This window comes from Erithacus rubecula (genome assembly GCF_903797595.1).
Source record: "Erithacus rubecula genome assembly, chromosome: 5".
Classification (NCBI taxonomy): domain Eukaryota; kingdom Metazoa; phylum Chordata; class Aves; order Passeriformes; family Muscicapidae; genus Erithacus; species Erithacus rubecula.
Window position 1 is genome coordinate 44,739,636 of NC_136687.1, and position 133,795 is coordinate 44,873,430.

At 42.2% G+C, this 133,795-nt stretch overlaps 1 protein-coding gene across 1 annotated transcript; it reads left to right on the top strand.

The window, feature by feature from the left end:
* Window positions 1-33,952: 33,952 nt before the first annotated feature.
* Window positions 33,953-105,123, top strand: ELOVL6 (ELOVL fatty acid elongase 6). Its single transcript, XM_079306383.1, has 4 exons — window positions 33,953-34,257; window positions 82,963-83,094; window positions 102,314-102,465; window positions 104,400-105,123. Exons 1-4 carry the CDS (start codon window positions 34,169-34,171, stop codon window positions 104,822-104,824), a joined length of 798 nt encoding a protein of 265 aa, XP_079162509.1. The 5' UTR covers window positions 33,953-34,168; the 3' UTR covers window positions 104,825-105,123.
* The last annotated feature ends 28,672 nt before the right edge of the window (window positions 105,124-133,795 follow it).

The following is a 133,795-nucleotide window of genomic DNA, read 5'->3' on the forward strand; positions in this document are numbered from 1 at the left end:
CATGAACAGAAGGTGAGTCTGCATACTGCTGAGCTTTTGCTTTTCCACATCCAGCCCCCTATTGGCAAATGCAGTTTAAGTGCTTGGTGCAGTGGGCTAAGATCTGTCACTACCTCACAATAGAACTGTAGAATCATTAAGGCTGGAAGACATCTCTATGCTCATCAAGCCCAACCATTAATCTAGCACCACTATGTTCACCACTAAACCATATCAAGTACTACACAGAGCCAAGCTGTCCTGTCCCAAAGACGACAAACCTCAAGCATATCTAGAGATTCAAGGGGTCCCAGCAAGTGCTGATAATTGTGTTGCCTTGTTGTCTTTCCTCTGCAGACATTACCTTTGCAGGGAAGTTCTATTTTCTTTACCTACTTAGGTCCTTTGGGGCACCTAGTGCAGTGTATTGGGAGGCTGAAACATGACCCCAGAAACAAATCATTCTGTTAGCTGAACACCCTAGTTCTGTTGAGGAGGAAAAGATGTTTTTGATGAAGCTTTCCTACATTAGACAGGTCAGAAGCAGAGAAGATAGAAAGTCAGGTAGAATCTGCAGGATGGGCAGAATCTGCAGTCCAGGGCAATGTCCCTGAACACTGAGATCTTACTTTTGGCTGACCTGTATTCCTTTAGAGGAAATTTTGAGGCATTTCTGCATTCATAGCTGGTCTTAGCAATGGAGAAAATTGAGAGAGAGGAGGTCATTGCTGTTGTGCAGAAGGATACTGTCAGGGATATCTCCTTCTATCAAGACTCTCAGCCTGTCTTTATAGGAGAGCTGCTTCAGCCCTCTGATCAGCTTTCTGGCCTCCTCTGGACTCACTCCAATGGGTCCACGTCCTTCCTGTGCTGGGAACTCCAGAGATGGATGCAGCCCTGCAGGTGGGGTCTCAGCAGAGCAGAGCAGAGAGACAGAATCCCCTCCCTCTCCCTGCTGCCCCTGCTGCTTTGGATGCAGCCCAGGACAGGTTTGGCTCTCTGGACTAGGAGTGCCCATGGCTGGATCATGTCTTACCCACCAGCACCCCAAGTCCTTCTCAGCAGGGCTCCTCTCGGTCTGCTCATCCCCAGCCTGTATTGGTACCAGGATTGCCCTTACCCAGGTGCAGCACCTTGCTCTTGGCCTTCTTGAATCTCACAAAGTTCATATGGGTCCAGATCCCTCTGGATGACATCTCATCCCTCAGGCATGTCAACCATACCATTAGCCTTGAAGTCAGGAATTCTAATTTAATTCAGTTTCTTGAATAGTAATTTATTCAGCTGGGCCTAGATCTCATTAAAATACCTAAAAGATATTGACTGTACTTTTGTCCATAAAGAGCTGTTATATTTATCTTAAAATATGACAGTACGGTGCACTTTTGGAAATGGAATTTAAACTCCTTTCTAAGACGGATTCTTTTGGACAGACATAGACAGATTTGGGATTTCTTCAAGTGGAATAGAACTGTATCTGAAAACAACATTTCATGCTAGACCACAATCCAAGTTAGAAAAATAGTAATTTTTACAAACTGTGGGATTTAAACTTTAATTAAATAAAACAAAGAAGGAACTGTCATGTTAATACACAATATTAAATTAGCAACACATCTGGCAAGGATACAATATATTCTGGAATATCTTTGCAATTGTCAACTATTTAAATAGTTGTTTAATTATCAGCAAGATATGGGGGGGTGACATAGGATCAGAAAGCTGGCAGAAAAAAAAGAGTAAGGGTGAAAAGAGATAGGAGAGAAAAGTGAGTTATGGAGCAGCAAAAGAAAGGAAGGAGGCCTCCACCCATTCAGCTGACTACATAGCAGCTTGAAATACTAAATTCAAGCTGTGAAAGGCTGCCTGTTGCTGCTCATCAGTGGCCTTTAAAGACATGAGGGAGAAAGCAGAAAAGCTCTCGTGCATCAGCCTGTGCTGTACCAATCCATACCTGCTGTTGAGGACAGCCCAGCTGGCAGTGGCAGCTGCCTTGGTGGCAAAGAGGTGCTGCTCTGGCTTGTGCCTCTGCCCCTCAAGGCTGGAAAAAGGAGCTGTGAAACAGCGACCGTGTGACCCTGGGTGTGCTGGAACAAGGAGCTTCCTTTTCACTGAGGGCAGTTACTTTCTTCTGCATTTAACCAGGCTCATGCAAGTGGGAGGTTTTTGAACTTGTGAAAATAGGCCATTGTAGGAAACAGCTACTATGTCAAATCTGTGATACTATTTTTGGATAACAAAACTCTCAGAGTTATTTTTCAAAAAGTAGATGAGAGAAGCAGAAGACCATCCTGCTCTTTCAGAATATGATCAATTTTGTCATCACACAGATTTTTCTTATTAATGTCTTTGATAAACTTATTTACAAAGTAGTAGTAAAGATGAATGTTCAATGTATGGTTTGAACTGCAGTATAGTCAAGCCACTACTTTTCTTTTAGCAGACTTGCATCTACTTTTCAAGTGTTAGTGTCAAAGTTTCAAGTCAAGTGCCAGAAAGCAGATATTCAAAACACATATTGGGGTCTTTGCAGATTCTGCAAAGACAGATGTAGCAGTTTCAGGCAGAGGTGACCAGAGAAGTTCTGCTAGCATGCTCTGAAGCTTTCTTTGAGCAGGTCTGCCAGTTATTCCTCCCATCCACCCTGTCCTGCCTCTGTTGGGGCAGTGGCTGTCCCTTGTCATGTGCTTCTGGTGTCCTGTAGCATCCCAGAATGAAAGAACCTCAGAACATCCTGAGTGGAAGGGACCCACTGGGATCAATGGGTCCAACTCCTGGTCCTGCACAGGCCACACCAAGAGTCACACCACATGTCCATGTACTATCCAAGAGCTTCTTGAACACTGCCAGCCTTGGTGCTGTGACCACTGCCCTGGTGTGGCTGTTCCAGTGCCCAAACACCCTCTGGGGGAAGAACCTTTTTTCTGATATCCAATAACCTTTTTTTCTAATTTCCTAATTTTCAGTTTCAATTTTCTAATATCTACTAACTTAAACCTCTCCTGACAAAATTTCAGGCCATTCTCTCAGGTGCTGTCACTGATCACCACAGAGTAGAGATCAGTGCCTTCCCCTCCTCTTTCCCTCATGAGGGAGGTTGTAGACTGCAATGAGGTTTCCCCTCAGTCTCCTCTCTTCCAGCCTGAACAGACCAAGTGACTTCAGCCACTCCTCACACAGCTTCCCATCAAGGCCCTTCATCCCCTTCACTACCCTCTTTGGATGCTCTGTAACAGCTCAGTGTCTTTTTTTATGCTGTGGTACCCAAAACTGTTCCCAGCACTCAAGGTGAGGCTGCCCCAGTGCAGAGCAGAGCAGGACAATGCCCTCCCTTGCCCAGCTGGCCATGCTGTCCCTGATGCACCCCAGGACAGGGCTGGCCCTCTTGGCTGCCAGGGCACTGATGGCTCATATTCTATTTGGGATCGACCAGGACCCCCAGGTCCCTTTCCACAATGCTGCTTTCCCCAGTCTGTCCATACACCCAGGGGTTGCCCCATCCCAATTGCAGAATCCAGCACTTTCTCTTGTTGAACTTCCACCATGGGACTATTAGAGATATAACTGTGCTACATCTGGAGTTTTGGAGGAAGTTAGGATAGGCAAGGAAACTTCAACTCCAGCACTTTCATTTAGGGGTATTATCACCTCTTATCTCTAAGCTATATTAAATATAAGGGCCTCTCTGCCTTATCTGCTGCCAAATAAAAAGGGAATCCAGATATTCTGCCAAGGTTTATAGGCAGGCTGTCAGATAAAATCTGAAGAAATACAGGCATAAAAAGACTACAGACATCGTATTACTAGCCCTTCTTTTTATTAAGTTGCTTTACTGGAGAAAATGGTTTATTTTAGGTAATTCCATCTTTTCTGTGCCTCTGTGTGTTGCAGGCAGACAGTGGTAGCTGTAAATGCCATCCACTTCCTTCCAGTGACTGAGCAGAAAGGCAGCATGTCTGCCAGGCAAGTACAATAGAAGAAATTGCTAAGATGGTTTTTGAAACATTTAATGAGTCACAGAACCTGGAATGGCAATGCTTTTGGAGGTCCTTTAGCACTACCTTCCTGCTTCCCTCAAATAAATCCATACATTCAAGTTTGCTCCTGTCTATTGTGCCCAGTGACTGTATCAGAAACTCTTTGCTACCTACATCTGTTTTTAGCAGCTGAGCAGTACCTTTCTATTATGAGTTTTTTCAAGTGGGAAACAGTCTCATGAGAAACGACAGCAATCTGAAAGAGCAGTAAGTTAGCAGGCATGAGATGCTGCTGCAAAGAAATGTAATCTCCACAATTTAAATATGAAAAAACATAGCTCTGCCATTTTGATCAGAAAATAATCTTTCAGTTCTGAGTGTGTCTCCATTCAGACAGTGGCACTATTTTGGTCACTGCAGGCAAGACTGCAGTTTTGTTAGCAGAAGGCAGAAAGAAACAAAATCTAATATTTTACCACACTATTTCCCACTGCTTTTTTAACAGGTCTCCATAGATTTGATGTAGTATGGTTGCTGGAATCACCCATGTATTTAAGCCAGCCCTATAAACCTGTTCAAGGAAACAGAGTAGACCAGATGTAATTTTTCATACCTTTTGCACTTAATTGCCTAATAGTAAATAGGATATGCCACCTTTTTTTTTATCTGATTATATAAACCAAGCTTGGTAGTACTGCTAGGCACTGATTTAAAGCTGAGATAGTCAAGGTCACAAATCCACCATTTACTTGTGAGGTCTGTCAAGTGTTGAGGCATATTTATGGGAAAGTGTGGGAGGAAGTTTGTGAATTTCCAGTGACTCGCTCAGACTGTCGGTCAAGGTGCTTTGAGCAAAAAATTAATTCTATGTTACTTTTAATCCCATTCATTTCTTCCATGGCAGAAGGGTTTGTTTCTCAGATAAGGTTTTGAAACAAGCAGTTATACCAAAGGAAGGAAATGTGACATGCTTGCATTTTTCTGAGACCATTGACCTCCCAGGCTCCCTGTCAGTCACACCAATGAAAGTGTGCTAGGAATTAACCCTGGTTCAAATTCCCATCACGCTTTGCAGACTTTTTTTAATGAAACCTGGAAGCTGCTCAGCCTCAAATATCTTAATGACCTGGAAAAAGCAAATGCACCTTCTAACTGATTATGGATAAAATGTTCTGATAAGCATCTCTGAGGGGTTTTTTTAAAGAGCAAGATTGATGGTCAACTTTTAAATGGAAAGAGCTGGCTGAGTCAGACCAGCTTTGATGCCAAGTTCTGTAATGGAAGGAGAAGATACTATCAGTTCCAAAGTACACTACCTTATTCCTAAATTGACAACACCATGCACATGGGTGAAATCCATAAATCCATGCTCCCCATCAGGACTATGTAATAGCAGTCAAGATGTGGTTTTGTCAGGACAGTGGAGTAGGAGCAAAAGGGCTCTTTGCATACTTGAATAAATAATAAATACCCAACTGGCCTAAAGCAAAGAATATACTTGCTCTTACCACAGAGCACATTCACTCTGAGAGAAGTGCAATAGATTGAATTTAACCTAAAAGTATTTAACTAACCAATAGTAATAGTTAATTAAAGCCACTTAAAACACTATAGGTGACACTGGCATGAAACTGAAATTAACTATACCTGATAGACAGTGATCTAATACAATATCCTTCAGCTGTATACACCATCCATCCACAATTTGGGATTTTTTAATTTCAGTGTTTAGTCTGGTAGAAGAAAACTGGTCAACAATTCTAGTAACGTAATTTCTCTTCATTACATGAACAGGAGTCAGGCATAACTAGCATTCTCAGGGACAGCTATGGACATTGTCCTACAAGAGCAGCTAATTCAGTTCCAGCCCCAGTTCTGACTGTTAAATTCAGCTGTCAGCATTAACTGGGAAAAAAGACATAATTTTTGAGTGGAAGTTGGAGCATAATATATATACCCTGTGGTATTCACTTTGAATTTTTTTCCTGGAAATTTGAATGGAGCTTAGCCAATGACAGCAAAAATCAGCTTTTTGTTTAAGAGATTGCTATAAATGGAGGTGTAAAGTACTGGGCATGTACATTTTTAAATAGATATGGAACTGTGCTTGAAAGAGCATGTAAGAAGGGGCTGGGATCTCCCTTGGCATACTGCTCTTGGCAAAGCACAGATGGAGCTCCATGACTCAGCTTCCTTATTCTGCTGGAAAGATAGGACAAGTCCTTGGTAGATCCAAAGTGTTATTTGCCTATATAAAGAATATTCTTCTATACCACTTTTATCAGTTACTCATGAGTCTCTGTACCAGTCCCGGAGGTTCTTGGGCTCTGATACCTTCTGGACTGCAGCTGGGCCCTCTTGGAGTGCCAGCAGGAGCAGGGGGCAGGAGCTGGGTGTTCCTCCAGTCCAGGGGTTTTCCAAATGCCTTAAAATCCCATCTGGGTCACCAGAACTGATACCTGGAACAGCTGCCCTGGAACAGAGACTAGGCAGAGCAAAAGGAATAAAACAGGTATTTATTGAAAATATACACCTTGGGCAGTGCAAGAGCCTGGCCGAGGCTACAGCCAAATGGAATCCAAGATGGATCCCAGCCATGAGTTTTTACATTTTTATAAGTTTTGCTTCATGTACATATTGGAGTCAGTTATCCAACCACAGCCCCAGGCTATGAAATCTCAGCCCCCTTCCCTTAGCCATTGTTTGTGCTTTTTGGGTACAGGTTGTTCTTGATTCTCTAGCTAGGAAGGGATTGTTTTGTCTAACCACCCTGTGAAGAGAACATACTAACCCCTGATATGAGGTTTCAGAGTTACACACCAAGCAGTAGAGACCCAAGGCATCACCCTGTGCCTAGACAGCCCCAAGACAAATTCACTTCGGTGGTACAAGCAGCCTTCTGCCAGACCACAGTTCTCTCTCCCTACCTGCTTACACAGCAGATGGAATGCTGTTGGCATTATGTTGTAAAACTGTCAACGTATTTTTCCCATACAGCTACTGCCAAGGTAAAATTGCTACTTATCCATAGGGTAAAACTGTAACTCATAGATCTTCATGCCCCTTAGACTCCTTAAACTGTTTGCTGAAAATGAAATATGCAGCCTATATGGACACAGGCATTTATGACTGACTGGTGATACCAAGTCTTCAGAGAGAAGCATTATGCAAGCAGATGGTAGCTGCTTTCAGCTGCCTTTAACCAGGAGATGAAGGGACCAGCTGGAGTCTTACTAGTGCTTGAAAAGCAAAGGCAGCCACTTATTGACATTTTCCTGAGCCACGCAGTTTCCAGAAAAATTATTTTTAATGTCTGTTCTGCAGTGCAGAGTTCCAGCCAGGAGCTACAGCCCAGCAAGTAGAAAAGGAAGAAGAGGTTTTATCAGTTGGGACTGATACTGATGTTGTCACTGGCTGTGAGAGCAGAAGTTGATTGCCATATAGGCATATGAGAGGGAGCCATCTAAATCTGGAATCAATTCTTAGCTGGCAACCCACTGACAATGGTAAAGTGCTGATGGGGTTTTTACACTGAAATGTGCAGTAGTTTAAATGTGGACAGCATGTGCACCATGAAATCCAAAAATCCAAATTTCCCTAATGTAGGATGGCTTGCTGGTTTTTCAGACTGAAAACTGGAAATCAGCCTATTTTATATGTTTATATGTTTATATTTTTATTTTATACATTACTCAGGAGTGTCAAAATTTCTCTGATAGTTTAGTGCTGTTTGCAAAGTATGCTATGCTGCTTACAAATGGCTGGTTACAATATGAAAAAAATACAAGGAGACTGGGATTGCTTGGAATTAAGCCACACAGGTTATTTCAATTATATATATATCTGGAGAGAGAGAGAGAGTGAGAGTGAGAGAGAGAGAGGTTTTCTCCTTTCCATTTGGACAGTCCTCTCTTATCCAAGCATGATGCATGACAGGGCCAGCCTAGCAGCAAATCCCAGACCCTTTCCTTTCTGCTCACAATCCTTCTAATGACTGCAGGCAGTATTTTGGCTTCTGTTGAAGTACAAATTCAAAGTAATAGAATAGATAATTTTGGAAAATGGCTGGCTGAAGTTCATATGTATGCGTGCAAGGGCAGTGAGCAGACATTGCTGGCTCAGAAATACTGCCAGCATCCTCTTCACTGCTGCCTGGGGAGCAGACTTCTGCTCTACTCTCTCAGAAGCTGTGAAGCAGGGGCTGAAGGAAATCTGCTGCAGTACTGTGCTCATCTGTAAAGCCTTTCTGTAGAGTATGCACATCATCACTTGCATAACCAATGCCCAATTGACCACCAGATGGCCTCTACAGAAGCAAGAAGTTAAGGTCAAGATTTTTATTTCTGATTTGTGGGTAGGCACTGTTTCCAGTCCTGCATAATCAGATTCTCTGTGCATCAGCTAATTTCCTAAGGCATAATGTATTTAGATTGGTAGAAAATTGCTTACATTGTTCCCAAAGCACTAAAAGGTAAACAACAATCCTCAGTATCCTTCTTGCAGAGAGGTAGGATAGAGATATGAATTGTTAATCACACACATTCTCCATTCACTCCCAACATATATTGCAGGATTGTGCCTGCAGCAGGCTCAGGAGGGCTTAGTTTGCAATAGAGTGGGTAACATCAGTCTGTCGTACCCACAGCATCAGGGCCTGAAGAAAGTGCTGCAAAATGGGTTGGAGAAACTGAATGAGCAGCAGGGTGGGTATTTCGACACTGGATTTCACAGCTGCAGCAGTAGCTAAAGTTTCTAACTTAGATACATCTGCTGTATTCTGTCATTGTGGCAGCAGAGTCACTGTCAGGAACCTAAACACCAAGCTGTGCAACTTTCAGCACTGGTAATGGTAATGAATCTGCACCTCAGCCTTTACCTCTGCTGTGCATGGAAAATAGGACTGCATACAGGACTGCACTGGAAGGAGTTATGACTGTTTTCAGGAAATTGGATGCAGAAAAGCATATCTAGGTGATTTCAGTCCCAGTTAGAAATTGCCCTTCCTGTGCCAAACTGACACAAAGTTCCCACTCCTCATTCCACATGTCCCCTCAGATATACAGAATCCCAAATCATTCTCAAGCCTTCAGAGATTCATAGCAAAGGGTGGACTTGAAAACACACTAAGAAAATAGATTCAATTGTTGTTTTTAGATTGGATGACTGGAATATGCTTCATGCCCTCTTCCAGGTTCAAGGAAAATCTGACCAAAACACTGATAAATTTTGCTTTTCACCATCAATAGAGATTTAAGAAATGCTCATGTATGTCCTGTGTCTGTAAATCAGCACCTATTTCTTGTCACCACCAGGCATATGCTACAAAGTGTGAATAAGCAGGACTGCTTGTGGACTTCTACATGTAGAATCATGGAAGCATGAGGGTTAGAAAAGATATCCAAGACCAAGTCTTGGACTGACCACCATATCAATCAGACCATAGCACTAAGTGCAATGTCCAGATGTTTCTTGAATATTTCTAGTGGTGATGAGTCCCGCAATTTCCTGGGCAATTTCTGTTCCAACACTTAACCACCCTTTCAGGGAAAAAATTCTTTCTGATGTCCAGTATGAACCCTCTGGGTGCAGCTTGAGGCCATTTCTTCTCATCCTATCACTGATTGCCTGGGAGTAAAGGCCAATCCCCACCTGGCCCCAGCCTCCTCTCAGGTAGTTGTAGAGAGCCATAAGGTCTCCCCTGAGCCTGCTCTCCAGGCTGAGCATCCCCAGCTCCCTCAGCTTCTCAGCTCATGTGAGTTACTCTCAAGTCCCTTCAGCAGCTCCAGTGCCCTTCTCTGGACACATTTCAGAACCTCAGTGTCCTCCTTGTTGTGAGGGGCCCAGAACTGATCACAGTACTCCAGGTGTGGCCTCGCCAGTGCCAAGCACAGGGGGACAGTCAGTGCTCTGGTCCCGCTGGGCACACTATTCCTGACACGAGCCAGGATGCCACTGGTCTCCTTGGCCTCCTGGGCACAGCTGCTGACAGCTGGCACTCCCAGGTCCTTTTGCACCAGGCAGCTTTCCAAACACTCTGTTCCCAGCCTGCAGCACTGCCTGAGGTTGTTGTGACTCAAGTGTGGGACAGGGCATTTCACCTCACTGAACCGCAAGCTGTTGACCTCAGCCCATGGATGCAGCCTATCCAGACCCCTCTGCAGAGCCTTGCTAACCTCCAGCAGATCAACACTCCCACACAACTTGGTGTCATCTGTGAACTGACTGAGAGTGCCCTAGATCCTTTTAGTCCAAATCATTGATAAAGATTTTATACAGAACTGGCCCCAACACTGAGACCTGGGGTAGCCCCCTAGTCACCAGCCACCAACTGGATGTAATCCATTCTCCCCAACTCTTTGATTCCAGCTATTTGGCCAGTTTTTAACTCAGAAAAGAGTGCACCTGTGTTAGCCATGATCTGCCAGCTCCTACAGGAAAATGCCATGGGAGAGAGTATCAAAGGCTTTTGTAAGTACAGCTAGACATATTCAAAGCCTTTCCCTCATCCACAAGGCAGGGCACCTGGTCACAAAAGATCAGGTTGGCCAAGAAGGATCTGCCTTTCCTAAATCCATGCTGTCTGAACCAAAACCCCCTGTTGTCCAGTACATGCTGCATGGTCACACTCAAGACAATCTGTTCCATAAATTTTCCTGGCTCTGAGATCAGGCTGACAGCTCTGTAGTTCTCTCCATCCTCCTCTAACCATTCTTGTGCAGGGTGTCACATGGTCAATCTTCAGTCATCTGGGATCCCCAAAGTTGGCCAGGACTGATGATAGATGATGGAGAGTGCTTGGTAAGCTCTTCCATCAGCTCCCTCAGTACCTCCATGTGAACCCTACCTGGCCTCAGAGAGTTGTGAGTTTCTAAGGGGCACAGCAGGTCAAGCAAGGATGTCATGGGTGGTATTCTCATTGAATATACCCTTCAAAAAAAGTGGGAGCAGAAGGCTATGGAAGAGGTGCCAGTGGACTCCCACAGAACCAGGAAGAGTGTGAGAAGAAATTCTTCGCCCAGCAAAGGAGAGGGTGGTGGTGCATCTTGTGAGAGAAATGTTTATACAGTATTCCTTACCACACAGGTTAAGATGTCAAACTATTAAATGGATAAAAGTAGGAATCCTGAGCAGAAGCTATTATAATGGCTGAATTCACAGATCAAATCTGCTTAATTCTGTGCCATTGCTAATTATTGCTTCATAGAGTGCAATCAAGCTTTGAATGAACAAAGCCACAAACAGAGCTCTTACCTGTATAAGCCAATCTTGTGCTTTTTGCTGGGTGGCAGACCAAAACTGTGGGAGATGTTTACATTTTTTCCCAGCTCAACTTGGAGCCAAGATCAGGATATACCTCATTCAGCCAGAAAAATCCACCTTTTTGGCCAGCCAGAAAAATTCACCTTTGGTTTCTGACCATCCACAGTTCTCATTTTGTTTCCTCCTCAAAGCCAAGTTTCAATTAGCGCATTAAGAGCAAAGACATGGGCCCCACATGACAGTGCTTACCTCAGTGTGGAAACCACAGGAGATTGCTGAGCAACCAGGACTGCTAAATAGTTCTTGGGAACTAGTGCAGAAAGAATAATTGAGGAGCAAATGAGGAGTTTGTGTGGAGCCCGTTTGCACAGGCATACACAAGCCTGCTCTCAGTTGCAGTAGCTGAAGTTGTGCCTACTAACAAATCTCAACTGAAACCATCAGTTTCGTAGTTGACAAAGGGTGCTTGTGCAGTGTCAAATAGTTGAAACATAACAGGTTTGGGTTTCCCCCCCCCCCATTTTTATTGTAACATGCATTTTGTGAAAGCAATGACTTAGAAATCTCTGTTATGTAATGCTGATTTAAAATGTTCTTAAGCTCAATGAAGAAATCTCTTTTAATTATGTGATCAATTTCTTCCTTTGGCATGCTTTTTTTTGCTTGCTACATGCCTTTCTTTCTACTATATTATCTTCATGGGAGGATAGACAATAGCACTATTTACTGTTCTAGGATTACAGTTTCATAAATAAAACATATAGTGAGAATCACCACATCTAAACAGGATTTGTATTCTTTTTCTACTTATTTTTACGTGGATTATTTTTATGTAATTTATTCACACCCATCTTTTGTGTAGAAGCAGAACAACTTAAAGCTTCTAACCCTCTTCTTCCCTTCCCCTGCCTGCTGAATATTTTCTTAACATAGAAGTTGCTGAATAAAGCTAGAAGCCAGGTCACATATGAAACACGACCTGAACCTGGTTTTTTCTCCTTAACAGGAGATACAAATTTAGAAGTCTATATCTCTCTTTCATCCTTGGCTTCCCACCAGACAGCATGCACTACATGGGGCAGTTTAGGGGAAATATGCCTTCCCTGAGTTTGAATTTCTAAGAGGTGTTTTAGGGGCTCTGCCTCGCGTGTGCTGTTGGTGAGGCTCCACACACCCTTAGCTATGGAAGCAGCTGGGCCATAAGCAACTCCTGGAAGAGTGTCCTTGCTAGACCTTGGCCCCAGCTGTGTGGATAAATGCTTTAGGGAGAGTAACTTGAAGCCTTCACCTCATTTTAAATCCAGACTGGTGGTAATCCGCTAGGAACACTCCAAGTAGGAATGTCCTCCAAGGATAAGGGCAACAACTAACTCCCTTCTCCTCAAACAAACTGAAAAGCCCCAAGGAGCAGGTGCCTCTGCCTTTCACCCTGCAGGTCACCTTCTGGAAGGAGCATATGGGGGCTCAGAGTCCCCACTGGGCTTTGTGCAAGAAGCAGGCTCAAGGGGCTGCTGGAGATGCCTGGAGTGCTTGCTAAGATGACACCTGTGACAGCTGCTTCTGCAAGTATGATACACAAGCAAAAGTACCAGTTTGACTGTTCAGAAGGGATTAGTTTCAGAGACAGAAATAGAAATGCAATTGGGAGACTACTGCTTCCAGGGGTAGGTGGCAACTGAGAGAAATCTTGAGGGCACCTGCCTGAAACATGGAGCTACCACTGATAGTTTTGTTAGACAGTCTCACTTAGTTCCCAGAGAAGTCTAGGACAAATTGGACAAAAACTTTGTTAAAATATCCATTAAAACGAGAGAAAGAGACTATTTTGCTTTCTCAACAGCCAGGAATTTTAAATGAGCTGGTTGAGGACCTCAGTATTTCTAGGATGAAATTTAAATAACTATTTAGAGACAGAGGCATCTTCAGCTCTATGCCAATGTTTACAGTCAGAAGATGGCATGATTCAGATGCTTTCAACTGCTATTTCTCATTCTGACATTCATTCTGGGTAAAATATTTTAAATGGGATACTATACTAAAACAGAAGAGAGAATTAATGAGTTTATAATTATTACTTCTTGCTATTTATTAAAGAGCTTAAATGGATGCTTTATTTAAAATAGACTGCTAGATAAAAGGATAAATTTGGCTAGCATTGGGGGATATTATGTGCTCAGATATCTGGTAAGAGTTTGATTAGATCTTACTTAGTATTTTGATAATAAATAAGACTGCCATGAAATTACCAAACCACATTTTAAAAAATAAGGTGGGTGACAGGTCTTCAGTACATATAGGCAGGTAATCATGAGCAGGCATATGTGCTTCCAGAGTGGTCAGCTGGTAGCTGCTTCTTGATCATTGACTAACTACCAGAAACCAAAGAATTTTACCATGACAGCAATATTGAGCTTAAAAGCCAGACAGAACAATGATTCTCTGAATAAACTGAGAATAAGCTAAACAGTGTAGATCTTAAACTGAAGTTCATTGCTCAAATACATGGTCTGGGGTGCAATTTTTAATAATAAAAATGAGGGGAGAAAATTTTCCTGCATCCCAAAAAGCAGCATCTGTGTAAAGGACAGCAAGGATAATTTGAGCTGCAGGGTAATATGCTTCTCTTTGACAGCTTAGGGTCTAATACAGTCCTTGGATGTACAGACAGAGGTAGTTCAAATAGCAATGGAGCAATGATATTTGTGTTTGACACTGGAGAGAGCACTAATGGAATCTGTGTCCAGTTCTGTTACTTGAGAAGGATATTCATGAACTGAAATTGGTTCAGAGAAGAGTTAGAGAACAATTAAGAAGCTGGAAAATACTTATTATAGGCAGAAAACCCACCCAGGAGCTAGCGTATATTTTATAAAAAGAAAGTTAAAGGGTGCCTAATTTGCAACCCATGAGTTAACAAAGGAGAAAAACTTTGGTGATGGCTTCCTGCAGCCTTGAAGCCAGAAAAATGGGACTGGAAGCATTGTACAGGATCTAACAGTAAGTCTCTCACTAAAAGTTATGGTGGCAATTGTAAAACTTTTTTTTTTCTTACAGCTACACTTCGATGAGAGTAAACATGGGGGTGCTGCTCAAGAGTCATCCCTGCTGGCCTTGGGAGCCACAAATCTAAGAAAACTACAGAGAGCATCTCAAAATATAAGTGAGTTAAAATTGCATGATTATCCACACAGAGTCATAAATACAAGCATGAGGTCAGGGTCTTTCCTGAAACCAAATGCTTTAAATACTGAGAAACTTGTTCTAGACTGTTCACATGTACAAAACAGGCACCTTATGGAACACTGGCTGTCAAGAGAGGGTAAGAAAATTCCAGGGTTTGAGACTGACATGAAAAACTAATCCAATATTGCAAGTGAAAAGGGTTCGTTGGGCAAATAACATATGTAAGGTGTGGAGCAATGAGAGTAGAGGATAAGCCAAGTAACTCCCTGCCATGAAAGGAGGTCTGAGAAGAATGGGGTTTTATGAAAACACGAGGGTGAAATTAATCCTGAAAGAAAAATGGATGAGGTTGAGATTTGTGTTAGGCTCAGTTTTTATGCAGGTGTTCTCATTAATGTGAGAGTAAGGGGAACTGCAGATGATGTGAAAGTATAAGTAGCTGCCCTGGAGGAAATATAAAAGGAGATACAAAAAAAAGTGATAGAGGATAATAACAAAGGCACAGAATAACAGTGTGAGATTCAGACTGAAAATATGTAAATGAGGCAGAGGAAAAGATGGAATTAATCCAAAGGAATGGAAAATTGAACAGAGCAACTATGCTGAAAGAAATGTGCAAAGATGGAAATATAGAGCCAGTGAAATGAGTCTGCAGTGTGATAGCATAGCTTAAAAGATGGCATTATTTCTGGATTTCATATGTCTCCCAGTCTAGACCTATTGGATGATCTGCTGCCAGGCCCCAAGCACAGCATAAGGTGAAGATGTCCCCCCAATTTTATTTTGTTAAGAAGAAAAATTCCATGCTGTGAGTTGAAATATCAATAATACAAGACAATTTTAGAGTCAGTCACTGAAATTATTTCAAGCAGAATCCAGACATGGGTCAAAGTATACTTGGATCAGAATTTATCTGAGGTATTTTGGTATTGGACAGGGTCCAGGCAAACTCCTGTTTGCAGATTGAAAAGTGACACAGATTGGATTGAGACGTTGCTCAGGAAACTACAGGCTGAAACTTGGACAAAATCAGTTCTGAAATTGATCTGGAAATCTGAGTCTCCCTTGGCTGTCTGACTGAGCGTTTCTCTAGAAAATTTCTAACATTTTCATCATCTTAGATACAGCACTAGTACAACTGTATCATAAAGAAAAATGTTTCAGAGGCAAGGAGATGGATTAAAATACCCACTGAGGTTTTTTTCCACCTTTGCGATGAGTTTATGAAAGCACTTTGTCAGCTCTTCACTAACTATTTAGCTCTGATCTGTCCTGTCAGACTATTGTTTGGGAAGTTAGATTTAGCTATAAATCCCAATCTGTCTCTCTGAAATCTAAAAATAGAATAGTTGAGAATGTATGGGCTGAATTATGGATCAAATGTGTCACTGCAGAAATCAAGGACAAAATGTGTGACATTAAAAGGATGTAAAAGAAAAACTCTGCTTGACTATTTCTGTACTCATGGAGTACATTTTTCATGCACAGAGCTCTGTGAAGACATCAGCTAATTAATCTTCACAGGATGTCAGGGGACCATTACTCACACTTTCGTTTCTTAGGCAGAAGAGAAAATTCACAGAATCTTTCCATCTTACAACTGGAATCAGGAATATGCATATCTTGCCCATTGCCCCATGCTGAAGTCTCCAGCCCATACTGCCACCTATTGCCTGTCTAATACATGTGAGAAAATGCAGCTTGGAAGAAGCAAATTAAATAGCTATTTTCAAACTATTCACAATACTTAATAATTAATAAATAATATGATAGATAAATTGACTAGAGAGAGAGAAAAGCAGGAGAATGTGTGATATGAGGTTGATGGTTACTGCACAGAGAAACATTGCTTCCTCCTGTGTGGAATTGCAGGCAGCCTTCCTGTGCTGGTTTTTTTACAAATGTGATCCTTAGCAGCACAGGCACAGCTTCTGAACATCACTAATAGGTCACTCTGAGAGCTCCTGGTTGGAGCTAGCAATCATTGGAAGGACTTCTCTCATCACTTAGGGGGCTTCAGCACCATTGCTGAGGCAAGCATTGGTGTATGAGCTCCACCTTTCTGGTAGAAAGGGAAACTAGGGCAGCCTGTGATTGCAAGTCCTCTCAGAGACCTCAGGAGCCTGGGAATCCCAAGGCATCCTTTGTGATTACAGCAGCTGCTTTGCCCTACATTCTGATGAAGCCAAAACTTGTCATGGGACCACAACACTGAATTGCTGCTCCCTCCATATCAGTAACTTCTACTGCATCATCAGTCACAATTTCATCTGTTTTCAGATCTGCCACAGCAGTTACAGTTGCTATTGTTCACAGATCCATCCCCAGCACGGTAACATGCATAGCCACACAGGCCTCTGAGTGCTGCCCCTGGATTGTTTGCAGCTGCTGAGGCACACACAGAGCACACACATCCACACTGGCACTGGACCAGGGGCACCCAGTTTACACAGCCATCGACTGCAAGATGCCAGTGTCCTTGGAACAGAAAGAAGTGGCACACTTGTTGTGCTGCCTTAACACTCCTGATGTACCCACACTCCAGACGTGCTAAAAAAACATGCTTGTCACTACAGCATGCAAGTAGCCATTGCCCAAAGGCAGTATAAAGCAATAGTAAATATTTTTTCTCAAATTCTAAAACAGTTAGAATATTCCATTAACAGTAATATTTGCATGGTCTTGCCACTCATTGAGCAATTTTCCTGTAACTATTAGGTTTAGTACTGGTTTAATGAACCCTGATATTTTATTGTCCCAGCAGTGCTGACAGCATTGCCACTGGAAGACAATAACAAGGGAGAATGAGCTGATATTGTCATCTTGTTGCCATTGTTATAGGGGTGAAATTCTGTTTTGCTGTGGTTGAATAACCTTTAAATTGGGGAGAAAATCAGGCCTATATAAGCACTCTTGTGTTTTGATATACAAAATGCTGAAAGCAGGGGGTTGCTGACAAGCAAGGGAAGCATTCATAGTGAAAGCCAAGCTTTTTTTCTGTTGGAGAACATTTCTGTCCTTCTGACCATCATTCAGGAATCCCTTATCAATATCATGTGTGACTTGTCCAAAGCTACAAACCTATGCACAGAAACATAATGCTATGCCTTTGAGGATCTGGAGATTACACAGTTCAGTTTTGTCCTAATTCAAGTGGAAAAACAAAATGTTTTGAGTCCTTTATGTCAGCACTTGAAGGAATTCTTTCTCTTGACTTATGTTGACTGCATAGCAGACATCACTAGAGCCTTCAGTCCTAAAAGTACTCAAAATTTGTGCCTGCCAGAGATCTGTGCACCAGGTAGACTAGCTTACCTGGCATCTTTTCCTTTTAAAGAGAGCTGCCAACTGACTGGGAAATGGGACAGGCAAGAAACCTGCTGAAGAGACCTTGTTTGTTTTCTTTCTTTCTAAATTTCACTGGCACAGACACACATTTGCAAAGCATTTCAGGTTCAGTTAATTCAGCAACTTGTAGTGAAAAGAGAGTTTTCTCTGTTCTGCCCTCCCCGCAGTGGTTCTAGTCTTACCAGAAGATGGTTAAAATTACTGAGTATTAACTTTTGTTAGAAACTGTCAAAGAGAAAAATTCATAGCCTGATTTTTAAAAGGTAGTGATTGCAAACTTTCCCACTGGAGTGCACATACTTGAAGAAATTAGGTTATTTTCCTGTTTCACTATCTTTCAAAATAGGCCAGATTCAGCTTGGGAGGAAGCAATTGTATTTATTACAGGAGAACTCAGTTTTCTGGGAAGTCAGTGGTTTTTTTTCCCTGGGAAAGCTTCTATTGTTACTATTAATGGTAGTGGTGTTGTTTCTGTTAATTTTGCATGGCAGTCCCACTATGCTATGCAATATAAAATAAAAAAACCAGCCCCTAATTCAAAGAAGGTCAATCCCAGGAAGGAAAGAGCAAAGAAAGGAAAAGAAAGGAAAGGAGAAAGGAAAACTGCAGTTTCCTCAACAGTTTACATGTATAGGCCTTACTGTTTCTTGTCAGTCATTTTCTAACTTTCCCCCACTGCCACTTGAGTTTAAAAAGGAAATGTTTTTGATGGCACCCTCCCCCATCCCAAAGCACCACAGTATCAGTGCTCTGTGCTGGGTTTCCAAATGCATTCCCAAGCAGCCAATTAAAGCAGCAAGATAGGTACCAAAGGAAAAAATAAATATTCGTCTGCTGCCACCTCGTTATGGAATGCAAGTGCCTGACTCCTGTCAGAATCACTGGAAGGTTTTTGCAAATGCATAAGTGCATAAATTGTGTCTGGGAAATTGCAACTACCATTCCTCCCAGAGAAGTGCATCCTGTTAACTTGCTTTTTAGATAAAATAATTAAAGGCACAAGTGAGGACTGTGCAAAATTCAGACATATTGAATCTAGAACAAGGACTTTTGCAATGTTAGCAGGGCTTCCATTCTCCACATTTCTTGGCAGACATCTTCCTTTGCCAAACATTTCTATTCTGCTGTTTACTAGACATGGGACAGGCTGAATTCAGGAAGAAGCAAAGTCCTGGTTTTGCCCAAGACTGCAGAGGCAATTTCTTGCCTGCACAGTCAGGTACATGTAGTAGCCACTCAAATATTGAGACTTAGTATGTAGGAAACACAGAATTGTCCTTCAGAATAATATTATCTTATGCTTTTGAGGCAGCAGAGATCAATTTAGATTATTTATCATGGATCAGCCACAATTAGCATGAGGAGCACATGCTAGGCTTCAGCATTTTCTTGCCAAGGTTATGTGGATACTGTATCTGTGTAACAGGAAGGCAATGCTTTTTGTTTTGTTGCTGTTGCTAAAACCAACACATTGCAGTGTTACTTGTAGTGAAATAGTGACTGTGGGGAGTAGACCTCCCCTCTTCCCTTTGAGCAGAGGATGGGACAGAGGACATTTTGGACTGTGATTTCTACCTTCAATTGCTACTGTTCTGTCCTTAGACTTAGGTTAGACAGAATATGTATTTCTGAGCCTGATAAAAGAAGCTGAGATCAAAGTGTTGATCTTTTTCTTCTTAGTGGCATTGCTGTAACTAACCAAATTACTTGGGAATGGAAAGATAATGAATACAGAAAATGGATTGGAAATGTTACCAGAATACCTTAATGAAATTTAAATTTTTCGAAAAGCATTTCAGCAACACAGTGATTGTCCCTTACAAAGTCACACAAAGTACAGGAGGAGGGAGTGCTACCACAGTGACTAGCTTCCATTAAGTACTCACACCTAATGATGAAGGTTTTGTCCTTGACCTCACCTTTGAGGAGCCTTGGTATTCTCCATGAACTTACTTATGAAACTTTAGGTTTTTCAGGTCATTTTATGGGACAGCAGGAATGAAAATCTTGCCATTGTAAGTTGTTGGTTTAAATACAATCCCAGTTGCTAGTGGCCAGGATTCATCACTGTGTGACAGCTGCTTGCTGGCACACATGGCCAATGTTGGCATCCAGGCTCTGGTGAGATAAATGTCCAGGTCCCAGAGATCACCATGACTGGCTTTACTTGCATTTGCAAGGAAGAGAAGTAGCTGGAAATAGATCTGCATTTCCACTTCTGGAGGCCAGCATGATACTGCTTTTGATATTTCTTTTCCAGAGGCAGATGGTTTGCCTTCAGTCCTATCTGAGGCTCTCAAAGACATCTCACTGCCTTGCTGGAGGGGAATGGCTCATGCAATAGAAAAGCATGTCTTCCCACACACACTTTTAACTCTCTGACTCCACATAAACATCACCCTTGCAGACTGAGTGCCTTGTGATAATGCAGTAAGAGTAGATGAGTATTTCCATCGTCAGCTCTCAGGTGTGTTCATGTAGCTCGTAAAAGCCTGACACCTTCAGCAGTAAAACCCTGCTTTGTAAAATCTGAGTTGCTGTTTTTCTGGCGGAGCTGAGAAAGTTGTTGGCATCCAAGTTGCACAGAGCACCTTATTGTTGTGCTTGTCAACTACACTACCAGGATCATTGCCTGCACGCTCCAGTGCACATCTCACAAATTAGAGCTGTACCTGTATGCAGGCTCAATTAGGTTGGTTTGTGTACAGGAGAGCTGAGATATTTCAGTGCTGGCTCTGGCAGTGCCAATTCCCAACACTCTGACATGAAAAGAAGGAAAGAATAAAAAGACTCCTTTTCACAAGAGAGAGCAGAAAAACCAGAAAGGAGACCTGCAGTAACACTGGTCACAGCTTCCCATTGTATTATCTACAGAACAGGCTGAAAGGTTCAGGGGCTTGAGATGTGCAAGAAACCTGGGAAAGCAAGGAAGGAGCACCAGTCAGGAGTCCAGGCCAGACCTTTAGGGCCAGAGAGAGGTTGGGAATAGAAGCAATAAGCTTGAAGCTGATTTATAATCATCTGTCTGGCTTTTTTTTCCCTCCCTTCTCCTCCCCAATTAAAGACTAGGACAGGAATTCAACATTTCTTTAGTTTTCTGGTAACTGATACCTTTACTTTCACTCATAAGCTGAAAAAGCAATTAAAAAAAAACATTCTCAGAATGAAAATTTGAACCTTTAGGTTTCAAAGGCATTGAGATGCAACTTTGGTTTATCCTAAGACATATTATCCAAGGAAAACATAGAATCCAACCTAATTAATCTGAATTCTCTATTACACTTAGCTTCACTTGCTCACAAAGTTTAATCCAGTCTTGGTTTTTCTTTTTTGTTTAATAATTAAAGTTTATGGTGCAACTGTAACCTAAATAGTTCCCACATGTGGATGTCTGGCTATTTCTAATAAATCTGGATTCCTTTTTATTTATTTTTATTTATTTTTATTTATTTATTATTTCTTACTATTTAAATGAAAATTATATTTGATATTAAATAGTCCTAGACGTTGATGAAAAGGTTCTATAAAAACGGCATATTGCATGTTTGAAGTATTGACTTCAGTAAATACATATGGGTTTGAACAAATTAAAAAAATCTTGCCAGAAGATCCATGAAATAATTTTTATCTAGGTGTTGAATGATGTTTGTAATTTATATAGTAACTTCACCCTTAAAATATCTTCTGCAGCTAAGGTTCTTATATCACCTGTATTTATGAATTATTTGAATAAAGGGGATATCAACCAGTTCCTTAACATCTGAATGATGTGAATAGTTTTCAGTCGGGCTCTGAAAATGTGAAGATTGTGAAGGAAACAGATGTTGGAGCAAGGAGGTGATTATTATGGCCAGCAGGAGGACAGGGGCCACAGATGTGCTATTAAAGCCTGAAACCTGCATTTTCATCATCATGCTTGTACTTTGACTCAGTCTTCCCTGCAGCTTGAGCTACAATGCAGCTTTTTGTAGACAGAGTTTGTTCTGTTAGAAAAAGAGGGTGGTGACCTTCCAGGCTGGAATTACATATTAATGCTTTTGGAAAGGCAGCAGGAAAACTGTTCTTATTTCACCTGTCAAAAATGAAAGGCATGTCTATGTCAGTCATGATATCTGTAGGCACACACAGTTCTGAATTGATCTCTGGTCCTACTTCAGCCTTTTAAACAGGTTACCATACACAAAAGGCTATTTTGGTGCATGTTACATTGCATTTTACAAAATTCCTGGGAGATATTTTACATTGAGGGTTAATGTTGTTTACCTTTAATAATGTGTATGATAAAGAAAGGTGCATAGTATCTTAAAACACAGGCATAAAAAAACATTTTTCCATTATTTCTATGTAAAAATCAGTGGTGACAAAGTTGAATGAGTATAATTATCTAACACTCTCCCAAAAATAATTCCCCTTCTACTTCACTTTCCTTTCTCTCCACTCTTCGTAGACCCTCAGTAGCTTTTGTCCCTGCTATTGTTCTTCTAGTTCAAAGCCTGGCTCCCCTGCAGAGAAAACAGACGAAAGGAATTTTGCCATTGATTTCAAAAGGGATTTGATTTGACTCTAGATCATCTTCCCAGCCATCACAACAAAAGAGTAAGGGCTGAAACGCACAGTCTAGAAGCTTTTATGGAAATTCAGGGCTTTATTCTGAATGCACTCAGGTGCAGCGTTTCACAGAAAATTTCCAAAGGTTCAGCTAGATGATAGAAATCAAAAGTACAGTCTCACAGCTAGTCTGACCACTTTGCCTGAGACTGAAAATCATGAGGACCTCCTTTGAGCAGGGCTGATCCCAACAAGTGTATCAGGCCTTTGAGGTTGAATGTATTGAAAGGCAGTCATTAATGTCACTGGAGTTAGAGCAAGGATGTATTTATGCTGAGAGAAATCTGTGGTGTAGAAGTACAAAGTGCCAAGTTCAGTTGAAAGGTTTTGGGGCATGTGTGTGCAGATGGGTAGAAAGATGTGATTTCTTTCTGCTCTGTTTGGTATTTGTTTTTTCATTTTATTACATTTTTTGGAGTAGTAATTTATTCTATGCAGAGTGTAGCGCTATTTATCATCCTTATTCCTTCAACTATTCCAAAATCGAGGCTTACTGGTTTTGGGTGACACATTTCAAGTCACTAAATTTGGAAATGAAATGAAACTGGAAAACCTGTAGAAGTAAACCACCAGGAAAAATTCCTAAAGGATTGCTATCATCATGGCATTGAAGAACAAATAAGGAAAAAATATGCCTGTGTTTCCTATTTATCTGAGGAAAACAGTGACAGTTGTGGACAGGACAAAGTCTGTTTGTGTAGACCACAACCACAACATGCAGCACTTTCTTTAGGGCTCCTGAGGGGAACACCTTAGCCTGTTCACAGCAAATCAGTCTGGAAGCTTTGATTTATAGATGCCAGAATGCCAGTAATATGGGAGGTTTTCCCATTTTGCTCTGCAATTGGATCAAAGTCTCTCCCACCACTACTCAAAGACCATAGTCATAGTGTGTATGCATGAATTTCAGCTTTGTTGGAGCACAACCTCCCTGGCAAGGAGTCTCCCTGTAAAAATGCCTAATTATTCTGAAGTAAATTTAAGGTGAACCCACAAACCTTCTTGAATGCGAGGGCAAAACTGTCCCCAAAATGCAGATCAATCAAGGTGTCAATGAAGGCATCTCAGAATAAGTCAGTTACACATTTTATTATTCATTTTGATCTCTCAGGGATTTTGCAAAATCATTAAATGAAAATGTGATTTGGGATGTTTGCACTGGATGTGGAGGTGATATAGAGTGCTTCTCTACACTGTTGTCAGCAGAGCAAAAAGCTGTGACGGAATTCATAGCAGACTTGAACCAGCTGATATCAGTTGCCCTGCCTCCACTTACTGCCACACAACTAAAGTGAAAATCTGTCTCAGTAATTCTGGTCCTTCTCCAAATCTGTCTCTTATTAGCAAATGAGTTTCATGAAGTACCTTCATCCATCTCGTGTCCCTTTTCCTATCTAATATTTTCCAGAATAAGACATCTTTAAGTAGAATACTTTTCTACTAGGTTAATTCCCCTAAGGTTTATAAATAATAAGTCACATAAGCACAGCATCTTATTTGCTGCATCTGCTTGCTTTATTTCAGTACAATTCAGTTGTATTTCGTGCATGGAAACAGCAGGAAATAGCCTGCTAAGTTCCTAAAAATACTCAGGTCAGTACAAAAGATGGTACTGAGTAATGAACTCAGCACAGCTCAAACATCCAGTGAAGCTGTGACAAAAGTCTCTCACAGACCACAGCTTACAGGGCCAATCTCAAAATTACCTCTTGGTGCAAGAGTCTTGACTCTCCCTGCCAGATAAAGGAGAAAGCAACACAAAGCTAGTTCAGCAGCTGGGCCCACTTATCAGGGTTTCTCAGTCCTAATGCTGGTGCTTGCCATCCTTCCATTCAGTGGAGAGAAATGGAGTTGGCACTGGGGAAGAAAGCCTGCTAGCAGGTAGGAAATTGCTGTATAGACTGCAAGAATTAATCAAACATCCACTGGAGCAGAGAGGAACCAATACTGAGAGCTCTTATGCTCTGCACCTAAAATTTACCTGGGAGCAGAACACCAGAGCTCAGGTGCCTGGCTCTAGGGTTTATTCAGTCTCTATCCCAAACCCAACAGTGACACCACTGCAACCAGTAGGACCTTAAAACCAGCAGGGGAGAACTGCTACTGGCTCCATCCCTTGAATCAGCAGCCTGGAGCTGCCTCAGGGACACACGCTGCTGGGAGGTGGGATGGAGGGCTTACCTGGATTTTAGCACTGACTGGCCCTTTTGCCCAAGCCTGGTTTTGGGTCTGGTTTTTACCCAGCAGTGTCCAAAATGCAGGCTCCAGCAGAGGGCACAGCCACCCAGCAGAAGTGAGGAGCTAGGCCAGCAGCAGAGGCAGGAACAGCAGCAGGATGTTCCTGGGAGCAGAGATCACAGAATCAGCTGAGTTGGAAGATACCCACAAGAATCATCAAGACCAACTCCCAGCCCTGCAAGGCCATCCACAAGAATTACACCATGTGCCTAAGAGCATTGTCCAAACGCTTCTTGAACTCTGCCAGGGTGAAGAACATTTTCCTAGCATCCAACATAAACCTGACACAACTTCAGGCCATTCTCTCAGGTCTTGTCACTGGTCACCACAGAGAAGAGATAAGTTTCTGCACCCACTCTTCCCCTCACACGGAAGGTGTAGACTGCAGTGAGGTTTCCTGCAGTCTCCTCCTCTGCAGCCTGAACAGACCAAGTGACCACAACCACTCCTCACACAGCTTCCCCTTTAGGCCCTTCACCACCTTCACTACCCTCCTTTGGATGCTCTGTAACAGCTTAGTGTCTTTTTTTATACTGGACAGGACAATCCCCTCCCTTGCCTGGCTGTGCCTAATATTCCCCAGGAAAGAGTTGGCCCTCCTGGCTGTCAGGGCTCAGTGACTCATATTAAACTTGCCATGGATCAGGACTCACAGGTTCCTTTCTGCAGCGCTGGTCTCCAGCCTCTCGTTCTCCAGTCTGTGTGTACATTCCAGGTGTCGAATCTGGCACTTTCCCCTGTTGAACTTCATATGACTGGTGAAATCTCAACACTCAGCAGAACTGGCTCCTGCTGACCCCAGATGCACCCTAGGAGGAGCTGGGGTATTTTTTTTAAAAACACCCTAGTCCCTGCCACTTCCAAGAGAGGCACAGCATCGTTTAGCACCAGAGCACATGAGCACCTGGTCTGTGCAGGTGAAAGGAGGAGTATAGCCAGAACGTTGGGGGTTTTTTTTTGGTTTTTTTTTTTTTTTTTAATTGTTATGTTAGATCTTATTTTGGATATGTACATCAGGCAGGCTTCCTAAGCTGGCAGCTGAGGTTTACCATTTCTCCCCACTAAACTCAGGTACTAGATTCACGGGAATTTGTGAATTAGCAATGTGCTTGCCTTGCAAGAAACACAAAATCCACCAGCTCCCACCAGCTCTGACCTGTAACTAGCTTTTCTGTCTAGTGCAACAGGGAGCCATGGGCCTGAGATGAAGTGGGGCATGGAGACCCTTCCTCCTTGAGCTGGGACAGCTCTGCTATTAGCCTGTGCAGCATTTCAAAGTGCCTTCCTTGTGCGAGGGAGAGCTCAGGGAGTCCTTCTTCCTGTGTTGCCTCCCAGTGTTCATTTTAGCTCTGTGTTCTCCCCAGTCAGGGCTGTCCCTCTGTGGCATGATTAAAAGCACACTTGAGTTTTCTGTTTGTCTCAGGAGGGCATCATGGCAGTGCAGTTGTCATATTATACAACATGACAGCAATTAACACCTAGCTACTGCACTACAGCATCTAGGGCTTTCTTCACTGATGACCACAAATCACAGGCAAGCATTTACACTATGAACAGAATGAACAGGGTGCATTTTAATTATGTGGACAATGTATGTAACAGATAAGCAACATAACAATTATGCTTTGTATGTAAAATAACACTTTCCTTCTAAGACTCTCCCTACTTCTAAAACTCAGCAATGAATTTAGCTTTCTGTATCAGCTGTGATGGGAGAGTTTTGCTCTTTAGAGAAAAAATGAAGCAGAGAAGTGACCTGTCAGAAGCATCTTGGAAACTCTGCCACTGTCCCATTTAGGCTTAATGAATAAAATCCATAAAGTTCACAGGTTTGGGCTGTAACCATAAATTGTGTTTGTACATGCCGGTTTTTAGGGGGCCTGACTGAAGCCCAACAAATATTCTGTTGATTCCCATAATTAAGAATCAGCATTTTGACCTTCAGAGACCATGCTAAGACACAAGCTATAAGAAGTAATGAAATTTCCTGTCTTCTGGCTGTTGATTTCAACAGATGAGGAGCTCAGATAAGAAACACATTGATTTCCTAAGGAAGCTAGTGAAGAGCCCCATATGGAAATGCAAAGAGTCTTCCTCTGGTCAGTTCCTTGTGCTCATCAGTGCTCCCATATGACCTATGCATATTCAAACCTTCACAGGTATATAGTCATATAAGCGTGCTGGAAAATTAATCTCTCTTCTTTGGACTGTCCTGGACATGGGAGAGAGAAATGATTGGAAAAAGGATCTTAGCATCAAAGACACAGTGGTACATTTCTATATTTTCCTATGGGAAAACAATTCTTATCCCTGGAAGGATCTTTCCCAATATCTGTACTTTTAAAAATGCTGGAGGAAAAACCCCATAGTTCCAGATTTTATCACTCTTTTTTCCTAAACTGATATAATAATGTCCTGCCTTATGTCCATGTGACAACTTATTTATGGCCCTTTTACTAGAACTCTGAAACCCTGCTTTCCAACTGAGAGCCAAACTTTAAACATAGCTCTCTCCCACTCTGAGCACAAGTTAGCTAAGCTGAGTAAACCTGAACCCACCCTTCTGATCAGTGCTAATCTATTATTTCAAGCACTTTACTTCTCTGAGTGAGAAGTTGTTTCTGCTGTAAGCTTGCAATGCTGCAGGCTTATCCTCGGGCAGCACCTGGCTGTAGCAATATGTGTTTCCCAGTTTACAGATTGGTAGATAGATGACCACTAAGCAGTAAAACAAGATTAAAACAAGCAGATAGCTGGAACTGAGGAACAACCTCTCTGTTCAGTAATATATATAACCCAAAAATAATTGACATCCCACTTTAGCATCCTTTCCATACATAGCAGGTGGTCTTTCTTCCCTCTCCATCTCAGAGCCCCTGGAGGTGTTTCAAGAGTTGGCCACTGCAACTTGCTATCACTTGGCCCCTATGAGAAAATGTAAGGGAGCATCCCAATCCCAGCTGCACCACCAAGCACACTACTCATCCTTTCTATGGGCCAAACCTGACCTTTCAGGGAGCCAACACAATCCATTGCACAAGCTATTTACCTTTCTTATTTTAGATTAATTACCCACCCACTGTAATGATCTGCATCAGCCGATGGAGGGGCAAAGGGAGTGCCAGGGTTGCAGAGGCAGGGGGAGTGCATGACCAACAGGAGAGCAAGGAGCAGAAACTCCCCTTCTGTGGCAACCAGGTTGGCTCAGCCCTTCCACCCAGGCAGTCTGTTCCTGCCAGTGTGGCAATCGGTTGAGTGCAGAGAGCAAGATGACTTGTTATTTTGGAACACTCCCCAAATAGCATTCATCCTCCAAACAACTGCCATTCCTGTGGCTCTTCTCTTGGAATGCAAACAGCTTGAGGCACACAGGCATGGTTTTGTGCCCAACTGCAGATGACTGTGTCTATGGGTAGGTAAGTTAGGTATCCAGCACATTTCTGGGGCTGGTATAGAGGAAATGAGATTTAGGGGAACAGCTGTTGGAGGCCAAGAAGAGTACTAGAGGATATCTCAAATAGCAGTAGCAGACACCCATCTCTCTGAAAATGAGTTGAGACTGGGGCAACTTCAGTTGAGACTGAAGCGACTTATGTTAAGGGTCCTCAGTCAAGACATGACGTAGATCCAGCTACACTGATGAAACTGCTGGGATATAGGATACTTCAAGGCTTGTGTAGCAGGGGCAGAGCTTGCCCACAGACTTCCCCAAACCTCTGAAATAGTGACAGCAGATTTAACACACATCTGGGTACAAAAACTTACCCTTGACCCCACTGATTTCCTACAAAATTCCTTGTAGTTTTATTAGCATCATAATTTGTTCTTCTTTCTTCATGTATTCAATCTAATGCTATCATAAACCACTTTTTTATTCCAACAAAAAACACTTATGAAGCCAAAAAATACAAATGCAGAAGATGTTTAAAAATGTGTTTAAAAGTTAAAAGAAGCCCTTTAAAAACAGCTTATCTGTGCAACTGTACAACTGTTTATATAAAGCATTTCTTTCTTGTACTTTAAAGTGGATGCATCTCTAAAATGCAAAGTGAAGTTCTTTTCTATACTATTTTTGCACAGATTCCAGATGGCACAGAGCAAGTGACTTTGCTATTGAGAACTAAAGGGTTTAAAGGAGGTGACTAGAAACATTTCTTCATCTTTGCACCCCCTTCCTCATTGACTGCAGAGTTCAGTCTGACTGACAAAGTGAAAGAACAAGAGAAAAGCTCAGCAATCATTTCCCATTTTCAGTCTTGAAGAATCAGCCTAAGTATTATTTGAGGCACTGTTACTTTTTTGATAAATCCATAAAAGTGCAATCAAATATTTGTATGGTTAAATGTCTCGTTATTACATGGAAGAGTGAGACCTCCTTTTTCTCTTTCTAATCAGTGAACCTTTGTGCATACCTGCATGATCTCATCAGCAGCAGGAAGATGATGCAGCATACCTATGACTTAGTCCTGTCCTTCATTTTGATAATCTCTACATGGCACTTGTGTAGCACATTCACATTTGATCTAATAACAGTAGTAGGTAATCATAACCTTAACAGTTAAGCAATAATTAACAGGAATTAATCCTGTTCCTGCTATGAAGGAGCCCAAGTGATAATTTTCATCTTCAAATAGGTAGCAAGTGGGCACCATTTCCAAATCCCATCACTGACTCCATTATCTCAGACAGCAAGTGTATCACCACATCTAGTCCCTGCTGAGACCAGCAGGTCTTTCCAAAACCTCAGCAAGATACAGCACAAAACTCTGCAGCAGAATTGCAATCTGTTTGTACTGCAAGCTGAAACAGTTGGGATAGAGCCTGTGAGCCATTTGGCAATGCCACTGTTGCATTATCAGGGTTTTTTACGGAAGGGAGTGAACTGATTTGTTCAGGAGTGATAGCAATATCAGTTGTGTTGGCTCTGGAAGCAGTTAAACCTGCACAGAGCAAAAGCAGGTGAAAAGTCCAGGCCTGTTTGATGACACTTTCCTCATCACAGCTGGCAGGCAATCTCACTGGCTAGAGGGTGAAATCATGAAGAAAAAAATCCAACCACAAGGTTTTCAGGGTGTTCAGTATTTTGCTCTGCAACCACTTTATCAAAGCACCTGTCAGCTTTTTGCTCACTTTCCAAGATCACAAAATATGCAGAAACAGGCTTTCAAGACATCCAAACTAAAATACCATGTAATGTAAAGGTTGAAGTACACACACGTGTTGCTATGTTTACATCTTTCCACTCTTCACCCAAAATACATGCATACCTACCCAGACACTGGTAATAACAGCACTAGGCATCTGAAGCCATGTTTTCTGCTTCTGTCTCTTTTGAACTGGAATGTAAAACTAAAAGAGTCTTTAGAATGTGATTGCACAGACCCCATTACATCAACCGTATTTTCCATTTTTAACTTAATTCAATTAAAAAGTAATGCATAGGAATGTCAAGAACATATATAGATTAACATCAAATATCATAAGTCAGTTCCTATTCCAATCTCTGCCACAGACCTTTATCATGACCTCAGCATGCAAACAGATAGCTCAGCACAGGCATCCAGCTCCAAAATAATGTCCCATATTTGAAGTTTTTCACCTTTTGCTTCTGTATCTTGCCTCCTTGCCTTACAAAACAGATTATTTTTGTTGGGCTCTGAATAATTCGACTTATTTTCTCTCCCATTTACTGGTATCATCCTACCCAAGGTTGTAGGGGAAGAAGGACACCATTGGGGTCGTGCTTTCCCCAGCTTGTACAGAGGAAGCACTCCACAGGTCTGCAAATGCACTGGCAGATAATGCAGCAAAAGACTTGTGTCTTTTGCCTATGAATGAATACCATCTGTGATATGCTGAGAACTGCTACTAGTGTGTGCAAAGATAGTGAATACAAATTTGGTGATTTATATGGAAATGACTGTGAGGAGGGAGATCTTGCTGTTGGATTGTGCTTTATATACAAGATGTCACAGGATCCAAACCCACAGATATTTTCCACTTCTTGCCACAAACCATGGCCTAGAGCTTCAGCTCAAACTGAAGAATGCTTCTAGTTGTTATGGCTGTGAAGGAAATACCGAGAGGGGCTGAGGAGCTGAACCATGTGAAGACAAGGATAAAGTTACCCCACTTACACCAGTAAGCTTTTATCGAGCCAATCTAAACCATAGCCCTGACAATGAGGAGGGGCAGATTTCCATCTGAGCTAACAAAATGGGCAGCACCCTGGAGATGTTGCCTGGGTCCAGTCTGCACTCTGCAGCTTGCTCCTGCCCATCATCTTTTCTGTGGTAACTGTCATGAGCTGCACTAAAAATATTTCAGAAGAGCTCAGATCTAGGTGATTTCAGAGCAGACAGGTGACTTCTAAAAATGTGATCAAGCTGAAGTCCCTGGGTACTGTAGCATGACAGAAGGGAATACTTTGAGACAGGCTATTTTACAGACCTTAAAGATGGCAACAATCCTGCTTTAAATTTCTTTGTAATTCATATTAGTGTTTACTATTAATTTATTACGTGCTTACACTTCTTTTGTACAACAGTTGGCTCATAGAGTTTGCTTAGACTTTGCACAGAATCCATTCAAGCAGCTTCCCAGGTGTCCATGGTAGAGACCAGGAGTAATGCAGTGGCACAAACAATTTGGAGGCCTGAGTTGCCAGGTAGACTTGGGCTGGCCATAAATTTCCTTTGGCCATTTTTTGTTCATTGCCTGGCACATGATGAAATCTTTCTCTTTGTTAGGACTGCTCATTCTTGATACTAACTCCCATTACCTTATCCAAGACCATCACCAAGTTGTTTCTAGATTATGGGTATATACAGGAACCCAGTTTTCCATGGCTTCCATTATTGCATGTTGCTTTCATTTCAAGTATAGTAAAATCACAGACAGAGAGATTAAATTCTTTGATGCATTAATTGATACAACCAGAAATAACTTCTTGAGCACACAGGCCTCCTTCAAGTCTTTGTGTGTTTTAGTAATTGATATTACATTTAAATCACAATGTCAACTCACATTGCCACTTCCTATAACTTATGTTGACTTGCCAGCAGTATAGTATCTCATTTCCCAGCAGCTGCTAAGAGTTTAGTTGAGACCTAGCTATACATTCATCAATACAAACTATTCAAAATTACTTCTAACAGCAATAGAAACCTAATGGCTTTTGCAATAAATTAATTCTATGACACGGAGGGAAAAGTATTTGCTTAGTAGCAGAAATGATAACAGTAAGGTGCCCAACATGATTAGAGAGTTATCTGTAAATCCTGAAGCTGAATGAAGCTGCTTGCATTATTCAACTAAAGGATCTTGGGTAAATGGAAATGGCATAAACATGTATCTGGTAGAAAATGTATAATTTACCTGCTACACTTTCTGCACAGCCTTGGGAGACATGCTAAATAAAGGGATTAAAAAGTAATGCTCAATGACTATCCACATACTGAACGAGATGGGCACCCCATAAAAAACCACAACAATGTAGAGGCATGAACATGAACATGCACAGAGGGACTAATGTTTTATTCCCTGTTTCTTCAGACCACTCCATTCCCCCCACATCCTTTCTCCTGAGAGGCATTTCCTACTTTAACTTCAAGTTAGTGCTTTTATGTGAGAACTGATTATATTATTTCAAAAATGGTTGCATAAAATTTATTTTTCTTTAAAATAGACCATATGTTTTTGTTTACTGTTCTTGACTGCAATCAGTATAACCTAGAAGCAGATCTTACAAATTCCTCAAGGCCATGAAGGTTTTATTTGCTCTTCCATTGTTCAAACAGATTTTGGAAGTGACCCCAAGCTTCAGGATTAACTTGTAGATAGTAATATGCCAGGGGAAATTTTCAGGTAAAGCAGGATAGGAAAGGAAGCAAGATTCACTGCAGATTGTTTAACCTATGCAGAAGCCCTGAGAACTACAGGAAACTTGGAAAAGTCCCCAGTGAGTTTTTGAGACTCACGCAAATCTCAGTAGGGTTTAGTATTTCCAGGCTGTTAGTGTATTTCCTGAAACTGTTACAGTAAATTTTCAAGTGTTGCTGTGATGTAGCCTCTACCTGATGTCTTGCACTTGTCAATGAAGGCTGAATGCCACATGGATGCTTTGTGAGTCTGGTTGGCACCTGAGCTTCCAGGTAGACAGAAAACGGGGGCGGGGGGGGGGGGGCGCGGGGCTGGTAATAGGCAACCTCATCTGTAGTCCCATGGCCACCCTAACCCTAAAGAAGCACTTGTCATAACATTTCATAACTTTAACTTCATCCTGTGCACCCCACCTGCTCTGACACCAACTTTAGGAAGCTGCCAGTGTAAGGGAGGAGGTCTTCAGACCTTTAGGCTAATGTGCTGAAAAGACCACGGCACTCCAAATGCAAGCAGGATCATCAGACTGGTTAGCTGTTGATGTCTCAATACTCTCTCTGTTTTCATTCTCTCAGTGCTTGTGTTTAATGATACTAAAGACTTCCATGTCAATGAGAACTGAAGTCCAGAGTAGTCAAGAGCATGCTGACCTTGATGGACCTGCTTGCTTAGGCTGGCTTCCTCGACACTGTTTTCCTCCTGCCTTAAGATTGCAAGTTCAGTGGGGGCTGGGACCACTCTTTTAGATCGTACTGCAGTGCACATCTAGGATGCTGCTAGAGTCGGAAGAGCTCAGCTGGAAACATCAGCAAGTGGCAGATGAGATGAGAGGGAAAATTAAGGCAACAAAAACACCGAACACCGTGTGACCCAACTGCGAGAGCAGCTCAGCAGGCGACTTAGGGTCTCTGCCCCATGCTCCACCAGCCCCATGCACACTGTGACATCCAAAAGCGTGTCTGTGCCCAGCAGGGAGCTCCGGGCAGCCTGGCTTCAGGACGGTGTCCCCTGCACGGGGACACCCAGCTGCAGCACCTGTCCCCGCAAGCTGGACGCGGCTGGGCAGGGGGCAGAGAGCCCACTCCCGCGGGATGGAGGCACCCGCAGCAGGTGCGCTGGCATCTGAGTGCAACAGAGGACGTGTCGGGGGGGCGGGTGGGCTTCTGGGGAGTGTAGAGTGTATCCATCTGCCCTTCTGGCTAAATCTGAGCTTGTGCTTCCTTAGCTCCCGGCTGACCGGCGAGGGCACGCAGGGCGCTGCGGCATGGATTCAGCACAGGGAAGGGGCTTCCTATTTTTGTAGCTATTTTTGGCAGCCCGGGGCGTGTGTGTGGAGGGGGGTCCCTGCCGGGAGAGCAGCCCCGGAGCGGTCCACCAGCGAGCAGCGCCAGCAGCGCCGTGCGAGGGGCGGCGGGGGGCGGGTGTCCCGGGCGGCGGCGGCGGCGGCGGGCGGGCACTAAGGCCGCACCGCCCCCGGGCGCTGCGCGGCGGCCGCAGAAGAGGAGGAGACCGGCGGGCCCGGGAGGAGAGGCGCGGAGGGGAGCGGAGCTATGCTAAACCCGGGGTACCGCTGAGGCGGGGCGGGCCAGGCCAGAGGCGGGGGCTCTCCGGCGGCGGGCGCGCAGGGGCCCGGCTCCCGAGGCGGCGGCAGGCAGCATCTCGGCGCGGGGAGCGGCTCCGCAGCCACCGGGCCAATGAACATGTCAGTGTTGACTTTGCAGGAATACGAATTCGAGAAGCAGTTCAACGAGCATGCGGCCATCCAGTGGATGCAGGAAAACTGGTGAGTGCCGCCCCCGGGCCCCGCCGCCCGCCCGGATCGGGGAGGCGCTGAGCCCATCCGGGTGCGCGGGTTGCGCCCGGCCGGCGCGGCTCGGCTCGGCTCGGCTCGGCTCGGCTCGGCTCGGCTCTGCGCCGCCGTGTGCGGGCACACGGGCGCTGCCGCCGGCGCTGCCTGCTCCCCGGGCGGGGTCTGCCCCGCCGGGTTACACAGGCCGGGGCATCCCGCCGCCGGCGCGGCGCGCTGCGGGGCCTGAGCCCACCGCCGCCCCCTCCCGCCGCGCCCGGCCCTCGGCTGGCCCGGCGGCGCGGAGCCGCACACGTGCCCCGGCTCTGCCCTCGGCCTGCCTTGGCTCCATCCGTGCCCGGCCCCGCCGCTCCCCGCGCTGCAGCCGCGTTCAAACAAGTTGCGCGTTTGGCGGCTCCCCGTGGAGCCCCTTTGCCTTCCCCTTCCCCTCCCCCAGCTCATATTAAACTTCATTTTGCGGCCATGCGGTTATTAACTTTCCCGGCGTGTGCGTGCGGCTGAGGAGCCGGGGCGAGCCGAGCTGCGGCGGGACCGGGGCTGCGCATGGAGCCGTCGGGGCTGCCCGGGTCGCGGCGAGACAGAACCTGACCACCCCGCAAAGGGGCACACGCAGGCTCACAGCCTGGCCCGCCGAAGGGGAGTGGCTGTGCCGGGAGGCTGCTGTCTGCCAGGCACTGCCCCGGGGACATCCCTGGGCCTTGGCCGGTAGCAGGGAGACGAGGATGGAGCGCGCCCCAGTGCCTTTGCCCCCTCCGCGGGGTCCTCTGAGCTGTCCTCGGGGCCGAAATCCCTCTCTCGATGACACTTGCCCAGTCCTTGCCCTAGCATTGTGCCCCTGCGTGGGCTTTGTGTTCACAGTCTGTCCCCACTCACCTGTGCCTTGCTGATGTGCTGTCCCTGACCATCCTCTCCTAGTGCCCAGACTTGCCCTTTCTGTGCTCCTGTGCTCTCTCCCCCACTAGCCCCCAGCTTTCACACTGCCTGTGTGCCCTCCCGTGGCAGGGCTGTCTGCCCTGAGCTCCTGAGTGAGGACCTTCCCCATGCGCCCCTCGTGTGCCAGTGTAGGACAGGACTGCTTCTGGGCCCAGGCTTTGGTATCTACATTTGTAGGGCAGGATCCTGGGTGGCTCTCAGCTAGGGATTTGCTACTGACTTGTCTAGGGAATTTTAAGGGCAGTATAATTAAAATGACCATTTAAGTGCATGTATGTCTCCCTCTGTTCTGCAGGTGAGCTCATCACTTCTTGAAGGGTACGTGGTGTCACTCATGTTTCAGGAGAAAGGAGACCACATAGATATTGTTGGGCTGGGAGTATTGGATGCTTCCCATTCTGTCCATGTTCCAGAAGAAAACTGGCATCCGAATAGGACATGCTGGTGAAAGAGGATGGAGGGGGTGATACATGATTATATATAATAATCAAATAACCCAAGAGAGATACAGTTTCTTTTAAAGAACATGGCTAGCAACCAGCACTCCTGCATCTTCTCCTTGACTCTCCTGTGCTTCATGATGTGACCTTGGGAACATTACATAACCTCTCCTAGGCCTCAGTTTCCCAAGCAAAGACTAGGGAAGTGGGGGGGTAATAATGCTGAAATGTCCTTATGAGGTGCTTTAATGGCTTAGGTAATGTTTTCTGAGTGCCTTGAAGATGAGGTACTGCACAAATACTATGCAGTGTTACTAAAATCTCCCTCGCAGTTTCATGTGCTGCAGAGGTCATCAGCTGGGATTCTGTAACACTGGGCTCCCACTTCCCAGGTTCAGAGGAAGAGACCATCAGTGTTATGCTGCTGTTGTACAGCTAAAGAGACAATCATACATGTCCACATGCTTTTCAGTCTAGTTTCACCTTCTCTGAGGGAACTGATGAATTAATATCTCTGATTCTTGTGAAAATGAAGGAGAATTGTCTTCTGTGTCCTGGGAATGTTTCTAGAAATGAAATAGAGCTGTGGCCTCTGACGTCTCTATTGTGGCAGGCTTTTCCTGGAAATGCTGCTGAAGACTCTTCCCAGTTTTGGGTTAAATGCCCAGTTTGTGCATTTTTATCTTGAAGAAATGCTCTTGCTTAATGAAGCAGGTCCTGCTCAAGCATTTGAGTTTTGCAGGGAGTTGAACTAGTAAAATATAGCAGCTTTTTTTATTTCCTTTCAGGATGACTCAATAGGTTTGTATATGCAGCATCAATGGCAGTACATGGCTCCTGCACTTTGTAGGTGTAGCCTTAATGTACATGTCTCTAACATACGAGCCATCCAAGATGAGGTTGTTGGGTAGTATGTAGGGATAAACATGTTCCTTTGCTCTTTGAGCAAGAAACAGACTTGGGGGACTTGCTTAAGGAAAGACTGTGTCAGGATTTTATACTGTAATTGTTATTTAAATTAGGCTGCAATACTATTACAATGTCTAAGGTAAAGGTAAACAAATTCTATAGGTGTGGCATTTGCTATTTTACCTCATCTTAGAACTATGTCTTGTTACCTTACAACATACACAGACAAAAAAAGGCTGTAGGGTGCTAGGGGGCATGAGTGGGCTCTGAGGAGTTGACCCTGACTTTTGGATTTTGAGATGTCTGACTAGGTTGCATATGAAGATGTCGCCTAGTTTGAGGATGGATGTGAATCCTTTTACATATCCTCTTGAGTTCAGATCTGGTTAAAGCACCATCAAGCCCTTTTAATTAAAACCATGTAAGCTTAAAGCTGGAAAAGCTTGAATGCAAAGCCTAGCGGCAGTGGCATATACCCCTGGGTGCTGGTATGGTTGGTCGGGAAGGCTCGTGGTGCAAGGTCTGGTTCTGTTCAGCCAGGACTTGCCCCTCTTTGCCTTGGTCCTTTGAGCCTTCTCCAAGCTCCATCATTCCCTGGGGCAAGTGCATGCTCTCTTCTCACCAGTAGCTGGCACCCAATCTTTCCTTCTCCATCCTAGGGCTTGTTTCCTTACTGCCATTTGATCCTGAAGATCCCATCTGAGGTCCCATTGGTCTAATGGCATTGAATGAGGTCCTTGCTTCCTTCCTGATGTTCCTCCTGTATGGAGGACCCCATCCTGCAACATGCACAGCACTGAGACCTCTTTAAGCTTGGGCCTGGATTAGCAGTGCTGTAAAGAGGGTGCTGTTTTGGAGGAGAAGTGAATAGTGTGTTGCCTGATACTTACAAGCTGGTGGTTTTCATGCCTCCCTGAATGCCTGGCTTTTTATTTATGCACGCCTTTATGGTATAGCCCCCAGACTGCCTGATTTTCATGCAGGACATGAGAGTGGCAGAGTGAGGTTGGAGGCTGAAAAGATGGACCTGCAGTCTGCTGGTCTCTGATGGTAAGAGCTGCTAATTAGTTGTCTTCCCTAAACTAATAATGGCAGGATTACAGGAGGTTAAAGAACAGCAGGTTCATTTACTGTCATAAAACTCCTTACACTTGTGGGAAAGCTGTTTTGATACATGTTTAAGTACAGTGCCATCAAGTAGCTTTGAATATGAAATACAGTATCACTTTAAGATACTGTCATGTTGTGCTCAAACCATGAGAGGTGTGATTTCAGTATGTTCAGGAGTAAGTCAAATGTTTATTTGACTTTAAATGATTTCTCAAATCTAACTCTCTCAGCACTTCCTCCCAAACTTCTTCATAGAGGGAAGTAAATAGTCTGCAGAGGATTTTTTTTTTTCTTTAAACTGCTGCATAAGAATTAATGCAGCTCTAGTCCTTTATTTCTTATGGGTAAGTATATTTATATTTTTGGAGAAAATTCATGGTTCTGTCAGACATGCAGTAAAAAGTCTTGTAGCATTGAGATCCCGATTCCCAGCTGCAGCCAGTGAAGCAGCAAAAACTGGCCGGGGCTCAGGAAAGGCAAGGTGACAAATGCCTGGATGGAGAGGTGACTGCCAAAGTCCTTCTCCATCATGCTGCAAAGCACCAGGTTCAGGCATCAGCACGAAGTGACAGTCGTTCCTGTTATAATTGTCTGGCCAATAATAATTATCTTCAGATGTCTGCTGACGAGGGGCTCACCAATGGGGAGGCAGGAGGCCTGTGCTGACTGTGCTGAGATTATCTGGGAGAGCTGACGTCACACCAGGGCTTGCCTAAAATCACAGAAACTTTTCCTCTGCTGCTCCGCCGGCTGCTGCAGCACTCTAGACATCCCTGCCCCATCCTGATGTCCTCCTGCCAGCTGCTCCCCTGGGCAGGCTCTCCTCAGTCCTCTCTCTCTCATTCCCCTCCTGTTTTGCTTCCTAAAAATCCAAGGTTTAACCCTTGGCAGCCGGCAGCATGCTCACAGGTCGTCCCCAGGAGGAGGATGAGCAGCATGAAAGTGAAACTGGTTGTTCTGTAAAGATGCTGTTGGGCTCTGCTGCAGAAACTGGCTGGTTTTGTTACCATTAACTGAAGTAATGATTCAGTAAAGAGAGGACTGCATAAGGATTGCTGGGAGGTTTTTGGTTTTAAGGGAATCTGACAACTCAAACTCGATTCTGAAATCAGCATAGTGTAACTTAGATGAGGATAAATGTTTATGTATTTGAAAGAATACATCTGTGCAGGGAGTTATTTTTTAACTTTTGTTACCAAGACTTTTATGTGGCAGAGGCAGAAAATGGAGCCAGTACTAGAAGAAATTTATCCTTTGGTGTGATTTTCTTTCAAGTCAAAATTGGAGATAGATGTGGAAGGGCAGAGGGTCAGCTAATTTGGATTTGTAAGTACACTTGCCTCTTAATAATTCACACAAGCACCATCGTCCTAGGCAGGTTTGTTTCCTAAATGCAGAACAAGCTCTCCTCATCCACTTAAGCTGCTCTTACCTCATGCAGAAATCAAGAGTGAGACTGTGAGTGTATCTCTCCAGGCATATGTGTGTAGCAGCCAAAAGCTGATGTAAATTACTTCCCCCCACCCCCACCCCAGCTCTTGCTAGATGCCAATTGAAGGATGTACAGAGGGATGCTGCAGTCACCGTGCACTTTCCTCTGTGCTGCAGCAAGGACTCAAAGGGAAGATGTGAATTAGTTCTTTTCAACAGAGAGACTGTTTTACTTGAGCTGAATTCAGTTAGCCCAATAATTTAGCCTACCTCCTCCACATGTAATTATCCAGATGGGATTTTTCCTGCTCTCTTGTGCAAACTGGCCATGAAGCTGACACGGCCACCAGTGCATGGCAGAGGTTAGAGGATCCCACTTCTTTGCCTTTCATCCTGCAGCCAAAGACTGATGTTTTGGAGTATCACAGGGTTTTGGCTGTTTGAAAATAAAATTATGGAGTTTATGAGGAATAACAGCAGATGTCCTTTCACAGTTCAGATGTTTTCTGTCTATCTGAGCTTGGAGGAAAAAAATTTTAAAAATATGGTAGACACCAAAATGTCATCCTGAAGATAGATAGATGTCTTCTTGATTCAGCCCACCACTGAAACGTTGGCATTGGCTTTTTGTTTACTCTGTCCCTAGAGTATGAACACATCTGTCACCATGTTGCTTCTTGAGAGTGAAGACATCTCTTCCACTTTCTGAAACACCACATATTTTTGGGAATAATAAATTTATAGGAGTGAAGCAAGGAGTAATTTAGGAACTTGCCATCATTTTCAGAAGTGAATATGGCATTCTGAAATGTGGATGTTCCAAAACACTTTTTGGAAAGCTTTGCTAAGAATTTAGGTACTTTTTCTTTTAATGGAAAAGAACAGAGATTAAAACATTATTTTTAACTGTAAATTAGCATTGTCTGAAATATAAAATAAATTTTTCACTGGCTTAGGCTATATCAACATGTGAGATGTTTGTGTAACCACATTACCCATGTAGTGCTACCCAGTAAATTTTTTCCTGCCAGTAGTTTTGTCAGCCCTCTTGACCCTTGCCCTGAGTTGGAGTAGTAGGGTTTTGTCTTCTACTGTGCTGCCCTATCACTGACCAAAATGTCCCAGAGTGCTGCTACTACAAGCTGTGCTGTTCCTGTGTGCATCACAGCATCACATCTCTTGGGGCTCCCAGGACTCACTGGGGAGTGCTGGTGCAGCCCCATGGGGTGCTCTGCAGGGACACCCAGGTTAATGTGTCACAAACTGTCAACAGAACAGGAAACAGCGAGGCTGTGGCTGCACCCAGGCTAAGAGAAGGAGAAAATGATACTGGTTTGTGTGTGAGGTTTGTGAATAGTGTGATTGCTTTCAGAGCCAAAGTAGCAGTGGTACCTGACCCTGCCCTTCACGGTGTGCCTTGTACTATGTGCTCTGTTGCAAACTCAATTGCAAGTCTTGTTGACTTTTTTGAGGACACAAATTTTTTTTTTGCTGTGAATTTTATTTACATACTAGGAGCAAGGTGGAAGGACTCCAAGAGCAACATGACCTCAGTTTGCCTAGAGAAGGGACCAAAGTCCCACAGAGTAGACATGGCATGAAATGATAGGCAGAGCTTGCATCTTCTGAGCAGCCCTTGACCTCCTGTGGGAAGAGCTGGTATTCAGAGTGGGGAAAGAAGAGGGGAAAATTTTACTTCGTGCCAGGGAAGCTGGGACCTTGGAGAGCACAGGCAGTGGTTTACACAGTACATGGCATGCAGGGGAATGATATATTTGAGGATATGGGGAGCCTGACTTCAAACTGAGGGTAGCCACAGCCACTTTTTTGGGCATTAGTCAGGTGCCTGAGTTCCATAATTTCAATGGAAATCAAGGACCTGTGTCATCTCTGAAAATATCTCTTTGTGCCTCAGTTCCTCTGCAGTAAAATAGGGAACAATTCCTTTCTGAGGTATTCAAAGTTGGTTTTCTGCCATGTCACAAAGGTGATTCTGAGGTGGTAAGACCTGTATGTAACTACAATAAAACAGTACAGAAAGCATACTGGTCTTACACTATTACTATGCAGCTTCACACTTGTACTAGCAGCAAAGAATACTTTATTCCTGCCAAGGATGTGGGGCAGTTTGTCTCCTTGCTTGGGGTAACCAAGGACTGGGACAAGCTGTTGTGATATTAGAGTCAAGACAGTTTAGTGTTTGTATCATGGGATTAAACTGCAAAAGTCCAGACCATTCTTAATTGCAAATTTATGAAAGGAACTGTTCTTCAAATAGTTCAGTAAAACTTCAGACTATTCAACATCTGATGATAACTTTTAAATAGAATTTTTAAAATTTGTTGGTAATTTCAGTATGCAAAGTCTGCAAATGGAGTGAAAAATGAATTGGACATCATCCAGGTTGTGAGCTCATCAGATTGAGTGTGTTGATTTTGATATCTGATGGCCTCAGTTACCCCTGGACATAAAATTTAAGGTCAGTCAAGACTCTTATTAAGGCCAAATGTCTGCTCTGTATGTCTTGAGGCATCAGTGGTATAAATACACCTGGAAAGAGCAATCCCAGGGATTGCCAATTAGTGTTTTAAGGGGAAGAAACAATAGGCCAAGTTAATTTTTGAAAAAAGAAGAGTCTTATACTTTGACTAATAAAATTTCCTGGGTTTCAGTTTTGTTTTGTTGGGTTTTTGCTTGTTTTTTTTTTATTTTTAAATTTATTTAGAGCCATTAAGAGCTACTTAAGATTGCAGTAAAATCCCCTAAGTATAAACAAAAGTAGGATGCCAGAGTTTTGCACTTTGCCATTCAGATAGTGGGTTTATTAACAAATGTTTACAAAGTCTGTCTTTTTCCTTATGTAATTTTTCTTTTAGCTTTAATTGGGAATTTATCCTCTAGGTCCCCTGATGTGATCCTTCTGAGTGCAGATCCTCTATAAACATTAATGGGAATTCTGTTATTGCCAACATACATAATCTCCAGGCAGCTGAAAGCTGTGGCTTTTCTTCCTTTTTGTCCTCTCTGGAGGAGCTGGCTGTCCAACTCCTTTTCCATGTCTTTGCAGGTCACAAGCAAAAGAAACATTAGTTATTAGCAGGAAATTATGTGCACACCTTACATTTCAATTCCTTCTTTTCTCACCTGCCTTGGCTTGACAGCCAAGCAGAAAAACCCAAGCAGTTTTGTCCACCACATGGATGTCTACATGCTCTTGTCCACCTTGACTTTCACAAAGACTTTTGCTCTGCTGGCACAGTAGCTCTGGGGGCTGTCAGCTACCCTGGACCCTGTTGCACCTCAGCTCTGGTCCCAGCTGTGTACAAGAGTCCATCTTGTTCCATGTGTGCATTGCATCTTCCATGCTCGTGGGCATCCAGCCCGAAGCCAGCCAAGCCTGTGGCTGATTTCACTGCCTTCTTTAGGTAAAAGCAGAAGCTGTGAGGGTGTGCTAAGTGGAACTGCTGATGAGAGCGTGCAGCATTCATTTCAGACTCATGATGAAACAGGCTGTTTAGCAGGTAGAAGTATTTCAGGATGCATAATGTTGTCTTTACATTATTTTGTGAGGGCATTTCCCCATTACAGTTTTTCATAAAATATTGCTGTTGCCACTGTCTGAAACAAGACACTGCCTAATTCAACCTTTGATCTGACCTGACTGCTCCTGTGTGCTTAAATACCCCTTTTTTGATCACATGCCTGATAAAGAAAATACTATTTTTGGTCATACAGCAACTATTTGGAAGTGACATTGCCTCTTGTGGTGGCAGTGTACACAGATTATCAGATTATTTTGTTACGCCATTATTTGCTGTTTTAGAACTCTGTAAATATTGTGGAGTTAAATACATTATTTTTAAATCTTGCTTGGGAGTCTCATGCTAGGCAAGTTTCCTTCTGGGCAAGGCACTGCCTATGGATGCAATGAAAAACTCTTGTCTTGCCCCTAACTTTGGGTTTAATTTAAGATTAGTTCCCCAAGCAGATAAAACTCACTATTTTAAAAAAATTCAGGTAAATTATTGCTTGGACTGTGAGAGCCAGATCTGTGTAGCTACCTTGCCATCATTTCTGTGACCCAGTGGGGAGTTTTGCTTTTGTTCCATTGGAGAGAGAATGGCTCCAAACAGCCAAAGACCATGAAGAAAAGTAATGTTATAGCACTGAAAGGAATCCTCAGTGTCCTAGTTCACTGACTTCTAATATCATGACTGAAATGCATATATTTTTCATTTTTAAGAATTTTACAGAAGTTTTCCAGCATTTTCCAAGAGCTCCTCTCCTATATCAGTGCTTAGATCATGGACAAATTTCAAAATAAATTTTGTTTGAAGGATAGGAATAGCTGGTGTTGATCCTATTGCAACACTTGGAGCCTGATTGTCCCAAGGCTGTGGTACCCAGGATGCTCAGGCTTGTTAGGAAATAAAGGAAAACATTTTGCTGGAAGAAAGATTCTGAAAACCAGTCCCTTGATGTTTATGAGAGATGGTCCTTGTACAATGGTGTCCCTGCATAAAGGTGATACTTACAGTGGATGTGCTTCCCAGATCCTTCCACATATGATGTCTTTTGATCCTGCTGGTGATGTTTTGTTTAATGTCCGAGGTTCTGGTATTTGGTGACTACAGACAGTTTATATTACTGTTCACTCAGGTCCTAGAAGTACCTTGCAGACTGGTGATAGCATTTGTCACCACAGATGTCTGCTATGTAAGGTGTCTGAGTCATCAGGAAGTGGGTAGCTGAGAGAAGTAAGTTCCATTGTAAAACCGCTCTCTCTCTCTTAGCAAATGTAGAGAACTCAGGGAGAGAACTAGACCATAGTCATTTCTCCTGATCCTTCTTCCTTCTTCTCCCCCATAATGCATTTTCTTTTTTTTACAGTTACCTATTTGGTTTTTACTTTCTACCACTCTTTTCCTATTCCTCTTTCATTTTATGTAAATCTTTTTCCCCTTTAGGAGCAGTCAAGTCAGCAGCACAAGGTGGCTGGGGAAGCCCTGGATGTTTCTGTAGAATAGCCTGCATGGTGAGAAACAGCTGGCATGTATTTTGGTGTTGGGCTGGTGGAGCTGGGCAGCACAGGCCTGGCCTTGAGCTGTCTGTGGCTGAACAGAAAAAGCAGTGCATCAGGTAGCCCCACTGCCATCTTCTGATAAAATCACTTGGACCTTGGTTTCTGGAATAAGGCAATAATAATCAAAGAAGAGTGCGTGCTTGTACCTTTCCACGGCCCCGTTGTATACTGATATAAACGAGCCCTCTCTTTTAAAAGCCACTTCCCTTTAAAAGTCACGAAATGGAAAAATACTAAATAAAGTCCATAGAAAACCAGTGGTTGGCTTTAGCATAAAAGATTTAGTTCCTAAACTTACATGTGTTGGCTAAATGTACCATAGCATCTGGTATGTAAAACAATTATGGCAATTCACGTATTTTGAAATGGTCATTACTGTAAATGAAATAATTGGAAAAGATGTTAGGAGAAAATGAAAAGAAGTTGTGCCTACATTTAGAAAAAAAATACACCAGGCTGATTATATGGGCAATCCAGAGACTAGAAAGAAATTGTAACTGGAAGAGCTACCACAGCTTTTTATTGTAGGGTGAGCAAGCAGCTCCTTCCTCTGCTTTCTGTAGTGGCATGCCCTTGATGGAGAAGAAAATTGGACGAGGGATCTGTTAGCATCTATCACGTATCAGCATTAAAGCTGGGAATGCAGATTTTGACCTCAGGCTTTCCAAATGTCCTTGGCTTAGTAGTCCTTGTGACTTCAGCTGTTGGGGTGTCATGGAGCATCTTCCCTGGTGGCTCCAGGGAAAGTATGCTAAGTGTGTGAAATACAGCAAAGGACCACCCTCAGTATCTCAGTGAACTGCTGCAAGTACTGTGAGCAATTTTCATCACTTCCAATAAAATGGAATATAGGAAGGAGATTTTTTGACAGACCACAGATATTGTGACTATGCTTTTATGATTGTGGTCCAGTATTTTGTCTTCAAAGGCGGTGTCCTGAAGACCTTAGTTACAATCCATATTTATTGCTGGCAGAGTTTAGACTCTTTTCCATTAAACTATATAGTGTTGCATTGGTTTACAAGGGATACAAATTTGGCTTCAGACATTTTTAACCCACTTACATTGTTTAAATTTTCAAGAATGAGTCTTGACTCGATGGAGTTTCAGGTAGTTCTTGTGTTGTAAGATAGCTGTACATCCTGAAAGAGGGACATTTGTGTTCACTGTATTACCATGAAGAGTTATGGTATTTTAAGAATCCTTTTTCCCTTTGCTAAGATCAAGACAGAATCCCACAGTCACATTCTTGGTTAGTTAGATGCTTTAATGACAAAAAGCTCTATAATGTAGCATTTCTAAGAACAGGAAGGATGCCTTTAAAGTGGTGGATCCTCACAGCCACAAAGGCTGCTCTGGGACTGCCCAAAGCCATTGCAGCTGGAAGTCTTCCCAGATAAAAAATGTCCATTTCCACTGACTTTCAGGTGAGGTCTCTCTTCTTAGCTCCAAGTCTTGTGTGACAATAAAAGAAAGCAAGACTTTGGTTCCCAAAACTTTGCAGAGTCTCCCATTACATGTACAGACAAACTCAGTACCATCATGCATTTTTCCTGGCTGCTGAATCAAATGCTCCCTCTTGAATGTCAGCCAGTGTCATAATTATGTCAAGACAGACATGACTGGCATCACCACCAGTCCTTTATTAGAGAACTTTTCATGTCTTCTTTCAAGCAACTGACTCCTTTTCTTAGCAGCAGCTCCATACAGCTCTGACTCCTCTCTGTATGACCAGCTCAACCCTAACCTGTCCCTTTCCCAGCCACCTAACTCTGACTGTCCCTCATATAACATCTCCTTACTTTCTGTCCCTTACCTCCTCATAGCCAACAGATTCCAGTCCTCAAACTCCAACTGCAACTAGAGGCCAGCTAACCTACTCTTTCATAACACCCAAACTCATTGGGTGGGCACATGTTTCCATTCCTCATTAATCAGTACAGCTGTAATGTATTGGGATTGATTGCCTTCTGTACTGTCCTTTCAACTTATCTTCTCACAAGCCAGTGAGGCAATAGGGACAGCTTACCTGTCAGCCAGGTTGAACAAGGGGATGATATCAGGATGGGTTGCCTTGGGTTTGCTGGCATTGGAGTAGCTTCCCAGGTCTGAATTTTGACCCCATGATGCACACGTGGAAGCACTGCCATAGCTGGGTAAACTGAGCTGCCTTTCACGTCTCCTCCTGGGACTGTGATCTCCTGTGGCAGGGTGGAAGGGACCAGCAGAGGCAGTGAACTATCACACTGCTCCAGCTGCCTTGCCTTGAGTCTGCCTGTGTTGAAAGCAGTCCTGGAGAAAGAGCAGCATGGAGATGATGTGTCCTAAGTAGTACCCACAATGGCATCTATTTGCAGGTGCTTGTGTGCCCAAAATGTTGCACCCATGCAGTCTGAGCTGTTTCGTTGTGGCTGCAGCAGTGGGGATAAACACTCTTAAGTTTTGAATTGGACAAACATTCCTCTCTAACTGGATCCCACGGTCTGGTGTGACAGTGCCCTGTGGTGTGGTCCCTAGAGCATCCTGCTCGACCTGCTTCATTCAAGGCACCTGTCTGGAGAGCTAGAGACTGTCAAGGACCTTCATTATTAAAATTGGGGCCTGGTGTTCATCCAAGTCAGTGGGAGACATATCCATGATGCAAATGGGGAGAGGATGTGAATTTTTGTGGATGAGTAATGAGATGGCTCTACCATTAGCTGTAGGTTTGGTGCAGACAGAAATCTGAGTGCTGTTGGACTAAGCCACTATCCCACAGGCTTCCTGCAGAAATAACGATGCAGGATGGATTAAAATGCAGGATCTGGCTGTGGAGTAAATGGTTTTGTATGGGAGATCACTAGAAAGCACGAAAACTAAACTGAAAAGGGCTTGTTTCTCAGAGGCAGGCTTAGATGCAACTTTCTCTGTGCAAGTGTTCCTTTTCCAGAATAAAACTACCCAGTGTTGAACAAGTTAATATGAGCAATGGCTTAGGCTGCCTTCTGCTGTGCTTTAGGGTAGTGGCTGTACACTGCAGAAAGCCTTGAAGAACAGAAGGGAGAAAGATGTCATTGCAAGTCAGGCTATGTTGACTCATAGGAGACATTCTGAAGGTTATGGATATATGTTAAGCAGGTATTAAATAGCTCTTGCTTTATAAATATCATTTACAAAAGCAAGTATCCTTCAGGCGCCAGAGTACATAAGCATGTGAGTTAATTAGAGACTGCATTTTCAAAGTGGCGGAACAACAGGATTTAGATCAGAAAAATTGCAAATAAGTTTGCTGGTGACGTGAAATCGAGTGACTTCTGTAAAACGTCCTGGCTTTGTGCCTTGCTTTTTCTTGCCCCCCGTGTTTCTGCAGCTGTGTCCCTTGGACTCAGTGCAGTGGGTTGTGGTGTGTGTGGCCCCAGAGAGGAGCGGTGCAGCCCTGCTCCCCATGGCTGTTGCACAGGTTCAGTGCTGATGGGGACACGTCACAGCAGTTCTCTGAGGCACTCAGTCACTTCTTTTGCAGAAAAAGCAGGCTGGCAGGAGGAAGAGCCAAACCACAGGTTAAACAGGCTCAGTGGAGCATTTCATGGCTTGCAAAGTGACCAGGCTGATCTGGGAAACCTGCAGCCTTCATTGTGACACCTGACACATCAGCACAGCCAGTCTCTGCTTTACCAGATTTCCATGCTCACGTCTCTGTCTTTCTAAACACGGCACAGATTTTTTCCTTTCTCAGGCTTAAGGATGAGGTGAGGGTGGGGCAATAGAAAAAAAAAAACCCTACATTAAAGCTTTCCCAAAACCAGTATGAAACCACCTGCAAAAGGGTGGGGGCCCTCACACCAGGGTGGTCTTCCAGGTTATCCGGGCTGTGACTTTGTCTGCAGCGTGAGCAGCCTCGTGGTGCATTCAGAAATGCTTGCCTGACTAACATATTGCTTACATTTGCTGACTCACTCTTGCACTGCCTTTTCTTTCTTGTTCCCTGGATGTGTTGATTTTTATCTCTGTTACTAGGGCTGTGTCCCAGACACTGTATAATCAGCGTGTTTGTGTTTGGCTCCTGTGTCAGTGGGAAGTACTTGCATTTGGATACAAACGTTAATATCATTCACCCACAAGTGAATAACAGCAACAAAATACAGGAGTCTGAAGACCCCTGGTGTGGGAAGGAGGGGAGGGTCTCTGCTCTTGGGCCAGGCTATCCCCAGTATCACTGCCTGGCATTTCACACCACCATCAGAATTTGGTCTAGCTGTCTCTTCAAGCCCTGTCCCCCAGTTTTGGACAATTAATTTAAATTCAGAATAACAGAATATTCTGAGCTGGAATGGACCCACAAGAGTCATCAAGTCCAACTCTTCAGGGAATTGCCTGCAGGCAGCTTTGTGTTTTCACCTGCAGGAGACTTAACACAGGCAGCCTGTGTCTGAAAGCACTTTCCAAGTGGGAGCTGTACACGGGCCTGGCTAAGAACCTCAGCAGAATTTCTAGATCCCCACTGTCCTGCTTTTCTAGAAGTATGGGTGATCAGAGGCCTGCCTTACCACCTGCCCTGGTTGTAGGTGGCTCCTGGAAGGGCTTCATCAGCTGCTCTTCACCAGCTGTGCTGCAGCAGCCCTGCATCTTCACAGCCCAGAGTGCTTTCCCACTTTGATCTCTCACCCAGAGCCATTAATTGTCCCTGTCTCTTGCCACTTCAAAGAATGCCTGTTCTTGATATGCAGTGTTCATATATTTCTCATTTCTGACGTCTTTTCAAATACCAGTGATCCTAATATTTGAGGGTCTGGATTAGTAGGCAAGGACATTATGTCTTCAGGTTCTTTCCCTGTAAATCCCAGGCTCCTAGACTTTTTGTATGAGTAGCACAGATGATTGCAATTGTCTTGTCTTCTCAATGGCTTCTACACAAGCCACCATTTATTTTCCTTGTCCAACTTGTTGAGGTCTGGTTTGAAACCCATCTCATTACATTGCCATCACATGATGCTCCTTTCTCATGTTTTAATCAGATGATGCCCAGTATTCACTGTAGTCCTCATGCAAGGACACTGCATGGCCAATTACCAGGGAACTAATTAGCAGCTTCTTCCTTATTCTTCAAAGAACATTATGCACTCATTCCCACGAGATCATACCACACAACATCACCTTGCAGCAGCATTGCTATAAACAATGCTGTTTGCCTCTCTGCCTTCTTCCTGCTCACCACTTTTGTGTCAGTCTAGGTGTAGACAGACAGCACTCCCCAACATCACCAAGGGGAATACAGCCTCTATGGTTCCCTGTGTTGAAACTACAGCCCCTCTGTGCTGGTTCTACATCAGCAGCTGTACAGAGCCAAGGTTCTGAGTGCCTGGACACTTGGAGGAGCTTTAGCCTGTAAAGGGCTGTCTTTTTGGTTCTTCTTAGGCATGATTGTTTTTCTCAAGTTAAGCAGTATTTATAGGATTTCTTATTGCAGGTTTCAGTATTCCAGATTCAGTGAGATGAGTGATACTTAGCATTTGCAAACACAAACTTCAGAAGAATCTTGGCATTTTTGATTGTGACTTTTGTACATGCTGGAGGAAGTTAAACATTCAGCTTCTCTGGTGTCTTCTGTTAGGTGTTTCTTCATAGTGGAAATGACTGTCAGCTTTTTGAATCAAGCTCTGAAAGCCCTCCAGGCATTTCAGTGGCAATGCTAAGGACTTGTGCCCAGCTTTACTCACTTTAACATCTCCATTTTTGTCATTGATTCTGAATATATAATGGACCAAGTATATATTCAAACAGTATAGGGACAATGTGTGCTTGTGTACATACTTTTGTACACTTGTTAATGCATTTTTCTCCATCCCTTTGACAGCAGAATGGAGGCTACAGTCTGCTTTCACTTGGAGAGGCATGCAGTACTCCTTAAATCCACTGCTTCAGTGGTAGAAATTCAGCTCTACCATCTGCCATGATTGTGCCACCATTACCCAGACTACACTGGAGTGGGATAAAGCTTTGGAACACCTGCATTACATTGATGATATCATTGGGTGGGGCAATAAAGCAGAAGAAGTTTTTGAAAAAGGGAAGAAAATTGTCCAAATATTTCTGAAAGACACTGTTTTTTTATTGAGTCTCAAAAGCAGTGCCTGGCACCTTGAACCCATACAGTCAGAACAAAATGATGAGGGGAACTTTTGTGTTGCATTAAATTAGCCCATCTTCTCTATCCCAGCTTCCTCTGAATTTCTGTTATATTTACTGGCAAAAAACATCTGGCATGACCTATTTGTAAGTCATATATTTAGATTTATTTTGCCCAAGTGAACAGAAGCCAGTTCCAGAACATACAACAATACAAGAGCTTTAATAAGTCTGCCTTTATTATGTAAAAACTGATCTTTATCAGTTAGTGGTTGTGTGTATTCTGGTGAGGTCTGCTCTATTGAAATATTTCTTTATTTCTGTTGCTTTAGGAGAGCAGTAAGCTTTTTCTTCAGCATGACACACTCTCACAGGACTGGGTGAGCAGTGGTGCTGGAACAGATGAACTCCTCTCCACCTCCGAAATGTAACACTTGCTTCCAGTAATGTTTTATGTTTCTTTGCAGCTGGATGATGAATTTCTGTGATGGAAAAGCCGTTTCAATGCAGAGATTAAAATGGAAACCAAGACTTTGCAACCCAGCTTTCAAATCTCCTCTTTTTGAGAGCTGAGGAGAAGCCTTTGTTGCCTTACCAGAGTACCCAGTAGGCTGGAAACCCTAAGCCTGCTCCCACCCTCGTTGGCCTCCAAACTACTGACCCTTCAGCTTTATGCCATATGCCTTCCCCAGCCCAAAGCTGGCCACTTGGCTTTTTCTGTAAGATTAAGAAAGAGGTTTGTACTTCTGAAAGGTGCTTTAGGCTGCAGGCAGTCAAGGAAATATCCATATATTACTTATATGGATAGTTAGATCAGATTTCCCAGCTGTTTGTTTTTACAAGTATGTTGAGACGTCTTAATGCAGTTAGAGGTTATTAAGTCCAAGTTGTTAATTTTCTGATTTTAATAGACTTACAGCATTCCTGTTTAATCCAGTATTACTTACTGGCCTATGCTGATACTTTTTAAAGCTTCAGATTTGGCAGCTCTCTGAAAGAGTACCTGTATTTCCTAGATACTTGGATGAATTTCTTTCTGCTTCTGTTAACCAACATAGATTTCATATCTTCATTTGGACTAAAATTTAAAGCCATCTGCAGAAAGGAGCCTGATGCCATCACTGTAAGCAGCATCACTGGCTGGTTTTAAGCATGATGCCTAAATGTGTCTGCCAGGCAGAGGCACTGGGTGCAAGGCTGATTAAGAGAGAAAGAAAAAGATTTGGTTTGATTCACATGAGGCATAAAATACTGTACCAGCCAAGGAGGTCTGAGAAGCTGCCCAGCAGACCATTCGACCCTGTTCACTGAAGTGAAACCTAGCACAAGATGCTTTCAGCCTCTGCAGATTCCCTGGGAGAAACACCCTGCTGGCTACAGCAGACCAGAATAAGCATCATCCACCACTTTTTTCTGTGTTAGTTGAACATCTTTTCTTTAGGCTTAAAAGTGCTTCTCCACTAATTCAGTTTTAAGTTTTAACGTTTCTAGACTACATTAGCATTTAATCTGCCTTCTACTAGCTGGTAATTTCTATCCTGATTTGCAGTGATTAAAAAGTAATCTAGGTGGTATTTGGTGGTACTCCAGGATTCAGGCATTTTGATCTTTTAAGTCAGATTTTAAACTAAATGCACATAACATGTACACCTTATTTTAAAAAAATAGAATCAGAGTTTCATTTTTAATGTAAGGACTATTGATGGTTTTCTGATGTATTCAGAATTATATAACTGTATAACACAATGAGAGAGTAGTTTTTATTTGACTGAGGGCATCTTTTGTGGCTGGTATCAGAAAAGTACAAAAGCAGTTTCTAACTCTTCACCTGTGGCTGCTATGTTTTTACTGTTGTGTTTCAGGAAGCAAACCCAGGCAAAGCTTCCACTAATGCCATAGGACAATTTTTTTCTATACCATGTGGAACTGTAAAAGAATGCTAACTCAGAAAGAGTAGAGCCTTGAGGCCATATAAATGCTTGTTTTTCCTGTAGAGATTATTCATATGTGACTTCCCTAAATATTTTGTCAAGTTTTTCTATCTCTTGTTTTTCTTTAGTGTATGTTGACACTGCTTTTCTGCTGACTTCCTTTGGATCAGCCTTCATTGTTTAATAACTTGAGGTAATGTGTGCAAATCCTGGAATTTATTTGTTTGACTGGTTTATGAGTAAATCCATTTCAGTATTTGTTTAAGTCTGCTTGAGTCTTAAGTAGTGAGGATATTGATAGCCTACAGATGTATTGCAGGCATATTGCAAGTACTTGCACGTGACAGATTTTGTTTAATTATCACAAATTACCAAGTGGGAGTGCTGATGGGGTATATGACATGGACTTGTTGGAGTGAGTCCAAATGAGGCCAGAGAGATGCTCAGAGGACTGGAATACCTCTCCTGTGAAAACAGCCTGAGAGAGTTTGATTTCTTCATCCTGGAGGAGGTTCTGGGGAGACCTTAGAGCAGCTTTCCAGTACCCAAAGGTGACTATAAGAGAGCTGAAGAGGGACAGTTTACAGAGTCATATAGTGATGGGGCAAGGGGCAATGCCTTTAATGCCTTTAAACTGAGTATAGATTTAGATGGGATATAAGGAAGAAATTCTTTACTGTGGAGGTGATGAGACACTGGAACAGATTGCCCAGGGAAGCTGTGGATGCTCCATCCTAGAAGTATTCAAGGCCAGGTTGGAGGGGGCTTTGAGTAATCTGGTCTAGTGGACCATGTCCCTGCCCACAGCAAAGGCTGGAAATAGATCTTTAAGGTCTCTTCCAACATAAACCTTGCTGTGATTCTGTGGTTTTTTATAAATACATCACAATTAGTATTTGTCTACATTCTTCCTGGCAGATTATTAGTTCCTAAAGGGCTACACAGCACTTTCACTGGTTAAATTCAGTGATTAAGCATTTATGAAGAAATACATCTAACCAAAGCTTTGACTCCTGGTGTCAGTGCTTTGTCCATACAACTTTCATGGCTTGCCTCTCACTCTTTCATGTTATGATCTGTTTAGCTTAAGATATCTTTTGATCTTTGGCTTGTAAGTAGAAGCAATAAACACTTTTGTAATGTGTCAAGAGCTTTGTAGAGAGAAGAGTCTGTTGTGCCATTAGGTAGCTGTTTTGTGAAATAACTTACCCCAGCAGATACTAAAATGCATTTAGATGTTAATCCTATTTCCAACCCAGGTTAGGCAAATGACTATATTGGGACTCGTCACCAAAGGTTAGTGTGTTATCCAGTAGTCACACTAATGTCAGACATTGTTTTATCACCCTCGAGGAGAAAATAGTGGCATCTTTAAATAGCATCATGCAGTGTCTCAATTTTATGGCCCTGGTCAAAAGCAAATGTAATGAGCATTGTTTCATAAAGATTATTGCACCTGCAGTCACTGACACGTGGGGATAACCCTGTTTCCATTTCACTGTGCATGGTGTTTTTGTTTTACATCATTCCATTTTACTTGATACCAGCCTAGACTGTAGTCCTGCATGAGGTGGTATCCTTTCTCTCATTCTGGGAGCCACTTCCAGTTCACTTGAGGATAAAGATGCAGCAAATCTGCATGCAGAAAGGGAAAGATTCAGGCTCAGGGTTCAACTATATTAGAATTTTTGAATATTGAAAATACTTGATTTAGATTCTTAATAATTTCCTATAGTGAATGTGAACTAGGTCTAGAATTCCAATATGCTGTACATTTTTCAGTTGATAAAAGTTTATTTCATTGCATTCAGAAAAGGTTTAAAACCTTACAGGGTTACCTTTTCCAAGGGAAATATAGAACCATTATTTTGTACATAATTGTTCTTTTGTATATAATTCTGTTATGTGACTTCTTCAGTACATTTTTGGTATTACTTGGGTAATAATCCTAGGGCTGATAAGAGGTCAATTTAGATGACCTTAAACTTCTGTCATTTTAGCAGTGTGGTCTGGAATATATTAGCAGAGTTTTCAGCATTATGAATTTGTCACCTTCTGCAAGTTATATTTGTAAGTCAGAACCAAGTCTTATGTCTAGTAAGTAGGAAATAAAGTCAAGTCTGTCAAGTACAGACTTCTAGAATCAAAAGGCACAAAGCTTTAAGCAAAATAACCACGTTTTAATGAGATGTAATATTCTTACCTTGCAGAAAAAGCTCTGTAGAGAAAGATCACTGTTGTCTTTAGGTTATTCTCTAGAGTATTATTTTTTTCTACCAACAGCTAATCTCCAAATCAATTGCTGTTCAGTTGTAAAATAATTTTGCTTGAGACACCAAGGCTCTCTTCTGTTATTTAATGTTTCTTCTTTTTGCTCTCCATAGGGGGGACCATAATCATCCTGCCACACAACAGATGTAAATACAAGGCCAAATACAAGCACAGTAGTGTCTTGCCAATTTTCTGACAGATCAAAAAGGGCAAAAGCAGGTAGCCAAATTTCTGAGAGCATTGAAACTTCAACATGTGATGTGTGAGAATCTGGATGCTCTGCACATGACTTCAAATTGGAGTTAACTATGGAGACAGACTCTATTTAAATGGTGATCTCTCAGAAGGTGATAAAATAATACTTAACATTTACCTGAGCTATTCCTCAGTAACTAAAGGTGATGCAAGTACCCTCACAGGTTGGTGTGACTAAACTAGTGTCCAATACAGAATGACAATAATGCTGTTCCTTACTGTCTATTACCAGTAGATGGACAGCCCAAACTGTGAATTCGTGTAGACACTGCATGCTCTTTCCCCATTCCCCTGCTTGCAGAGCTGTGCAGAGATCCATCTGTTCTCTGCACTTCAGTGTCAGTGTGGGGAGAGAAAAATCACAGGTTTGCAATGTTTTTAGGCTCAGTCACAGTCTCCACAGAGGCAAATTTTGAAGTCAATTTAGAAGATCATAATGAATGAATCAGCTAGCCCTGTACTTTTCAGTTGTTAGAATGATGACATAATTCTATATTAGATGTAGTTCATTTCAGTGTCGTTTAGGCATTAAAATAGCAGGGAAATAAGCAGGAAGACTGAAGAATAAGTCCAAGGAAAAGAAAATCACCAAAACCTGGTCAGCATCTCAAAGACTTAAAAATTAGCTTATTTGCAAAGAACTTCAAACTGCTGTTTCCTGTAAGGCCACAAGGAACTTTCTGTGTTGTCTAATCTTTTTGGATCACTCTTCATGACTCCAAAGTGTAAAGGTGGCTAAACCTAAATTTGTTTAATGGTAGGTAGAAAAGGGCTATGTACTTTTAACCTCTTCCTTTCAGTTCACAATGCAGAGAATTAGAAAGAGAAGAAGAGAATGGTCTATGAAGCATGGTCTGAACCTTTCTCTGCAGACTTGATTAACCTGGGGAGCTCTTAGCAATTATGGGGTTTGTCTTTATAGGGTCTCTTCAGTAATTGGCTATGTAAACAGGAAACAATTGGAGAAGAAACACAATGCTCTATTTCCATTGCATTTCCTGTGCAACGCTGTGGGCTGAGTCACTTGGGAATTTCCCCTTAATTGTACCCTTGGTTGTGAGTGGTGTGTTGATTGCACTTCAACTAGAGGCAAGTTCTGGGTCCTGGACTTCATCCACAACAACTCTGGGCAGTGCTACAGGCTGGGCAGAAGAGAGGTTGGAAAGTGGCCCTGTGGAAAATGACCTGGAGATCCTGGTCAACAACCAGCTGAACATGAGGCAGTGTGTTCCCAGTGGCCAAGAAGGCCAGTGGCATCCTGGCTTATATCAGCAGTAGTGTGGCCAGTGGGGCCAGGGCAGAGATGAGGTCCTCAAGTACTGTGTCCAGTTCTGGACCCCTCACTACAAGAAAGGCATTAAGGTGCTAGAGTGAGTCCAGAGAAGGATGATGGAGCTGGTGAAGGGTCTGGAGAGTTAAATCCTATGAGGAGTGGCTGAGGGAGCTGAGATTATTTAGCCTGGAGAAAAGGAGGCTCAGGGGGACCTTATTGCTCTCTCGTACAATAACCTGGACGAGGGTGTACAGCCTCGTGGGAGCTGGCCTCTTCTCCCAGGCATCAGGTCACAGGACAAGAGGTCCTTCATGCCATGGTCTGGTAGATGTGGCGTTCAAAGGTTGGATTTAATGATCTCAGATTTTTTTTCCATCCTAACTGACTGTGATGCTATGGCTGGTTTTACCTCACACACCTGCCTACACACACACCTGTTTGGAATTGATTAGGGCAAATTGCCTTGTGTAACGAATGGTGTTTCCAGCTCAGTTTGCTGTCTACAACAACTGAGGGCTGAATTCAGTCCTCAGTTATGCAAGATGAGTTACAGAGAGATTGTGACCCTCTTGCCAGCCGTGGGAGGAGGACAGCATGGTATGAGCTTGGCACCATCCTACCTTCAGGCATTCCCAAGGAAGTATCTTCATGATTATGGCTTCTGCTGGTTGCAGGTAGCCACACTGTGTGGTTGGGGAATGCGCCCCTGCCCTTTGGTCACACATGAAGTTGTGTGTGTTGCACAAATAAACATTACCATATATAATCCTCTGAGCTCTCTGGGATGAGCTGCACTGCTTGCCTTGGGGCTTCCTGTTTGTTGCCATGTTGCTGTAGTAATAGTAATGACATAACTTCAAATCAGAAGAGGAAGACACCTTCTGAGGCAGGCAAGCCCTTTGAAAGTTTAGTGAGTGCCAGCAAAATTAAACTATGGGGTATCCATAACCCCTTGAAAATTCAAGGAATTTGTTCATGATTATGCAGTAACCGAAGCAGAGCAGCAATTGAATATTGGTCCTGGCTTTGTTTTGGCAACTGCTTAGTATGTCCCTTTTCTTGACTGAGAAGGAGCAAGACCAGAGACAGGTTTCACTGCTATCAAACTCAACTCAATGCCACTGGTAAGCTTTATCACTGTTGAAGATTCAGAATTTTGTTGTTCTTTCATTTGCCTTCATAGATTCATTAGTTCTGAGGTATCCAAGGGATGAATTTGGAAGAATATACACCAAAAGCTTCTAGAATTGCCCAAGATGACTAAGATCATTCCAGATTTTTGTAGTGCTGATTCAGAGGAAGGTGCAGGCAGTTGTTGTCAAAGTCCTCCTGTAAGTCTGCAATTAAAAACTATAGAGTTTTGTGATACTTGCTGGATTACTCATCTAGATTATCCAGATTATGTAGTTGTGCTGTAGGGATTGATGCATGCATACATGTAAACTTTTGAAAGGCAATTTTAATGGAGAAAGTATGAAATGACACAGTATGGGGATTGCTGCCAAAAGTGCTTTAAGCCACAGAGAGATAAATAAAAAATAAATGCGTGGTCAATCTTAAATTCAATTCTTTTATGTTGTTTGTTTGGCTGGCTGGTGATATACGCACTCTTTAGTATGATGATTTTTCTTGGTGAGATTGAGATGTGTATGTAAAGATCACTGATTGGATTAGAAGTTTCTGTGTGAAATGCCATTTGGCTTCTGCTCCCTAAATTTTCATTAAGAAGCATTTTATGATCATTCAGTTTGAAATATGAAATTGGGTTGATAATATATCCATAATTATAGAAAAGAATACCTTTTGAATCTACGCACACGATGCAGAATTACTCTTTTTAGATAGTTGTATTTGGAGAGATGGTATATAAATTACAGCCTAGAATAATTACAGGAAAACAAACAATTACGTTCATGCATCTGGTGTTTTAGAAGTCCAGTTTCTTAAATCCATTTGCTGAATAAATGTCACCTTGCTGGAACTTGCAGAACCGGGTGATTTGTTCACTTGCACAATCCAGAGCAATTCAAACAAGGCAAGAGGACAAAGATAAACTTAGTTTTGTAATGATGATGCCAAAGGCCTTTATTTTTGTGCAATTAAAATTTCACCTCAAAATTGCGTAATGCGTTGTTTGCGAAGCATTTCCTTTGATTCCTCAGCCATCTTATCCCAAGAAAGATATGTAAAACGTGTTAAACGGGCACTGAGCTGCACTTTGGAGCTCTTCTGGGCAGTGGTGCTTATTTGTGATGAGGCAGTGGTTAAGATCTTGGGGGGTGCTTTTAGTTGTAGCTATCCTAAGTTTGTCTGCTTTCATATTTCTTACCAAGGGCTGAGAATGACCTCCAGTGAAACATTTGTGGATAGCTTAACCATTTTGCAGTTACTCTTGTGCCTCTCAGCCTCTGAGTGCTTTGGTATTTGGTTTTTATAGCAAGGAGGAAATCCTAGCCTTTCTTGATTGTTTTTAGACTTTGGTGAAGTGCCTTGTAGAGAAATAAGGCACACAGAGCCCGTGTTCAATGTATATCCAGTATACTTGGGGTCCTGTGATTTCAAACAGCTCTTTTGGAAAATGAGCCAGTGCATCAGCTGTTTTTGTTATAGACTGGTCAGGTTTTTCCTTCCACAGAACATGCTCAAGTCCATGTCCAAAGACACAAACATGGAACAAAGTAAAAAAAATAGTTTTGGATGTTGAAAAAAAATACTATGTATGTATCCAGCATTGACAATATTATTGCAAAGGTGGAAAAGTTGTGAAAGAGCTCTCAGATGATTCAAGGGCCTCTGAGGAAAAATTTAAGTGTTTATCTGATGATTTTAACCAAAATTGTCATGCTGCCACTAGAAAAGAAAGAAAATACTGAGCACTGAAGAGGTCTTCAGGGAGGATGAACAAGGTTCTGTTCCTGATAGGTGAGTCCTGTGCACAGTTTTTGTGGCTGGTAATAAGCCTGGTTATGCATTGAAGCAAATTAGTAACCTGCATAAGGAGACTTCCGTAAAATGTTTTGGCACCTAGGAAAATTTTGTCCTTTCCCTAAGTTCTGTAAGTTCTTCTTACAATAATCACATCTTTAGAAAAAGTTACCTGTATAGTTTTATTTTGCCTTAGTTTTATTTATTTTTTGCTGTGGACGTAACAATATTTGGAGATAACATTGCCTTTCATTTTCTACTGGATTATCACATTTGTTTAGTTATACCTTTGACCAAATTATTTGGCCAGAAGTTAAAATTATGACAATGAGAAAACTAAAAATACTGATACCACTGAACTTTGATACAGGTGGCAAACAATTTTTTTTTTTTTTTGAAAGCAAAGTGTTTGCAGTGGGTAAAGCCAGGGAATGACAGAATTTTTGTTCAAATACTGCTGCTCACAGCTTCTACTTGGGTTTCAGAAACCAAATTTTCAGATAAAATATAACTAAGTACTTGGTGCAAACTTATTAAACCCTTGTGAATTAAGTTTGCATCAACATGTCGTTTTCTGCCCCATTGCTTGAATGCTGCCTATTTGTTTTTTCCGTAAGGCACTAGTTTCTGAGAGTTTAATAACAAATTAAAAGCACTGTTTGCCAATTCCTTTGTGGGCAAATGCAAAAAAAGTAGACTGGTGAGATCACATCTGAATGCTGTTTGCTATCACAGGTGTGACGGGCTGGGTCTGAGAAAGCAGTTTTGGGGTGTGTTCCAGTTAAATTCCCTCTCCTCCCCATACATCCCATATCAGTATGCACAGATGCACAGTGTGTGTATAGGGTGTGTGTAGGTATTGCTTTTGCACAGTGCAAGAGACATAGGTGTTCCAGATAGTAAATTTTGCAAGCTTGTCTTTCCTAAATGCTTGTGTTAATAAAAAGGCCATTATTGGCTGCTTCAGGAGTGGAGGCAGGACAGTTGATGGATGGTAGGCAGCAGAGAGGAGCCTCTCTTATGTAAAAGATGTTTCCCAGTCCAGCTGAGCTCTGGGCGTCCCTGCGGGTGCTCTGCTCTAGCAAGTGACCTCATGCTCTCTGCAGGGACACAGTGACTCAGTAGCTCATTCAGGCACCAGCACTGATTGGAGAGTGCTCAAACACAGCAGCCAGCAGGGATTTGAACAGTGTCTGTGCTTGAGAAAGTTAATCAGAGGCAATGAAAAAAACCCACCCTAAATGGCTGGAAATTAAAGAAAAGCCAGCAACCAAAAACGAACCCCACACAACAACCATAGTGCACTGGTCTGGTTATTGAAATGTGTGTGTGTCTCTGTCCTCTCTCTCTCTCTAGTAATCTTCTCCAATGTAACTTGGTATGTCTGATTTTTGAAAGACTAGGATTGTTTTTTATTAAGAAACTAAGAAAGCACTATTGTTGTGGAAGCATGCTGCTTATTTTAGTTTATTGTAGGAGTAAAATATGCAGTTAGGTCAGCAGAGACTAGCTAAGCCTTGTAAAGCTGCTTATGTTGTATTAGAGAACCTGTAAAGTAAGGGGAGGCTCATTATTCTTCTTCAAAGTTATTTCAGGAATGTCACTGTGAAGTGCAGAAGATCCCACTTCAGAAGAATCCCAAATACTTGAAAAAAAAAATCATTGCGAACAATAAAAAGATCTGGCAGTAGTACAACAGTGCCATACCTTGCTGTTTGAGGAAAAATATAAATACAGAATAAAGTGCCCCATTTCTAGAGAATCAAAGCTTTGTGTTCAAACAGTGTTGTTAGAAGTGCACATTCTTCCTGTCAAGTCTCTGAATTCAGCCAGATTCAGTTTTGCTGCATTGAGGTAATTCTTCTGTTGCCTTTCCCTTGTAATATCAATATGTTTTGGAAGCTGCCATCCAATCTGTTTGGAATAACTGTTAAAGTCAGTAAACAAATAATGCGAGTGAGGCTGTAGTTCTGATGACAATGCTGAGTGATGGTGTGGCTTCCTAGAAAAAAGCACTAGTCACTCATCAAGACACTGTTAGTGCATCAAAGGTGTTTTGGTTGGAGCCTTTTTTAGTGTTGAGGGTTTTACCTAGGGAGATTGTCTGTGTGCAAGCAGGTGTTTATGCAAGGACAGCAGGGGTGGCTCCATATCCCAGCTGGAGATGAACAAGTGAAAGCACGGAGCAGCTGGGTTATTGCTGAAGGATGCATGTATAATTTAGGCAAAAGCCATGTTTGTTTATGTGGTGTCAGATTTTGAAGGTTCTTAACTAATTAAAGAATTATTTGTTGGAATCTTAACACGTGACATTCATTACTCTGCTGCAATATTTGTGTGAAATCTGGAAATGGTGGGAAAAGTGCCTGTGAGCAGGCCAGTAGCTATGGAGTTAAGGCTGCACCATGTAATGTGAAAGTTTCCCTTTGAAATGTGCATGAAGTGAGATGCTTAGTCTTGGATATCTACTGTGTCTCAAGATTTTCAAAGGGACTAATGGTCATAATATCTCCCCAGGAGTTTCCTAGTCAGAAACAGCTTATGAGAGTCTGCAAAAGGTGCTGAGCATCTCTGCTCTGAAAACCAGACTGGCTGCCAAGATCTTGGCCGCAGGTATTTACAGTCACTGTCCCCTGCGACATCTATGACAACACTGCTCAAAATGTTGTTCTTGGCTCTTTCATGTATTGCCAATTGCTGAGGCTCAGTCATTTATATGTAAATGTAAATATATGACAGTTTCCCAGCTGGATGAGAGACTGGTTTTTACCCAAGCTGTAATCCTTTTTTTTTTTTTTTTTAAAGTGAGCTAGAATTACTATCCTATTTGGTAGGACTAAATGCTAAGTATTGATCATTTAAAAAAAAACCAAAACAACAGAAGTAACAGTGCCCTGCAAGCATTTAATTTATCCTACATCTGCATGCATGAACATTGGAAGGCCATAGCCTGTAACTGCATTTGAAAGAGTGCTCTGATCATAGTGTCAAATTCACAGAGGGCTGGGTGCCACTCAGCAGTTTTAATTTCATTTTCCATGGCCAAAACAATGGTGAGGGTTTGCGAGATCTCCCACCAGTAATCTCTTGCAGAAGATAATCCAGTTGAAATAAAACTGTTCTTAGGAGACTAAAGACGGGGAAAGCTGAGGTAAGCTAGGGAATTGCATTTATTGCATACATTGCCTATTTTGTCAGAATCAGTGCTGGAGGAGGGTGCTTGTTCAGGATTTGTTGCGGTTTTTTTGTGACTCCCCGTAAAAGCAAGAGTTAGATGGCAAGGTGAAGGACCATGGTGCTGGAGGTACATCCTGTTAGTGAGACAGCCTCAGTCAAGCTCGTGTGCAGTCAAAAGAGAAGGGTTGCCAGCTTGAGTGCTTAGAATTTATTTGAAATATTATGTTGTGCCTATCTGTCCTAAAGTTCCCCATGAAAATGTAGTAAGTCCCAGTTCATTCAAGTCCTTGAGCAAATAATTTTGTTGTATGTCACATTTTACTGTCTATGAAGAGGTAGCAATATCTTTTAAGGCTTGGGATGCAGTCTGGGTGAATTTATTAATTTTGGTATGTGTTTATGTGTGGGCTGAATTGTATCAGTACTAAACAGAAGAGTATAGATTTTTAAAAGTATTGTTGGCTACTGCTGAAAGTTGTGTTTATTTTGGTTTGCTGGACTGACAAGAGGTCACAGTATACCAGGATTAATGTGGTTCACATCCCTAAATGCACTTCTGAACCTAATGAGTGACTAGCTATACCTTAGACACAGTATGATCTTTTATGGGTTTAGTATTTATTTACTTTTCCTGTTCTCTTTACAAGTGTGCTGAAAGCAAACAATCCATGACAGTGAGTCAGAGGCTAATGGTGTCTTGCACAAAACATCCACAAGCTTTTTCAACTCCAATTATTTCTCTTTCACCTTCATAAAATTCATTGCTGGTGAAAGATGCTGTGTGAACAGTCCTAATGTCTGAAATTTTCTGACCACAGCTGTATAAAAGTAGCAGTGACCTTCCTCAGCTTTGTGTTTCTGCTGAGAGGAAATGATAAGGCTGTTTCTTGCTAAACATGGGCTTAATGCTACCAGCTCATCTCACACAGATTATCAAGTAGTTTTCAGGTAGTAATGACCTTTGGTCATGGTGGACATGGGCCAGATCCAAACTAGCAAACTGTAAAAGGATCTATATCCCATTACCAAGCCACTATCTGGTCTTTCTCATTAACGTTTTAGTGGCAAAAGTTCAAATGAGTTATTTCATTAATAGTCATGAAACTAATTACACTGAAGTGCATCTGTCAGTGGTAAAGACAACTGACTTCCATGTGTCTGAATAAATTCAGTCTGTGTTAGGAAATGTTATTCTGCTTCCAAATGAGAGAAATACATTGCAAATCATGAAGATGTATTTAAAAGGAGAATGGGTCCTACATATGATGTGCTTGATGCCACAGTTTCCTAATGCAGTCAATGAAGTGAATAATTAGAAATGCACTTGAGTAGAGGCAGAGTCTTGGACAATTTTGTGCCTTATTTCCTCCCACAGACACCAAAAAATCTGCAAGATATGAAAGGTTATGGGGCAGGAGGGTTGTCACTGACTTGCGTAAAACCAAATGTGCCCCAGTATCAAGATTAGTTTGGATATATAGAGACCTGGCTATAATGAGAGTGAGTCAGGGAGGAGAGAGAAAAGGGAAGAAGTCTTTAATCTGTTCCTGCTAAGTTTTGCCATTGGACTGCATTTTGCCACAGAAGGGACTCAAAAGCAGAGGTAAGACTGTGGCAAAGCCTATTTATGTAATACAGTCTTCTGTCTGTAAAATGGCCCAGGCCTATTCTGGGCTGAAGTAAAAATGCTGTGATGTTTTATACAAGTATGAGAAACTAGCAGAAAACTATAGTTTTCCCTCTTGACTTTATTATCTCTGATTTTTGTGTTGTAAGCAGGTTCCAGCAAACAGTTGTGTTCCAGGACATTGCAGGAGGTAGGGGTCTCTGAAGTTTTAAGAAGATGACGCAGACATTGAAAATATAATTACATATTTATTTTACCTCAGGATAACTAAACTGAGATGTTATTGTATGGGGCTATGGAGCGGTGAAAGGACAGGCAAGTAACATGACCCCTCTTGCATGCAGCAAGAAAGAGCAATTTATTGAAGAAAGCCATGGCCTTTATATAAAAGAGATTGTGGTCAAAAGATTCATTGGTCAAAGAAGGCAACACCTATTTGAAAACGTGCCTCTGTGAAAAACATCACATAACACACATCTTCAGCAGGTGTTTGATCATTGTTTTACGTTCTTGTCCTTGGGCAGCCTGAGAGCAAGGCTTGGGCAGCTTGAGAACAAAGCTGCTTTCTTGGTTCCCAGGCACTGAGACACTTCAAGCGACCTACAGTGAAGTTCATACAGTGGTACTTTTATATATAACATACATGCTGCATCCAGTGAGCTGTTGTAAACCAAAGATGAAACTCAGTTACTTTTGCTTCTGGTAAGTTCTAGATTTATTTCTTTTCTTCAGACATACTCTAGAGAAACCTGCACTAGAGTAGGTGTACAGTGGAGACAACCTGGCACCAGTGCAAATTACAAATTGCAAATTACTGCCACAAATGCCAGTTAAATGAACTTAATGGGCACAACTGTGTTATACAGGCCAGAAATTAATAGAAGGAGAGAAACTGGATTTTTTCTTCAGTAGAGTGCAATTTATTCCTACTTTGTATGGAATGTCCTTCATCAGCCTGGGGACTTCCAGTTTTCCTTGGGAAGAAGCTAAACTGTGGTGGGACCAGGGATGATGCTGCCTGTATGCAGTGAGTGGTTCTCACAGAGAAGCAGGAAGGCAAGACTGCATTGATGTCTATCCCCTTCTGACTCCCAGCTAATGCCCGTTGTAAGAATGCAGAGGCTGTAAATGGCTTGAATTGACTCCTGTGGTTGACCACAGCAAGAACATGGTCAGAGGCATAGTTCTCCCCTTGAGATACCTTTGTTTAACTCACTCTTGAAAGCTGGGCTGCATTAATTTTTTAGATGAGCAATAGCTTTTTGAATTGTTTCTTTTACGCTTACTGAGCAATATAGATATAGTCAACACACCCATATATAGGGAGTGGTAGTCTCGCCAATCCAGTCATGAAAAGGCAGAATAAAACACTTCAGAGGTACTGCAAGGAACCCCAGGGAAGGGGAATAGATGTTCAATATGCTTTTGCCTGTGAGTAAGTCACACAGAAAGAGACATCACTGGAAGCTGATCAGAAAGTTTGCTTAATCAAGAAAAAGCATTGGGTGGGGACTCGGGGGGACTAAGAAATAAAATAAGATTGTTAAAACTGTTGAGTTTTGCTGTCTGACTTAGAGATGTCAAAGACATAAACAGGGTCCACCGATTAATATGCAACTTTTTCAAAGTGCTCTGAAATTTTAAGGAATTTTCCATTAATGCCTTTAAGCTCAGGCCAGACCTAAGTGTTTCTCTGGCAGAAGGAAGGTGAGGTGAAATCTTCTCTGGCTTCTGTGCAGTTTCACCACATATTTTGGCAGTGTTTGGCATCCTCTGTCTTATTTCCCACTGGGCCTGTGCAGATAAAAAGGACAGGATGCAAATGTGTTTGTTCTTTGACTGGCAGTAGAGCAGCTTTGCCTGCAGCATTTATGTTTGGCTTTGAGTTGGTGAGTTGTGTTTCTCAGCTATAGAAATGGGTGCTTTCTGCTAGCCTATGCCCTTAGCAAGGATTGTTCTCTACCCTCCCTGCCCAGTAAGTTGCACTAACTTATGAGTGTGTCCAAAAAAAGGCAGTGAAGCTGATGATGGGTCTAGAGGGTAAGTCCCATGAGGAGTGGCTGAGGAAGCTGAGGTTGTGTAGTCTGGAGAAAAGGAGGCTCAGGAGTGACTTTATCACAGTCTTACAACTATGTGAAGGGAAATTGCAGTGGGCTTTGAGTTGCATTTTTCACAGAATGATTTGGATTGGAAGGGACCTCTGGACATCATCTAGTCCCATCTCTCTGCTCAAGCAGGGTCCCTTAGTACATGTTACTCAGGGTTGTGTCCAGATGGCTTTTGAATATCTCCAAAGAGACTCTACAACCTCTCTGGGCAACCTGTTTCAGTGTTAAGTCACCTTCATAGTAAAGAAATTCTTTCTCAGACTTACCAAGTCTTGAGCTCAGATAAATGCTGTTATCACTAAGAGGCAGGCTCCCTTTCTCTGTTCTGCACACACAGTGTAGGGCCAAATGCTGAAATCTTTATCCTCTTCCTATTCTGTGGTGATGCATAACAAATGCTACTGATTCAAACCAAGCCAGACAAAAATGTGCTCTTACTACAAGTGGCATATTTGCTTGGAATGGGCTAGCAAATAGTTTACTGTTTAGTTCCCAGGAACACAGTGTTGTCAGCCCAATCAATGCACTGATGCAGCAAAGCATTTTGGCAAAACAAATAAGAAGAAGGAATCTGTTCATGGGAACTGCTCAGTGAGCTTTTTCGAGTAAAGGGTTTAAATATTTGGCTCTGAGTTGCCTTCTGCACTGGAGCCCTTTAAAGTGTTTGTGTAGCTGCAGGGATGTGAATGTTGAGCAAAGCTGGGTTTGGCTTGGGGAAGTGTGGGGGCCTGTTCACTGGTCAGTTGTAGTTCTTCACTGTTCTGCTGTGAGGGAGGCAAGCACATGGAAACACAGGCCAGTAAAAAACTACATTTCTGCTATGAATCAGCCTCAGGGGAATCTTGATTTAAATTTATTAGTTTTGGGTTGAGCTACCAGCTATTATTAGTGCAGCCAAAACCCTGGGTCTGCAGAGCGCTGTGCTGGAGGCAGACTTGATACCATGACAGGGACCACGTTGAGATCCTTGTTGGTCATTACCACTGCAGCCACTCCAGCCCATCTCAAGATCCAGAGCAAGGAGATTTTCTCAAGCCCCATCCCAGGTCCTGGTCTCTGTGTCTGAGTGGTTTAGAGCTCACTTGTCTTGAGGGGCCCTGGAGACAGAGACCATCCTGTGTCATTGGGGTACAAGGATGCAGAAGATGTAGCAGATGAGCTGGGCTGACAATCACTATATGGCTGTGCATGGGCAGATCATTGTGTCTCTTAATTAATGCTTGCAAACTTACTTTTCCTTTCCTTCTTTCCTTCTCTAGATTTCCCTTCTTTGCTGATAGCTCTGCAGCTCTCCTAGGTAGGCTGTTTGTAGGGAGTTTCCTGCCCAGAGGACAGCTGTATATATTTAATGCTGTTGTGCTGTGCAGGAGTCTCAGTCAGAGTTTCACTGTGTACATCTTGCTCAACAAGTCCCAGCCTTGCAGCCTGAGGGATTTGCGTTGCCACTGCAAGCACTGGAAGGCAAGGGAGAAGCTTTTGCAAATTAAAGGTGCTAGGCTTGCATGCTTCTGTTTGCAGAAAGACTCTGTTGTAGGGTAGAGGTGAGACTTGCATTGCACCTTCATGTGTCACACCCAGCCATGCCCAGCACCACCGAGCTTTTCCTCTCCTGGGTCAGTGTTCCCAGTGGTCGCTTTCAGCACAGTCACACAGGAAGTGATAGGATTCAGGCAGGAGTGCCTAAGCCCAGTTTAATTTTGTAAGGAACCTGAAGGGTCATGCAGCCCATCACCTAGTCTTTAATAATTTTTCCCCAAACTTGCCAAGCCCCATCTTTGAAGCAGGCAAACTTTTTGCACTTGGAAAGCAGAGTCTCCCAGAGACTGGATGTCCCAATGACTGGGAGTCATCTTCCTGCCTACACTTAGTGGTGGCTGGTGTCTGCGGGTTTGTTCTGCTGCCAAGAAAACTGAAGCGATTATATACCTTCCTCACCTTCCTTCTTGCATGAGAGCAAACTCAGCCTGACAGGGCTTTTTAATAGATATGAAGCAGGGAACAGTTGTGTGAGCCTATGTAAGGCATCAAAAGATCTTTTTAAAAAAATAAAAATTCAAGCATGTGTGGTTAGTGCAGGTTGAAGAGCAAGATAATCCTTCAGACCTTGTGAGATCAGCCACTCACTGTGTCTGTTGTGATAGATTTGCCCAGCCTGTGTGCTTGGAACTGTTTCTCACTATGATTTTGTTAGTGTTTATCATTTAATATGAATGCAGAAATCCTCAACCATTTAAGATGCTCGCTTGTTCCCCCTCTCCCTCCCAAATTAAAAAAGGCTGCAAAGTGAGCTGCATTGTTTGTTTCTTTTTTCTTTTAATGCAGAGAAGTATGTTTTCCTCTAATTACAAAAGCTTCACCAAGGAGAGTCTTGTTAAACAAGTCTGGCATTGAGCAGGGAAAGAAAGCAAAGGACCTGCCTTCTCTCTCTAGCTGCTTGATCCAACTCACAGCCATGACCTGAATTTAGTTTCCTGCACCTTTTTGTTTCCACATTTTTCCTCCAGTTTTTTTGGTCCAATATTGTCAGCTCCAGGAAGGATGACAGAGCCCTATATTTTGCCCCCAGGCACTGCATGGAAACAACGATTTAGAAATTTAATCATCAGGTGTGGACTTATTTCATTCGACACATACTTGCAGCCCAGGGAGCCATGGGAGCAGTGATGTGTGCCCATTGCTGGCAGGCAGCTGCAGGGACTTTAATTTCCCAACCTTCTCACTGCCTGTCTTATTTCCTCTTCCTCAGATCCATCAGAGACAAGTATTTCCCCAGCCTGTTTTACCTCTCCGTAAAATATTTAATTTGAGGGAAGCAGAGATTATTTTTCAGACAGACTAAGAGGCGGTGGGTGTGGGAGCATTTGGGATGAGCTCCCTTGCAGGATGCTGACCTGAAGTCACAGAAACATCTCATGAAGTGGTTTTGACTAGTGAAAGGAAAGAGCTGCAGCTCTACATCTAAAACTCTGCCTCCAGAGACACCATTCAGAAAGCTCATGAAATTTGCTGGAAAACCAACTAAATAGTAAAGGAGGCTTCATTTTGTGAAGGAGCTCTAGTCTTCATGGGTTCATGGAGCTTTGGATACAGAGAGTTTTCCAGGACTGCTTACTGTCTCCAAAGTGCATCAGCATGCAAGAATAAGCCATGCAGGGACATCAAGACTCATTAGTATGTCACTTTACAGTTATATTAGCTGCAGGATGATTAGGTTTTGTACCAGGATTTTTACATTTTCATTTTGGCTGCAGGAGACGTATACTGGAAGGGTGCTTAATGTGCCACCCCTATAGTTTAAACAACTGTATGGTTTCAAATACTTCAGTGTACAATGGTGGGGAAGAGAAGCAGCTGCTTTTTTTTTGCACTGTTGCTCTTTTGGATCAGTGCAGCTTCTAAATTCATATAGACACATTACCAGCTTTTTCTTGGTCTGAAGGAACTCTCAAACCATCACTTATTAACATATCCTATCATCAGTAGGTTTTAGAAAGTCTAATGGAATCAATTCATAAGCCTCCTCAGAAAGCTGTCAGCCTAGCACAGCCTGTGAGCACCAAATTTAGCCAAGTCATTTGAATATAGTTTTACTCAAAGTTTATGGTCTTTCTGTGAATGCAAATGTAGTACTGGGGTTAAATTTCAATTAAATGGTGCCTCAACTAGTTACCTCTTTTGTGAATAAATAGATTTTCTTTAATTATTATTTAAGAGGCTCATTTAGCATGTTACCAGTAGTAGTATTATCAGTAGCGTTTAATTTTTATCCATAGTGCTGGTGTTATTTAACCAGAGTGAGTGAGGAGCCAGAGGGATTTATTCTTCCCACCTTCCAAGCAAACAAGGACATGTGAGACATGAATAAAGTGTGTTATAGTGCAATAGGGAATTTGGTGTGTATCAGCACAATGTTTAAATATGGAGATAGAAGAACAAGGAAGCACAGTCAGATTTAAGTAATAACAACTCGTACAGTTGTGACTAAAGTCTAGTTCTGTCCATCACCTGGTTTGTAGCCACACTAATATACTTGTTTTATTTAGAGCAAAAGCTACCAGGGGTGCGGCAGGATGGGTGGAGTGGCAACTGCAAAACAGATCCAGCATTTTCCAAAAATGTGGATGAGAAGCTCAAAGCTGTATTTATGAGAATTCAGTCCCCAAAAGAACAAACTTCTGCAACTACAGGCTTGATATGTCTTTGAAAAGTCACCAGGGTCCTATGATATTGCTAAATGTCTAAGGTGGGGGGTTGCTGATTCTTTTTGCTGATAAACAGGTAGAAGGACTAAAACATAAACTGTAGGCTGAAATAAAAAAAATTTGTTATGAATCATAAACTGGCTGTGTTTTTGCTTGACCCAACCTGTTCTACCAACAGGACTGAAACTGCTGAACCAAAACTTTGAGCATGAATTTTGTTCCTTCTTGGCAAAAAACAGAGTAACTGAATATTTATCTTCAGAGGTTTCTCTCTGTCACTTGTCCCTCTGTACTTGCTGTCACCTCCGTGATTCAGACTAGTGGGAAGGACCAGAATGAAGGGCTGCACTGGACATGTCCACATGAGCTGGTGCACCCCTGCACTTTGCTGACCGTGTGGACATAGCAGCTTGGAGCCCCAAAGAAGCGAAGCAGAGCTTGTGCCCCAGACCATTGCTGCTGGCTCTCAGTGCAGGTACAGGCTGACTGCAACACACAGAACCATGGCCAGGATGCAGGCAAGCACAGGGACACCTGTCTGTGTTGGTGGTGCAGGTCAAGGTCTCTAAAATGCTTTTGTTTTTAGTGAGCTGGAGTCTCAGTGATCTGGAGAAATTTGATAAAGTAGAAAACCCCTTTCAATGGGGCAGAAGGGGAATCACTGGCATAGCTCCCTAAAATGTGAGTAAACTCTTTCCTCTTGGTTCTTTCAATTGCAAGACTATCTGCCTTTTGGGAAACAGGCTGAAGTGTCAGTCAAGATGCAGAGTAATTTTGGAAGTCTCTAATATGCTTTTATAGCATGCTTACACATAAATCTCAAAGCAAGATATAGCAACAGAAGAAGCAAAACCAAAAACAGTAAACATTAGCAAACTTCCATTTGTTCCAGGGTATCATGGAAATGGAGAAGCTTGTTGAACACACAGCTGTGCAGCTTTTTCTCCAGGCAATTAGGTTAACTGGGTGGCAAATGTGCAGTTGCTTTGATCATTACCAGCCTCAAAGAGAGAGCATTTACCTTCTGGAGGAGAGGCTCATAAAAGCAGGCTACTGTTAATGTGTATTTAATTCCCAGAAACTGGAGAGCCCCACCCCTGGAGAGTGTGGTAGGTGCTTGGATTGTGCAGGTTTAGCAAGAAAGCATCAGATATTTCCCAGTGGCATATGTGGTGGGATTTTGTGATGGGGCCACCAGGTGCAGGGACAGTGAGGGTGACCAGTGCCTGGGTGTTGCTTCTGTTCAGCTGGTGGGCTCTGGTGCAAGAGTTGAAAAGCACTGGAGCACCTCAGGGCATCCTCTGAGAAAACAGTGTCTTTGGGAAGATCACTTTCTTGCCCCTCTCTTGCCCACCAAATCCTGCACGCAGGGGCCAAGGGATTCTGTTTGCAAAGGGTATAGAGCATCCTTGAAGGAGATACTGTTGCAAATGGGTTCATGTGTCATCTGATCATGACATGAGAGAAACAGTGGGCTGATACAGGAGGCAGATTCACTTCTTACTTTACAACCCCTGCAAAAGAAGAGTGGTAACCACAGGTGATAAGAGTGGAGAGTATTCTACTATAGTAACTCTGTGATACAGAAATTAGTGTAGGATTAGCGTGGCTTTTGACTGGAACAGATTTTTTAGCTTTTTTGTAGGCCACCCATAAGTTGGTAAACCTTCCATGGATAGAAATTTGAGCAGAATTAGCACCACTAGCTACATTGGTGTACAATCAAATGAAGAAGAGAACAGCAAATGGAATATATTAGGAAATGTAAAGCAAATTTTGGTTACGTGACTTTTGTGAACAAACCAAGGTCAGGTAACTTAAGTTCTCTTTTCTTCATGGGAGGCTGCCTTCTGTTTGAGAAGAATCTGAAGCAGGATCACTGACATGCTAACAAGCGCTCCTATTCATTTGCAATTATCTGGTTCTGCTTTTTGTCCCTTAGTGACCACAGCCATTAAGTTCTGGCTGTTATGTATGTGAATTGTTTAAAAATTTATTCATATTTGTGCTCTTGCTTGCTCCATCTGTCTGCCTGTCCAGAGGAGCTGGATATCAATCACTGTTCTCTCTTTATAATGCTCCTTTTCCTTCTCTTGGGTCATGTATGCATCCGGATTCATCACCTTGTTTGTCTATGATTTCTTTATTTTTGTCATCTCCTGTCTTTTAACAGGTCCCCTCTGAGCAAGATTTTGCAGAGACTAGGAGAGGCAACTCTCTTTGTATATATAACACTTTAATGTTATACTTCCTAATCCTTTAGTAACCTTATGCTGTGATGGAAAGTGAAATACAGCTAAGCAGTTTAGTATCCCATCTAATTAGGTGAGGGGTGGCTAAGGGCAGAATGCAGTCAGTCAAACTGTCATGGGTGCAAGCAAAAAGAGACTCAGACTCTTTAGTTTGGGAGACCCAGTGGGTCCTGCCACCTGTTGGGACAGACAGAGGGCGTGTGGCAAGCGTGACGCTGTAGGCAGAGGTGGAATGCCAGAACAAGCTGTCACAACCATATTGCTGACAGGATGGAGATAAGCTACATTAATGCCATGTACTTTGTACTGCTTTGTGCCACTCCTGCTGGTTTATGCCGATTGTTTTGGACTTGTTCAGGAGTGCAAGCAGGAAATGGTCAAAAAACAGCCAGGCTGTGATATTTAGTTGAGGAAAAGGTGTTGATGATTGTACAGCTTTTAGTACATTCCTTTGTCCCAGTTTTTCCATACAGGTTTAGGAATGTCATCCTGCTTCTTAAATTTTGTCTGCCTCAGATCTTGAAAATTCTGGCAGTCATTAGAAAATTACTTCCACTAGTTTATTGCTTGCAGTATTTCTCATAGTGTTTAATATACTCCTCAAAGACTTTAGTTGGATTCAGGCCAGTTTGCCTTTACATTTGCATTTGAAAGTGTCTGCTTTAAAGATACTGCCTTGACTGATTTCAAGTAAAACAATTCTGGATTTAATGGAGAAGCTATAAGTCATGGTAAATCACATAGGAATTGTGACAGTTTGAAAGTACCTGGAAATTTATTAGCAGATTGTTCTGGGTATTGAAACCTCCACTGGGAATGAAAAGCAAGAAACTCTTAAGTAGTAGTGAGGTTTGGTTCATGAAAATGCCATTTGGTAGCAATAACTACCAGATGACATGTTGGACAAGTAGCAAAGCATTGTGCTGGAAGGAGGTAGCAGCATGTAAACCTGTCTTCTAGCTACTCTGAACTGCTTCCTGTTGCAAGTTTCGGGCCCTGCTGAAACACCTTTCTTTTTGTTCTGACCTGATTCCCAGCTGATTAGGAAGGACAATGGCTGTTGGGTAGAGCTCTCTGTTTTGGAGAGGTAATTGAAAAGATTATGAAAATATTATCCCGTTTTTTGTCTGGATTTTGCCAGTTTCCTATTGGTCAAAAGTTAGGTCTAGGTTCACTGCAGCATGTCTATTAGTATCTTTTGTCACTTGCTCTCTCACTCATAGACAAAGGTCACATGTCCTTGAAGATCAGAGCAGTTATTCTCAAGATGACCTGATTTCTCTTCAGTAGGGGATGCTGGAAGATATTCTTTCATTTGCTTCTCCACCAAAATGTCCATTTTTATGACTTCCATTTGCTCCCTTCTCTTCCACAGGCCTAGATATTCAGGAAGTTTGAAAGCAAGACATTTTATTCCACAGTTCCATTACTGCAATATCACTGGTACCAGTATCCCCTTTTAATCAAGGCTAGGCCACCAAATGGTATTGTTGGCATGCTCTCATCCATGTATATGGTTTTAGTTCTTCAGCTGGGGAAGAGAAGGGGAATAAGTGTGTATCTGACATGGTTTACGAATGGCATGCTCCAATTTAGAATTCCCGTGAAAAACTGTGCTCCTCTCACATTCCCCTCCTGGCTGCTCCCCTGCTGCAGAGGAGAGCTGGAGCCCCATGGGTTGAGATAAGAACAATTTACTGGAAAGAGCAGTGAGGTGAGGAAAAAATGGTAGCAGCAACAGCACTAATGACAGACGGTACAGGAAAGGAAGGATTCACACAGAAAACCCCCAGCAGCAGACAGGACTGGACAGCTCCTCCTGCCATGCTGACCAAAAGGAAACCCTTCTCCCCAGAAGAGACTCCCTTACCTCCCACCTCAGCAGTGACTGTGGTGGTACAGAATAACCTCTGGGTCCAAGCCATGTCCCCTCCTGGCTACTGCAAAATTAACCCTGTCCTTGCCAGACCCAGGACAGTATTCTAAATTATTATGCTTTTCAGGCATCCCTTAGTTTGGTTTCCTCCAGCATAATTTAATGTTTTCTAGCACTGAAAAAGTTATATGATGATGCTTTCTGTAAGGTGATCAGCAAGCCCTGGCTGTAAGGTCTTGTTTGTGCTTTTTGCTGTCCTTTCTAACATGGCACTCTGCTCTGTAGGAAAATCATGCATGTCTATTTTGGCTGAGAGCGCTTTGAGGGAAATCAGAGCAGTTTTTATTCGTTTGTGTTTTGCAATCCACTGACAGTTGTAGCAATGTAATTTTCTGAGGTCGTATTGCAGAAGGCTGGAAGGGAGCAGTGTCTGCTGGAATATCTTTCAGGGCAGATAGAAGAATAACCCACTGCTTGCAACTCCTCCATTTGCCATGTTTCATCTTTAATGACTGATTTTATTTATACTTAAATATTTTTGAAATCTAACAGACACTTTCCCAGAATATTTACAAATTGCTTTTGCAATGGTAGAGAGACCTGAGCTTGCCCCTGAGGCTTTCCACAGGTACACAGGCAAAGGCAGCTTCAGTAAAGCATTCTTATTGAGCTGTTACTTGAGTTGTATTTTGTCCTGTTTAATAAACAAATATCTATCTGCTAAGCCATTTAAAAAAGCAGCACTTGTCCATATAAATAACATTTTGAGGTTCTTCAGGGATCTTCCTGGTTCTAAAAGACTTAGGTTGGTATACTCTTTTAAGTGTAAAATTACAAAATGTCATAACTATTGATTAATCTGATCAGATAAAGCAGATCAAAGGAGTAAGGCAGTTTAGAGATCTAGTTATTTTCATGCTATGTCTATATGACATACCTCTGTTAATATCTTCATTAACTGCTTTCAGGTGAGAGGTAGGAACAAACAGGATGACTTCAACTGGGAGGGATGTAGGTTAGTAGTCTCCAAGTTCACTTGCAGTTGTGTTTACTAGCTCCAGGTTTTTATTCTGGGGGCTGGAGGTTTACATTTACATTGATGAAATTAGAAGTGAAAGTACTGTAGCTTTTCATCAAACTGCAGTGCCTGTGACCTACATTAGCTTCTCTGCTTTCTACCAGCTCTCCACCAACTGCCTGAAAGTCTGAGCAAAGCCTGGAAAAAGGTGGTGGGTCCAAGAGGAATTGGGATGCCCTGATTTGTCACCTGTTAAAACCCCAAATCTTTGTCTTAGGAGCTATATATGTTGTCAGAGTGATATCGATGGATTTAGCAGAAGTTCCCAGTCAAGAAGTTTCTCTGACTACACTGAGCTTCTGTAAAGGCTCTTAACAGGGATAGGGATGGTCATCATTTTTCCAGCAGGCTTCTATGGGGCTAGATTAAGTTCTTAGGACTGGCACTGTAAATGTTGGAGAGGGTTGTGCAAAGAAGGTTGTTACATATGATCAGTGTCAGTAACAGTGGGGTCAGATGCCATCCCTGGGATGTGGCCCGTCCTTGGGATGTGCGGTGGCACTGAGGATGGGGTGACGCCGGTTTGACTCAGGCTGAACCGGGTCACTTGGGATGCCAGCTGGGTGGGAGGGTATGGTGTGGCTCACCCCTGTCACCCAACCCACTGGGCTGCAACTTCCCCTGCTGTCTGTGCTAGGTGAAAACTTCAGGGGTGGCTGTTGTCACAGCAAGCACACTCCAGCAAGCCTTCTCCACTGAGGGTGGGTCCTCATTCAAAGCACGAATGGAGGAAGACTGGGGCAGAGCCAGAGATGAGGCTGATTTGCCTTCAGTGATAATTCTAGCAACTTGCTTTCAACACCCAAAGTTTTGGAACTTGTTTGGCATATTTTTCTGAAGTGCTTTCTATTTGAGAGGTTCTTTTCTCTTGTGACATGGCTTATATTTGAAATTGTAACTAGTGAGTTTTTCACAGGTTTATGGGCTGTTACATAGAACCTATATGAGGCTTATAAAGAACAGGGACTATACTTCAAAGATGAGTTTGCCCCTTCTATCTGGAAAAAAAGCCAAATAAAGTTGTTCCTGAATTTTAGCTGTGTTTTCTCACCCTTAGTTTTTCTTGTATTTTACCTCTCACAGAGGAAACAAAAAAAGTTTGCTGCTTTTTTTGTCCCTAGCTGCCTACACTTTAAGCGTGTGGCCAATAGTTTGTTGCATGTGTGTTTTGAAAACAGAGTGTTACAAATTACTGTCAAGCACTTGGACAAAACAGATGCAACCATCAGGGAGGTGCAGGACATGAGCCATCTTCCCCCATGCCCCCACACTTCCGTGCCCTTGTTTCTCCTCTCTATAATTTTAGGACTGTTGGCTGCCCTGCCAATGCAGAGTGGTTTCCTGCCCCTGGGTCATAATTGCAGTGTGGGCAGAGGCTCAGGTGGGCAGAGCCTCTTCCTCCTCTGGAACAGTGCTCGTGCAGATTGGCTGGTGGTGAACTGGGGCTATCTCCACTGGACCGGAGCAGGCTGTGAGCTGGTGATATACCACAAAAAAATAGTTGCTCTGCTCTTCAGAGGTTGCTGCCCCTGCAGTTCTCATCTTTGGCACTCTGACCTGGGCAGTGGGGGACCTGGGCTTCAGGCTGCCCCTCAGCTCAGCCCCTAGCACTCATAGAGTAAGAGTGCACATGCAAGTATTACTCATTTTCCATCCTTTTCAGCAGCGTTGTGCTTGGGACAGTTCCCACAGCAGTCCTCCTGGCCCCATTTTCTTTCCTTTATGTGGTCTAAGGGCTTGGGGCAATGACAGAAGTATTGTCTGGCAGTAATGACATCAACTGGGTGATGGGAACAGCACCCCAGAGAGAAGGCACATGTAGGGGAATAGCAGTCCCTGGCCATATGTGTTCCCAGGGCCCTGACTCCTCTTCCCTTGCTCTCAGAGAGGAGAGAGATGCCTGGAAAGTTCCTCCAGCCTTGAGGGAAGCACAGACTTGTGCATCCCACAGTACCTGTCAACAAAGAAGGCTGAACGGCCTTTTGAGATACAGGCTTTAGAAATCAAGGGGTCAGATGATTAGTATGAGATATGTCTGTGTTTACCCTCTGATAGCTTTTTACGTCAAAGACCATCATCAGTGAATCACCTACATGTGTGTGTGATTGTCATCACTGCTGTGCTAAATATAAATGTCAAAGGATATGGAGCTGTAGGAATAAATCAGACTTTGTGGGCATGCATATATCAGACAGGTCTTGCTCTTCTCTGTGTCCTCCTCTCTCTATTATGATGGCTGCTATGGTCAATGGGAAGTAGCTGCAGGAACTCAAATCTAAGCCAGGAGTGCAGGTTATATTTTCACACACAGATCTGGCATATCCACACATTGAATCTCTTCTTGCCAGTTCTGTCAAAATTATCTGTGAAGAAAGAGAGAAAGGTTTGCTTTGACAGTATTTCTGAGGTAGAAACACTGAGAGACTAAGAAGTGTTTTCACACCTATTTTTATACAGAATGTGTGATTTTTAAATAAGCACCAGAGAGAAATTAACTTTGCCAAGGCTACCAGCCCTGCTGGCTGATCTGTGGACATGGATATGGGGTGAGATTCATATGGGTTCAGGTTAAAGCACTTGACCTAAACTCTCAAGTTAGCAGTTTCAATTATAAACAAAGTGATTGTTGTTATTTTCTCTTAAAAGCTGGGAGAAAGCAGTAGGAAAATTCCCTTCTATTTCATGTAGCCAAACGTTCTTTAATTTCTTTTTTTTTTCAGTAATTTTTTTTTTTTTAGTCAGTAAAATGGTGATGAAGAAGGCCATGAGAAAAATGTCAGGAGCCTGAAACTACCTGTTTACTTTCCAGCAACACTGCTCTGGCAACAGCAGTGGGGTTTTTTAACCTGTTGTGCTCCCTTTGCAACAGATGAGGAAGTGGTAGTGAAGTGAGAAATGAACTTTGAATGTGCAAAGTAAATATGTCTTGATTCTAAAAAGCTTAAAAACTCCTGTAGAATGTAGAAAGAGGGGTCTAACACCACTTTACTATTCCGTACTGAATGCTGTTATGCAGATAATACTGTATTGCATGATAAAAGGTAGTTAAACAATCTGTGCTAAGGTTGTCCTATGGGCATTTCTAGAAGGACTTTCCTTAATGATAAAGGCAAATCCTGTGGAAATAGTCCATTTTATAGTGCATGCAGATATATATACATATATATACATACATTTTAATTTTTTTTCCAGTTTACTTATTAACATCAGAGAACTCTACAATAATGACTCAGTCTGCTATTTTCAGGGGAAGAAATGGAACAGTGCATCTGGGCTTGAAACCACCTCCTTCACCAGTACTGCAATATTCAGGGCTATTTCACTTTGCATCAGAGAGGGGGGCTATCTCACACTGCTGCACATGAGGCTTACACTAATTTTAGAATACTATGGTAATTCTTATATTTTCAGCATTTTATAAATAAGTCCTTCTGAGAAAGTCAGGATTTCTTACTCCTCAGCTATTTGTTTACTACTGCTTTCCTCTTTGGATTATTTGCTGCCCCTTCTCAGTATTGTGTTTTCCTGCCTGAGGCTTGGGTGGCTGATCTCTTCTTGTCACTCCGTGGTGCCTGACTGGCTTTCCTGCACGGTAGTCCCTGGCTGTAAATGAGGAGAAGCTTTGTTGCTGTATTCCTTTATCATTCTAGCCCTCTTCTCAGCTATACCTTTCCTATTTGCTGTCTCTGTTCCTCAGCCATAGGTGTGCCCATGGATGCAGGATGCATCTTTCCAGAGGTTCCAGCACAGAAAGAACTTCAAGCCTCCTTGCCTTCCCTGCTATCCCAGTTTTATCTCCATCTCATGGCTTCCAGCTCCCATCATTTGCTGTCACACTTACTATTCATCCTTTTTCTTCTTTCTCCCATCATTCTCCCAGCTTCTTCCTTTCCCTTTGCCTCATGACACAGCCATCTCTCTGCTGCTGTCCTGGAAGATCTGTCTCACATCTTCAGCCCGTAGCCCCTCTTGCTCTCTCTCATAGTAAGCCCAAATGCAACTTCTAATAGGTTCTCCAGAAACCTATAAAAGGGGAAAGAGCTGGCAGCTTTTGTCAGAGGAACATGGAGTTGTATTCAGTAGAGATAGTACTTAGTCCTCAAAGTCTGAAAATGTAGGAAGGTGGGAGACAACTGTGAGAAACAGAAATGCCAGAAAAATGTGGAGGATTTGGCAGCCCTGTCTTTATGTCTACTGTGTTACCCTGCAGAACAGAATTGAAGACAAATATATGAATGTGCTAACATTTAAGTTATTGGATGCAAGTCTGTTACAGACTTACTTTGAGGGATTTTATTTTTTTTAGTTTCAAGATTTATTTTTTAAATCATTCTGCTCTATTTAGTTTCACTTCAGATAGCAGTATTGAAAAGTTGCATTGCTCCAGAGCAGCTCCAAACCTCTGTCTTTCAAAATGCTTGTTCAATATTACCCTGCTTTGGCTAAAATCATGTTAGACCTAATTGAATTCTGTCAGACTGCCATGGCTTTGTGTCACTAGCCCAGGACCAGACTGTAGTATGAACCTTTGGGAAAATCCATCATAAAAACACTGGTAGGAAACTGGTTAATACCAGTCTAATGGAGTTTATCAGATAATCTTATGAGTACATACCTCTGCAATCTCTTTGTAATTCTATCACCTGGCCTGCCCAGATCTTTTAACCATTGTTAGGCTGAAAAAAATGGGGAAAACTCAAAGTCCTTTGAGTGCTAAAAGCAATAAGCATCAAAACAGTCAATGATTTCATGTTCCGCCTTATCATTATTCATTATATTGTGCTTACCTCTGGTGGGAGATAATACTACTGTGTCCCTCCTTGTCTGAAACTGCTTACAGCTGATCTCTGCAGTTCACATCATGTGTGCAGTCAAATCTTGCCATGTCTGCCTCTGCCACTGTTGCCACAAAGCTGCCACTGCTGCATACTGTGGGAGTACCATTTTTCATCATTGTAAATAATTCTATACTCATTACAAAGCTCTAAAGTGACCTAAAAATTTATCTGATCTAATTACTGTAATGTAACTATTGACCTTGATAAATTGATTGAACTCACAAAATACAGCTTTAGTAATAAGAAGCAAAGTGAATGATGTAAATGTATTGATTATCTGGCTCAGGAAGAAGTGGAGACAGACAGAACATAGACCTGAACTGCAAACTCATTCAGACTGCTTTTTTTTTGTCTTGAACTGGAACTGAAGTTGAACCATTATTTTGAAGTCTCGGCTGTATTTGATCTAGAACTGAATGTTTCCAGCTTGCCTCCTGTGAAGTGTCTCTAGCTACTGCTCTTGAATCCTGTCATCCTCCCATGCCAGCCTGCATGGCCTGTGCTGTGTGTGGCAGCTGCATGACAGCACTGTTGCAGTCTTTTCCCCTGCACTACTTGGGATGTCATCCTGCACTGCTCTCAATTGCTTTGGAGATCCACGTGTGGATCTGTGCAGGATAGACCTCACCCATGCCCAGAGCAGCAGTGTGCTGTGCTTCACACTGCTGCTGAAAAGGCTGCAGAGGGAAGGAGATGGGAATGCAGTCCAGACTCACACTAAGAGCCTGCTTCTATCTTTTAACCCATAAGTCTTATGTAAACAGTTAGGTGGTTCAGTACAAGCAAGCTTGAGGTGGTTCATAATTTTCCAAACTGGTTAACAAATATTTACTGATCTCCAGCCAAGTTAAAGTGCAGTCATGCTTTCAAATTGGTGATTCTGTCCCTTCCCTGACCAGTGAAGTAAAATTAAATGCTTTTTTCAGTATTACCGTAATAAGCGCTGAGGCTTTATGATTTCTGAAACCTGGTTGTGATAACCATTGCCATGGCAATTAGATTATCTCAGTGCACAAGGTGAGAGAGTGCTGGCTCTATGGCCATCCTGATTTTCCTGGGGCTTTGCCAGCATGGTTGCTAAAGTTCACCCAGTGGATTACAGGCACTGGGTCCTCCCTTCTCAGAGCGTCAGGTATATTTTCATGCAATTACCTATGTTTTACAACACAGAAGTATAAATACATCAGTAGAGAGAGAGTTTCTCAATGGGCAGAAAATGGAATGTGCAGAATGCATACTGATATGCATCTGTCTCTCCAGAGTTAGTTTTTACTTAACTTTTGAACTTATATAAAATTCAATTCATTTATCTTGATTGAAGGTTGCTTGTGCTTTCTTTGTGTTTCCAGTCAGATGTGCTGCAGCTTTTCTTAGTTTTTCTGAACCTTCCAGGAAGACCATTGGCCATCAAGGGTCTCATGATCCATTACCAGCTGCCCTGAGGAGTCGCAGGCACACGCTGTGCTGTGCCACACTGCTTGTCCCTCAGAGCTGTGCAGTGCTGGACAGATTCCTTGGCATGGGGTAACCTCAGCTGGCCAGTCACGATGGGAGAGCGCACAGGTGGCATTTTCTAGGTACCGGTAGTGACACCATGGCACATACTTGTCTTTATCTTGAGGTGAAGCAATATAGTGTCATTTAAATATCCACTTGAAAATCCCATGAAAAGTCTGAAGACCTCAGTATGGATGAGCCTCTCTCCCAGTGGGAATCTTGGGCAATGTGCCATGCCCTGATCATAGGCCTGTCTGCCACTGCTGCCCTCAGGATTCCAATGTCAGAAGGAAATAAAGGTCTTGTAGCCTGCTGCTGTCTTTTCTGTTACATTAATGAAATAGTTACCTTTCTTGAGAGTATTTGTCATTCTTGGTGTACAATAGGAAACAGAACCTCCTGGTTCAAAACCATAGTCCACCCTATATTTGTGAATGTAGTAATAAATTATGTAGAGAAAATTCTGTTCTTGAATAGATGCCCTTCCAGTTAGGCTGCCATTAATGGTGTGCATCATTAAGCCTTACTCAGTGTAATATTGTGCTGTGTAGGAAGGAATCCCAGGCTGAGTCTATTTTTGACCTCTAATGGTTGATTTACAATGAGTTATAGTAGGAGAATTCAAATAATTGGTTATTATTGCTGAGCTGGACTACTCTCAGGCAGTTTTAAAAATAAAATTAGCAATTTGAAGAGTATAATTGAAGTTCCTTAAGAGAGCCCTGCTTGACCTTTCAGCAAATGCACTGGATTTCCTGAACCAACACTCACGGGCAGGGCAATGGCACAGGGCAATGCCAACCAGAATGGTCCTGCAGCTTTATGGGGCTATTGACCTCTCCTTGCTGATTCTACTTCTTGTGAGGCTCATCATGGTGCCTTGCAGTGCTCAGGATCTTTAAGTGCCTTTTTAGGGGAAACAATGGAAAACTAAATTGCCAGTTCAGGAGGATCCTGCAGGAAACAGAAATTTGTATGAAAAAGACAAATGAGGTGCAGATGTGATCAGCTGTTTCTAGTATCAGCCGTGTTTTGCTTGCAGAAGTGTGTCTGGGCTCTGCAATATCTTTTCTGTTCCTCACAGAAGTTCGGTCTTCTGAAACTGGCAAAGAATGGGATCCAAATTTCTCTGTCCTTTTCCAGAACTTCCCCAGGGTCAGTTTTGCCTGCACCCAGCCCTGAGTGTGTGCTGGCATGTAGTTTCATACAGAAATGATGAGCTCAGCTGGGATGCAGGAGTGTCTCCAAAAGAGTTTCCAGGAAGCGTACAAACCCTTATCAGTAATGTCTGTATGTGACTCTGCTGTGCATCTAATACTAATTAAACATTTGACAGGTGTATTTTGGTTTTGTTTTGCAGGAAGAAATCATTCCTGTTTTCAGCTCTGTATGCTGCCTTTATATTTGGTGGTCGGCACCTAATGAACAAACGAGCAAAATTTGAGCTGAGGAAGCCGCTAGTGCTCTGGTCTTTGAGCCTCGCTGTCTTCAGGTAGGCACTTCTTCATTCCACCTGCCTTTGACATGAGGCCCTGAGGACATGTGGGGTTCTTCACATACAGCAGCACTGCTAGTGCAACAGCAGGCTCACACAGAAATGACATTTCTTTGGTTCTGCTGAAATGATCCCCTTTGACTTACCAGATCATAAAGCATTTGAAGAGGGGAGAAATCAATAACCCTCATGAAGAACAAAGGTGAAAATAAAAGAGGACATGAGAAAAAGTGCTTATTGCAATATATTTACCCTGCAAGCTACAAATGGAAATAAACACATTAGATGCTAGTCTTGTTCTCACTTACTAGTAGTATTATGTTTATGTGGTGTGTGTCTATATGGAATATTTAGTCAAGGCTCTGTACAGTGAGGTAAAACAAAAAAGTCACTGCATTGATGACAGCTAAATTAGACTGCTGTAACTGATATCAGAAACCGACTCTTGGCTATGTGTTGACTCCATATTTAGTATGGGGATTGTCATGTTCAGATTGTTGGTAGTTGTTGAAGTCAGAAGTAAAATTGACCAACCTGAACTCCACTTTGTATACTTAATATGCTAATTTTTAATGAGGCTGAAGATGAATGAATAAACAAATGCTTATAAAAATGGCCCTTACAAACATGAATTTTGGTACAAATTACTAGTAATAGTAAACAGATGACCTGAGACCTTCCTTCATTTCAGGGACTATTGGGGACTATAAGTTAGAGCTCAATGAACAACATATAGACAATCCACAAACTGTTATCAAACACTGCTATTTGTATGTTTCTAATGTCAATATAATAATTACTGATTATATTACTTCAGAACCACGTAACACACGTTTGCTTACTAAGCAAGTGTGAATGGTGCTTTACTTTTCACAGGATGGGATTATTTTTTGCTGAGAGACTCTACAGAGTGAAATAAAGCAGGAATGGGGAAGTTTGGCTATTTTCATGGCTCTTCCTTTTGTTCTCCAAAATTGTATCACCTTGACACTTTCCAAAACTCTGGCAGGGGAAAATAAAATGTATTTCTAATATCTAGGATATGCTAACAAAAGAGCTTTATTTTGGCTTGGTTTTAATAGTTCAACACATCAAAGAATATTTCAGAGCAGACAAAACTTCTAGTGGTCTGAATAACTTTGAGAGCAAATTCTAACACTGTGGAAACTTGTAATTTTCATTTGATTGCACTTGGTGCTGTATTTCTTGCTGTGTGTCTAACATCGTTTTGCTTGAAGGTCCTGGAAGCAATTGTCATTATTTGTTCCAGAAATGGCTGAATCTCAGCAGCTGATGAATTGCTTCTTAGATGGCATTTTGTTTTTGGATCAGTTTGTAAAGTTGTTTGTAGCCAGCAGGATCCCACTTCTGACAGCATTTTCTTAATTTTCTTAATGGGGACACTAGGAACTAGCCGGCTTACACAAAGCATTTGCAGTTTAATTCTCAATCTGAGGTGGGAAGCATGATTTTAACACTTTCCTTTGCATAGGATGTCTAGGACGAATTTAAAAATCAAATTATTTTGAGATATGGCTGGCATTCACAGTGTAGGGTTTTAAAGCAGTTTCACTAGCTAATTTCCTCCCAAAATCACAAGTGATCAATGCACTGATCAATGAATAGCATGAATTTACACTGCTTTAGATGGACTTTGAAATCAACAGAGTCATTACTTGTTAGTTGAAGTTTCCCATCATAATCATATGAAATAGCTAACTCATGGCTAGCATGAGCTCTGAGTGATGCTGGGTGGTATAAAAATGTGGACTTCATGTTTTGAAGCTACAAGCTGCCAGGATGAATCTGCCACAGAGGCCACCTCAGGGCAGGCACTGGAGAAGAGCTCTCCTGGTGCAGAGAATTCTATGAGAAGCATTGGCCAGAAGGGTGCAGCTAAGAGAGGGATCCACAGCTCCTCCAGCAACTCAAATAGCACCATTCAGAGACAAGGGTTCCCCAAGCAGTGCAGAAATCACCCTTTCTTCTGCAGGTTAGAAAAAGAGACAGCAAGGTGGAGGGGGTGTGTGGAATGTGTGGCCTGCACAGAAGCACTGTATGTTTAACCTGCTGGATTTGCCATGGACATCAGTTGATTATGAAAACTGTATGGCTATGCTTTGCTCTTCTGAGGTGCTTAGTGGTGTGCTGAAGAGTGAAATAGGGAAGGGGAAAACCAACCCCAAATGTTTGTAGTAAGACACCTTTGTAGCTTCCATAGCAACATGCAATCCCATACAAAATCCCTTGACTTCTTGCCTGGAAGACAGGAGAAGTGCAAAGAATTCATTAAAAGTGAGACAAAGACTTAAAGAAGTGTTCATTGGAACATCCATTACCTGGTGCTTCAGCACTAGTGTCCTTTCTGGGGCCATCAGCCACAGCCTTACTGACTGTCTCAGCAAGCAGCACTTGAAATGCTGTGAACTTGCCGAGTAACTTAGATTTGTTTTTTTTTTTCTGGCTCCTGTGATAACTAGATGTTGCATTTATGTATGCTTGGTCTGGAAAGCATTCTGGCTTGCTCCAAAAGTCAATTCAGGTACATTTAGAGGACTGTAGACTTACTATGGATCCAGGAAAATGCTCCTTAAATTTTAAGAGACTTCCTCTTTGGCTTTCTGAGATGCTGAAATGCTCTGACTTTTACAATACCTTGCAGAAATTCTAAGTAATATATTTGTCTGCTGTGAGTGGTTGTACTGAGGAAGAAAAAGCTGCCTGAAGAGCCCTCAGTATTCTGCCTCAAGGTCAATATGAGGCTTTTTTCTGGACTCCTTGTTTATCTCACTTTTAGCACTCCTACCATTTTACCTGCTTCAAATACCCTCAGAAATAGTAACACTTAGCAGAGGCTGAAAAGATGTGTTTTGAGCTTTAAAAGAAAAAGAAATTGCCTGCCAGGCAATCACATGGTCCTTATTCAGAATGTATCCTGTATGCCCTCGCACTTGCCAAGATCATTTAAATGTGGTAGCTGCTACAGTAGGAAACTTGCCACGCTTATAAATAAACAAAACAATTACACCACCCTGCTGAGCTTGCTGAGCATTCAGGAGCCTGGTCAAGAGTGTATTTTGTGTCAACACTGGCAGCCAGCAGGATTTCCGAGAAAAAAAGGAGCTTTATTACCCTTTGAAAGCAATGACTGGTTTTGAACATTTTGTCTCTGAAAACTTCAGTAGGAGCAATGACAATAAATCCTGCTTTTGACTTGGAAACCACTGTGGAAACATCATCTCCTGAAATCTTTTGCTGAGAAATCAGTTTGAGATACAGGGGTTACTGGGCTGGTTTGTTTTTTTGGTTCCTAGCAGGTTTGTTGACTTGTTTCAGTCACTGAATATTTGTTCTGTTTTGGTTTGGTTTGGTTTTTTCCTACATTTTAATTAAGTGTGTTTACCCAGCCTGGTTTTATACTGAGGTCGTGGGGGAGCAGTCCTGTGTTGCTCTGTGTTAACAGGAACCTGGTGTTCAGAAATTAAGAAAGAGAAATTAATTTCAGAAATTAAGAAAGAGAAAGGTCTTTCTTCGGTCCCGTAAGAGCCCAAGGAAACCATTGCTGTTTCACCTACACAATCAAAGTGACAGTCAGTACTGTATTTCTGAATATTTCTTGGAGTTAAAAATCTGCAAAACGCATCAAACCTGAATTGCTAGTTTTATATTCATGACACTTTGAACATAAAGGCGGGGCCATTCATTGAATGTTTTACTTGGAGTCTATCAAAAGTGATGTGTTGGCATTCGTAGAAGTCAGCAAAGCTGAGGCCAGGACTCACAGAGGGATATGAAGTCATTAATTCAGGTTTTCATTACATCTCAGATGGATTTTTGTAATTCCTGTTATAGGCCACAGAGTCTGTGTATGGGTACCTTTTCTTTCAAGGAGCTTAAACATGTTTGATCACCTTGTCTTCACAGAGGACAGCAGCATGGCACCATTTTCCTGTGCATCATTAAGGGGCTGACAGCAGAAGTTTCAGGGTCAAGGCTCTAACTAATAATAGTAAAAGGTTGTCTTCCCAAGGGAACACTGTCACATCATTGCAGGAAGCAAAGAAGCTAAAACATCTAACGTGGTGCAATCATTTGTAGGCAGAGGCTAAGCTTGACCATGGCTGGTGGCTGCAGTAAGCAGAGGAATAGCTCTTCATCTAGCCAAGCCACACCACTACCATGCTCATATCATCCCCTGAGATCACGTAGATTCTAATCCAAACCCAGCTATGCTTTGTAGCAGTGGTGGAAATGAGTAGATGTCAGTGCAGGATTTCCAAATGCCTTTCTTCCTGGTAAACACTTTCTCTAAGCAGTAGAAATGGTATCAGTTGTAGCTAAAAGATTGCAGGCTGCTTGCCACAGAGCTAACTAGGGCCTCAAAGAAAAACTAATTCCCACAACAGGTCTTATATTTGAAAGACAAACCCAAAAAGTCTCACTAAAGGAAGGTGACTGACTTTGCCTGTACGGAGCTGGTGGTGACTGGTTTGCTACTGGAAGCACAGCAGCACGTGTAGAGGGGTTTGCACCCACAGAGGGCTCCTGACACAGTAATCCAAGACATGCCTTAATGTGAAGGGCTCAATTCTGAGCTGAAGTAAATGGAAAAGGCAAAACATATGTTTAAATAAAAGATTTTGATTGCTTGGATTTGTGACTCTGAAATACATTCTAGTTATCATGCATGTAAGTAGGAAAATCGATGAAAAATGATTGAGATTTATGTCCCATCATAAGAACAGCTATTCACTGATGCTTGCCATGGAGATTTAAACACAACTTAATTTCATAGGTTGCTGAGCAACCTATCAAAATCTTGAAATACTCTGAAATTTTATAAGGTCCTGACAGTACATTAAAGAGAAAATTAATTACCGAAAAGAGGGATATTTGCCAAATAACATTAAAATTAATAACCAGCATTTAAAGTGACTTAATAATCTTCTCACTTATAAATGTAAAAGGAAATTAATTCAAAATGAAACATTTCCTATGTTTGTAAAGTATTAATGAATATTCTTAGGACATTTCTCAGAACTCAAATCTGTAAAAGGCTTAATATACACCTACCTAACAGTTTATTTCCATAGGACCACGTTCATCTTTACATGCTTACCTGATTTTATTACATAACAGATAAAGAAACATCTTTTTAATTACTATTTTGGAGATGAAGTTGAATGTTAGGTGAGCAGTAGAAATTCAGAATGATTGGAGAAAATACAACAATCCATTGGATGAGATTTAACAGTTTAAGAAGAAAAGTTTCTTTTCCATGAGTTACTGTAATTCCCGTAGGAAAATACAAAGTGTTGTATAGAGTGAATTCATACAGTACAAAAGAAATGCTAGCTGTCATTAAAAAAATTTTGTAGAGGTGATAAAAATATACAGACAAAGAACAATAAAGTACTGTCAAGATGTATCTCCAATATCTACCTTATTTATTCTAGCTATCCTTATTCCCAGATTTGTAACTGCTGCCATGTGGCAATATGCTGTACCCATCTTTTAAAATCTCTTTGTTCACCCTTTGTTCACCCCTTTGCTCACTTTCCTGTTACTCCTGTGGACTCCTGTGTCCATCAAAGTAATTTTGAATGTAAGCTGATTTTACTGCTTTTACCTACTCAGACCTAATTAAAAGTAAACTAAGGAGTCACTGTGAGACCTGGCTGATTCTACTTTACAGGAGATATGGGTAGGACTGTCTAAAAATTATTATAAAAGTCTCTTTTCTCAATGCTAAGCTGGGCCTTCTTTCTTTAAAACATTTTCTCTGACTTAGCTTGCTTGTCTTTATTGCTGGAAAATGAACATCTTAGCAAAGTGAATTCAGTACATCATTTGAAAAGCTGTTGTTGTGCTCATTTTGCCCCTGTTCCTCCCCTCTCTCACAATCAATGAGTGTGTTGACACTCAGTGTGTCACCCTGAGTTCCACCTTTCTTGTGAGCTCACCATGTCCCAGCCCACAGGATCCCTCACAGGTCACCACCAGCCAGCATCAATAAAACCCAAAGCAAAGCCCCTGAGAGTGCAGCTTTGCCTCTCAATTTTATACAGGAATCAGACTGAAGTGTCCATTGGGGGGAATAAAGAACATCTGTCTGGTGGTTTAAGCAGGGAACTGTACTAGAGAGAAAGTATATAATTAATTTAAAAGGAATCAGTCAAACCTCCCTTCTCTGCCCATATGGCAGCACTTCTGTGTTTTACTCAGCCTCAACACCTGGTTCATGAGCACAGTAAAAGGACATCCTCCATGCAGAAATCTGTCTCTTTGTGCCTGTACCACTGTGCCAGCAACCGGTATTAAATTTATGGATCTAAGCAGCTAATTACAGTTGTATTCTAAGTTCTAACTTCTTTAAGCCTCCTTTATTCTGTCAAATGGTAGTGTTTCCCTGTAACTTAGATTTTTCTTACTTTGTTATCTGCCAGTTTTACAGCTTTACTGGTGGCTGGCTCCATTAGTTGGCTTGATTCTTTGCTAAATCTTCTACTTTATTACTGTTTGGCTTTATTTGCATAGGATAATTTCAAACTCCTGAATATATACTTTTCAGTGCTATACATGACAGTTACTCTGCCGCCTTGATACTTTTGATCCTGTTAGTATCTTTAATTTATCCAGCAGAACTAGATAATGCCTCTTTTTTGGATTATAATTTAAATCACCTGCAATTCATTCTATACCTACTAAGATTGCCTTGAGATGATGTTTGATGCTGAGAATAATTTCACTAACAGCACAGGAACAGGTACAAATGCCCCTGACACATTCATTAAGGATTGCTTAAGAGGCACACAGTGCTTATGTATCCTCATGGGCTACTTTACAAATCATCAGATGGATTCCTTAATTCCTATGAGATTTTGCACCAAATACAACGCTTAAATTGAAAATTGATTTTTTTTCCTTTTTAGTAGTTGAGCCACCGTCCAAACTTGTTGAAATAAATATCTAAGAACTAGGAAATTCTTCTTGAAAGAAAAACATCTCATTGAGAATGCAGCTTTCACAGGGTGCCAGGGAATTTCAGCTGCAACAGTGCCCAGTTATTATTTAGTGATAGTATTGCTTGAGAAGTAACAGCTTCCATCAGATATTGTTCCTGCAAGTTCCTACCCTCCAGGTACCAGGTCACCAGGAAGCAATGTCCCCAGGTAGCAGCACACTGAAGAGGGTAAAACCAGGTCATAGGTAATTATTATTGTTTGGCTTGTAACTGACTCTTTGAAAATCAGAGGAGATACAGGGATGTGTAGGTAGAGCCAGAAAATTATTTTTCATTCTCTGTGAGAAAACAGTTAGCAATTTTCAGCAGTGTATGAGTACAAGAGTGTCCCTCTGGTGTTCTCGGGTGATGATTGAGTGCAGCTGCCCTTCAGCCTGACCATTGCTCCCAGCTTATCTCTACCAAAACCCAGTGGGCCTTGCATAGCTGCCAAGTGCTCTGGGTAAGGCTCTCCTTGCAAGCATAACACTTTCCACTGTCACCAGTTATCTTCTCCTCTGTTGCACAGACTACTGGTAAGGATCGAGACCCAGCTGGTTTTTTTTTTACTACTGTGCTTTTTAAGCAGTGAAAGTTCTTCCACCAGTTCACAAAGCTTCACATATTGATTTTTTTTTTTTTTTTGTGCTATCCTCTCAGGATTGTCTGAATATAGCTATTCCCAAAAATAAGGAAGGCAGATCTGGAAATCAAACTATATTTATTCAGGCTTCCTGAGGATACACTGCAAGGCAGCACCTATGGTAGATTGATTTTTATCCACGCATACTAATAAGCCTTATGACTACTAGTTGCAGCAATTGGCAGAATTGAGAATTGTTGTGTTTGCCACTTTAGCAAGGGAGAGTCAGATGGATTTTCCTCTGCTGTGGTGTTAATGTGATTAAAATCTCCAGATGACAATGTCCATTGATTGGGAGCCTTGCAGAGATGTCAATGTTTGGGTATACTTAATGAGGTCCCTGGGGAGGGAAAGAAATAAGTTAGGTCTGGCTTTCCTTCCAGGTTTGTCAATAAAAAGGACAAAGAAGTGGTTTGGGGAGCCAGGTGAGTTGTGACTAAGAAATCTGCTGACAAGAGGGAAGGGCTGAAGGGAGTGGTCCCACACTGAGGGATTTATTGCCAAGAAGAAGAAAAAGGCTGATGCAAGATGCACAGTATCTGCCCTTACTTGGAAACCACAGAGCAAACCATCACTTTAATAGGCCTCATTACCTCCCCCAAAATTTATCACATGGGATCCTAACACCACCCAAACATGCATGCATATGCTTATGGTCCAAAATCTGCAAAAATCGTATATTATTTCTTGGAGCCATGTAAAATATTTGCACAATTTCTAAATCAGTCTGTGCTGGCCTGACTTCAGGTTTTGATCCCAACCAAAAACTCAAATAATTTGCATTGAAAAGCTTTCTAGAAAGGCATCTGGATCAGTGCAGTAGACTGGTCTGAAAAGCAAGGTTTGTGTGCGTGGTTCAGTGGCAGGGGTCTGTTTTAGAAATGGGAGGGTAACTTACTTTGGGATTTTGATAGGACTGAGCCCAAACCTCAAAGTATGTGTGAGTTTATGCAACAAGAATTTTTCTGCCAAAAAGACTGATGATAACTGCAAAGATCAGCACAAGTTGTGCTCACACACATGAGCCAGAGAACCTCATTATAAAACACTTCCAGTACTGCTAACCAGCAGGTTTCAGGATAAGTAAGCACCCTACTGAAAAAAAGTGTTATTCCTCATCTTCATCTATTCCAACGTGGTTTTTTTTCTTTTTTTTTTTCTTTTAACTTTACTTTGGCTTGGACCTCATACTGAATGATCCTCCTTCACTTTCAAGTCCAGTGAAGGAGGACTGTGTGTGTGAGCTGCAAGGTGAATTGACACCTGTCAATTTGTTCTCTTTCCCAGTTAGGAAATGGTCAGAGCGAGAGGCTGAGGAGCAGGTAGGAAGCAAAACATCAGGAAGAAGGTTTTACTGTTGGGGCTTGTTAAATTCTTGGTGTTCTCATGTCCTTGCATTTGTGTATGTTTTGGAGGGACCCATTTCTGTTAATCAGAGCAGTGGATTGTAGAGTTTGTAATAAGCATAATGGTATGTAATGCAGCATTGGTACGGTTCCTGCTGCTTTGTCTACTGTAGCCCCTGTATTTCCAGGCTTTTGAGTCTGTCCTGGGATTTTCTGTCCCCGTGTAAGGGAGTGTATTTGAAACAAGATCAGGCAGAGATGCCAAACACTGTCTTAAATTCCTCTTCAGTGGCTTCCTAGAGCAGAGTATCTGCTCAGAGCACAGTGCCACATTTTGAATTCTCTAGTGCCAAGGCTGGCTGGAAAGGTTCCTGCCTTTCCCAGTCTTCGTTTTCCCTACTATGAATGAGAGCAATGAAATTGTGTCGTTAAGAAGTGGAGGAGAGACTGTTTTGGCTGTGTCATTCAGCAGTCCAGGTAAATGGCATGGCCATGGAGCCAGCCAGAGCAGCACAGTGGGGTGGGCAGCAAGGCACTGGAGGCAGCACCTGCTTGTGGGATGGGTGGAGGGGTGGGATAGCTCCAGCTGGAGAGGGTTGGAGCTCACTGTGGGGTACATGGGTGCAGGAGCTTAGAGCAGAGAGGAGCTGCAGAGAATGCCCATTGCCAGTAATCACATTCACCTCCCCAAAGAAAGCAAATATTTACAAACAGTGCATTCTCTCTCCTCTCTCAGCTGGAGAGGTAAAATTGCAAGGGAACAAGGGCATTAGTCATTACAAGCTTTCAGGCAGTTTAGGAAGTAAAAGACATTTTCTAGTGTGAAAATTGTGCTCTTAATTACAGTAGTTTAGTAATTTTATAGATACCTTGCAGTCTTTCAGACATATTGAAGACAATGAATTCTGTCTTCTTTTTAATGAATGAGATTAATATAAGTGCTCTTAAGTGAATGTTATGTTTCAAAAAAGTGCTTTCTAAGGTGTTCAGTTACCATAAGAAAAAAGTGTATCATGGAACCAAGGTGCTTATTCCATAATTTTTTTCTTCCAGCCTGCTGTAAGAGAATAAATAATGGTCCCAAATAATTTTATCTATAGGCTAGGCCTTGGAGGACACAGGTATGAGGGAGCTATTCCTGCGCTTTCAGTTATCAGCTGCAATTGAATTGTAGTAACTGAGCACATGGTTGGCAAAACACATTTAACAAGGGATAGAATATAATGGCAAAAGCCTTCTTTGTTTTTACAGTTTTACACTAAAATTGCTAGATATAGAATGAACATGTACATAGTTGCCATAGTTCATTGGCACCAGAGAAAACTTGGTAACATTTTTTCACACCTATGTCTGAAATTATTTTTCTTAAAGGAAAATGTGAGAAAATTATAGCCAGTGTGATTTTTTTCCCAGTGAAATGTGAACAATTATAGAGCAGAAAGGAGTTCTGCTTAGGTGCTCAGTAATGTTATAATAGTTCTAAATCCCAAATATACGAAAAGAAGCATTGCACTCCTCTGAAAGATTGACTTTGAAATAATCAGATGTTTTCATTCTACAGTGAAAGTTTGGGGTTGTGGTTTTGTCCACAGTTGACTTACTGGTTGTGTCTTCAGGCTTTTCCTTCATACACTTAGCTGGATAGAAGCCTTTTAAAAATGGATTTCCCACATGCTCCACTGCTGCTGAATAGGATTAAAACTCAATTTTTGCAGTTTTATCAATTGAAGTCATAAGTAAAGGAGAACAGGGGTTTTTAAGAATATTGGCATTGAATTTTCCACCTCACTTATGTATCTGCTCATGTCTCAAGGAGTTAAGCGTCCCATCAGGAATTCTGATCCATACCTGATTTTATTCTGGAGTTCACTGGTGCAAAACAACTACAATAGTTAAAACTACTGCATAACTTCTGTGAGGGAGAAAATCCAAGTAACAGTTAAGGTAAACTGCTGCAGTCTGGTCCTCTGCAAACTCAGGAGGTGTGACAGTGGGGAGGAGGTAGAAGCATGGATGCTCTTGAAACTCACTTCATAGGTTCCCATTCTCTGTCACTTCTATCCAGCTGTCTCAGGCCAAATCTACCCTGGTGTTTGCCTAACATATTTTCTTAAGGAGAAACAGAGGGAAAGCAAGGGTCTGATTGCATCTGTGGAAGGCACATCTGGTGTTCAGGCTAGGTCAGAACGTTTTTGGCTGTTGGTGTTTCTAGGACAGCACAACTTTGTAAATTTGCACTGTACGTCTCTGCACATCACTCTGTATTTTTAGATCTTGAAAAATGTGCTGCCAAAATATCAAATATATAAGCAATGAAGTGTTGTTAAGAGGTCAACCAATAGCTTTTATATCTATAAACCATTTATCTTGAAAAATATAGGTGTACCTTAGGTAATTAGGATGAAGGACTTTGGACTTGAAGGTTTAGAGACCAGCTTCAAAAAGTGAAGAAAATCTGCAGTAAGTCAAAGGACTCTGAGGAAAATTCTTCCTACTGGAGTGTGTTTACTGTTATTTCAACTACAGTGTTTTCACTAATACAGAGATAGGTCAGACCTCTTTCTGCTTACACAAAACAGACTCCATGGGTAGGGCACTGAACCACAACTCACAGATTCACAGAATAACCTGAGTTGGGAGGGACCCACAAGGATTATCAAGTCTAACTCTTAAATACAGGGATTGAACACAGCCTTGATCTCATGAAGTTGCACATCATTTTTATCCCAACTCAGACACAGATTTTAGACAGGAGAATTAAATTTCATTTTGCCTCACCTCTCTCTGTGAAATGGGTTTTATGCTTAATCACCTTATAATGCTATCACATGAGTAAAGGACATAAAGTTCTGTGAGGAAGTCATATATACAGTGTTAAGGGCCACAACAGAAGTCTGAAGGAAGTTGCCTGAATAGACCCCAGCTTATAAACACCTTTGTACCTGGCATTTCTTCACACAGGATCATCTGACCTAAATCTGTCGCTGCCTGAGTATTAATTAGGGTGGTAACTCTGGGACAGCCCAGGCTGGAGGTGGTAGGTCTTGGCTGTTGGAAACCAGAGAAGACCAGCATTTTGGAATGGCAGAGGAAGGTCTGCTCAGTGGGGAGAATGGAGATGTTCTTTTCATCTAAAGTGTGTTCAGTGAGGAGACAGAACCTTCTGGGGAGGTACCGGGATCAATCCTAGGAGGTGAAACTGAGAAGTGCTTTACAAATGTCTTAAAACAGCAGTCTTTCTGCAGGAACAGGTCTCCCTCTTCATCACTAACTTTGGCATTGCATGAAAGCACATTGGAAATGTTGAAAGATGATGAAACAATAGACTAATTACATTAATAGTCTTCACCATTTCTTGCTAAATAACAGTTGGCCTGAGTTCATCAGCTGTGATTTGAACAAGTGTCTCTCTAGGATTTCAGGGTAACTCACTGTTAAAAAGTCCCGTCTCTTAAATGCTTATGAAACACCTCAAAATATTACATTTAGAATTAAGTGTGACCAAATCCATACTCAGTACCATTCTTTTTCAAATTTTTGTGAATACCATATCTCTGTGTATCCTTCACTGTCCAAGAGACTGATTAATTTGATTTGGAAAGTTCAACACTCTCCCACAAACCTAGCAAAATATTTTTAATAACTAGACACTAACTTACAAAGCTGGTTCTTCTAGACAGTTATTAATACAAATGAATATTTCATATAGTTTGCCTTTGTGTCACATTGACCATTTGGGACGTTGGGTGCCAGATCCTTTTCCAGGCTGCTTTTCCGTGAGTTTTGAGGACTCATTATTTTGCAGTGACTTAACAACAGATCCCATTAACTCTGTGAAATCAAACTAAAAGCCATTAATTCCATGTAGGTCACTACATGGAACTGCAGTCAAATGGTAGCTTTCAGTCATTGGTGACAATTCATTTGTGCATAATGATCAGCTTTTCACCGTACTATACAAATATGATTTTGCAATCAAAGATAAGTCTAAAGAAACCATAAAGTTTCTTCACCAATTTAAATACAGGAAGATCCAGGACTTTTGGTAATTCATGGAATTTATGTAACTTAAATTTTATTGAATATCATCCAGACAAACTAATACAGAAGTCACATCTGAAATAACATTTAGGTGGTCTGACAACCTTTTCATGACACTATATAATAAGATTTTTGTAGGCAGAATTGAATCCTTATCACTTTAAGAAGATTTGTTCCATCTGGAAAATCCAACTTTTTTTTTTTTTTTAATACTGCGCCATCACATATTGCACATTGCCCAGTGAAGTTGGTGCTGCTCCTCCCTTCCCCCTGCAGAGCTGGCCAGATGTGGATGAATATGTCCATCAGTGGAAAAAACTCACACACAACAAGACTTAAGAGCTGATTCATTTAAAAAAAATTAAAAATTGGAAGAAATGCTGCAATGAAGTCTAATCAATTCATAAACACTTAAGAGCAATCTGGATATCAGAAATCAGATCAAAACAATTTCAGATTCTGCTAGGTTGTGCTGCTCCTTTGTCATGTTCCTGCACACATCAGCCCCCCAGAAAGTGGGGCCCACAGGACCCACATTACCCAAATTCTCTCTCAGTGATACCCTGTAAACCTTTGCCCATGGGCACCAAAGTTTAAGGAAACTTAATTAGCTGGGGAATGTATTTCTCACTTATCCTTTGCTTCAGTACACTGGAAGGTTGGTGTATAACCAGGTTTGCAGAACTGCAAAACAAACCTACCTCTCATGTTGAAAAATCGTTTTGTTACAAACTCTTTTTTAGGAATGAGTTAAAAAGCACAGCAAGGGAACAACTTAATAATGTGAGGTGTTTTTTGATATGAAGATGCACCCACCTTGATACATGATGCTTTGTATACCAGGAGTTCTTGAGTTTCTTTACTATTTTGACAACTGTCCTGCTGGGGAGTTCAGCAGTGTTTGATGAACCTGCATTTCTTTTCAAGAAAATTAGTTCTGAGAGTTGTTTCTTATACATGCTTCTTCCCTGCATTTTCCCAGTATCATTTCATAGTTTGCATGTTTTCTGTTGCTTGGCTAAGCACAGAAATACTCTGCTATCAGATACTTTTACAGATACTGCTGTCTCTAGCTGTGCTCTTAGGACTGCCTTGCTGCTTGGAACTGACAGCCTGAGGGGTCACTGTGCTTCCCCACGCTCCTGTGCTGACTCAGCTTTAGCTGTGCAACTCCTGCCTCTTTCCTGAGCACTGTGGGATTTAAATCAGAAGGGCACAGAAAGGCCTTTTATTATGTTACTAGATAACTCTTCAGCAGCAGAAGGGAAGCTTGGAATGACTGCCACAGTACTGCTGCTGCATAACAGGAAGGTGAAGATGGTTTAATTTGTCATGAAGGTGTAGGAAGCTCCACATCCTTCACCTGTTGTCCTTTAGACATTTCAGAGTGCTCCCTTTGTAAATAAAAATTAAATAGTCAACAAGTAACTAAAAAACTGCTTCCCCTCTTTTCTTGCTGTTATGGTGCAAACAGGCTGCAGTGAGTGTGGTTATCTCAGATCCTTTCCAGGACCCCTGTCTGCTCAATGTGGATTTCACAAAGAAGAATGTAGTGCTTTTTGCCATAGCCTTGTGCTTCCAGGGCACAGACTTATCTGCCAAAACTCCTGTGAGTCACCATGTGAGCAGGTCGGGGCAGAATTAATATGTTTTCTCTTTTCCAGCTGAGCCTCAGGCTGGGAGCTGGAGCTGGACCTGTGGTGGCTCTGTCTGGGTGGCCAGCTGGCTCATTGCTGGGCTGGCCCAGCACACCCACAGCACTCTGTAGTCCATCTCAGAGACTGGTTGAACCAGCTGGGCACTGCAAATACAGGTTGCATGGTTTGTTTGGTTGGGTTTTTTCAAACCAGAGCAGAGACTTTCCACTCTGTGATTATACTTTAGGACATGTTGCTATATTCCGTGCTGCACTTCTGAATTTGTTCTTATCTGGAAGTTGCATTCCCTGCTCAGTTCTACAGTGTTGATCCTGGACTGGGGTGTCCAGAGGTGTCAGGAGCCAAGTGTGGGGATGGGTCTCCTTAGAAAGCAGCAAAAATGGGCAGTGACCTCCACTGTGAGGAGGAGCTGAGCCTGCTAGAATGCCAGCTGAGGTTGGACTGAAAGCTTGAGGTACCTGCTACTCGCTTGAGCTTTTGACAAATACTTCACTCCCTACTGGCAGGTAGGATGGAGACAGCAGAAAGCAGCAATATGCTTCAGACAATAATATCTGCATTGTCTTCCCATCAGCCAGCTCTCCCCCTTAATTCTGTGCCTAACCCAAGCATGGGATATGTTTTGAGGCCCTCTGGGTATTGGATTTCTGTGGCCAGGTTTTGGTAGCAGGAGGACCATTTGTCATCCCCCTCCTCACCTTGCTGCTGGGGAAGAGGAGGTAGAGAATTTAGGAGTAAAGTTAAACCTAGGAAGAAGAGAAGATGGGGTATGTTTTTAAGATTTAGCTTTTATTTCTCATTATGCTACTCTAATTTTATTGGTAATAAAGTCATTTCACCAAGTTGACTCTGTTTTGACCTTGATGGTAACTGATGAGTGATCTCTCTGTGCCTTTATCCCAGCCCAAGGAGCCTTGTGATGTATTTTCTCTCCTGTCTACTTGTGGAGAGTGCTAATAGAGCAGCTTTCATGGGTATACAGCCAGGGTGAACCCACCAACCCCAGTTTGAAAACAAGTTTGAGAGGGAAAAATACTACTTTGTATTTTACTCATGGATATGTTTTGATCATAGTATGGACAGTAAAATATCAATTGGGCATTTTTTAGCTTACCAGAGGAGTCACTGCCTGAAGGGAGGAAAATGTAGGACATTTTGAGTCTGAATAGATAAGAACGCTGCATTAGATGGTGTAGTTTGTTTCTGATCAGTCTCTCGAGTTGCAAAAGACTATAATTGTATGGTCATTCACTGCTACCTTATTTTGAAAATCCCTGCAGATGATTCCCACCAGATAGACTGCTTTGGTAAGCAGTTCATTTCAATACCTCACAAAAGCTACAGCAGAGAGCAGGGCGAGGACAGAATGAAGCAGAAGTGATTTACTGAGTAAGCAATGTCATCACTCTGCTGCACATCACGTCTTTGCAAGAGAGAAATTTGTTGGTTGATTTTACCTTACAGAACAAACAAGATTAAGTGGCAGAGGCACAAAAGGCAGCCTCAGTTCTCTGGCTCCAAGACACATTTGCAGGCATGCATTAGATCATTTTCAGTCTTGGGTGGTACATACTTGTTGGCAAGGTAGTGTTTTCGCATGCAGCACTTCCCATAGACACCTGATCATGGTGTCTATTTAGGTAATTGAATCAGTTATTTGGCGTTTACTATCCTTCTTTGGCATAAAGGCTTCCATGGTGAATTATGTGAAAATGTAACTTGATTTCTACTGATAAAAACAGATCAGTCTGAGTCACACAGTGTAGAACTGTAACTGTGGTCACTTCTAGAGTCATAGAAGTAGAGGAAGCCACCATCCTTTGGAATTGTGGAAAAGTGTGTGAGTGTGAATCAGTGTGTGTGTGAGCTCCAAGGAGAGCTCTGCAGTAGTTGCTAAATGGAAATACAGGCAGAATCAATGTCATCTCAGAGTCAGCAAAAGGACACTGTAATCCCCACCAGGCACAGACTCTGTGGCTCTGTTATCGGTCTAGATTAGATCCCTGGGTGTCCATACCCAATCACAGTTAGATCATTGTTTGCCTGTTGCTTGAGCAAGTGTTCTTCTCATTTGCATTTGTATTCATGGCACAGAATTCTCTTTCGTTTTAAAACTTTAGTAGCAAACATTTTTTTAGAAAACCAATATGGCTTCCTTATAGAGAAAGACTTATTGTTTGCACCTATTTGATTTCATTTAAAATTTTTATTTAAAATTTTCATTTCTCCCCCCATTTTAATGTCAGCACTGAGATACTTGCTAATGGGAGTATCATTAGGTATTCTGCCTGATCTTCCTCCACCCAGTTTTGCAACCATCCAAAACATAGGAGCAGGCAGCAGCATGCCCTGGCTAGCCTGAGGAGTTCACTGCCTCAGGAAGTGATCAGATCACATCTCTGTCAGGATCTCCTGTCTTGGGAATGAGAAATGCAGTTCCTGAGAAAAAAAAAAAAAAAAAAAGGAGGGGAGCATCTTTTAAACACCAAGGAGAAGACACAGAATGAGTTGTACCTCATTTCAAAACCCCTCCTGCAGGTTTTGGCACTCTCTGCTGTGTTAAAATGACCGATGAAAGATTTGAGAAAAGTGTGCTGAGAGAGCATTTCTGGGAGAAAGCAGTCCTACATGGAGAGGATGTATTATGAGCTGTGTAGATGCTGAGAGCACTGCACTGTCTCCTCTGCATGCAGGGGTGGGTGAGCAGGAGAGGCTGCAGTGACTCTCTTGCCTGAGCCTGGGAATATGTGCGTTGCTTTGGGCAATGCTAATGGGAAACACAGACTCAGCTGAACTTCTTCAGCACACCTGAAAACCACAGCAGGGTGGTTTTTTACTTGCACATAGCACAAGAGGACTCATCTGGCAGTAGAGCCAGTGAGCAAATACCACTTTGCAAATAGCAGATAATAATAGTAGCTTCATAAGTGCTCACAGTCGTCTTGTGAAGTGAAATTTCAGGCATCAGAAGTAATGGTGCAGGAGCCAGGATGCAGCTCTTCTCCATGGGTATGACCTGGCTGTAGAGCCCTATTTGTGATGCCACTGACAGCCCAAAGAGCAGCAGGCACTGTGGCACTCCACTGGCCTGCAGATAGTGTGCAGTGGACAGCTGCATTGTTCCTTAGCAGCAGGCAGATTTGACACTGCAGATTTGGAAATTTAAATACTATGTGCCTATTATGTGTAAGTTAGGTAGCAGCTTTTATGTGCAATAGGCTTACTAGCACCATCTAGTCTGACCATTACCATAAAAGCTGCCATCAAACTCAGCTCTTCAGACTGCCTTGATGATTTTAAAACATTTTTTACAGAATACTGACTTCACAAGACAAGGACAAGTAACAGAAAATCTATAACTTCAGAGGGACTGTTCCTTCTTTCACACACTTTGCATAAATCGTGGCTTGTATTACCCACGTGTGTTTATTACAGTGGTTTTAGGTGGCTTGTTTTGCCCGCTGCCATGTAATAGTCATGAAAGACAAAGAGGCAGTGTAGGAAGCAGGTTAGATCATGGTCAGAAAGTTAGAGGAGAGGTAAGATGGAGCTGGCTAGAGGAATGAGGACTTATGATGTAGGCATAAAGTAAGATATACTCAACCTCAAAATAGATTGTGTCTGTCTTTGCTTGATTTCTTTTTGAAAGCTCCTTCTTTGACCCAGTATTCGTCACAACTCATGTGGGGCCACCAAGCTACAGTGGTAGATAATGGGCAGGCATGTTCTTGCAATAAAACAATGAGACAAAACTCCTTCTGCAGAGCTCCTTGCTGGTGAGACAAAAGCCTTTGTTTCTGATATGAGCTGGATGTCAGGCTATCCCCTCTGTATTTGCACTAATTAATAATGTTACAGATCTCAAAGTTTCTCATTTAAGCACACTGCTACCTTGCATCTCACTTAGATGAGGTGAAGGTGAATCTGGTGTTTCCAGCTTGATTTAACTACTTGTTTCCTCTGTAATGACTTGTTAAGGGATGAAGTCAAGCATGTGCACCAAAACATTGGCTCGGACTGAGATTCCTCATCAAAATCTGTGTGCCCTACCTCGGTATGGCTGTGCTCAGAGCTTCTGTGGATATAACAAATACAGGGAGAAATGAGAGAAAACTGAAGAAATCAAAAAAGTGAATTGTTCCTAATTATGTTGCTAGTACAACATTTTATCAACTCATTTCTTGTAGTTTCCCAGCCATCAGCATTGAAACTCTGCATGTTGTTTTGAGCTGAAATAGATGTTTCCCTGTTCCTGAAAACTGAAGCATCATTCCTGTGGTAATGAAATAAAAAACACTGATGTTACCATTCCAGACTTCACCAGAGGATGTGGCTGCAGTCCAGTTTACAGGTCTGACTTCACAGTAACTTCCTAGAAGCCAGCAGAGTTTCTCCAACTATCAAGCTGTCTCAAGCTTATTATTTCGGCACAGTTATGGCCTTTTCCTCATAATGATTTGAAGTGATAGCATGTAGATTTAAAATGTCCACTGACCTTTCCTAATTTTCTCTTTTTGTTTTAAAGTATATTCGGTGCTGTTCGAACTGGTGCTTATATGCTGTACATTTTGATGACCAAAGGCCTGAAACAGTCAGTGTGTGACCAGAGTTTTTACATTGGACCTGTCAGCAAATTCTGGGCATATGCATTTGTGCTAAGCAAAGCACCTGAACTAGGTGAGTACCCTCTCTCTCTTTCTCTCATATGCATTTGTGTCTTTTTAAAGAAATGTCCATGCAGGAAGCACAAGAAGGGTCTCATTGCTGTCAAAATACCATTTAAGTCTCAGAAAAACTGAGTAAGCATAACCAACCCCAAACTGCATGTTTTATCTCTAGAGGTCAATTCCAGCTTGGCTGAAGTTAGATCAATGTGAAGCTAAATAAGACCTTTCTCAGCCCAGGAATAGACTGCAGTGATTATACACAGCAGGGCAGTCAAGAAGTAAAAGCAATCTGGTCCATACCTCTTCCTGAACTACTTGTAGGCAAATTGGAGTGGCATAATCAGCAGTCACACACCCCGTGGCTACAGAAGTGGGAGGTGGGCTATAGCAGCTGTGTCAGCAAGTAGCTTTGAGTCAGGCTCTGCCTCCATTCTGCAGCTTTCATTTTTTCATACACATCTAAGCATACAATTATGAACAGTAAGGTGTTTCCTCCCTAGACTATGACAGCTGTGGCTGTCTGTTTCCTCCAAGTAGAAACCAATTTCCTATAATATCCCTAGCTTTTCCAGTTCTGATTTTTATAAACTCATATCTCTCCAGGATACTTACGGATGTACATGTGAAAGCCAACTTGAAAGTCAGTTTTTGTGTGTTCTTGTGTTTTGTGGCTTGTTAGTGCAAGAAAGTGTTGTTTTAATGGAAAGGAGCAGCCCTCCAGTGTTCATTTCAGAGGTTGCCCTTATTAAACCCCAAAGGACTGCAGCTGTCACTGTGTTCAGGTGTGCAGCAAAAATAAGACTTTACTTTTAGCAGGTAATTTGATTCAGCAAATTAAATGACAGCAATTCATCAGCATTAAAACTAGGATGAAACAGACACCAGTTGTCCTCCTATGTCAGAATCCCTTGGTTTTCTGCTGCTTAAATTGTCACGAACCCAAAGAAATTTAGTCGTTAAAAATGGGGAACATCAGATAGAACTGCACAGCAACAATAAATTGAACATAAGAATAATTATTAAAATATAAGTCAACATCTTGCAGTTAATGAAGTGAACAGCAGTGTTATGGTCTGTTATAGAGACCTTGTGAAGACAGTGCTGTTTTGCTGACATCCATGACTAATATTCATGACTTTGATTTCCTAGGATACTTATACATCAAACTAAGTCCCCAGGTTCAAATCTCAGGGATCCTTTTGGAAACCCTGTTTGTGTAATAGTGGAAAACAAGTCGCATACATATATGTCCATATATCTAATTGAGATGCTCATTGCAATCATGAGAAGCAGATGGAAGAACAAAAGCAAGAAAGAGGAATAATATTTACTTTTCTACAGTAGTAAGAAGGGTTTGCAGAAAAGGGAAGTGTGTTTCAATGTAACCCAAATTTCTTTCTGGAAGCATCTCTTTCAGTATGGTAGGTTGCATATGCAACAGCTTTTTTGTGTAATACCTCAAAAGGCTCTACTGATTTTAAATAGGTTCAGTTTGCACATAGACATTTGAATCAGAGGACACTGTGCTGTTCCCTCTAGATGTTCTGTTGTCTGTCAGGCTGCATTTCTCTTGCAGTCACAGTATATAATGGGCAGCCTCGTGGTTAGAGATGATACACGTACTTTCACCTACCTCACCCCAGACTTTTGTGGATAATATTTGCAGCAAAGGGCTACCAAGTAAACCTATGGAGTTTTCAGACAGAGTTATCCATACAGGAAAATGTGGATGCATTGCTTTGATAAAGATTGCATAGAAATTAGGAGCCAAACTGGCACTCAGATGGGCTGTCAGGTCTAGAGGTGAGATGAATTTCATGCTCTAAAATAGTGTGTACTCCAGCAAGAGCAAAGAGAGGAGAGCACTGTGTTAATTATGGAATTGTTTGATATGCTTCTCATTTCCTCCCCTCTTCTTTTTTTTGTGTTTTGTTTTTATCACAGGTGATACAATATTCATTATTCTTAGGAAGCAGAAGCTCATCTTCTTGCACTGGTACCATCACATTACTGTGTTACTGTACTCTTGGTACTCCTACAAGGACATGGTGGCCGGCGGTGGCTGGTTCATGACCATGAACTACGGGGTGCACGCCGTCATGTACTCCTACTATGCCTTGCGGGCTGCTGGCTTCAGGGTCTCACGCAAGTTTGCCATGTTCATCACCCTGTCGCAGATCACTCAGATGTTGATCGGTTGCGTGATCAATTACCTGGTCTTCTCCTGGATGCAGCAGGGCCAGTGCCATTCCCACGTGCAGAACATCATCTGGTCCTCCCTCATGTACCTCAGCTACTTTGTTCTCTTCTGCCATTTTTTCTTTGAGGCCTATATCGGCAAAACCAGAAAAGAAAGAAAGGTTGACTAGTGAGAGAAACGAGAAGCCATAGCTCAGGGTCATCAAGAAAAACAAAATTATAAGAAAAAAAAAAAGGCACAAGGAAACACATATATGTATGGTGCAGCTAAAACTTGGCAGCTTAGGGAAAGTTAGCATGGTTTAACCCAGTAAGTTTATGATCCTATCATGGTGAGGACTCACTGAATTCTACTCTATCTCAAAGGACTGCTAATGAAAGACAACTTCCTTCTTGTACCTCTCTGCTCTAGAAAAGAAGGAGAAAGGAAGAGAAAAATCAAGAAAAAAGAGAAGAGAAATTGAATAATGTTAAGGGGGGAGGAAATAAGTGCATTAAATAAGCAGTGTGTTTCCCCAAGGTGGAGGAGAGACTTTTATTAAAAAAAAGAAAAAAGGTTTCTAAATCCTTTATAATAATTCCTCTGCCTTAAAGGAAAAAATAAGCAGAGGTGACCAAAAAAATCTGTCTATAATAACAACAAGATTGCAGAATTAAAATCTTTTCCATAGAAGGTTGATACCTTTAGCCAAAATGAAGCCCAAAAAGATGTTTCCTGCAGGGAAACTGGCTGAGCTCCACACTGTGGTTATGTATGGAAAAGACACAAGATTGATTTCTCTGCTATGTACTCTGCCAGGAGAACAGATCTAGGACATAGAGTGACCTCCCTCAGAAGGCAGAAAGGAGCAGTACTTTTACAAGAGTTTAATGTGAAAAGATGCACTGTTGCAATACATATCTCAGAGAGTGCATTTTCCAAATGCATATTTCAGTTAAAGGCAAGGAATTTCTGAAGCAGGATAAGTCATAGAGGGTTAAATCAATCAATATTTGCTAAATCACCAGGGGCTAATAGTGGAGGGATGTTCAGGAAAGAGAGGGAGACAACTGCCCTCACGAGATTTTTAGGAATTATCCATTACTCTTAATTTAGCCCGCAGCAGCACTGAATTAAATGGGGAAATCGGGAGAAATCACAGTTAGTGAGAAGAGAGTGATTTATCTGCCCACTGTTTTCAGAACAGAGCCCTGTGGTACAATCTGGATTCTGTGTTTTTGCAGATACAAGGATGTCTGCCTGAGTTGGGAGAGGTGGCAGGACTGTGTGACATTGGGTATCACTGTGCTTCTGCATCTGCCTCCTGGGCAGTGCAAAGATGTTCAAAGTGCCCTCCTCTGGTCATGTGGAGATACTACTACAAAACATACTTGGAACAGGTTTTTCTTGAGATTTGTGTAGAAAAAAAATTAGTCTAAATGAAGTAATTTTGCTGCAGCAGCTTGACTCTAAAGTCCAGAGAGAGTTACCTTTCATTAAAAAAATACATTTCTGCAGAATCTGTACTGTAACATCAGACTGACTGCTTAGGAAGACACTCTTTCTTCTCTGAAGTCAGCTACAGATACAAGGAGAAATGTATTTCACTCTGAACCTTAGAGAGTGAGTTGAGAACAGCCATATTCTTTCAAAGACAAGTAGATTGCATTATCTGTGATATTCCAGTCCTTACAAAGCCAAATAAAATGTGTAAAAGTTCTAGTATTTCAAAGACGCAAGTATGTAAACTTGATGTTAAATGTGTTAATGTAGTATTCTAAATTGTAACAGCTAGGTAGTTTAACTAAACAATTAGAAGAACTAGATCAACAAAATAGGGACTGCTGTTCTGCATAGAATATACACACACCTATAACTACACCATATACACATTCTGTGAATTGTCAACAAGAAAAAAAAGCCCAGTGGCAGAGAATCACATTTCCTGGCTAATGCAAAAGATTGTCATTATCTTTCTTGCTTTAATTTGAGATTGTACAGTACAAAAGGGGTTTTTTTAATTATGATTTTTAGCTTTATTTGTGCTGTCATTCATGAAACAGAGCTGCTTTAGTATCCTGTTTAAAGATGACAAGGGCTTTTGGTGTCTCATTATATACAAAAGAAAAACAAATAAAGTTACATTCCATATTATGTGAATGGTCTTACAAATCAAAGGCCTTTTCAGGCTCAAATCATAATTATAACAAGCAGAAAATGAGTTTACATTTGTGTTATTTAAGTTATTGATGTGCTGACATTTTATAGTACAAAGCATAGCAAAATGTGATATGCAGTAATGAAGCTATGATATTCATTAATAGGACTTCTGTATACGTGGAAATATTAGACAAAACCAATTAAATGTGTAAACCATTTTGTTATACAGCTTGGGAGTAGATAATTATAATGCTGAATTAGCCTTTTTCCTCATGTTTAATTTTGCCCTGGCAAAAAAGCAGGTTAAGAAGACCAGTAAAGAGTGGAAAAGGCAAAATTAAAGTTAACTACTATTAGCTGATAAAGCGTTAGTAGAAGCCCACCATTGTGCCATTTAGAGCCTCAGTCTTGTGTGTCTTAAGTCTCTCAGACAGAGCAAGAGGGGCTGGAAATAGTCCAGTCTGGAGCTGGAGTTGAAGCTGGAGCAGAATCTTGGACTCTCTGAAGTCAGTGGAGGCTTTGCTGTGCTTTGAACAGAGCCAGTGTGCCTGAATGCCTTTATCTGAGCAGAGGGGAAGGAGCCCTGCACATCTCCTGCAAATTTGAGGCTTATGACTCAAAATCTGTATTGATGGCAAGTGACATCACAGCATGGCAAGGACTTGTGGCCCAACTTCAACACAAGCATGAAACAGGATGGGTTGCAAACAACAGTCTACCCTGCTTCATACTCAGTTTCCCTTAATTGCATAGGATTAAAGCCCCACATTTCTAGGTCCTGGATTGCAATGCTGGCAACACCAACACTGATTTCAGCAGAGCAAGAAATTCACCTGCTCTTTCCCCATCTCCCAGCCCTCCTGGGTACCTCTGCGCCATCCCCAGCTCCTCACCATGCCCACTGCCCTCCCAGACAAGGCTGGGTGTGGGAGAGGCAGCTCCAGAGCAGTCCCCAGCCCGAGTGACCTCCTCAGCAGGCAGTGCAATGCACCCCTGGTGTGCAGGGGAAGCTGAGCACCAAGTGCAGGAGGCATCCTGGCAGGGGACTGGGCTGCAGACAAGCACACTTGTAGGGGTGTGCCAGCAGGATCAGACATCTAAGGCACAGTGACAAATTAGGGAACATATATTGTCACGCTGGGAGCTGGGTGTGGCACTGCAATTTGCTTCAGGAAATTATAACATCATGCACGTTTACACAGGTCCTATGGCCCTACTGTACCATTGGGCTTTTCCTCAGGTTTTCCACTGGACCCAAATGGGGTAACTGGCATTAAAGAATTTGACAAAAAGATAAAAAACAGCTGACACTGTTTTTCTTACTTTTCTTCCTTTGAAACACAGATGCATCATATTTTGACATCACATTTAATCCACTTGCATATACTTGAACACTGAAGTAGTCAATCCTCATGTCATGACACCTCAAGAGTACTCCTGCTGTTCCAACTTTTGAGCCACAAGATGCAAACAGAGCTAATTGGGTCCTACTTAATTCACCTGGCTTGAGTCTTGGAGTCATATTTTCACATTTTTCTGTCCAGTACCAGAACTCTTTTTTCCCATAATTATTTTAAAGAAATCTGCTATTCTATTGCATTCACACGTGCCATGGGGAACTCAAAATTTATATAAATTTACCAAGGATCATAGGACCTGTGAGAGCCATGAGAGATGCTAGAAATGCTGTTATGGGATCCACTGTTAAAGTCAGGAAAGTTCCACTGATGATGAGGTCACTCTGCCAGGGTCAAAGTCTGTGTTTTATGTTTTGATGCATTAATCCAATCTACTGAAATAAAACCAGAAAGGTCAGTATGGATTTATGCTTACTCAGCTCCAGCAGAATTTGGCTCTTTCTTAGCACTACTTCTGTGTAGTGAATACTTCAAGGAAAATATTTTAAACTAGTTAGTGAAAGAACAAAAGCTTGGATAATTCTGCAGCCTCTTTAAACTGTGCCTGTCATGAGAAGGAAACCCCTCATTCTTACAGACCTTCTGTAACTCAGAGTCACAAGTTATTTAGGTCTGGGCTCACCGATGACTCCCAACTAGGATCAGCTGGTCCAAAAGAGACCTCTCACCAGCATCTCCCAGTAAAATGATACAAGTTTTACTTGCAAGATAAGGGCCAAAGTGTGCAAAAGGAGTCACTCAAAAGAGTTGGGCAAGGTAACAGGAATAAAATATTAGGTACAAGTTGCAGAAGAGACACAGAAGGGAGATCTATCTCTATGCCAGGACAAAGTTTCCAGGCTGAGCACTCATCCTTTCCAAGATGAGGAAAAGCAATGTGGAAGGACGGTGGGCTGCACTCTGCCAGGTGCTCAGGATGGGGTGGCTGGTGGAACAAAGCTTCCCTGTAGGGGTCCCTCCTGCAGAAGTTAATTAGGCAGTTGCTCACTGAGTGCAAAAGTGAGTATGTGGATTTGTTTGGAAGAACATCCATAGTCTGATAGCTTTTTCAAGCCTTGGGTGTGGTTTTTTTTTTCTCCTGAAATCAAAAACTTGGGACATTTTAGTTGAAAACAATGGTACCTCAGCACTCAGGCAGCATTCAGGTGGTTTCAGGCAACAAAGAGCATAAAAGAGCAATTATTGTGACCATGAAACAGCAGCCTTTGTAAGCAGTGCCAGATAAAATGCTGTAGTACTGTAATATCTCCAGTAGTCGTAGCCAATCCTATACTTCAGAACCAGAAGTGTAAGATCTTCGTATAGAAACCATAAATACAGACATAAAGCAATGAAGATGGCTTTGATCAAGGAGGAAATCCAAACCAATTTCAGACCATAGTGGATAAGTTCAGGACTTGTTCCAATGTCTGCTGAAAGTGAGATTGTTGGTGAAATGTCCAATGACTTCAAGTAGCTTTGCTTCAGCCCACTGGAGCCCAGATGCAGAGGGTGATGTAAGACCTGAATTCCCTTTTTGCTTAGTGGTGACATGAACCATCTGGGGCATTGCTCAGCTCTGGAATGGTCTTCAGTCATATTTTCCATCCTAGCATCAATGAGCCCCCTACAAGGAAAGAATTATAACTCAGAATTGTCAGTGGGTTCCCAGTATTTTATTTCAATACATTTTCCATTCCATTTATTTTATTAAAAGCCAGCTAGAGGACAAGCCTCTGATCCTGCTATTATGAATGCTCCATTGCAGCCTGTGCACCATATACAGGCTTTTGCTTACAGGGGTAAAGGCAGGACCAGGGTCTTGTTACTGACTTAATTTCTAGCAGAGCAAACACCACAGGGTAGGATTTGATTTCTTAAATTAAATCAACTGTACCAACACAAATAAGATTGAATCTGCACATTAACTTGACAGCTAAGGGGAACCAGGGCCCCTCCCAGGACATCATAATGTAAAATGGTGTATGAAGAGAGGTTAGAGTGTATTTCCCAAGGGATAGAAAATAATGCTTCCCTGAAACAGTGACCTTCCTGAGAAATCTCCCTTCTGTCCAGTCCTGGACAGCTTCAAACAAGCCTGTCTGCTGAAAAAAATGCAGCTCTGATTGACTTACCTGCTTTCTCCAAAGGGCCACTACATGCTTTAGGCTTTTTGGAGCCTTAAAGCTCAAGCTAGATTTATATTCAGAAAAAGAAAAACAACCTTAATATGTGTACAATAACTAGAAGAGAATAGTATGATAAATATCTTTATTTTACCATTTTCAAATGGCTATTTCATTACATAAAAGGAAGTTTTTATTTTTATTTTTTGGGGTATATTGATATTCCAAATAAATTTTAACTTTTGGTTCAAAATAGAATCTGTCTCTGTGTCTTATTAATCTGTAACATCCATTTTTTTTTCTCTACTGCCACTAAGTCCATCTATTGAAAAAGAGAAGTGGTTCTCCAGATACAAGACTACAGCATGACTACTGTGTCAATTCCCAGCAAATCTCTACGAAGTTCAAATTTTTGTGCACCACACAGAAATAGCATGTGGGTTTTTTTCATTTTGTGTATGTGACATGCATCTGTGTGATGAGAGTGCATATCATACAGGTGCTCAAATGTCCTGATTGTACATGCTTACATTTTGGAGATGCTAATATTTGCATCTGTGGTAAGGAACAGAACCCATCATGGTACTGTCTGTGCAGGGAGACCATGAGTTAAGATAAAGCAGGCTACAAAGGAAAAGCTTTGTTGCCCTATATACACAAATCAGTGAAGTGACTTGCATCTATCACAGAACTATCAAAATTCTGAGGCAAGATCCAAAGTGAAAAATGTTTGGGCTGCATCATCACCCTGCTGAACCCTCACTGCTCCCCAGCTGGCTTCCAGCCCCACAACAGCTTTCTGAGCAAATACAGCAGAAGCTGGAGGCAGAGGGAGGAGGGTAAAGCAGAATGGGAAGCCCTCATGGGGATGTGAGAAACCCTGATGACTTTCCTGAGGACTGGCTTGGAAATCAGCCCAAGGAACAGTCTGAAAATTAAACAGCAAGAAGAGGGAATTGCAGGTATGGACTGAGAAATGCTGCCTACCATCTCCAGTATTATCACAGGGAGAGTGAAAGAGCAAGTAGTGTAGCAGATGGGTATTTCCAAGGCAGGTGCAGCTCAGTAACCGATTCAATAAAAATACCCCAGAAAAATACCCCAGGATTTGGGCAGTATAGGATTGTTTTGGGCTTATCTCAGAAACTACATTCTCTTTCCTTCAGCTCTCTATGCTTCTGACAGGTACCTGTGACACTGTCTATGCCCCCAGGTACAAAAATCAGCTCCTTTCTAATTTCCTCTGCCAAGCTGCTATTGCTCACAGTGAGCTTGTGCTTACAAGTCCCCAGCAGAATCAGTCATCCTGGCATCCCACCAAACATGGGCTGCTGCTTACCCAGAAAGATGATAACAGGATAAAAGAAATTGTGTCCTGTTTGTCCCTCAGCACCAAGTGGACAGGCAGGTGTCCATCACCACGTGGCTCTAGCAGTGCCCTGTTTATTGCCATCCCAACAAGAAGAAGCATTTTCCTAAGCTGAGTGCAGGCAAGAGCTCAGCCACAGTGGAGGGGAGCCGTGGGGCTGTAGCTGATGCTGTCTTCCAAGCTTGTGCAGGGAGTAGGGTACAGCCCCATTTTCAGCTGTGCTCTGTCCCTCATGCACAGAGACTGTCTGAAGACAATGCTGAAACACTTCACAAAGTTCACATTAAGCCCATGCAAGCAAGCACATTCTACAGTGATGCTGAACTTGGCCAAGAAGTTCCTTGAGTCTCTGCCACATTGCTTCATGTCAAAATGCTGAATAGACATTCTTCATCCATTCTCCTCCAAGTAGCTCTGTGCTTCCTCAGAGCGATGTGCCCTCAAAATCCCTGCTGGAAACCCCTCATATAAACACCTTCAGCTGTGCCTGCTCTGCCACCTTCCTGCCCTTTAGAGGCCTGAGAACTTGCCAGGCAGCAAACCCTTGCTTGCTGCTCTGTCAGAAACTCACCAGAGAAAACTTAAAGGGGGTTATTCATAATGAATTTCACAGCAATGGATTAGGCTCTGTTGCTTCAAGTCTTCACAGGGCTAATTTTAAATAGAAAAGGACAAAATATACAAGAAAATTGGCTTCTGAAAAGTCTGTTGCTGTTAGCTGATGGAACATCCAAAAGAAAACTGGGAAAATTGCAGGCTCCAGCTTAAGGTTTTGGTCTTATCTGAGGTCCTCTGTGAACCTGCTTTTGCAGCCAGCCTTGTCAGTACAAAACCATCCAGTGAAATACATCATGTGGGCCAGGAGAAAAATTTGCATGTGTAAAGAGTTTTAAGTATGAACTACACCCAGGGAACAAAATTTCAGAATATCTTCTCCTATGCAATCCGTGTCTCTTTGAGAGAACACCTTTGAGCTGCTATTTTTCCCTGCTTTATCTTAGACTTGTTGTAGATCAGGACACCTGTTCCTTCAGGCAGAAGAAGAACAAGAAATGAGATGTGGCAGCTGGCCAGGACCATTGCATGCACGTATAATGTTGGTGGCTTGTTCAGATTTGCATCTGGAGGATGCTCACTTCTTGCACTGCCTCAACAAAACACAAAATACTTCTTACTCCCTGCTCTGCAACCCCGTGGTGTGGCCTCAGTCTATGCATCAGTGAGTGAGGCAAAGGGCTTTTCCCTGAGCAAAGGAAAAAAACCCTTTGTAGCAGGGGAGGAGGTAGATGCTGTTTTAAGGCTGTGTGCTGGAGGGAAGCCACAGGCAGGTCCTGCATGCTGCCCATGGGACAGGAATGGGCTCCAGGCCACCACACAAAATGCCATGGCTCGGTGACAGCAAGCTTGGCAAGGCAACACTGCATGGGAGCCTCAGGAACAGAGACATCACTATCTTCTAAAATCATACAACACCACAGGGAGGATTGAGTGAAGGAGACAGCAAAAACTGGGTAACAGAAAGGCTTCTTTCTATTCCTTCTCCCTCACAGGGTGGGGCGAATGAGCATGAGGATCTTAGGTTGGAAAATAAAGCACTTAACTTTTAAAAAATTAACTTCAGATGTAATACAGAAAGAAAAAGTTGCTGGTATTTGGAAGAGGACACACTGGTTGCCATCATTACCCAGCCAGACTTTCCCAAGCCTGTCTTTTTTTAACTGCAGATACTGCACATCTGACCAAAAGCCTCTGCCACAGCTGGGCAAACCAGGACATGCTGTGATGTCCCTGGTACATCAGCACAGCCAAAGACACCTGCTCCCCTGTGACTCCCAGAGAGGCTGAGCAGCCCCTGAGCTGGGCTCTCTGCCTACCCAGAGCTGTGGATGTGCATTACTCCTTGGCAGGGACAGTTTTCCACTCCTTTAAAGGAGTCAGCTTCAATCACTAATCACAATTACTGTACAGCTTCAGTAAGTCCAAACTGTGCAAGTCCCTTTAGAAAATTCAATTGCTCTCAACTGTGTGGAATCTTTTTAATTTTCTTTTTTTTTTTTCTTTTTTTTTTTTTTTTTCACTTTCTCAGACTCCTTTGTGTATAATAGTGGCAGTAAGAGGAACCAGGAGCTAACTTTGTTGCTCAAATCTAGAAAACTCATGAAAAGTGTGTGTGCATTTATAGATATAAAATAGCAGTATTTTAACTGCAAAGGTCTTATGAGTGAATGTTTGATGTATAGAATTTCCTGGAGTTATTTTCTTTAAAGGCAGCAACTGAGTTTGTTCTTAAAATCAGGTGATTTTTAAAAGAACATATAACTTCCATTATGAATAACAGCTCTCTGCTTGAAAGTATCCCATGTGAACTATGAACTGGCAGTGTTACAAGCAGTGCTGTGAAATGGCAACCAACTATATAGTAAGTTTAGAGAGTAAAGTTTTGGTCCTGATTCTGCCTTCAAAAAGGACTTGCAGAACTCCCTATGCAGCATGCACTTGCCAGTCCTTCATGGATTTATTCTTCAGTGGGAAATTTCTCAGCAGTAAAAACCTCACAGTGCTGGTCAGCTGCCTGCAGAGTGCAGACAGACACCAAAAAGTTGGTAATTTTGCTACTGTCACTTTTTAATTTTTAAATTAGACAATAATGCTTGAAGCAAGCTGTTATTTACTTGTACTGATAAGCTTAACCCTTCAGTATGGCACACGCTGAGGTTTAAGATCTGTAATATATTTTTGTAGACCTTTTTATAAATTCTTACCTGCTGTAATTTTACACATGACTTCCTGTTCCTGAGTCACCTGTGCTTCCCTTCTGAGTTGGAGTGAAGTACACAGGTTACCTCTGGCTTTATGTCCATTGCTTTGAGAAAATCCTTCTCCTTGTGTAGTTCCTCTCTAATGCACTGGCAACCCTAGAAGAAGAGAAAAGAGGGAAAGACTGTGAATTATTTTTCCACAATGAAGCCTGGTGAAATAGTGAGAGTCACTTTAACTCACCACATGTCTGAGGAGATACTCACAGTCACTTTGTTGCTACCAATGCCAGGACTGCCAAAAGCTTGGGCTGGCTTGACACTTGTGTCCTCGGTTGCTGCAAGAGGTAGAAAATGTGAGTCTCAGGCACATTCCCAAAAAATACACAGAAGCAGAAGCACTAAGAATAACAACAAGGAAAGGCACTGCACATGCAGTAGCCTACAGAGATGTGACACTGGTATTGTGATGTACTGAAGCAGTTAATTTACCAAACTCTCCATTTAGGATTATTTACTATTATTGTTGTTGTTGTTGTTGTTGTTGTTTAATGACTGACTGCTTGGTGAGATGCCTGTAAGTGCTTGTATCTGGTCAGTTGTGAACCTGCTGTTAGCCACAACATGTTTGTTTACAAGTTATTTTCTTTCTATTTCTCCCCCTGATAACACTGGGCTTAAGTGCAGCTACTGATGATCTCTCATTGCTGGTCCTGTTTGTGTACTGAACCCAATCTTTACCCTCACAATAAGTGTTAATTAGACAGGTAAAACTTCTATTTTTTACCGAGACTGCCTAGATAAGACAGACACCATCTGGGTAAGGCAGTGATTGTCATTCTACCTGTCTCCAGAGTTTAAGCTACTTATTTAACTTTTCCTGAAGCTCAGGTATCTACAAGACAGCTCTTTGTTTCATTGTTTGTTACTGTTTTTGTTGGCATGCTCCAGTTAGATACCTTTCACTGGTTTCAAAGAGTAAGATGCTATTATCCACCACATTTCACAATTCTTTAAAAGAGCTGCAAGTGTGAAACTTCCAGTCCTGCTTGCTATTTGGTTGACCTATTCCATAGCAATAGTCATTGTGCAAGACAAATACAAATAGTTCTTCTTGAATTCACAAACACTATTTATACTGTTAAGCAATATATACCTTACAGGGATTCCAGTTGTGTGGAGAGTGGAATAGTTAGAATAAAAAAAAAAAAAATCAAATTAAACTATAGATCTTTTACTTTAGAAAATTGTTTCAGTAAAGAATGACTCATTAGTTCTTTCTTTAGGTCCACATTTGCTGCTTGAGTTGAAAACTACTATAATTAACTGGGAAAGCTTCCAAAACAAATATAAAGAAAGATCCAGAAAAATATATTTTTGTATTTTAGCTGAAGCTAATCTTTCCATCGGTCATGTCAATGGTAGAATGGGAGCCAATGTTTCCCTTAAAAATAGGTATTTCATCAGTAGGATTGTTATGAATTCTATGCTTTTGGGTAATTATTGCATCAGGACCCTTGAATCTTGAAAGCATTTTCAAAGACACAAAATTAAAATCTTGATGTCATAATTAGAGGGTAGTACATAATTATGGGATTTGTGTGACCTACTCTCTAGGCATGAATTATCTTTTAACAAAGTTCTTGGCACTCATTGCTTTATTCATACTTCACATGGGTATGAATGCCCTCACTTAGCCTGACAGCTCTCCATTTGGAGAGGAGTTAGAAGATGTACACAAGAAATGCCTGGAAGAACCTCTCCTGGTTTATGAGAGGCCATGCTGGTGTTACCAGTCTCTGCTCTGCTGTACAAAATTACCATAGATGGACTGCCTGCCCATCTGCACACCTTCTACTGACCTGCCTTCCTCTGTTTCTTCCCAAAGGTGGGATTTGGGGATCAAAGGCACTGGGTCTGTTGCAATCTGCCTGTTCACATGCTTAGTGACTTCCAAGAGGACAGTGAGTGCTGCAATAGCCTGTGATCCTACATTTGGATTGCACCTGGCTGACCAGTGACTGTTACTCTTCCCAAATTCCTTCTCTTCAGAGATTGTATTTTGAGGAATGAGGGGTTATTTACCTTCCTTCTACCAGCTGGGCCTGGAAAACATAAAAGAATTCTTTTTCACCTCAAAAATTTCTGGAATCTGCCATTTCAGGAAAAGTACTTCCCAACTTTCATCTTAAGTTTGAATCCTAAACTAATAGGTTTCAACCTTCTCAGCTTGAACTTTACGAGAAGCTTAGTTTTGTTCTTGTGGTAACTCCTCTTCCCCTTCCTCTGGCACCAAGATTTAAAGGAAACTTTGAAAAAATTATCTTTGTCTAAAATTGAAGGAAAAATAGTCTCTACTCCTGCTTGGAGCAAACTTTATTACCATGAAGGAAGCCATTAAGTAGCTCCTGGGATTTCCTTGCCAAAAGAGAACATGGCGGGGTGATCAGCTAACCAGAGGAGAGACAGATCTGGAGACAAAAGACTCACTTCAAACATAAAGTATGTGGAAGAAGTTGGCCTCCAAGATTTTTTTCTTCTGCATTGCTTTCATCTGAGAAATGCTATGCCATATCCCAGCTTCAGCTTCCTTTTTGCCACACAGCATGAAGGTGAAACCTCTGTGCCAGCCTTCCATCACCTGTTGGCAGCACATGGATTGTGTCCACCTGGATGAGCAGGTCAACACGAATACCTGCCTTGGCATTTGGAAAGCTTTGCTTCCTGGTCCATTGCCTGCAAGCAGAGTCTGTGTCACCGAGTCCCTGAGCAGGGAGCAGCAGCAGCAGCAACTGGACACCTCACAGCTGGGAGGATCCCTTGGGCTGCACTAGCAGCCCTTGGTTTTATCAGCCAGAACTTTGTCTCCCTGGAAATGCACATTGCTACTAAACTCCAGGCTAAAAGCAGAGAGCACCAATCCTAAAATCACAGTGTGCCTAGGCTTTTGCTATTGCAGCTCAGCATGAGAGGCAGCAAATGCTCCAGCCAAACTCTGGAGGCAGTTACTGTGGAGGAGTCAGGATGCCAGAATTTGCAAATAGAGAGGAATTGAGCAGCTTGGGCAGGCCAGCCTGCAAGGGGAGACCAAGCAAGCCCATGCAGAAGCCTCTGGAGCAGGTGTCAAATGGGCTTTAGTTTCCCTGCCCTGATGTAATTTCTTACTCTGTCTCATGATACTCTGTTACAGGACAGAGGAAAGGAGACTTCCTCTGGATCTGGAAAGGGATTGCTGTATGTTTGCATTTGTACAAGCTTTCAAGTAGGTAAAGGTAGAGTCAGCCTTGCTGGAAGAAAATATGGACACTCCCTGGGAACACAGCAGGGAAGGAGTATTTTCTCTCATATGTTCCTTTCCTTTCTTCACATGTAAGCCTATCTGAGGTTTTCTGGATAGAATCTGAAGGAAAGGAAAAGAAGCATGTTTCCACCAGGACTGTGTTTTGATGAAGCTGTCCTGTGGGGGTGAGATGTAATCCTGAGTGTATGTCCACGGTGCAGCCATGGCTGCCTGAGACCCGTGAGCAAAGCCCACTGTAAAGGATGTGCAAAAAGCAGGAGAGAAAATGACTGCCAGGGTACCTGACTGCTCAGTGCTGCTTAGCTTCCAGGGCAAAAGTACCTGATGGACAACACTCTCAGTCGGGAATAATAATAATAAGGGGAAAAACCTCCAATTCCCAAAAAATCCTGCTTTCTAAACAAGAGAGCTGAGATCGGGCAGGAACTAGGAAGGGACTGCAAATGAGTAACAAGTATCTGTGCCAAGGCATATATCATGGGGAGAAAGTGAGTGTCTCTGGGGCTTTTTTTAATTATCCACATAGGTAGCCCTCAAGAGGAGCCCAGGACAAATTTCAAAAGAGAAGGAATTTTTATTTTACATTGCCATGGAAATTAAAAATTAAAATCAGTGGATGATGTACTCTGCAGTTCTGGACTCCTGCCTTTCACAGCCTGGTGGCTGCCTGAAGGGTCTTCCCAAGAAAGGTGGGAAGCACCTCTCTGAGCTGCATGAAGCCACAGCCTTGCTCTGTTATAGCAGCACTGTCAGTCATGCCATGTCCAACCTGTTTCAAATGCAAAAGAAAGCACAAAAGTAATATGGATGCTCTGTGGGACACCACAGAGTGTAGAGATCCTACTAAAAGTAACATGAGTCTGAAAAGTGACAGCTGCTCTGGTTTGGATTTTTCCACAAGTGCAAGACTCCTGAATTTGCTAATCAGGCTGCTTCACTACCAAGTAAAACACTAGTCCCTTGAATAAAAATGTACAGCCTTCAAATTAAAAAATAAAAGTCATGCTACTCCTCCTGTCTGCAGACTTCTCTTAATGGAGTTTTCAGATGTTCTGCTGGAAAAAATGGTTAACTGAATTGATTTCCCTCTCTAAATCCTCATGTAACAGTACAAGATGACATACACCAAACATTGCAAATCCGGAGAGCAGAACGAGGTAAAGGCTGGCTCAGTGCCACTTGTTCCACAGTTTCCCTAGGCACTTCTGATTTCCATTTTTTTACACACATTAACTAGCTGCTTCCTGCTGGATAATTTAATTTGCTTCTAGGAAAACCAGAGAGAATTTGCAATGGAGTGGCCTGGTGGATCTGGTTTTCCTGTGTAAATGGCTATAGTACACATTCCTGCTCCCATAAAAATATTTTGTTTGTAAAAGGGAATACAGGAGCATTCCTGAAAGAAACCTGCTCTGTTCACTGTCCCTTCAATTAGTAGACCTTGTCTGATTAATGAACACATGATAAGAGACACCTTCTCTTACCAATCCTGATATAAATCAAGCACAGAAGGATGTGGAAGCAGCATTTCCCACACCTTTGGGAAAGCCCTGCCCAACAGCTGTGCTCTCACCCTGCTCAGTCACACCAAGAGCACTGTGTTACCTTTCTTTGAGAGATGGACCAGGCAGGTGGGAGTAGCAGGAATTCTTCTCTGATGCTGCCCCTGAGGAGCTGGATCACCTGGCAGAGCTCTGGCAGTGGGAAACATCCCTGGTGCTGCTCCAACCAGCATCCTTGATCCATTAAGGAAAAGGCAGTAGGACATGGAAAAAAGTGTGGCCTGTTTGTCCATAAAGGAATGGATAAAACCATTCTCTAGAGACAAACATGGCTCTTTGGTTTCTTTGGCAGCACTCAGAGCACCAAAGGAGCAACTGCAAGCCAAGGTGACCTGTATCAGCTTAGAGCTGGCAGCATGGTGAAACATTCTCAGATGTGTCAGTCAGGTTTCCTACATGGCTCCTACTAAATCCTCACTCCCACCTGTTGTCCCTTTCCTCCTAGCTCCCTTCTCACTCCTCCTATCCATTGGCCCAGGCAGGCAGACCAGGGGATGATTGCACATAGATGGTAGGTGGGTCAACCCAGTGGTTCTCTTCTTTCATCAGATGTATGAAACAACATTTCAGACATCACTCATGCTTTTGAGTTAATCTTCCAAACCTACAAATTATGAATTAGCCCCAGGGTTTTCTCTACATTGAATGTGGTGCTTATGTGATTTGGGGGAATGTTTGACAGCTTAGGAGGTGTTCACATAAATAATACAGGCCAGCCAGAAAGTCAGTGGGGAACTACTTACTCCATGCAAATCAGCAAAGATGGCAGCATCCCCTTGAAAAGACTCAGAAAATTAAATTGAGGCAAAAAGCTAATCTTCTTTCCATTCACTAGGATGAAGTGCTCCAGTGTCACTTTCTCTCTTAAAAGAATTTTAAATACTCCTTGATATTTCATTGATCAATATATCACGCTGCTGTTAATAAGGCCTTGGGAAACTGTCAGCAGAAAGTCAGCAGCCCAAAGGACAGACTAGCACTTAGGAAATGGTAAAGACAGAAGTGGTCTGATTCTCTAGGACTGTAATCCTGCATACTCAGTGGGAAGACAGATACACTGATACTGGAATAAATGTGGGGATGAGCAGTGTGAGAAGCAAACAGAGGCTCTGACTAGAACTTGGCCTCCAAGCGAGCATGAGTTCATCTCACAGCAGGGAACCAACCAGCACAAATTGCTGTCCCGTGTTTCCATTGCTTTCCATTGTAGAGGCAAGCAGTTATGCAATGATGTAAGGAATTTTAGCAGGATTAAGTAATTTTTTCTGAATTGAGAGAGTGATCTTTGATCTTTCCCTCTGCAGAAAAGATCAGTGCAAGCATGGTGAGCACATGGACTAGCATGAACAGCTTGCATTGCTGTTAGGCAATACATCAGCCAGAAGACCAACCTCCTGAGAAGTTAAACACTTAATTTCTGCAGGTCTGTGCTTTGACACAAGAACTGTCAGAATCAATTTTTTTTGCATCAACTCACATAGCCAGGAGACCTTTCAACATTTTCTTTCCTTCTCATTTTCCTTCCTCTCCTTTCTGAGGAGTCTTTGTTCTGTGGAGTCTTTGTTTGTCTCACACATCTTGCAAAGTGTTAAGGGCAGAGCAAAGCAGAGCAAATCAATCATTTCTCCATCTTTAATGAGGTGATCAAAGAAAGAATGAACATACATAATCAAAGCAAAGTGGATGCTCAGAGCGTTCAACAAGACAAACTTGGTTGGGAATAGAAGCTGTTCTTTTTCTTTCTTATGATGCAGTTACTTATTTTCCAGGAATCTGACATAAAGTATATTGAAGCAAATATATCTTTTCTAGCAGCCTGACTACCACAGGGATTCTCAGCAGCTACACAAAAAAAAAAAAAAAAAAAAAAAAAAAAAGAAGAGAGAAAAAAAAAGAGCACCATATTATTGATCCAAAAAATTGCTTTAAATGGCAATGCTAAAATCTGACAAAAGGATCCTTATTCTATGACAACGCACTCAATTGCAGTTTAGACTCCAAAAATCTTGCCAACAGAGAAAGATCAAATGAAATTCACAGCATTAACTAGAGTATCTATGTGTAAAACACAGCAAATTAGAAGTGGTTTGTTATCCTTTTATTTTTAATGCAGAGAAAGAGTGAGAAAGAGGAGGAGATCAGACTTCTAGACCTATCCACTCCCCTGCTATTGCTCCTAGGCAATGGGTATTGCAGCACACTGGTGTGGGGGTTTGGTGGGTGGTCTGGGGCAGTGGGAAGGGGGCTTGCACTGTAATCCAGCCAGGCACTGCACAGCAGCACCACACTGCAGGGCTGCACCAGCTCAGCCAGGCTCTGGGTATGTGTGTCTCAGTTCTTCCTCTGCCAGTGTCTCTGCTCTCAGTGCCAGGCTGGGGGGATAACTCACAAGGGGCTTTCTGGCCCTAGGCACACTCTGCCCAGAAAACCTTGAGGTGCTGAAGATGTGTCCTGCCTGCTTTGAAGTAGCATTTGCAAGCCTCATCTAAGATGTGGGGCTGGTTGAGCTTTGCTACAAGGTGGCCAGGTCTTTAGTTGCCCAAATGTAAGCTGTCTGCTTTTACATAAAACTTTGAGGATAGCCATTCTCACACTGCATGCTTTCAACACTTTTTGTATTTTTTACCCCTTGTCAGCACACCAAGACATAACACAGCCTGAGCTCTTCTCTTAATTCACTGTGGTATAATTTTCCCCTTGGAGTATCAAACCACAAAAACAGCTTATAGGAAATCTTGGCAAAGTTATTCCCACTTCTCCAAACGTAGTCACTATTCAGTATGATAAAGAGCAAACAAGGATCAGTGGTTTGCTACTCTTCCTGGATTACAGATTAACTCTGTGGGATTAACTATTTGTGTATCAGCTGATATTTGATATTTTTTTCATAGTGACTTGATTCCTTTAAAACTTGTTCTGGGGATAGGCAGAAATTTTCAGCGGCAGCAATAACTTTTAATATTCCACTGTCTTTCAGTCAAAATTATTTGGCACAGCAGAACATCTTGTACCATGCTGTCAAGTAATTTCAAAACTGTGAAATATCACTCATAGAGCTTTTTCTGAAGCATACAAACCACAGAGCATCTCCTTCTCTGGAGGAAACTAATCCTGTTTTCAGACATAAACATGCACATATATGCAAGTTGCCATTTTGCTATTCATTTCATGGCATGTACAAAGGCTTTTTGGGGGGGACATTTTTCTCCACTCACACTCATAAGCTAAAATTAAATCATGTTTCTTGATTAGACTCCTGATTCTTCATAAATCAGAATGTCCCAAAGTTTCAATTTCAGTGTTGCTGGTTTGTAAATCCACCATTTTGAGCAAGGTCAGTCAGAAAGTTCTGTTCTAAAACAGATGTGTGGCTTGACCTTTTGGGGCTCATCCATAATATTTCACAGCATCCACAGACTGCGAGAGGGATTTGTAGCTCACACTGTCTCAAGGTGAGACATGGGGTAGTGGGAAGAGGAGATGAGTACTGCAGTGTGTACTGCAGGCAAGGCTGTGGTGTGGTGCTTCCATCACTGGAAGTATTGAAGAATGTATTAGGAAGACAATATGATAATAGAATACTATATTTTTCTAAAAGTAGTTGTTCTTATCCTGGAGCAGTAAGAATCAAGCTACTGGATTGCCTTTCAACCCTGTTCTGCTATGATTTTTATTGCAACCCTCAATGGGTTTTCCTCAATTATTTTTTCCAAGATAGAGCTGTACAAAGTATTTGCTAAGAAACATAAAACTCACAATTACCAAGTTGTATGGGCACTAGTAAAGCTGTAAGAGTTCACTTTCTAAACAGGAACAGATGGGTCTTACTCCAGAGGATTATATATGACCAAGGAAGTGTACTTTACTTGCAGATAAATGCCAAAAGAAGTCCTCAAGCAGCTACTAGACAAAATGATGTTAAAAGCATAATAAATCTTACTGTCATATACAGCAAATTATAGAAAAACTGTAACTCTCTAAAAACCAACTGGTATTTTTACAGTGGTTACCCTTGGCCAGTGATGGTGGCAGAATTTACATGGATTTCCAATAGCAAGGAATGGGGCTTAGTGGTCTAAAATGAGGCCATAAGCTTCATTTATTCACTGAGGCCCTGCTTGCACAAATGGCCCATTTTAATTTCATGGATTTTTAATTTTCTATGTGTAGAAATCTAACTTAACAATCAAACTAGACGTCAGAGCCACAAACAGGGCTTTTGCTTTGTTATAAAGATTCTGCATAAATTGTAATTCTAAAGCATTTTGAGGTTTTATATTATTGCTTTTTCCAAGATCATATAACTCTCCTACTTTTCATCAGTGTGAACATATTCCACAGCAGTTGTTGAAACATCCTCTGACTGGGAAGGTGGGTCGACAACCAGGGAATATTTTGTTAACAGACATAACAATACTGCACCAGGTGACTGGTCCAGGCACAAATAAAAATGGGAAATGTCTCCTGCATGGCAAATTTGATGCAATAAACCCTTTGTTTACACAGTAGATACTGTTGGTGGGTTCTGGTCAGGCTGCTGTTTCCTGCTGCAGTGCTGGCACCTGCGTGCTGGGAGCTGCCCACGCAAGGCTGCCTCTTGCTCTATGGAAAGTCCCCTCTACTGGAGCAGCCTGACACGGGAACAAAGCAACACTGAACCTGCAGATCATCCTGCTTCCTCCCCAAAATGGAGGAGTCAGCCAAGCTTTTCTCCATCAGCCATCCCTTCTGCAGGAGCCCTTTCCCTGACTGACGCTGTGTGAGTCAAAGCAGTGGTTTTCTCAAACACAGCACACTTGGGTGAACACACACCTGACCTCTCCCACACATGAGATGGACAGGAGGCCTTTTCTCCCAAGTATGGATGGCTCTCAAGTTTCAGGCTGTTTCCTGATATCCTGCCAAGGCAGTTCTTACCTGGTGGAGAGCAACGCTGTTCCCCAAGAGATGTTCTGTGCTGCCAATCCTTTCATCTTTATCGAGTGGATCCTCCTTATACTGAGGAATGTCTAAACTGGGAAAGATGTCAGAAGCTTGAAGAGTGAAACCAAAGTGTCCCAGCAATTTGAGCAGGCTACTCTGACACCTTGAAACCACTCAACATCAGAGAAGTCCTGGAGAAAAAGTAAAGATTATTATTTTCCTGAACATGATGTTAAAGAGTTTTTTATTCTGTTCAGAGAGAGCTACAAAGAAATAAATGCATTGCACTCCAGCTTCCTTGCACTAATTTAGCTCCCTGTTGTCCATGTCCCTTTCACTCATGAGCCACTGAAGACAAAGCAACTCCACAGCTACCTTTGGTATGTTCTCATGACTATCTGATTCTTTAGACAAGCACCATCATCATGAGCTCTCCACTTTCAGCTGGATCTTGACTCCAATGGAAGCTTCCCAGCTGCCCCTTCTCCTTACTGTTGCCACACACAATATCTAAGCTGCACCCAGGGAAGACCCTGTCCAGCTGCTCAATAATGCATTAGGACATCAGTCAATGTGGCTTTTGTCAATGAGCTGCTGTCTACAGCAGCAGTACCTTCTAACATGCAGGAGAGGGAAGAGCTGTGGACTGCTTGCTGGACTAAACTGGATGCTGTTACCACCTGACTTCATAATAAACCAAGTTATGCTGTGCTGTCAGAGTGAATTTTCCTGCCAGGCGCTTCTGCTTAAGCAGTTAACATTGGCACAAATCTGTGTGCTCAGCATCTAGGCTGGCTGTAACAAAGTAATTTATACAACCTATGTGGGGCTCTTTCTGTGACAAGGGTTTCAGGTTTCAGAACTAACAAAATGGATTATCTTCACCACGTGGTGTTTCATAACACATGTTGAAAATGACATTTAACACAAGCTTGTAAGTGAGAGGCACTGATGCAGCCACTCACTCTGCCTTGATGGAGACTAAACATGACAGCAACTCAAATAAACATGGGGACTATCATTAGTTTGCAATGAATCTCTCTCACACATGGCTTGCTGGAGCTGTATGACAACATCTCACAAAGACAAAAGAGAAAGCATCCCCAGTGAGCAGAGGGAAGAACTGGAGGGGAAAGGTCCACAAACCACTGAGAGGTGAGAGTAAAAAGCAGCTGAAACATGACTGAGGAGAAAGGAGCCCTGTAATTTTGTGAGGACTCAAGTGAAAAGGATGTGAGCCAAGATATTTAAGAAAAGGCTCACAATTAAATTTTTGCAAGTGAAATAATTAGCAGAGCAATAAATGTAACCAACTTTTCAGTGAAGGTAAAAATGGCAGAGAGGCATTAAGAGGTTATAGAAGAAAGAGACACAAGGTGGAAGAGGTGGCATAGTTTCATGGAAGATTATCACAGGGCTGGAGAAGGAGCATCCATAAAGTTGTCCAGAATACTCACTGTGAAGCAGTACACTGGAAGAAATGAAAATAAATAATGTTGATTTCTTTTGGAAAACACATTTTAAATCTGTATGTTAATCTGAGCCACCAAATTACTTATTTTCTGGAACATGTGTTCCATGTGGGCAAACTGTGAGATAATGAGACTCACCTTTCTGCCTCAAACATGCTTCTGTCATAGTACATTCTCTTCCTGATTCCATAACCTGTAAAATGAGAATAATATCATTCCCTATCAGATCTTCTCAAAGATAAATGCTCTGGCATTGCAAGGGCTCAGGTACAGTGGTGTCCTGAAAGAGATGAACACAGAGCAGCCTTAGCAGGCCTTTGGCTCCAAACACGAACATCCCTCCCCTCTGAGACAAAACCAGAGGCAGTGTTTGCTGCTTTGCTGTTGTAGTCATGGTCTGTCCCTGATGGTCAATCTTTGATCTCATGTGGAAATCAAACAGAGCAGTAAAACCCACTTCAAAGTTTACTCTTAAAGTTCACCAAATTTTTGACAAAAATACCCCCACAAATCTTGGTCAGCAGTGTTAACTAACACATTTTCAAAGCTTCCTCTTTAAGTCTCTTGAAACAAGAGACAATAGAAATGTCTGGCAGAAGAGGGTATGACCAAAGCTTTCACAATGCATGTCCTTGCCATCCAGAGGTTTAGCTGAGGTCTGAAACAGTGCAGTTAATTTTGCCCTTCTGCCTCCTCCTTCTCCCTGTGCACTCCACAAATTTGACTCTTTCAACTCCTCCAGGCAATTCCTTGCTTGGACCAAGGTTGTGTCAAAGGGATCTCATCCCTAGTCATTATCTCAATTCAGCTGTGTGGCAATGGCTGTATTTAATTTCTGAGCTTCCACCTACTCGAAGTTTAAAGCTCACAGCTCTGTGTAATTTTTGATCTGTTAAAATTTTCTCTTTCATCCACAAGTGGAGCTGGAAAAACTGATTCTCAACAAATAACAACATCCTATGATGTAAGAATCTCTTTCCAGCTGCAGAATGTCTGAGACCAGTTGTAATTTTCTCAAATGCATTTTGTTTTCTACTGCTGCCAAAATTATTTTGTTCTGTAAAACTCTAGTTGCAAATGCCATTCTGCAAACATCTATGCAATTGTTTAATTTACCAATTACTTCAATAAGTAAATTTTACAATTATCTTCTAAGTCAGAGTGCAAAGACATACTTAATGTTCCAGACTGAGGTTTGCTCAGCTATAATTTACTATGATTGGGACTGTTTCCAGCCCTTGGCTAAGAGAGCAAAAATAACTGTGTAGCTTACATGTATTTCTGTCCCACTGAATACTTCTGCATTTAGAGTTTGAATGTAACTCTTCCCAGATATTCCAGACAAAGTTTTGTACCAGAGAACAGACCAAAACAGACATAAAGTAACTGCCAAAATTCATTCAAATGTTAATTCATAGCAAACGGTTTTGCAATACTGACTTTCAAGTCGGTACTATGCACCTTCAGTGAGCAACAAGAAGTCACATATATAGTGCTAAGGTCAAAAGCTTTATGATTAAATTACAGTGTTTATGGCCATCTCCTTCAGAGAGAATAGGAAGGCTTGTTAATAAGTTCATAAATCCAGGTATAAAGTTTAACCCAGTCATCCTGGCCTATATGTCATTGCTGAATATATGTTTTTGGAAGATGATAAATAACAACATTAGTATTTATTGTTCTGTGTTGAATGCAGATTGGAATAATCACTTCCCTTTATATTACAGGATATATAATAAACCCTGAAAAGCAATCAGCATTCTTTTACACCATGCTTCAGAACAGCTTTTATTCTTCTGAGCCAGGTTGAACAGTTCCTAGATTCCTGATTATACTGAGTGGTGAGAAAAACTAACACATGAATAAACCAACTCCCTGTGTTAGCTTGCTGTAGAACTTGCCTTCACACTTATTTGGAGTGACAGCCCCTCTGGGTATGCACTCCTTACTGTCCTTCATTTGCATGCTACAGCTTCTTTTCTTTAAATGCACTTACTTTGAACAGAAGACTAAACAACTGTTATATCCTAATTTAATCCATGTAAAACCTCACACCTAAAAGGGTTGAACAAGAAAATGAAAGATGTTAACACTGAGTACAAATGCCCTAAACCAGACTCCAGCACACAATTACCTTACAGATACAAACTACATGACAAACCTCCAATGGAGTTCAGAGCCTCGTTCCTGATCTTTCTGGAAGATACTCTGAAAACCAAGGATACTGAACCCCTTGGCAATTTAAACCTTGTTTTATCAGAGTTACTTCTGATTGTTCATGGACAGATTATCCAGGTTGCAGCTCAGTGGGCTCCTGCTTTCCTGAAAAAATTCTTTGGCTACCACACAGAGCCCAGCAAGAATCTTCATCTTTTCCTGCAGGAAAAAGAACTTCTTTCTAAACCAAACTCTTCAAATCCCACTCCCCCCCCCACCCCACCCCCCAGCCTTTTTTCCTCCTCCAGTTATGCATTTCTGTACAGAAATTAAATCAGTTCTTTATCTCTTTACCTTCATGCCTGCCATATTAAAACTATAGTTCTTGTTTCTATTCCTTAAATGCACATTTTGTGAAACTTCTTCCCAGTTGATAGTTTGGTGACAATATAAAGCAGAGCAATGTACTGTAGAAACTTCCTTTCCCAAAAGAAAAAAAGACAGTCCCGATCCCCTAACATATTCAATGCTGTTGCTCTCTGAGTTTGCTCAGCTCTCTGGCACACATGCCCCTGGCATGGTCCAGGATCATGTTGTCCTGGTGATTCATGCAGGGACCTGGTGGAAGCTGTCACAGTTCCTTTCTCTCCTATGCATTGAGGTTTCCATCACTTGGAAACAAGGTGCAAGCAGTAGCAATACATCCAGGTGTCATTGAGTGTTGGTGACACATTTGGACCAGACAAGCAGGTGACCTGGGAATTGGGAATTGATCCCAGTTTGGACACAAATCCTGATATCATGAGTTATTTTTTTATACTGTGTCAATTTGTGGAAAGTCCCACACAACCAGAAAATACTGAAAGCAATGAAAAAGTGCACCAGGAAATCTGCAGAAGCAACCAGACCTTTGAAAGTGCTTAGCATTTTAGCTTTAGGTGATGGACACTGAGGACAAGGAGAGAAGGACAGAGGAGGGCTAATTCTGGCCATGAGGGTGCTACCACGTGCCGGAATCCACCCAGCTTTAGTAAATGCAGCCACAGAGAGGAGCATGATTCACAGGTGAACGTAAGTGCCTTTCCACACTCACGAAAATTACTCTCCAAGTGCCTCAGGCACCCTGTTCAAAAATACAAACATTTCTCACCAGCCAGGATTCATTAAGCCAGTGAAACACTTAAAGGTTTGGGTGGAAATGTTTTCTCTATAAATATGGTCAATACTCTTACACACTGAGCTATCATTCCTTCAAGAAACACAGCTAAAATACATTAAGTGATGTAGAAAGGTTTCTGGATGATCTGTGCCCTTCCAGTAACTTCAGAATGGCTCAGAGTTGAGATGGCTCTTCTCCATTAATGTAAGCCCTGTTCCATTAGTTTTAGTCTCCCTTTTGTTCAACAATTATATATTTTTTCCAAGACAGCACTGGACAACCCAAAATTTTACTTTCTGAATTTTAACAACAGTCCATTTCGCCATAGTATAATACATAGTAGAGAAAACAACAACCAGTAAATTAAAAGGGGCTCTTACACACCTCATAGTAATAATTAGCATTTCACATCTCTTCTTAGGTTCAAAGCAACTTGACCAAGCTCCTTGGGATTAACTGGTGCCCCACTGCCCTGGCCAGCTCCATGCCTGCCTGCAGGGCTCAGCTCCCTGCCAGGAACAGGATGGATGGCAAAACCCTGAGCTTGCTGCCCAGCTGCCTCCAGCCCCCCTGACCACCCAGGGTGTTCCACCATGCCACAGATCACCTTTTCTAGCAGGTTTCTGCAAGCACGGCCACTTCTTACAAGCTGCCCCTCTCGGGGCTGCAGAGCAGCTCTGTAGCAAAACTCAGCTTGCAGGACCCAGAGAAAGGGCAAACCCTTGTCCAAGCATCAAATTCAGCAAATAGGGCAGGATGGGGTCATGTGTCCCCGGGTGCCCTAACCCTCGATTATAGGTGAGGTTGCCCCTGAGAGCCAACACTGAAGGTGCCTCCATGGGATAAAAACACTGGAGGAACTCTTGGTTCTCTCCAAGCTGCCCAGGACCTCGCTGGGGGATGAACCCGCAGTTAGGCAGGACTCGAAATTCAGACCCTCTGAGACCACCCACAGTCTCCCTGAAGCTTTTGCCACTCTCACCTACCACTAAACGCAAAGTTTCTTCTCCTAATGAAAAATGCCATGATAAAGAGGTTAAGCCAAACAAATCTCAAGTGTCTCCCCTGTCTTCCGTGGAGAGGGTACAAGTTTCTCCCTTCTCTCATCAACCAGACACCTTTGGACATTTAAGTGGGTTAATGCACATGGCTGAGCCACAGGGAATATCCATGTGGGAAAAGTGAAAGCAAAAGCTTTTAGCATAAGCCTTGGTGAAGGAGATTTTTTTTCTTACCAGTGGAAACTTTAAATGTGTCCTACTGTCTTTCCTCAGTCCCTCATTTCATTGCCAAATTGGCATCAGCTTGAAGCACATAAAATACTGGTGCAAGTCACTGATCTCTGCATTTTTATGGTTTTATCTCTGCATTAAATACACACGAAGAGCTATGGATTTTTTAAATACAAATTATTTCAATAACTGAATTGGTACCCCATCAAGGGCTAAAATACCTTTGATATTAACAGGATTGTGATATGTGTTAATCCTTGATAAAGGCGCATGTTTGGATGAAAGAGATCAGCTAAAGTAGCAACAGCTTCTCTCTGCTCTCTAAAGATTCCTTAAATATGGGTCCCCAGATCCCTATTTTGTGTGTTGTCACAGTAGAGCACTGTGCTATTTCACCTCCCTCTGCTTTAATCTTCTGACAGTCAGTGTAGTGTAGTACTATGAGGTTTTGGGGTGAAGGGGTTGTCAGTGTTTGGGCTTTTAAATTAAATATAAACAAACTTTAAATGTATTACAATCTAGGAATGTCTAGAAAAGTTTTTTAAATACCCTTGCTCATAAACAACTCAAGCTGCACTAAATTTAGATTCAGATTAAATCCTGAAAGATTCCAGGGAGAGTTTCATTTCTGACTGGCTCTGTGACCTGTTCTGCAGAGCAGATCCCAAACTCAGAGGTGTGGGTTCTGTACTCCAGTACTGATATCATCACCCCAAATACCCTGCACACACTATTTCAGAGGTGAGCCAAATCCTTGTGTAGGTTTGATGACATGGTGTGCCAGTCACAGAAAGATTAAATTGAGTCCCTTGGTCCATCTCCAGAAGAGATGAAGTTATGTGTGTCACACCAACTGTTTTTGAACAGAGACTGAAGATAAATGTGCACACTATTGGAATATTTTTACTGGTTTTTGCTCTTTGATTACTAAAAATTTCTTTCTAAATTAGTGCTTATGCAAAGAGTTTTGCATTCCCTGCTCTTTTTTATTCCCCAAACCAGCAGGAAGAACTTGATTTAAAATACAAGAAAGCAGTTTCATTTTCTCTTGCTTATGGCAGAGTTACAAGATTTTATTCTTCTTCCAATTCACTCTTCCCATTTTTGTTTCTTGAAAGTGCCTTTTTCTGAAGGTCTGTTTAGAAAAACAAAATCATAGAATCATAGAATACACTGAGTAGGAATCAGTTCCTGCATTTCTGTCTGTTTTTCCCATTCTTTCTTCTCAATAGGCCAACTAAAACCCCCCAGCTTAAGTCTCTGAGTCTGCCTGCAGCACCACTGAAGAAGCTGCTGGCAGCACACAGAGTCGAACACCCACCTCTGCAAGGCTGGGGGCTGAGCCCTCTCCAGCTCCTGGTCCTCCTCAGTTATCCTGGCATGGTGGTGATGGATGGAGGATGACAGGAGCCCAGTCCTGTCACTCTCCTGGGGGTTGAGCCCTCTCCATCTCCTGGTCCTCCTCAGTTATCCTGGCATTGGCCATAGGAGGGATGGTGGATGATGGATGGAGGCTGACAGGAGCCCAGTCCTGTCACTCTGCTGGGGGCTGAGCACTGATTTCAGCAGGATGCAGTGTTTCAGCAAGATGCTCAGCCACTACTGTGCACAAGGCCCTTGGAGAGCTGCTTCTGCCAGCCAGGAGTCTCCCAGCTGAGCTACACTCAGTTCTTAACAGGGCCTCCCATGTAACATTAGAAAGTGCTTGTCAGCTCTCTTCTTGCTCACAGCATTTTATTCCTCACACTTTCCTTCAGGATGTTTCTTACTCCTTGTCACTGGTGGGAGGTACAGCACCAACACTCCAAGAGACTGTTTACCAGACACCATGGGGCAATCTAGAGGAAAATCATGAAAATTTGATTTTTATAGCTCAGAAGCATGTCTGTCAAACTAAAGCCTGATGGTAGGTTTGCCCTACTAGAGAGGGCAAGAGTCCTTCATTGCAAATGTACATGCAATGTGGCAGGGGGTTCACCTGTGGTTTTCTTCCAATACTTTTAGTTGCCACAGATATTTGCAAAGCAGAAAGGAGATGGATCAGACCTGTAGGTACCATCCTGGTGGAACAGGTCCAAATCCAGTTAACAGGAATTACCCACTTACAGCAGGTCTAAACCAGCACAAGGATATTCAGCCTGCCTCCTATGTGTTTCATCCTATGTATTTCATATGATCTATAGATACACATTATATGCAGTTAATCATGCTTATGAGAGTTTCATATTCATTACTCAGTGATATACAAAATATATTTCTTTATCTATTAAATCTTCACTATCTGTAATTATTCCCCAGGGTACAATAGATAGTGAGTCAGCAGGCACAGATTTTATTATCAGTTTTTACTGTAAGATGATGATGTTTATTGATATCACTATCAGACAGATACTGAAATGAAGCAGATGTTAATCTGAGGTTAAGCTCCAGGAGGCGCCTAGCAGTCTGACCAAAGGGACTGATGTTCATCAGATAATAAAAGAGGAGACCTCCCTCCCTCCAGAGGCCTGCACAGAGCTCACAGATGTACAGTCTTGTTCTGCAAATTCCTCCTCACACCATTTCCAACCCCCTCTAACAAGCTGTTTGCCCCTTATTGCAAAGCTTTCAGTCAACTCTAGCAGACAGTTAAATCCAGTATCTTATTTTGCTTACACAAGAACTTTATGGTTGGATTTGGTTTATTTTTCCCTAGCATATTCTAAAGGGTGATTCCAGAGAAGCTGAAAGCAGAAGTGAAGTGGTAACAAAGTTGCTGTGACATCACAGTTGTGAGCAGAGTCTGTCAGTGATCCCCAACACACCAATGTCTGCCTTAAGTAAATCCATAGCAAGGTAAAACACTGCTCCCAAGTTCAAATGGTACAATATAATGCAAAAGGACTTTCTGTGGGGAAGGACAGGATGGCAAAGTAACAGCAGCTTTCCATGTGTCTCAGAATGCCATCACTTTCTAGTGTTGAGTGCAATAATGTGACAGCCTATAAACTAATGAAAAATATGCTGGCAGCTGACACTCACCAAAATGTATTAATGTTTAACATTAGACCTTGCAAAATGACTGGTGATCTGGTGCAAATGATCATTTTATAGATATTTCAGGTACACTTCTTTCCTAGCAAGAACATATCTGTCAGTTTCAGTGAGAGATAAGTGGTTAACAAACCCCATATGATCACTTTTCTGCATATACACAGATGCTGCATCCTACAGCAATCCCATACTTTTTATTATTACCCTTTGTATCAGCAAAGGAATTATTAGGCCATACCCTGTTGCATTCAGGTCCTTCTGTTCTGCTTTCAGCCCAGAAAAGGCATGGTCCAGCCTCATGCCTCATGCCACAGCAGCTGGGTGATCTCCCTCTGGCCCTGGCTTGGACTGACATGGACAAGTATCCAGGCACAGGTCTGCAGGGCATGGAATAGGCAGGTTTTGCACAAGAGCTGATTATCTTGAGAGGTACAAACAAGAGACACAGAAATAAAACACCTCATTGACCAACATCAAAGAGCAGTTAAGTGATGAACCTGGAACCAGAAGAGAG

What these genes read in the sequence shown, in the direction of transcription:
- ELOVL6 (XM_079306383.1), top strand. Translation starts at nt 34,169, where the DNA reads ATGAACATGTCAGTGTTGACTTTGCAGGAATACGAATTCGAGAAGCAG. An exon ending in CAGTGGATGCAGGAAAACTG is followed by an intron (nt 34,258 to 82,962) that starts GTGAGTGCCGCC and finishes TTTGTTTTGCAG; the next exon opens with GAAGAAATCATTCCTGTTTT. An exon ending in TTGAGCCTCGCTGTCTTCAG is followed by an intron (nt 83,095 to 102,313) that starts GTAGGCACTTCT and finishes TTTGTTTTAAAG; the next exon opens with TATATTCGGTGCTGTTCGAA.